This window comes from Enhydra lutris, unplaced genomic scaffold (genome assembly GCF_002288905.1).
Source record: "Enhydra lutris kenyoni isolate GAN:26980312 unplaced genomic scaffold, ASM228890v2 scaffoldscaffold8, whole genome shotgun sequence".
Classification (NCBI taxonomy): Eukaryota; Metazoa; Chordata; class Mammalia; order Carnivora; family Mustelidae; genus Enhydra; species Enhydra lutris.
Genome location: NW_019154092.1, coordinates 18,822,572 through 18,964,171, shown reverse-complemented (window position 1 = coordinate 18,964,171; position 141,600 = coordinate 18,822,572). Strand labels below are relative to the sequence as shown.

Genomic DNA, 141,600 nt, shown 5'->3' with positions numbered 1-141,600 from the left:
TTGTGCACTTGGACGTGTCTCGAGTGGACCTGACATCTCTTTAGCCTCTCCTCCAGGACCCTCTCTGACATACGTAACTGCTATCTGTCTGTCCTCCATCTAGCATGGCACCACGCTCCTCATGGTCGCCTCCTATGCCGGTCACATAGACTGTGTGAGGGAACTGGTTCTGCAAGGAGCAGACATCAATCTCCAGAGAGAGGTAGGTCAGGTTTACACTTGAATAAGAATGACCCAGGTGACAGAGACTCGCAATTTTTATAGTGGCAAATTGGTAAGGAAGACCAGATTAATCATTGCTTTTTTCCTGCATGGCATTAATGCCCAGATTGCGGACTTTGCTGTGCCTAAAATAAGGCCCTAGGATGGGCCATTGGGTGTACATCAGTGGAATGAATATTCTCAGGCGTGTGTTATAGTCTGAGGTGACCAAACCTCTAACCACATTCCCTAAGCACTCATACATTTCCTCCCAAGCTTAAATCAGATCTTCCTTCTTCCCTGGGGAAGAGGTGCTGTAGAAGTTAAAGGATTTTCATGGAGATTTTTTTGTATTTTTAAAAAGATTGGGTCACCAACCTGTTCTGAATGAGGTTCACTTGCTAGACTATCTCAGTCATCCTCATGAAACTATGATTTCAAAGGGCTTCTCTGACTGGCCACATGTTAAATAAGCTCTCCCCAAAAAGCCATGTGGTGGACATTGAACTCAAATGTGAGCCTGTTCCCACACTTCATTCAAAGGCCACCTTGGGAGTTCAGTCTGGCTAGAGGATCCATTCTTGGTCCAATGTAGAAGAGCAGTGGGAGGTTGGACCTTTTACCATACTTCAGGAGTCAGATCTGAGGGGGATCAATTTATTCCCAAGCTGATCTAGGGCCTTGCAAATTAACCTTTCTGGAGATAGATCCATAGGTCAACCCTAAAGTGAATCCAACCTCTCAGTCCACACTAACTCAGACCCAAGATGGCATCCTGGGGCAAGCTTCAGACTGAACTGGAGCATTTGATGTTCCTTGATCCAGTCTTATCCTAGGGCCTACCCTACAGTTGTTTCAGAATAGATGAGTCATCAACCAAACTTTCATCAATCAGTACACCCCGTCTTCCAGCCTGGACTGCTACCTCTGAGTGGAGCTGTGAGGGCTGGCTATTCCGTGGGGCACCTATAGTCCTTCCCTTCTCCCTTCTGGGTGTCAACTTGGCTCTGGACCATGGAAGAATGACACTTGATGAATAGACTCTGGAGTCTGGCTCTCCATAGGCCTGGGCCAGCAAGCCTGATCTATCAAGAGGAGCCATACAGACAGACCATAGCAAATCCAGTCTCACAGACAGATTCTTTGGAGCAATTTTCACAACACTGGAGCATTGTTTTAAGCCATTTTTCACGTCAGCAGCTAATTTCCTTCTGGGAGGAAAATGTTTGGGCCCATTTAGAATTATAGTTTGAAATTACCCTAATCTTTTTGTTTTTCCTTTATGCTTCACAGTCTTGGTTTATTATAGCTTTAAAGAATAGACAAACTTTTCTCTAATAAAAACAATATGATTCAGATCTGCTCCTCAAAAAACTTTATCCTGAAGGGCAAGTTCAACACGCACAAGTATATCTTCAGAACAACTGTGAAAAGCTGAGAGAAGAGAAACATTTGTTTGCTTTTCAGCCAATGTATGGTTTTTATGGTTTTATATTTATCTGTTTCATTCCAATTGCTCCACTAATATTCTTGGATATGAAAACTATTGTGCGTTGAACAAAAATGGCCCTCAAGGACTTACTGAAGTGTGCCCAATTTTGAAGTAACCTTGTGGCTCAAATAATGTTGCTACATGAATGCCCAGTGGTCCCCTGCATTTCCCGAGGCCACCCCAGCCTCCGGTGACAGAGCTGCCAAAGAGAGGCCCCAAGCTCACACATGAGGTGAGTACCTAGCGGTGCTGTGGAAGGTACTCATGTAGCAGGCTTCTACCTGGGATTATTCTAATCCATTTTTTCCATTTAATCCATATCAAAATACTTGTTTCCTGAAAAGGTACCTGTCATTGTTTTCTTTGGATGGCTATCTACATACACAGAGCTTGCAAGAACAGGAAGATAATGATCCAGAGAGACCATTGCTCTAAAGAACCAGCATATCAGCTAAAATTTTCAGGGTTAGGAACTGAGTGTGCTGTTGTCATGAGGCCCTGGGTTACAGTAGTAAAGCACATACATTTAAGACCTTTATTCACATTCCAGCTGAAGTCTGGCTCCTCTGTCTATAGATGGCCACATTCGTGTGCACAATGATTAATGAATGGTACCTGTATGTTCCAAAATTGATTCACACTGCTATAGATATGGTTTTTCAATTAATATATCATAAAATCTTGGTGAAAAGTCCTTTTTCTTAGAGAAGAAACAATTTCTAGAAATTGTCTCTGGTAGTTTCTGAAATTTAATGTCTGTTAAGATGAGGGTTTTCCTATGCTAGCCGAGTTTCTTCATCCAGACCTGGTTACATCCTCAGGTTTCTGGAACTCGGTGTTCTCCACTGTAGGAAAGCAATGAAAGGAAGCCTTCCACTTGTTTCTGTGGGAACCAAGGGGAAAGTCACTCCTGTGTGGCAGGCAGAAAGGCTCTGGGAATGGTCACATTACCTGTGCCTCCCCAGGGCAGCGTCTGGCTGGGGGCATAGCCTGAGATAGAAGGTAATGACTAGGAAGGTATTGGCTTGTGTTCTGCCCCAGTGGTTGGGCTCATTGGTCCCTGTCTCATACACACACACACATGCATATACGTATACACACACACACATACACACACACACACTTAAGAACAAGCTTCAGGGTCATCAGTAATCCTTAGGGCCTGCTCCTCCTGGCTTCTCCCACCTGGATGAGAACCTACCACTTTAAGACTTCCGGGTGAGCTGTGGAAGGTGTCTCTCCTCACTGTGCCTGGGAAGGTGTAACGTATGAGCTTCATCCCTGCTCAAAGTACTGGAGTGAAGAGCATCTTTGTATGGAAAATAGATACTGCCCACAGAGTGGTATGATGAATTTGCTCCTATCACACAATGATCTGGCTACCAATCTTTGAATCGGCTTGTGGAAATGGCTGGGAAGGGAGGATGCTCAAACTTGTGTCTCCAAGTATCCCTGATCTGGTTTAACATTTGGAACCAGGCTATTTCTTGTTCCTATGTCCTCTTTTGAGGAATATTTTGAGTCTGTTTGGGTGAATTACTTAGATTCTTTCTTGGGCTGGTAGCTTTCTACTGTGGGGTACTTAACTCTGTAGCCAGAGCTCTACCAGAACTCTTCCCTGTAAGAATGAATGCCCATGTCACCAAGCATGGTAGTTAGTTCCCTGTGGCCTCTCTAACAAATTACCACCTACTAGGTGACTTCAAAGAACAGAAATTTACACTTTTACAATTCTGGAGGCCAGAAAATTCAAGGTGTGTCCACAGGGCTGCATTCCTTTTGAAAGCCCCAGGGGAGAACCCTTTCTCTACCTCTTCCAGCTTCTGGTAGCTTGACTTGTGGCCGCATCCCCCTCTCTGGTCACATTACCTCTTCCTCTCCTCTATATCAAATGGGTCTCTATCCAGTTGTCACTGGACTTAGGGCCCCCCAGGACAAGCCAGGATAAGTGCCTTTTCTCAAAATCCTTAACTTAATCCCATCATATGCCACAGAAGGTAATATTCACAAGTTCCAGAAATTAGGACAAGGACATATCTTTTGGGTCCATCATTCATCCCATTAGACCAACAATAAAGTTCCCCTTTCATATTCTCACTTCTCTGAACAAGGAGTATAATCAGTTCAAATGTAGCTCCCTCCTAGGTTAGAAGGCTTACCTACAAAGATATTGTTTTGTTTTGTTTGCAAATGTACAAACAAATGCAATGTAATTAAATGCCTTAAAACCAGCTGTTTGTTCCCTCCTAGTCAGGTACAACTGCCCTGTTCTTTGCTGCCCAGCAAGGACATAATGACGTCGTGAGATTTCTCTTTGAGTTTGGAGCATCCACTGAATTTAGGACCAAAGTAAGAGAACTTTCTTGATTTTATACCTCGTTGAAGAATTTTAGCAATCTTGAGTATTCATGTCTCTCCATCCATAGTATGAATTTGTGCTTCTTCTTCTTCTTTTTTTTTTTTTTTTCATAAGCCTGGGTTAAAGCCTCTGCCTTCGGCTTGGGTCATGATCCCAGGGTCCTGGGATCGAGCCCCGCATCGGGCTTTCTGCTCCACGGGAAGCCTGCTTCCTCCTCTTTCTCTCTCTGCCTGCCTCTCTGCCTACTTGTGAATCTCTGTCTGTCAAGTAAATAAATAAAATCTTTAAAAAAACAAAAAAGACTTTATTTATTTTAGAGACATAGAGAGAGAACACAAGTAGGAAGAGGGGCAGAGGGAGAAGCAGACTCCATACTGAGCAGGGAGCCTGACATGGGGTTCTATCCCAGGACCCTGAGGTCATGACCTGAGCCAAAGGCAGACAACTAACTGAGCCACCCAGGCACCCCACTCTTTTTATAAGATTTTCAAGCCTAAGAAGGTGGATTTCACAAAGTTACTTATAATGGTTGAGAGGTAGTCCTAAGGAATCAATTCAAAACATGGCATTTTCCCTCTGGGCTCCTAATTTTATGGGGCATTATTTATGTTCTGTCTTGCACTGGTAGCTTCCTATTTTGGGACACTAAATTTTGTTATCAGGATGGATACAATAGCAGGTGCTTTATAACTCCCTGTTTTCATGGGCTTTTTTTTTTTTTTTTTTTTTTTTTTTACTTCAAGATTAATCCCAGTGCTCTATCAAAGTATTTAAGCCACTCTTAGTGGAATCTGAGAGATTTCTAAGGAGGGCAATCTGACAGGCAGTTTACTTTCTGAGATGCCCTCACTGAAGTATGTAACACATGATTACAGTTTACATAGTTGGGCAAGGAAATGCGGTTCTTCCTTTAAAGAAGTCATTGATTCTTCATGTGCGACACAGAGATAAGAAAACTCAGGTTGCGGAAAGATCAATTTTGTGTTTGTGATATGATTGTACATGATAACTTAGGTTTATAGTAGGAGACTTTGAACTGCTTTAACATTTTTGGAATTGTCAACTTATTTCCAGCCTAATCAGAACCAAAAAATTCCTGGAAATTTGCCTGACTTGCAATCTATCAGGCTTTCTTAAACCATTGTATGTGAAATTTGGATGTCAGGGGAGTTTCCAGTGGATTTTTTTTTTTCTTTTCCTGTTAAGATGCTAACTATTAAGTAGATCTGAATTTCAGATAAGATCAGTCTGTTCCGAACGTGCCGTTGGATGGTACACATGTCTCCACACATGCTGCATATAATATACAATAATCCAAAAAATATGTGTGTATGTATTTTCATCTTAATTATCATTTTATTTGTCATTATAAAAGTAATACAACTAAACATAGAAACTAAAGTTCTACAAATGTAAATCTCAGCTCTTTGAACTAAGTCAGAATGGTCATGCCCCAGCATATGGCTGCTTCAGTCTTCTTGGTTAACAAGTTAATGCCGGCTTTCAGCCTTTGTCCCTGCAGCAGTGTGTGCTGTCCCAGAAATCCATGGAACACAGGGCCTGGAGCGTAATTCCAAATGTTTCCATTAGGTCACCTGCAGGTGTCCAAGAACTTTCCATAGGAAGAAGAGAATGTCAAGAGGCGTTCAGTTATCATATGATCCTGTCATCAAAATTACCTTTGTTTCAACAGTTGTTCTCATCATTATTAAAGCTATCCCCCAAAATGTGTTTTTAAAAATAAGAGATAAAGAGGCACCTGGGTAGCTTAGTCAGTAAAACATCTGCCTTCAGCTCAGGTCATGATCCTGGGGTCCTGGGATCGAGCCCCACATCAGTCTCCCTGCTGAGGGAGCTGCTTCTATCTGCTTCTATCTCTCCCTCTGACCCCCTGCCCACCCCCAATTCATGGATGCGTGCTGTCTCTCTCTCTCAAATAAATAAGTAAACTATTTAAAAATAAATAAATAAAGGTACAGGGGCACCTGGGTTAAGCATCTGATTCTTGATCTCAGCTGAGGTTACGATCTCAGTGTCATGAGTTCAAGCCCCGCATTAGACTCCACACTGGGTATAGAGTCTACTTAAAAAATAAATAAAATAACAAAAATAAAAGGTACCAGCTCTTCTATGACAATCACCATATTTTATCTATTCTCTTACCTCATTAGGCAAAGAGAAAAACTGACAGAACGATAGTTGGACATGTTGGTGTTCCTTGCTGCTATTGCGATTTTTGGTGCCCATACACCCCACCCACATTGGCCCACCCCCCAGCAGCCTTAGCCCTCCAGTCTGTCCTCCATTCTCCCCCCTTCAAATCACAGCTCAAGTGCCCACTCCCCACACACACAGCCTGTGAACAAGGGAGCTCTTACAGCAGTGTTTCTCCAAGTGAGACCCACCTGCCACCCTCATACCACAGTCCCCTCACATGACTGGTCAGAAAGCCTGTTTCTGGGCCTCACCAGAATCAGACCCTATGAGGGTGGGAGTCGGAGAGCAGGCATTCTGCATAAACACTCTGTGCCCCAGATTTATAAACCACCCTCTATTAGAGTTAGGGTTTGTATTTCAGAACCAGATGACATGTTCTTACGTTATTTACGACGAGCACAGATGTCCACAGACCAATTCGCAGAGCCAAACAAACAGCTCCCCAGATGTAGATGGGAAAAGATAATGCCTTGGCTGCAGCACCTGAGAAAAACCATCAAGGGTTTCAGTTGACCACAGACTCAGTGAGTCAGTAGTGTGATGTGGTTGACATGAAAGCTAATTCTAATTCAGGCTGTCAAGATAAAAGTTGAATAGATGGAACAAAGGAATGTCCCATTCCCCATCAGACCACATCTACTCTTCTGGGCTCCGATTCGTTCTAGGGCCCACATTTTAAAAGAGATCTGGACAGACTGGCACATGTTCAAAGGAAAATGCTAAATAGGATGGTGAGAGGTTCACGGGGTGCGTGCAGTTACCCACTCTTAATGGACCCGCACCTTATCCCCTAGAGACAATGGCCCCAGATGGTTACTCCATAAATCACCTTAATCTTCGAGGCCCACTGCTGGGGGAAAACACAGGGAGAAGCCAATAGTTGTCAAGAGGGTCTCTAGACGGAAGACACCGGAGACTTCAGGTAATTCCAAGACAGAAGTGACTGGTACAGGCTTTCCAGTCTTCATTTCCTTTATTGAGATGCAAATAGATAATTCTGCATTTGACATGGGCAGTGACTCACAATAACATAGTCCAGTAACTATAATGTATCCTAAGCAAGTCATCCACATGTATGACGTGATGCCTTCAGGAGGAACCCTGTCATGACTATAAAGAGAAAGAGATGAAAAAGGAAAGGTGAGTTTGTTGTCATCTATGAGGAAAGTCTTTCCCGAAGCTCTCCCTCTGTGGGAGCATCTGCTTGGTAGACACGTCTGCACCCTTCTAACATGGTACTACCTTACAGGATGGGGGCACAGCCCTGTTGGCTGCCAGCCAGTATGGACACAAGCGGGTGGTAGAGACGCTGCTGAAGCATGGAGCCGACATCCACGACCAACTCCACGTGAGTGCGTTTTCAAGGGGACGTTAGCTGGACGCTTGCCTACCCCCTCCTCAGCCTCAGCATTGCAGTCTAAATTCAGATGCCGGAAATGCCTCTTCAAAAATATTTTAATGAGTGGTAGCACTTCAATCCAAGAAAAAGCTGGAATTAGCTAGATGAGCTTTTTCTATGGAGAAGCACATAACCTTGTTTACCCACCTTTGTTTTACCCTTTAAACCTCTCATACATACTCGGGAGCTCATATAACGTATGTGGGCAGGAGCTTCAAAAATCACATGACACGTACTTACCCATAAGATAACGAGCCCAGCATATGGGCTTGCTGAAAAGCAGAATAACGCTCCTGTCGTAGAGTTATCTGGGAGGAAGAGCACACATAAAGGAAAAATCAAGTTATTCGAAGAGAAGTGAGATGGGGTAGGGGTGAAGAACTGAAGAACACGCACACCACTGGCCTTCCAGAGGCTCCTGCTGCCAGTGTGGGTCTGTTGCAGCTAATTAACAATTAGCACATGGCCCAAAGGCTCTTTCCATCGTCGCCGTCATTCCTGTTATTCTGGCTTTGGACAATAACAAAAATAAAATATAAGGAGATAAAGTGACTTGATAGAGTCATCACGAGGAGTAGAAGGGTTCCTACTGCTGGTTCCATAGGAATTGTATTTTAGGCTATCCCGCCAGCAGACGTGCCCCACACACAACACCTTCATAGACATGTAGTGAGATGTGTCAGGGGGATCTTCTCCATTTGAATACCCTCCCCTGAGTTTACCTGATGGACTGCCATGTCACAGACCTCTGTGAAGCACATAGCAGCTAGCACCACCCTTTTGCACTTCAAAATCTGTAACACGCTTTGAACCCGCAGCTTTCTCACTTCAGTGACCGAGTTCCTTGATACGGGTCTGAGGGAGTGATTCTCAGCTCTGGCGGCCATTAGAACCACATAGGGAACTGGGGGTGAGGGAAGAGCTTCCAGGCCCATCCCAGACGGAGCTGGAATCTCTGAGGGCACAACTGGGCAGCCGATGGTTCTGATGGGCGGCCAAGTCTAAGAACACGGGTCCACAGCTTTGGCTAATTCTTTCGCTGCATATAATGAAGTATATGTGAGAGCATGAATGAGTGTGTGTGTGTGTGTGTGTGTGTGTGTGTGTGTGTGTGTGTGTAGTTCAACAGGAAGAACCCAAGTCTTTGGAAAAGGAAAATGAGTTGTGATTTTCATGCCATTACCATTAATAGTCAGCAATCCAAATGGACTGGCAGATCTGTGCTTGTTAGACAACATTCCATCCAAAAGGCTCACCCCAGAGTGGCAAATAATCTTAGAAATGCAGAGTTTGGGGAGAGCCCATTCCTGTACTAAATTATTCTCTGTTATGAAGTGACTCAAGAAACTTCATGCACCGGGTCACCTGGGTGGCTCAGTTGGTTAGGCGCCTGCCTTCAGCTCAGGTCATGATCCTGGAGTCCCAGGATCAAGTCCTGCATCGGGCTTCCAGCTCCATGGGGAGTCTGCTTCTCCCTCTGACCTTCTCCCCTCTCATGCTCTTTCTCTCTCTCTCTCTCTCAATTAAATAAATAAAATATTTTTAAAAAAAGAAATTTCATGCACTGAAACTTCCATTTTATGCTAAGACATTCACCCTCACCCAAATTGTCCAAATACAAATGTTTCCACTAAAAACAATCAGAACATGGAGGATCCCCAGTCAATGACTCCTGAAAGCTTCTAGGAACAGAAATGTGTCGTGTGCAGTAAAAACTGCAATGCTTGGATAGGCATTTTAGGGAATATCCGAGTTAACGGCTGCGAAGAGCACGGTGGGTTTTCTGTGGCCACACAGTAAGGAGCAGCTGAATATTTCCTCCCCATATCAAACCTCTGCTTAAAGATCTATACAGGCTGAGTAATTTTTTAATGATTGCCTGAAGAGGAGTTTGGCAGCTCAGCTGACACCCACCAGAAACCTAGCACCCTCCACCTGGCTGGACTGGCAGGGAAAAGCACTTTGTATTTTAACTTGTGGTTAAGGTTCCTGATGGGAGGGGTGGTAATTAACTGGGTGAGCGAGGTGTTTTCCACTAGATTGTGCCCGGGTTTTCCACTGCGGTCTAGAAATAATGAAGCTCGGCCCACTCTGTGAATGCTGTCTACAGGAGGTGAGCCTCTGGGAAGGAGGCATGCTCTGAGCCGAGTGCTGTGTTCGCTGCCATTACCAGTGACAGGTCTTTAAGAAAGAAATGCCCAGAGGACATAGACACTAAAGAGAAATGGAAGCAAGTGTTTGCTTTGAGCTTTCCTGCAGGACTTCTTCATTCTTTATACGTGTTGTTGGTGTCTTCTGGGCTGTCGGGGAGCAAGTTCATGGAGTTTACCAGGGCAGTTTTTCTAGAAGCATCTTTTGTTTCAAAGCTTAGAAAATTGGCATGTTGGGGGGGAGTGATATGGAGATGGGGCAAGAAAGAGAAAGGGGTAGGAAAGATCTAATTAAAAGGACACTTTAATTTCTGATTCATAAAAACATACCTGCGGTTTGGGGGGCTTGTTCATTGTTTTTTAATTAATAGACTTTATTTTGTGTTTGTTCTTTAAACTAACACTGAGCCCTTACTTGACCAAAGAATTGAAGTGGAAAACTGTATTAAACATATGTATTTGTTAAACTAATCGAAAGGGGATAACTCTGAGATCCCACAAAGAACACTGGTGACAGCTAATGAGAAGTCTGTGCGGATGAGAGAAAAATGATGACTAGCTATTTGGACAGCCTGGGTGCCGCTGCCAAGGGAGTGGATGATAAGCTCCATGATCAAGACTGTGTGGAGTGAACAGTCATTATATTTGTTATAACATATCCTTTTAAGTCTATTTGAAACACTACCTTTCCACCTGACTTCTTGTGATATTGTAGACCTATTCTTCAAAGAATAAAACACTAACCATGAATATGAAAACAAAGTGGGGGACAGAAGTGGAAAGTTGTATTAAACAGACGTATTTGTAATTGAATTTCTTTTAAAATAAACATGAAAGATGATTTGAACCCTTTCATTCTGACATCTCTCAGGATGGAGCCACTGCCCTCTTCCTCGCCGCCCAAGGTGGTTACTTGGATGTGATTCGACTGTTGTTGTCCTCAGGAGCAAAAGTCAACCAGCCAAGGCAGGTAATGTCCGTGTGGGCAGGGCTGTGGGGCAGGAAGGGCCTGCCGTCCTGGGGCGGGGAGGGCCTGCCGTCCTGCAGCAGCTCCTGAGATAACTGGTCAACTCTGGGCATCCTTCAACCCTTTTGCCTCGGTGATGAAGTTAATCTTGGATTAGGGTTTCTCCTATCCTTTGTTTGGGCTCACCAGCAAGCCTGTGATACCAGGCTGACTTCACCATTTACTCTTTTTGAAAATTGGGTGTTTGGTGTCTGAGGTCAAGTACATACTTGGCCGCCTCTTGTTCAAATAAATTATGGCTGCGCTGAGGTCATGAGAGTGCACTCGCCTGGGACATAGGTAAATAGAGGTGAGTCAGGTAGCCTTGCCCCTCTCCAGTCCCTCTGCTGATACACTGTCTTATCTCTTACCCCTGGCATGGAAGATGAGCCCTTCAGCCCACTGGGAATCATTAGTAGGTTCTACACCTTCATCTCGCCCAATCATAACACTATTGAGACTGACTTTACCAAAACCAAGCTAACATCTAGCAAATCAGTTGATACCTAAAAGAACAGAACTACCAGGTAATATAGGTCACACTTTATGAATGGTAAAGAACCATCCAAATCTAAGGCATTATAATTAGCTTCTCTTATATAGGAATGGTTTCTGCACTAATTAATTTGTTTTTAACAAAACATTTCAGATTAAAGTAACATAACTTTAAGGGTAGTTTTCTCGGGGAAAAGTCAAGCTGATTTCTTCCCAGGAAATGACACCCAGGCAGATTCCCATAATAATGTGACATGATATGTAATGTAACATATGCCTATATGTTCACATAGGGAAGGTTGGTCTGAGCTCTTGGACCCAGGCTTCTTCAGTCTTTAGAAGTCCAAGTGCATAGGAACCTAAGATGACAAAGGGCCTTTGGGCAAAGTGGGTTTGAGGTCAGGAATCCTGAATTCTAGATCCAGCTCTGCCAATAACTAGCTGTGTGGTTTGGAACAAGTGAATCAACATCTCTCAACTTCTCTTCCTTCATCTGAAAATTAGGAGGCTGGACAGGATAACCCCGAGAATCTCTTCAAGCTCCCCCCTTCTTAATAACTGTTTTATTCAAAACTCAATCAGTATTTCTTAAGCACTTAACATACGCCAAATACTGCTACGTAAGATTAAACTTTTAGAGTTTTAAAGATAGTCTTAGATTTAGATGGCCCCAGGAATACTCTTGGGAGAGGAGGCTCTTAGAAAAAGTTGCACTTCCATACCTGCCAGAGTTGATGTTTGGGGATTGGAGCTTAATATTTTCTTGTTGGTCCTCCTTATTTTGAAAGTCTTGATTGATTCTGAATCAGATGCTTCATTTTGCCAAAGGTCATTTTTAGATTGCAGAAGTTTGATTGGAGGCCATTATTGAGGGTACCACCGTGAATTTAGAAATGAAAGATTGTCAAGATTACCAGGCTTCTCTATCTGTACATCTTCCTGAAATAGTCTTTGGCACTTTGACAAATCTATTTGTAAAGTGAATCGTACTAACCGTATGCCTCAGGTACTATTCATAAAAAAACAAGTTGATATAAGAGATTATATTTCAGGGCACCTGGGTGGCTCAGTTGGTTAAGCGACTGCCTTCGGATCAGGTCATGATCCTGGAGTCCCAGGATTGAGTCCCATGTTGGGCTCCCTGCTCGGCAGGGAGTCTCCTTCTCCTGCTGACCTCTCCCCTCTCAGCTCTCTCTCTCTTATTCTCTCTCTCTCTCTCTCTCAAATAAATAAATAAAATCTTTTAATAAAAAGATTATATTTCGAATAGTACATGGATGGTGACCACTCAAAGCTAAGTTGAGTCATAAGATGAACCCAAAGCCAAGAAATTAAAGAGTGAGCCAACAGTACAGGGCTGGCCACACCCCCACGCCTGCTTTCATTCCTCATGGTGAGCATGACCTGGTCAAAGATGACCTAGTCCAGCTGTTTGGAGGACCCCTCCCTCGGATCAAAGTGCAAGTGACATGCCCTTCAAAGACTGCATCCAGTGCAATTGTTTGGAATTATGAGTCCAGTTCTGAAAAAATTGTTATTCAGGAAAAGGGGTGTTTTATAAAATAAAAATAGCTTTGGAGGGGAAAAAAGCAATGGAATTTTTCCTTTTTATAGGGTACATTAACCCCACTGTTCCTTCAAGCCATACTCTTTTTATTACCTGCCATGAGCTGATAAGGAAAGGTTATCTAGCCAGGTCAGACTAGCCCAGGGCCTGTCTTCTTTGAAACTGTAAACTCTGCAAAAAAAAAAGTAAACTCTGCATATTTAATTCCCTTCCTACAAAACAAGCAGGGTCATAAATATGGCAAAAGCGATAGTAGTCCTGGATGACTTTGTCACAAGTTATGAGGAGCTTTAAAAAATAAAAAAAGTTGGGGTGCCTGGGTGGCTCAGTGGGTTAAGCCTCTGCCTTCAGCTCAGGTCATGATCTCAGGGTCTTGGGATCGAGTCCCGTTTCGGGCTCTCTGCTTGGCAGGGAGCCTGCTTTCTCCTCTCTCTCTCTCTGCCTGCCTGTCTGCCTGCTTGTGGTCTCTCTCTGTCAAATAAATAAATAAAACCTTAAAAAAAAAAAAGTGTAACTAAAAGTTTCCATTAAAATGGCCTGTGAGTGCTAGACTATTACATCAGCAGGGCATTCGGAAACCAGTGCAGTATTCCAAAATCTCAGCTGACACATGGAGTCCCTGTCAGAAAATTCTTGAATTTATAAAACAAAGACAAGGATGCTTGCCCGATTTCATTCTTAATGCTTTTAGATAAATCAGATTTATGATTTCTTTCCTTGCCATTCTCCGGGGTCCCAACATTTTATGGTACCCCTGGGACAGCATGTTCACGGAGTTACACTGAAATTATTCCGCAGACCGAGCTTCAGGGAATCTGAACAGTGGTAGGAGTGGCTTTTCCTCGTAACTCTATCATGGATGAACTGAAAACCTTTCTAGGGCTTTTGTGAGAAGGAATCCGAATCACAAAGTCATAAGCAGACTTTGGAAAGACTGAGCTCTTGATTTGAAACTTGAAAAATATTTCTCCCTAGTTCATCCTAAAGAGGGTCAAGGTCACCAAGATCATTGTACTCTATAATCAAGCTAAAAATTCATCTTCAGTTCTTTCTATGTGACCACAGCATGTAGAGTTGATACACTCAGGCCTTTTTAATCACCAGCTAAGATGGCTGTTTAGTCTGTTTTTCTATCAACAAAATACTTTGAAGTGTACTTTTCCTAACTCAACTCATCCCCCTTATGAAACAGTGCTTTCATGGAGTGGCAAAGGTCTGAGTGTCTACCCAGGGCTGAGTCGGGCCTGTCATCACTCATCTCCAGCTTTTCCTCTCAGTGTGCTAATCAGGGTTTCTTTGAAGCGTGTCTTCTCTAGCCTTGGTTTGCACTTGTATGCAGAGATGCTGGGGCCCGGATAGTGCTGGTCCTCCCAGGTTGCAAGCTTGGAGGGGCAAATCCAGTGGTGGCCAATGGGAGAAAGTGGGGCAAATGGATTTTTGCAGAGGGGTTGGGGGTGGAAGCAGACAGCAACAGGGAGGCCCCACGTCTTGCATGCCCTCTGCACATGGTAGGCACTCTGAAAACTTATATTGACTCCAGAAGCTACCCCATGGTTCGAGCAGAGCTCCAGTGAGGCCTGGAAGGCTGAAGACGTAGTGATGAGTGGCTGCGAACTAGAACGAGGCTCACATGTAGGGCTGGGCACTGGAGCCAAGACAACTGTAAAACCCAGCCAGGGAGCCACATCCACGCCGCTGGGTGGAGAATAGCTTGTGAGTTATGGGGATATGGATGACTTAAGGAAATGAAACACAGTCCATTTTGCTTATTGACTGCATGACCTTGAGCAAGTCACTTACATTTCCTGAATTTCAGGGGTTCTTTGGGTTTCCTTTATTATTTTAATTCTAGTACAGTTAACGTTCAGTGTTGTATTAGTTTCAGGCATATAACAGAGTGATTCAACAGTTCTATATATTGCTCAGTACTCAACACAGTAAGTACACTCTTGATCCCTTCACCTATATCACTCATCTCCCCCTCACCCCCTCTGGTAAGCATTGGTGTGTTCTCTATAATTAACAATCTGTTTCTTAGCTTGTATTTCTTTTTTTATCCTTTGTTCATTTGTTTTGTTTCCTAAATTCCATATATGAGTGAATCATATGGTATTTGTCTTTCTCTGACTGATTTATTGCACTTAGCATTATACCTGCTAGGTCTATCCATGTTGTTGCAAATGGCAGGGTTTCATTCTTTTTTATGGCTCAGTAATATATGTGTGTGTGTGTGTGTGTGTGTGTGTGTTGTGTGTGCGTCCACATCTTTCTTATCCATTCCTCTATCGATGGACATTTGAACTGCTTCCATATCTTGGCTATTGTAAGTAATGCTGCAATAAACAGAGGTGCCTATATCTTTTCAAGTTAGTGTTTTCATGTTCTTTGGGTAAATACCAGTAGTGGAATTACTGGATCATATAGTAATTCTATTTTTAATTTTTTAAGGAAACTCCATACTGTTTTCCACCTTGGCTGTACCAGTTTGCATTCCCACCACTGAACAGTATGAGAGTTCTTTTTTTTTTTAAGATTTTATTTATTATTTATTTGACAGACAGAGATTACAAGTAGACAGAGATCACAAGTAGGCAGAGTCAGGCAGAGAGAGAGAGGGGAAGCAGGCTCACTGCTGAGCAGAGAGCCCGATGCGGGGCTCAATCCCAGGATCCTGACATCATGACCTGAGCCGAAGGCAGAGGCTTAACCCACTGAGCCACCCAGGCACCCCGAGAGTTCTTTTTCTCCACATCCTTACCAACACCTGTTGTTTCTTGTGTTGTTGATTTTAGCCATTCTGACAGGTGTGAGGTGTTATCTCATTGTGGTTTTGATTTGTATTTCCTTGATGATGAATGATCTTGGACATCTTTCCATGCATCTGTTGGCCATCTATAGTCCTTCTTTGGAGAAATGTCTGTTCATGTCTTTTGCCCACTTTTAAACTGGATTATTTGGTTTTTTGGGTGTTGTGTTGCATCAGTTCTTTGTATATTTTGGATATTAACCCTTTATTATGTATGTATTTGCAAATATCTTCTCCCACTTAGTAGGCTGTCTTTTAGTTTTGTTGATTATTTCCTTTGCTGTATATAAGCTTTTTATTTTTATGTAGTCCAGGATTTTGTTTTGTTTTTTCATCTGTTAAACAAGGATAATTATGGTGCCTTTGCTGTTATGATTTCTATTTCATCCAGGCCTCAATGGAATAGAAACCCATCAGAAGTCAGGGTTGTGCCCTTTCTCTTGTGAGCCATGTAGTCTGTGTCATCTCAAAGTCCCCTCTTGCCTCTCTTTCTGTCTTCCTACTCCCTTTTTCCCTAACATCCTCTGCCTACTCATCTTGCATATAGTCCCTAAGTTTATAGGTCAGACTACCCAACTCTTGGGATAGCGATGTCATGGTTGCCACTGGGCTCTACACACTGGACCACAGTGGACTGGCCGGCCTGCCCACCCTTGGTATGAGCACCTGTGGATGGGGGGAATGGGCTCAGGCTGGGCAAGACAGACATCTGGTATCATCTTTTACTAAATACTATCATATTTTCTAGCCTGGAGACACCAAGCAGGGACCCCTGTGTCTGGCTTGAATCTATAGATGGAAGTAGCCTGAGTGTGAGGACTAGAAGAAGCAGAAGCAAAAAGCTAGTGCTGCGAAATATATTCATTCCCATGGACAAAATAATTTTAATTCATTTGCTAAATAATCTTTAGGACCCTAACTAAAATAACCCAACATTTAGTTTCTAAAACAAATGATGTCATATGCGTCATCTCATGCTATGATCTATCTATAAAAATGTTATAAAAGGATACTTGAAAATATCATCTCAGATGGAGGGAGGGATAATTTTTTCCCAGTATACCACCTCTCAACATTTTTCCACATGTTAGTATCAATTAAGATCATTTTACTAACAGGCAAGCCCTTGGAAGGCACATTGAACAAGTCACCAGTGGGCCTCTCTGAGGCTGGCTGCCTTTCCTTGCATGCCCTCTGCTGGAGATAGTGACAAAGAACAAGTGAGCCCAGAGCAGGCAAGGAGGGACAAGAGTTTCCAGCGCTCTGCCTCCCTCTCCTGCCCCCTTCCATTCCAGCGCACACTGCTTGGACCACAGTCCACTGGATTTCCTACTCTGCTTGAACCAACCACACCTGTCCAAGCCCCTGTGACTGTAAATGCTCTTCTTTCTACATGGAATGTCCTCCCCTCTCACCCCTACCTAGCAAAATCCTAGTCTTCCTTTAAGGCCCAGCCCAGATATCACCCCAACTGACCCCCGTAACTTCTACACAGTAAGCAGGTGCCTCTCCTGACTCATCTTGGGCACTTTTGTCCATACTTTACTATAGCACTGTAATCATCTTGAAATTTCCATATCCCATCTCCACTAGACTAAGTTCCTTTGAGACCTGAGATCAGAGACCATGTCTTCTTTAGTATTCTGCCAGAGACTTAGAAGATACTTAATAATTGCTGGTTGGTTGAGTGAATGAAGGAATGAATGATTCTAAATTAGGAGAATCAAATTAACTAATGATTGTAGACATTCTTTGTAAAACGAAAGTACAAAGTAAGGTATTATTTCTATTGCTAATAATGATCTTCAGATTCAAGAATATTCCTACAGAGACCTTGTAAAAGCTTGAAGCGGCTCTAGGTGTTCATCCTTTTTCCACCCTGTTTCATTCAGCACCTCTTTCCCACCTCTCCCAAGACACAGTACTAGTGTCTTCCTACCACCCCTCAGCACTCCTGGATTCTTCTAGGTTCCAAATTTGACATCACCCACCACCCCACTCAGACCTCTTTGTCCTCTATCCCTTTTCCTGGACAGCAATGGGCAAGAATCCTGTGCCTGCTGTGGCTAGTAGAATGGAGCTGAAATTATATAGTGCAGCAGAAAATGAAGCTTTATGTTCTCTAACTGAGTCATCTGGCTCTTCAGCCCCATTTCCCACTGTTGAGTAATTCAGTCTTAGCTGACCGAAACAGTCCCCTGGACCGTATTGCCTTCATTACGTCAGAACCTATGTTTAGTGAGTTCTGGTCCCTCTGCCCTCCTCCTTGCCCTTCCCTCCAAAGTGGCCTAAGTCCTCAGAGGTCAGACTATTACCCTGGCGTTAAGGTGGGGTGGGGACACTCATGTCTGGTCCTTGTGCCGTTTTGTCCAGCCTTTCCTGTCTGTGAGTATCCTGGCTGGTACCTTGTTGGCCTGTCATCCTGAAATCATGATCTTCTATGGCCTTATCTTCCCTGACCACTGTTTACCCAGCACTTCCACTTTCCCACAGGCAGACAGGAACTCCTGGGTGCGCAGATGCCTCATTGATGGGAATCAGGGATCCTGGCAGATGTCTTGGGCCCATTGGCCCAGACTCCCTCATCCATTTCTGTTCTCTCTCTCAGGCACCAGCCAGGAGCAGAGTTTCTCTAAGACGCCTGCAGTTTCCCTGGGTTTCATCCTGAGAACAGGAGAAAATCCTTTTCCATCTGGAATTCACCGTACTTTATCTGGGTGCTTACCTAACCCAGATTCAAGCCAGGAGGAAAACACCGACACTCACATCTGACCTCCATCTCCCCCACTCCGTCTCTAGAGCTTCCTTCCAGCACGAGATAGGTTTTCTGTTTTCCCTTCTGGAAAACAAAAAATCCTCCTATCAAATCCTTCTCCCTCCCTTGGATGGTTCACCTTTTCTTCTCTGGAGCAACACCTCTCCACATCATGGCCCAGTGCTCACATAAACAGGCTCTTTGGGGGCACAATAGTGGGAAATAGGGAAATAGTACCAAAAATGTCACCCTACTCTAAATTGCTAGTATGCATTCCCTCCCAGAAGAAATCATATCACATCCTGCATGAAACTGAAGTTCCTAAAAATGGCCGTCTGTGGGGGATTCTAGACACTAGAATAGAGGAGTGGGAGAAATGTCTTTAGTTCTCTGGCCCTCTCACATCACTTCCAAGAAAACTGCTTTCTCCTGTGGAAACGAGGGCCCCCACTAAGCAGGGTGTGTTGTGTGAACCCACCAGCAAAGCAGAGAATCCGGGGAAAATAAACACATGCTGGCCTCTCCTTCCTGGGTTTGTCAGATTTGGTTCTGCCTTGGTGAGCCACCCAAGCGCTTTTCCACAACGTGTTCCGTGAAGTCCCTCACCCTCCTATGGGCTAAAAGATTCTGCCATAAAATGGCTGTATTATAAGCCCAAACCCCGATGTTGGCAATCACGCATTCCGGGTGTTCCAGGCACTGCCAAGTGCCTGTCTGTGTAAATGGGTTGACATCTCCGTCCTCATGTGTCGGGGGTGGGGGGTGCTGTTTGTGGGCACTGCCTTGCTGCTCGGCGGCTGCTGGGTCAGAGCAAGCGTCTCGCCTCCCCGGCAGGACGGGACAGCACCACTGTGGATCGCGTCGCAGATGGGCCACAGCGAGGTGGTGAGGGTGATGCTGTTGCGCGGAGCAGACCGGGATGCCGCCCGCAATGTGAGTCTGAGCCACAGCTGCGGCACGTGGGGGCTGGAGGGACGGGGATGGGTAGTGTATGCCCCAAAGCTCCAAAATTCAGCCTGGCTCAGACGTGAGGCGAAAACGCACCTTTATTTGGTCTGTAACTCCCCCGGGATTTTCTCCCAGCCTCCCCCGGCTCTTCAGCAGGAAAACAAAGTATGTCCAAGTCAGCTGAAACTTAGCAAATGCTGCCCACTCTCCCCAAGGATAAGATATTTAATAACCGGAGATCCTCCTCCACCTGAGCTGACTCCTGGATGAACCCGGGAGAAATGCTGGAGGTAGGAGCCCGGGCCTGGGGCTGTCCTTGGGGGTGTCCCTAGCCGCAGCGCGTCTGGCTGCGCTGCGCCTCCTGTTGGCCCTGGGCCGCAGTGCAGGTGGGGGCGCAGCGTCTGTGTTTTGGGGCCCAGTAGTGTTCTGGGGCTCCACCTTACACGGCTTCCCCGGCTGCGGACCCCTACACCACATCCCTCATTGGCCTCCACCTAGCAATGCTAATGTCACCTAAGTCTGCCTCGATGGGCCCCACAGCAGGCCCTGTATGTAGCCCATAGGAACTAAGGGCAGCTTGGGGAGACCCTGCTGCCTGACCACACTATGCCATTTGCTTTTTGGGTTTGGTTTGGTTTTGTTTTTACAGTGTCTGGCCTTTTCACCCTTACTATTACCCTTGCTTATGTGACCCACCTCCCTTCTCCATGTCTGAGCCCAGAAGGGGTAAAGACACATTTCTGCCTACTTCACTGTCCTCTCTCCCACTTTATCTCTTCTTCGCACATCTCTGAAACCAGAAAAGAAAAACCCTCTAATCGCATTTTCTTTCTTCCTGATTCTAGCTAAATTAAACCTTTAGAGCAGACTGGGATAGTTCCTTGACTACAGAATTCTGTGAACTGAATCCTCCAAATACAGCAATTGATATGTAAAAGCGGGGTAGCGGGGAGGAATTTGGAAAATCTCTTCCCAAGCCAAAAAGTGATGACAGAAGCTGAATATAAATTTTTGCATTTTTGCATTTCTTTTTAGAAACCTTTGTACAGTATCTACATCCTGGGCCCCCAAGGCAGGGAGGGGGTGATTGCTGGATGGACCGGAGGGGTGGAGGCAGGGCTTGCATTTCTTTTTAACAGATTTCAGTCTGTCCCCTTCCTACTCACCACCTACCCATCCCCAACCACCAGAGACAGATACCTAGGCCCAGTGGAGCAAAGTTGTATATTAGACAAAGCAAAAAGAAAAGCACATTCAAAATTTTAAAACAGTAAATACAGTTCAGTAATTATTTAAGTCATTAAAAATAGTTTAAAATTAATTTCCACTAAGCCATGAACTACAGACAATGCCTCTTTGGTCCATCCATGTCCTAAAATATATTCTTGATATCCCCCTCTCTCCAGTGTTACCCAGTGTTCTAAGGGACTGGAAGAGTCTGAATTCCCAAATGGCAGGGTTCTAAGAGAATAAGTCACATGTTTTGTCCAGCATTCTTTCCTGCAGAACTGATTATGCTCTAAAATGCTCCCAGATTAAGAGACATGGCCTTTCTCCTTTCACCTGTTCTGACAAGTGTATTCCCGGTTCTCAATTAACATTTAGTTCTTAGCCAACACACACATATGTTAAGTCAACTTTTCTGTTCCACTCTGTTAAGGATGGTACAACAGCATTGCTCAAAGCAGCCAACAAAGGATATAATGATGTTATAGAAGAGCTGCTGAAATTCTCACCTACCCTTGGCATTTTGAAGGTAAGACTTAGAAATTTTACCAATCTATAAAAGAGAGGTTGAAAATTAAGAAGCCCATACCTGAGGCCTGCAGGAGAAGCTGAGATAATTCATATGGTTAGTTGCATTCTTGAAAGAACTTACCTACAGTTTCTTAATGTTGGAGATTCATGGGCACTGGTTGAAATGGCAGGGTGATAAGAAGAGTGAACCAGAGGCTGTTGCTACTTAGTTTTCCAGGGGAAAAAAATAGTGGTAATTAAATCACTATCTTGAAAAGTAAACTATCTTCATATACACATAGATAGATATATATAGATATAGAAAAAGTAAACTATCTTCATATATAGATAGATAGATAGATAGTGATTTAATTACCACTATTTAGATATATAGATAGATAGATATATCTATATATCTCTCATGGGCCTAAAATCTTCCACAACTCATGAAATGCATAATTAGTGTCCTATGAAACTTGGGGGACAGGTGCTCATGTTTCTTCCCTTCATTATCTGGAGCAAAGAACCACATTGTTATCTTAGATGAAAGAAAATAAGACTCACATCTCTGGACACCCCAAAGGATGTGTCAGCCTGGAGAGCTGGGTCTGCCAGGAGGCAGAGCCCCAAAATCCTTTTTTAAATTTATCCGTTTGAGACTAAGATATTTTTAAATTACAGTATAAACCAGGGTTTGGCAAATTTTTTCATAAAGGGCCAGGGAGGAAATATTTTAGGCTTCATGGGCCATAGGGGCTCTGCTGGAACTGTTCGACTCTGCTCTTGTAGCTTGAAAGCAGCCATGGGCGCAAGGGTTGGCTACGTTCCACTCACACTTTTTGAATGGATTGTATTTCCAGAATCTCATATTTTCATGTAGTACTCTTCTTTTCTTTTTTTTTTTTTTTTTAAATCTCAGCTTGCCAGGACATAGAAAAGTGGCAGGCTCAATTTGGCCCACCGGCTGCAGTTTGAGGACCCCTAATTTATATTATTGTTTTCCTCAGTTGAGGACAAGAAACCTGTTCTAAACTTGGAACACTGGCTAGCACTTAGCCCTCGCTTTATTGACACATAAAAAAGTCAACCTGTCCTTGAATGATCCCAGAGGCTTTGGGACACTCTGTATCTAATCTTTATGTATTTAGGCTCTATCCCTCTGATCAGCTGATACAGGCCTCCTGTCAGAATGCTGGCCCCTCTCTCTGTCCCAGTGACCAACTTCTAATCTTCCATGAGCTCGGAAGCAGGAAAGCTACATTCATTAACATTGTTTGTAAAGTAAGAATAAATGGTCTGTGAAAGGGAGCTCTAGGAATGAAAGAAATGAGCTTCAGAAATGGACTTTGTAATACCTAGTGGTGTTTCAAAGAGCTCTTTTTTGGCTTGGTATTATATTCTTAGCCATGTTGCAAATAGATGAAGTTGACAAGTTGGTGAAGATTTAGATGAGTGAAGTATCACCAGACAAGTGAGTTGTCATACACGTTATAAAAGTAAACATGCTGCTTTAGAAAGGAAAATGCTACTTTGCTGGAATTTTTCTATGGGCATTATATTTTATTCTTTTATAAATTAAGAAAATATTATTATTATTATTATTATAAATAGCTAATGTGGAAACTAAGCTTGCATTTAGATGCACTTGTAAACATATGCATCTTCTGGAACAGATATCATGTGACTGCCCATCATTCTTATATCAGGCTTGTTATATTCTCTTCCTCTCCCCTCCCAGAATCTAGCTATGTGCTGCACGTCAATGCTTCCTTGGTTCAGTAGATATTTGCAGTACATTTCATAAAATGTCAGCAACCCAACCAATGGGCCCCTTTCATGCTCAAGAATGCTCTACCTCGGGGCTTCGGGGTTTCCTCACTGCACGTGCTGACAGCCTGTGAGCCCACAGTGGTGCTCACTCCCACCTCAGTGCATGGATAGCAGGTAGCTGGGCTGACAGGTCGGCCCCTTGGTTTACCAGTCATTTCTCCAGGCTCGCTGGAAGTGCAGAAACTGTGTATGTTGCCCTTGAAGAAAAAATAAAATAATGTGGCATTATCACTTTTGCTGCAGTAAGTTCTAATACGTTTAAAACTGACGGACTGATTGCGAAGTCACATGTACCCTGGGCCAGATTTCTTGTTTCACTTGCCAAAGGATGTTGGCAGTGTTTACCCGGACCATCGGCTGGGGACCTGAAGACACTCTATTAGATGCTGACGTGCCCTCAAGCGGGGGACTGTGAGGAAGAGCAAAGCTCTGACCCTAGTCTCCTCACTTAGGCTGGGCTATGATGAAAGCCAGGCTCAGTGCTGATGGCCGTGAGCCCACTCCTGACACACACTGTTGTTTTCTCCTAGAATGGGACGTCGGCCCTCCATGCGGCAGTGCTCAGTGGGAATATTAAAACAGTCGCGCTGCTCCTGGAAGCAGGGGCAGACCCAGCCCTGAGAAACAAGGTACTGGCCTTTCCCTCCCTATCTTTTAACTCCCCTGGGCACCTGTGCAGAGATAAGGCAGTTTCTACCTAAGCCACGATAACCCATCCCATGCCCCCTGGGCCAGATTTGTGTCACTTGCAAAGGGCCATTGGCAATACTTACACAGGCCCATTCACTGTGGGCTGCAGACCTGAGGACATGATTAGATGCTGATGGGCCTTCTAAAGGGACTGTGAAGGAGAGCAAAGCTCTCACAGGCATCTCATCACTCAGGCCCTTCTCTTCTCTTCTCTTCGTACCTGGGCATCGTGGGGGCATGTGAGGCTGTTGGTAGGTAGGAATGAGCAGTGTATCTAGACCCAGAGAATTAGGCTGAAAACCCTGTATCTAGCAGGGGCGGTTGTGGGCTAACAGTGGTGCAGCCCTCCCAGGACACGGGGCAGGGAGTACAGTTATGGGGTTCTGTCATCAAAGAAGTGTCCTAAGAACGTCCCCATTCTGGTAGTTTATTGCTATCCTGCATACATCCAACGTGCATATCTTGACACTTTCTTGGGGGAAATACTGTTCTACTGTTAATGGGACTTGGCATTGCTGTTCCAAACCAACCCATACCTTTTATAGGCCCAACATCCTTAGTTTACAATTAAGTCAAACATGGAGGTGGGAAGATGCCTAATGCCCATTTTTTCCTATTCGACATCTGCATGCGCAGTCAAGTGTAGAACCTGGGAGAGGAGAGCAGCATAGGGCAGGTCTTGAGAGAACATGGAACTATGAACTTTTAAAGGAGGAAGTAGGAGCAGGGCTTATCCATCAAGGAAGGTATGAAAAGCAGTTTTCACTTTATACTTCTATACTATTTGAGCTTTTATAAGTATCTAGTGCTCTGTTAATTTCTTTAATAATAAAAGCAAACACACAGAACCTTTTTCATGACATTTTGGAAAGGAACCATTAAGAGGTGCAATTAGACAACATGCCAAGAGTCTCTTTTATTTTCATTTTACTTAGCATGTGGCATTATTATGTCCTCGTTCTTGCCATTAGAGTGCTTGAAGATGAACACTTCTGCTTATCTCTTCCTGAGATACTCCCAATTTGTTTTCCATTAGCTTGACTGGCTGTGTGATAAGGCAGCTGAAATCAGACTTGTACACTTATCTTTAGACCCTGGACACAGACTTCCTAAAGAGATTGATCTTTCTCGCTAAGCCATCCAGTAGCTTATGGAAACTGAAACAATGTGCAATTCTTTGTTTGTCTCCTGGGACTTCGGCAATCATGGTTATGGGGAATTTCCAGTGACCAAAATGCTGGACTTCGGATTGTCCCTAAAGCTACTCTTGAAAATATAGAGATATAGGGAGACTGCTCATGCTGGAGTTTCATACACCAGCAGCTCTCAGAGAGCTGGGAGTCGTTGCCAGGGAGTCCCACCTGCATCCCACCCATCCACCAGCCACCCCAAAGAAGACAGCCTCTTAGAGATAGCTCTAGAAGCAAGGGTATTGGGATTCTGGCAGCCACCCGGGACTCTTGAAGGGGGTATTCTTTGCCTTCATTCATTCAACACATACTGAGGACCCACTAGATACTACGCACGGTGCCGTGTACTGGGGAGACTACAGTGAATGGAGTTCCCATTGTCTCTGCCTTCAAAGAGCTCAGAGTTTACTGAGGAATAAAGACAAACAAGAAATTGCAGTACAGTGACAAGAGCTGTCAGCAGGGAAGTAAAAAATGCTAGTAGAAGCTTCCCAGAGGAAATGACTTCTAAGCTAATACAGAAGCAATCTTCTGCTCCAGGGGTGGAGTTCTCTGGGACTGCAACATGGATGCCTCAGGAGAGGGTAACCAATGGGCCCGATAGCCACTCCCCACACCGTAGCTGTCCCCATGGGTGCAGGCCCTGTGTTCCCGATACTCCCAACTGAAGAATCAGAACACAGCTTGTCCCAAGAGCGGTTGGGAAGGACAGTGTTTTGATGCTGTGGTATCATGAACATGGGCCTGTGGTCCTGCCCCATAATGAATAAGATGGCCTTTGGGGGTTAGCCTGGGGCACTGCCATCGTAATAGTCCATACAACCTCAGCAACCTGAGAATTCAGTGAGGACCAACCTGGAGAGAGGAGGCATGAGACCAGGTTTCTAGAACTATATGGATGACACATGGAACAGCAATGTGATTGGTCAAAAGTTGACTACACGGTTTGAGGATATAAGGGTTTTTTTCAGTGATAAAGGTTACACATGGGAACTATAACTCAGGAAACTTAATGATAAAGTACAGCTTCTTAGCTCTCCTCCTCCTCCTGATGGTAGAGGATCCTCTGGCTGCCTGGCAGCCTGCTCACCAAGCTTCAGGAACCCACGTGGAACAGCCCCGTCATTCCTGAGTGTGCTCCGAGACTGGAAGGTGCTGACATCTGTCTACTGGGAGCATTTCTGTGCAGGGCCAGGCATTAGGCCTGTACAGTGTCTCTTCCTGCAGGAACTAATAGTAGAATTCCAAGGCCCGAGGGGCCTCTGGTCTACAGGAACACAGCATAGTCATCTCCTGCCCAATTCAGTACAGCATCAGCATCAAGGGTCCTTTGTGGTGGGCTGGGGGGCAGCCACAGGACATGCTGTGCAGCAGACCATTTGTGGCAAACATAATTCCCAGCGACTCTGTGCATAACTCCCGACAAGCGAAGTCCCAGGTAGCACGTGCGGGCCAAAGAGCAGGACCCAACAAAGAAGGAAGGGACTTCAGGAGTTTCACCTAGGATCACGGTCCCACATAAAATAGGGGGGTTCCAGGTGTGGCTCTGGGAGGAAAAAATATGCAAGACAAGTAACATCTGCATCCAAGCCCTCTCCTGTATTCTGGGTGCCTTTCTACCCTTTAACTGCCTCCCCTGAAATCCTGAGAACATCCCGTGATTCACCTATAACACCAGTTCTCAGTATGGTCTGTGGACCCCTGAGGGCCTGTAAGACCCTTTCAAGAGGTCTAAGAAGTCAAAACAATACACTTGGTAATACAAAGATGTCATCTGCCCTTTTCACTGTGCTGACATTTGCTCTAATGGTGTAGAAGCACAGTGAAAATTTGCTTCTAACGGTGCTTCTAACATTTGCTCTAACTTCTAGAGCAAATATTGCTTCTAACATTTGTTCTAACGGTGCCTGAAACTAGTGGCCCCTGACACCTGCCAGCAGGGGTATAAACTGTACCGGCAAATTATTTTACACAACCCTGTGAGTTACTTTACAGATTTTGTAAATTATTTCACACACATACCAGTTTTACTTAAGAACATCTTTGATGAAGCCGTGAACAATTTCAATTTTATTAAATCTGGACCCTTGTTACACATCTTTTTAATATTCTATGTAAGGCAATGGGAAGTATGCATCTGGCCTTCCTGCTCTCTACTCAGGTGCATGGTTATCTCAGGGACATCATTAGAATAGCAAAGTGAGCCAGGTGCCTTTTCACAGAGCGCTTTTTTACTTCGAAGAACCACTGGTATCCACCACATGAGCCCGACGGCTTCTTAAACTCACAGGCTTTTCTGATGAATTGGTGCTAATATTAATGAAGGTGATCTTTGGAGATTGTATGACCCTGTGTGTCCACATCTAGATCTGCATAACTCATTGAACTAATATTTTCCAATTGGCTGGTGTGTGATGTTACAAATCATACATAGGGGGAAACACCAGCTGTAGATAGATAGATGTATGGCTTTTTCATGTAAAAATTGGTATGGTTTCAGATTCCACACTGCAGTTTCCTTTAAGAAACTATCTCTTGTTTAGTATGAGTGTAGCATCAAAGAACAATATCTCCAATGATCTGAAAAGGCTGTTAAAATCTTTCCTTCCTTTTCCAACTACCTATCTGTGCCAAGCTGAATTTTCTTTATATGCTTTAACCAAAACAATGTATCACAATAGCTTGGATACAGAAGCAGATAAGAAAATCCAAAAGTCTCCAATTAAGCTACGCATTCAACAGATAAGCAGATCTATTAAACAATGCTACTCTTATCCCTAGCTTTTTTGTTTTCGAAAAGGTGGTTGTTTTTCATGTTATTTATGGTACCCTGTAGTGCATTTATGATTTTTAATGAATTAAGGGTTTTTGTAATGTTCTTCCTTTCATTTCTAAGAAGTTAAAGGCAAAAGCTTATTGGGATCCTCATTAATTTTTAAGAGTGTAAAAAGGTCCTGAGACCAAAAAGTTTGAGAACCACTGCCCCATTACATTTATTTCATGGGATAAGGATTCACTCATGAAATAAATGTGTAAGGAATGTGTCTCAACAGCATGATGAGAAGAAAGGCCATTCAGTGAAACCCTAGTGTCAGGAGGGATGTGGTGGCCACAGAAGCTGTTCTTGACCAGGTATTTCTTATTCTCTAAATGTTTCTTAACTCTGTTTTCTCAACAGATACCTGTCCTTAGTCTCAAGTCCCTAGTGGACACACTGCCCCATACTAATGAAATATAAAGTATCAAATTTAACATTACCAGTGTTTATTGAGCACGTACTAGATGCACCAGGGATTGGGCTGGAAATGAGGATACGATGATTAATCATACATGGATGCTGGCCTTCAGGAGATCAATGTACTAGAGATATGGCTTAGAAAGAAAAATAACTCTAATGATGAGATAAGAAAATAACAGATGATATTTATATGATTAAAGGAGACCTTTAAGGCCTTAAAATAAGAGTGAGTCCAGTAGGGTTTTTCGCCAGCAGAGGAGTAAGTGGAGTCAGAGGCCCTGCTTTGGAGACCCTAAAACCATCCCAACTGTGGGAATTCACTAATGTCTATCTTATCTTCTTCCAGGCCAATGAACTTCCAGCAGAACTAACCAAAAATGAGCACATACTGCGTCTCCTCCGAAGTAAAGAAGGACATAGGAAGAGCTAACATAGTTCCATATTCAACTGAAAGATAGAAACCCTAATCACATTGTCCAAAAAGAAATTGCTTTTCAAATAGTGTTGGAAATTCCTTGAAGCAAGGAAATGCCCAGTATTGTCCACCCTGGGTCCCTGACCAAGGGAAGCTGGGCTCTGTGGCCCGAGTCAAGAACAGAAAGGCTCAGGGACCCCTTACCCTCACATGAACTTCTCACGCTGGCCTTTAACCCCACCACTGTGGGACCTGGCAGATTCGTGGAGTCCACAGAAACTCATTTTAAACCATACTAAGTTGGGTCTCTCGGTTAAACTCTTATTAGAGTTAAACCATGGAAGAGGTTTAAACAAGATGACAAAAGCCTTTAAAAGACTGAAAGTCTGATCTTCAGTGAATCAAAGCACTTCTGCTTTCGCATTAATTGTAAGTGTGCTAAAAGATATAGCTCAATTGTAAGAGTGCTAAAAGATATAGCTCCCTCATATTTTACACATAGATGTATGTTATTCCAGTGTAAAATGTTTTCTTCTACCCAAAGATTGTAACCATATTGATTTGGAAGCAATGATTTATTAAATTCATATTAAAGAGCCACTTCTGACATTCCATGATGTGATTTTCCAAGATGGACTATTGAACTATAAAAAAGACAGATTGTTTATTTGCGAGGTGATCCTCATCTCATTCCTAACACGTAAAAAAAAAAAAAAAATCATTTTTACCTAGAATCAATATTGTAGGTATGGTAAGATGTACGTGGCAAATTTGGAAACTCAGAAAATTACAGGAAATTTAGGCTTTGTCTTTTTGAACTTTTATTTTGGTTCTCTTGTTGGGAGTCTGCTTCCCATGCCATAACTAGGTAGACTTAATAAGCTGTGCAATCCTGTTGCTTGACACAATGACTTTGAGGTCCTTGGATGAAATGTCATATGCTAGTACAATATGTTGCTATTCTATTGCAGGAGTATAAGCAATAAAAGACTGTCATTAGTATTTAATAATGTTCATCTATGCATGTTCTTGAGCTGATTGATTTCAAAAAAGAAACCCAAGTTTTACTGAATTATTCCTTGAAGGGGAGTCAAAATTTATGTTCAATGTATTTTATAATCAATGGTGTCTAAATGCCTCAGTCAGTGCCTAAAAATTGCACGCACACAAATTAGACCATCTTTCTATAATCTGCCATAATAAACGCTGGTGATATTTCTATTATTTAAATACTTCTTTAGTTTTCTTTTCACATTCTGTTCTGGTTTCCAGCCAGTGTTCTGTGTAAAGACATGTTAAGATGGAAGGAAATGCAGTCCTCCAATTCTTTTTTAACCAGCTTGCAGTGGTGCTCCTAAAAGCGTTGTCTTTAAGTCAGTCAATGATGAAATATAATTCTTGAAATTAGAGGATATTCCCTTAAAGTTTGTTATGATCAATAAAATAATCAACACAAATCAGCTTACTTTAATTAATGTCACAAGCAAAGGCAGTAATGGGCAAGCCACAGAGCCCCCAGACATGACTAAGCCTAACTATGCAACGAGTCCACAATCTAATTTTGGAATAAAAAATTAGAAAGTTCTGTCTGTATTGCTAAAATACCTGGATAGAAACCTTTTAGTAGCTAAAAAGCAGTGCCAATTTCCTCACTGACTTCCTTTTACTTAGCAAAATAATACAAATACACTTTCCCCCTTGGGAATTTCATAAAACTATGTTCATTTTGAAGGGGAAGAGAGTGTGGCCTTAAATGCTTTCTATTTTTCCCCCTTTGTTAGCCCTGAGGCCAAAACTGGTTGCTCATCACTGATATAAATCAAAACAGTATTATGGACACTGATAACAAAGTTCCAAAAGACAAAATGGGTTGAAATCACAAACTCAATGTTTTCACTAAGATGTGTTGTCCTTGACCTTTGTTTTAAGTGGGAAATGTTCTTGATCAATTTTAGGGCCATACAAATGAATCTAGTAGCTTCAGCAATACTTAATGGAGGTTTTCCTACTATAGGTAAGAGGTCTCTAGCTTAGAAGGATAACATTTGGTCTGGATGAGATTATGACATTATCCATAGCAGGGAAGATGATTATAATAACTGCTCACCGGGGACTGAACAAGAAGTCTGTTATTTGAAGTAAAATTGCATTTATTTGGCACACAGGTGGATGGTTCTTAATTTTTATGATTCTTATTTTATGTTAATCTAATTCATAATTCAAAGAGCTCTGCATCCTAAGACCGAACTAGCAGTTCCTTTGCAAATCATTTGTTAACTGAGCTATAAAAGTTTTCGTTACATCCATTTGTTGATGACATATTCCATGTTATAATTCAAAATAAAGTTAATGTACTACCCAACTTACCTTTGCTGATTGTTCCTGTTTGTTTTTAATCAGAAGTTAGTTATTTCTATGTGATTTTTAATAGCATGGAATTTCAAAGTGAGTAATTCAGCTTTGTCAATAAATACATTGATATTTGGAAGCCTGAGTAGATCTTTAAGCTATATGATTTCATTGTTTTAACTGTGGAGAACTTTTATAATGATCCCACAAGATCAGACAAAAAGTCTTGGGAGAGTCATGAAAGATACTGAAAACAGAAACTTTGACTTGTACACTGTGATGATTCGATATCTGTAGGCATTGTGGAAGGATTCCCCCCATCTAGTTAACACACCCATCACCTCATATACTGACCTGTGTGTGTCTTCATTTCTATCTTTATTGCCCGTGCTGCTGCTGGCTCTTCAGTCCCGTGCAGTGACTTTGTCGTCTGCAGTAACCGATGGTTTCGTACAACCGTAAATATTTGCCGTGGTAACATCAGGTATCTGGATAACTATGTGACCATTCTGGCTCCCTTCCCTGCTGCCCCCATCCTTGGCAACCACAAGAAAGCTTTGTCTCATCATTCTCCCACGTGGGAGACCTAGTGAGAGGACAAGAGCACCCCCCGCCCCAATGGCAGTCTCCTTGGGATTCCACAGAAATGCATTTTGGGGTGGGCAGATTAGAGGGGTAAGAAAACTGAGGTCCCAATTGGTTTCAGGGCTAGAACTGACTGAGCCTCACTCAGGGGTAGTGACCGGGTGTGGTCTGCGGATCATGAATAACAGTGATAGAAACAGAAGGATTGTTACAGGCTAAGCACTTTACACAGAGAATCTCTTAAGAGTTCGTATGCATTTTCTCATTAACCCCTGACAGCCACACTCCGGAACAGCCATTATCCTTATCCACATCTTGCAGCTGAGGAAACTGGCCTTGAGAGAGAACTTTCTCATAACGTTGGCTTGGTGCTATTCTCCAGTCTTGGGGATTTGATTTCTGTAGCGGAGGAAAGCGAGGAGAGTAATGCCCAGATGCAGTCACAGTTGTCACCTCAAGGCAATGAGGGTGGTGAACACAGGAGATATATATATATTATATATGTAATATATATATATATTTTTTAATATTTTGAGGTAGAGGGACGCCTAGCTGGCTCAGGCCATAGAGCATGTGACTTTTGACCTCGGGGTTGAATCTGAGCCCTACTTTGGGTGTAGAGATTACTTTAACACTTTAAAAACAATTTTTTTAATTTAAAAAAAATTAAAATTTAGAGGGAGAGCTAATGACAATTGGTGATTAATTGAACATAGAGATCAAGGAAAAGAGGGTTAGGATTATATTAAGATGTGGCAGGGGACCCTAGGACCTTCCCTAGGTTGGGTGATTTGCTAGAAAGACTCCCAGGGCTCATCATGGGGTCATATTCATGGCTAGGCTTACAGAAAAAGGATATATAAGAAAATCAGCAAAGGGAAAGAGAAATAGAAGATGGAACCAGGTGAAATCTCACAAGAGTCATCTTCCAGTGGATTCTTGCAGGGGGAGCTCAATTCCTCTCACAATGAGACATGGCAACATTGACAAGTGCTGTCTACTGAGGAAGCTCATTGAAGACTCTCCCAGGCTTTCAGCTGGGAGCTGGTCACATAGGTATCCTCTGCCTAGCATTTACCAAAATCCCAGACTTTCGGAAGGAAAACAGGCATTCAGCATAAAACACATTGTTGGGTACAAACAGGTTAGGCACTGTGAGCCACTGTCATTAAGGGAAGGCTTTTAGGTCAGTGTAGGGAACCGTTTACTTGTCAAGTCCCCAGATGCCAGCCCATGGTCATTCTCGTAAGCAAAACTTTCTAACGTTAGTAGTCTTGGGTCTGTTACATTCTTTTCCACTCCCAAGGTTTACATGGTGGATGGTGACAATAACTGGGTGAGAAGGAGGGAAGCAGAACTGGGGTGAGGACAGAGAGAGAGCGTTTGGACAGGTTCAGTTTAAAGAATGTGTGAAACAGATTCCAGAAGGCAGTTGGAAGCAGCAGCTTGATGTTTAGGACATGACTGTTTCTACTGATCCAGTATCAGGTATGTAGAAGTGATGGTCAAAGTCAGGGGGTGAATGAGGTCCCCAGGGAGACTCTGGGGAGAGGGGAGAAACCTGAGAAGCGATTTTGAAGGATAAAGGGCAGTCCCCTAGGAAATGAGATGAAAGGGACAAAAGCAGGAAGTGAAACACTTATCAAGGGAGGAGAAAGTCAAAGAAGGCCAGGAGGGTGGGCAACAAACCCCATGCGGTGTGACCACATCACACAAGGGCTGGCAAATTCCAGACTCCTGCTCCACAACTTTGCCCTTGGTGAGCTTGTTCAGCCATCCAGAACTCCAGCCCTGAGATGCAGTCAAATGCTCTACCACTGAGCTATGCCCCCTCTAGCCCTGAGCTGGAAAAGACAAGGATGACAACTGGTTAGGACCTGGAGCTAATGTTAAATGAGAATAAATGGTTGTCAAGAAATGATTCTAGTTGTGATAGTAGTAGAACTGTATTTGGGAAGCCAATCCTAACATTTTCTAGGAACCACTGGCATCTATCAGAAAGCACTGCCTCTACTTTGTCACCGAGAAAGGAAGTACAGGCATACCTCAGAGATATTTAGGTTTGGTTCCAGATCGCGCCGACAAAGTGAGTATCACAACAAAGCGAGTCACGTGAATTGTCTTGTTTCCCAGTGGATATAAAAGCTATGTTTATATTACACAGTGGTCTCTTAAGTGTGCAATAGCTTTATGTCTTTAAAAACAATGTAGGTGCCTTAATTAAAATATACTTTATTATTAAAAACTGCCAACCAGCATCTGAGCTCTTGCCGGGGTAGGGTCTTGCCTCCATGTGTCTGGCTGCTGGCTGACCGGGGTGGTGGTTGCTGAAGACGGGGCGGCTGCAGCAGTTTCTTCAAGTAAGATGACAGCGATGTTTGCTGCTCTGACGCTTCCTTTCACAAATGATTTCTCTGTAGCGTGTGATATTGTTTGATAGCATTTTACTAACAGGACTTCTTTCAAAACTGTAGTCAGTCTTCTCCAACCCTGTTGCTGCTTGATCAGCTAAGTTTATGTAATATTCTAAATCCTTTGCTGTCATTGCCATGATGTCCACAGCATTTTCACCCTGTGTAGATTCCTTCTCAAGAAACCACTCTTTGCTCGTCCATTAGAACCAACTCCTCATCCATTCAAGTTTGATCATGAACTTGCAGCCATGCCGCAACACCTTCAGGCTCCACTTCTAATGCTGCTTCTCTTGCTGTTTCCAGCACATTCTCAGTGACTTCCTCCATGGATGTCTGGAACCCCTCAGAGTCACCCACTGGGGTTGAAGTCAACTTCTTCCAAACTCCTGTTAATGTTGATATTTTGACCTCTTCCCGTGAATCACAAATGTTCTTAGTAGCATTTAGGATGGTGAATCCTAACTAACGATGTACTTGTATGGTAACTAAAAATAAAATAAATAAATACATACATACATACATACATAAAATGTTCATGATATGTACACCTGAAACCAACATAACACTGTATGTTAACTATACTGGAATTAAAATGAAAAACTAAAAAATAAATACAACAACAACAAAAAGAATGGTGAATCCTTTCCAGAAGTTTTTCAAAATACTTCGTCCAGAACCATCAGAGGGAATCACTATCTGTGGAAAGTATAGCCTCATCAAATGTATTTCTTCAATAATAAGACTTAAAACTCAAAATGACTCCTTAAGCCATGGGTTGCAGATTGGATGTTGTGTTAACAGGCATGTGAACCACATTCATCTTGTTACAGAACCAATGTGCGTCCGCTCTTTGGTGAGTTATAGACAGATACCACACCTGGTGGGGCTCCCTCACAGAATTCTTACCTTTAATTAAAAAAGCAAGGAGAGGGACGCCTGGGTGGCTCAGTTGGTTAAGCGGCTGCCTTCGGCTCCGGTCATGATCCCGGGATCCTGGGATCGAGTCCCGAGTCGGGCTTCTTGCTCCGCGGGGAGCCTGCTTCTCCCTCTACCACTCTGTCTGCCTGTGCTCACTCTCTCTCTCTCTCTCTCTGACAAATAAATAAATAAAATCTTAAAAAAAAAAAAAAGCAAGGAGATCATGTGGAATGACTCTCCAAACCGGGTTGAGCAGACTCATTTTATGGGGGGGGAGGGGTAGAATATTCAGAGAAGATTTTAACATTACAATAAAGATGACAAAGCCGAGGCAACTTGGTAGGGCACTTTCTGATTCCTCTGAGCAGGCATGGGATCTGCTCAAATATTTCTCTTCCTGTTCCAGCAATTTGTTGGTTAGTTTCTAAAAGATGAAATTGATAGTTAGAGGCTTCTAGGAGTTTCCTGAGTCCGGGGGAAACAGGGGTCATGCCAGTGACAATCTCATGGTCCGTCAGAGCTCTTGGGTGACCAGGTGATTTGCCGATGAACAGTAATATTTTTAAAGGAATCTTTTCTTTTTCTTTTTTTTCCCTCAGAGCAGTAGATCTCAACAGCAGTCTTAAAATATACAATAAACTATGTTGTAAACACGCAAGCTGTCATCCAGGATTTGCTGTTCCATTTCTAGAGCCCAGACAGAGTGATTTAGCATAATTCTTTAGAGGCCTACGGTTGTCAGAATGGTCAATGACATTGGCTTCCACTTAAAGTCACCAGCTGCAGTAGCCCTGAGACAGTCAGCCTGTCCTTTGGACTTGGAAGCCAGGCATTAACTGCTCCTGTCTAGCCATCAAAGTCCCAGATATCATCTTCTAATAGAAGAATGTTTCATCTACATTGAAAATCTATTTAGCGTAGTCACCTTCGTTAATGACCTTCGATCTTCTGCAGCTTCTCCATCTGCACCTGCTGCTTCACCTTGCACTGTGACGTCACGGAGGCGGCTTCTTGCCTTAAACCTCATGAACCACCTTGTGCCAGCTTCAGACTTTTCTCCTGCAGCTTCCTCACCTCTCTCAGCCTTCCCAGAACTAAAGAGAGTCAGGGCCTGGCTCTGGATTAGGCTTTGGCTTAAGGGAATGTTGTGGCTGGTTTGATCTTCTATCCAGACCTCTCAGACTTTCTCTGTATCAGCAATAAGGCTGCTTCACTTTCTTATCATTCATGTGTTCACGGAAGTAGTATTTTTATTTCCTTGGAGAATTTTTCCTTTGCATTCACAGCTTGGCTAGCTGGTACAAGAGACCCCACTTCCAGCCTGTCTCGGTTTTCAACATCCCTTCCTCGCTAAGTTTAATCATTTCTAGCTTTTGGTTTAAAGTGAGACACGCGACTCTTCCTTTCACTTAACCACTTAGAGGCCACTGTAGGATTATAAATTGGCCTAATTTCAATATTGTTGTGTCTCAGGGATTAGGGAGGCCCGAGAAGAGGGAGTGGGAGGGGGAATGGCAGGTGTGTGGAGGAGTCAGAACACACTAGAACGCACTACATCTATCAGTCAAGTTCACTGCCTCATATGAGAGAGAAATTCGTGGAGCCCCTAATTACAATAGCAGCACCAAAGATCACTGATTGCAAATCACCATGACAGATAGGATAACAATGCAAGAGTTTGAAATATCGCAAGCATTATGAAATTGTGACACAGAGACACTGATGAGGGAGCAGAAGGCTGGCTGAGGACAAAGCAAAAGCTGGTACCTTACACCCCCTCTTCCCCCCCAACCTCGGTGACAGTGTGACATCCCTCAGGCACCCCTGGCTGCCCTAAAAGAAAACCAATTAGTTCACTTGCAGAGATCACAATCCTGCAAGACAGGAGTCTCCCTTGGTTTACAAATGTCCTAGTGATTAACAACAAAGAAGCTATCTTATCAACAGCCTAACTTCCAGAGGCAAGCAACTCCGTTCCTAAAGCTCTAACACCGCCCTCCAAAACTCCATAAAACTGAAGGAGGCTGAGATGAAAGGAAATATAAATAAAGTTAAATTTCTTCTAAACCTAAAGCTCATTGACAAGGATGTGTGATAGGAGGAATATGACATTGCACCAGGAAACTCCCAACTGTCTTCATGTTAGTGCCTCGTTAGAGGAAAACAGCCTTGGCTTGACAATAACCCGGCCTCCAGTATCCTGACAGTCTTCTTTGCTGTGACAGCCCTTCTGAACACCCTCCTGGTCCTCACCTACCCAACTCCTGTGTATATAATCTGTCACTCCTCAGGATATCGGAGCAGCAACTCTTCCTGCCCACGGGTCCTGTCCCCGTGCTTTAATAAACCACCATTGTGCACCAAAGATGTCTCGAGAATTTTTTCTTGGTCATTGGCTCTAGACTTCACCCCACCGAACCTCACCTATGTTCTAGAACTTCATCAACACGAAGTGAGCAAATGTTGGAAAAATGGTGCCAGTAGACTTGCTCGACGTGGGGTTGCCACAGACCTTCAATTTGTTAAAAAAATGCAGCATCTGCAAAGCACAATAAAGCAAAATACAATAAAGTGAGGTGTTCCTGCACCTGGTGCCACATCCTAGCAATGCAAGATGGGTGTGGTTGCAGCCTCAATGGGCCTATGAGTTAATGTTTTTGTTACCTTCCTGGAAAAATGAGAGAAACTACATTTATCTCTGCTGGTCAGTTGGTTTAGTGAGCGTTATTTCACTGTGAGGAGATGCTAAAAAAAATCAGTGCATAGAACCCTGTGGGGCCCTGCTGTAATAAGCCAACCGTATTAGGATTTCTCATGCCTTTGTCCAATGTCAGCTCAGGCTCTTATACTCACCTGTGCTTCAAAATATGGGGAACAACAGGCAAAAAAAAAAAAAAAAACAAGTTATGTGCTCTCTAGAAAAAAAGTGGAAAAATTTATTCCACATTCCACTGGCTGACGGCCCAGCTCGTGTCTGTAGTCTACTTAAAGTACCAAACACAGTGAGATAAACCACAGCTGAGACAGGTGTTTCTCCCGGCTCTCCAACTAGACTTAGCCCTCAGTTACATAACTGATGCATTAGTGTGTCTGGAAAGTCTTAGAATCTTTTCCTGGTGGCCTCACCCTTAGTTTTAGTAATACTTTAAGATGATTGTAAAATATAATCTCAAGTCAGGCTTTTACCAGTTGAAGGAAGCTAATGAAAGATCTCAGGTCTTGAATGCCTCATCTGCTTTGTCTCTGATGACAGAAAGAATTTCTCCTCCCCTCACCACTGTCTTCTGTCCTCCCTTCACTAGGATTTCACCTTCGGATTTTTAACAAGGGAAATGCTACTGTTGCTCTCACTTTCCCATGGTTGAACTTTTAAGACTAGCCCTAGGAAGAAAGTCTTCAGGGCACCTGGCTGGCTCGGTTGATTAAGTGCCTGCTTTTGGCTCAGGTCATGATCCTGGAGTCCCAGAACTGAGTCCCAAATTAGGCTCCCTGCTCAGCAGGGAGTCTGCTTCTCCCTCTGACCCTCCCTGCCCTCATGCTCTCTTTCTTTCTCTCATTCTCTCTCAAATAAATAAATAAAATCTTAAAAAGAAAGTCTTCAGTTTATAGGAGTTGGACTCCTATTTTAGGAAAGATCAGACCCAAATACCTCAGGCGAAGGGAATTGTGTCATGTGACTGAATCCTACAGAGAGGGGAATGCCACTGTGAGACAGTGACGGCCAAGTTTCAAGTTACTCCTGTGTTGGTAGGAACCTCTCTAAGTGGAAGTCACATGCAGCCCATGGCTGGATGGACACTCAAGTAACCTCACCAGAGAGGCTGTTTTACTGTAAGTAACACCCCATTTCTGAGTCAGTCCTAACCACTGGCATCAAAGTCATGAGTGATAGTCATGTCAGCTGTTTTTAAATGAGGATGTCTATAAAATTGGGCTTAAGTATGGAGCTTTAAAAGGCTCTTGCAGAATCCAAAACAACTGAGTGCACATTTCAAACAAAAGACATGTTCAAAGCAAGTTTATTTGTAACAGCTTAAACTGGGAACACTCCAAATGTCTGCCACAGTATTTTTACACCATGGGATACTACTCAGCAATAAAAAAAGGTGAGTTAGCCCTCTGAGCAATGGGGATGAGTGTCACACCCACACATCCGACAAGGCTGTGAAAGAAACCTGACCCAGAGACTGATTCCATGGACTTGAAGTTGAAGAGCTGGCAAAATGATTTATAGTGAGAGAAGTTGGAACTGTGGCTACCTCTTGGTTGGACGGGGGTGATGGTGTTGACTGGGAAAAGGCCAAAGGAAGCCTTTGCGGTGCTGAAAATGTTCTTTTTTTTTTTTTTTAATTTTATTTATTTATTTGACAGACAGAGATAACACGTAGACAGAGAAGCAGGCAGGGAGAGAGAGGGAAGCAGGCTCCCCACTGAGCAGAGAGCCTGATGCGGGGCTCCATCCCAGGACCATGGGATCATGACCTGAGCCGAAGGCAGAGGCTTTAACCCACTGAGCCACCCAGGCGCCCTGCTGAAAATGTTCTATAGCCTTCCTCTGCGTGATGGCTACGTGGATCTGTGGTAACTTGCCTCCAAGAAGGTCTCCTATGCTCTCCTCCTTTTTTTGGAGCCAGTGCTAACTGCTAGTCTTGGACCTTCCTTTTTTTTTTTCTTTTTCTTTTCTTTTCTTTTCTTTTTTTTTTTTTTAAGGGAGTCCATCAGCATAAGTTACAATGTCTGTGAATGCCGCAGGAAGTTCTTTGACATTAGCTCCAAAAAAAGGACCAACTTCTCTATCAGGCCCAGTAGACACAGTGCCTAGGGCCCCTGATACTTTTAAGTTCACACAGAAATGTTCTAATTTCTATTTCTTTTAAAATTAGAAGAAAAATAAGAATGTAATGATAGGACTATGTAATAATGAAGCCAGCCTGTATTATATTTGTCTTTATACCCTACAGTTGCAAAATGTGCTTTTTTTTAAACTAACATATAATGTATTATTTGCCCCAGGGGGGCAAACTGTGCTTTTAAATGGTTGTTTTGGAAGGGGGAAGGGGCACCCAAAAGCGAAGATGCCTATGACCCACAAAGTCGTAACACAGTCCTGAGCAACAGGAGGGGTGCTATGGACTGAATCATGCTCCCCCACCCCCAGATTCATAAGTGTTTAAGCTGCCCAGTCTGTGGCATTTTGTTCTGGCATCCTGAGCTAACACAAAGGGAAAAGGTGAATAAAGTAAGCAAATGGGTCCATCAGCGTGGGCTCAGATATCCCCAGGTGAAGTCAGTTGCTTCCTGGTACACCAAAGGCCCAGCTCTGTCTTCATTACCTGTTATTGAACTTCACTCTTCATATTAGAAACCAGGCAAATTCGCAACCCGTGCCATAGTTAGGTATTCTTTTTTCTTTGCCCACTTATATCATGGCCTATTTTGAAGTTTCCAAATCAGCAGGGGGACAAAATTTTCTATATTGGAAGGATTCAAAGACATTTTGTTGTAATAAAATTTTATTAACATGAATATCCTGTTCAAAGTGCATGCCAAGTCTAGAAGATGAGGTACAGTTGATGTTTAGTCAATGAGGTAACCCACAAGAGGGTTAAAGAACATGTTTTATGGAGGACAGTGTGATCATCTGGGTTGAATACACTAAGAGGTCAAGTGAGATGACAGCAAAGGGGTTGTCATTAGATGAAGGAACACAAAAACCAATGATAACTTTTAACGAAAACAGATATCCCTGTGATTATCCAGGCTTTGTGTGGAAGAGTGGAACTGGCCCCTTACATTACTCCTTACAGCAAAATAATTCCAGATCATGATTTCCATGGAATTATTAAAGGTCTAGAGGAAAATATGGAATAATTTCTTATGCTACAAACTAGTAAATAAGTAAAAGTATCTGCAACTTATACGCTAGGTAAACGGCTTAATTTTCTTAGTAAATAGAGAACTTTTACAAGTCAATATGAAAAAGAAAATAATAGAAAATAAAAAACAGACAAAGAGAAATCATTTATAAATGTACAAAGATTCCTTTTTTTAAAGATTTTATTTATTTATTTGACCGGCAGTGATCACAAGTAGGCAGAGAGGCAGGCAGAGAGAGAGGTGGAAGCAGGCTCCCTGCTGAGCAGAGAGCGCGATGCGGGGCTCGATCCCAGGATCCCAGGACCCCACGACCCCAGGACCCCAGGACCACGACCTGCGCTGAAGGCAAAGGCTTTAACCCACTGGGCCACCCAGGCACCCCAAGTGTACAAAGATTATTAATCTCACTTATAATTAATAAATTACAAGTTAAAGCATCACCACTTTTAAAAATAAGAAATAAAATAAGTAGGGATGCCTTCGGCTCAGGTCATGATCCCAGGGTCCTAGGATCCAGCCCCATGTCAGGCTCCCTGCTCAGCAGGAAGCCTGCTTCTCCCTTTCCCTCTGCTCCTCTTCCCAGCTCCTGAGCTCTCTCTCTCTCTCTTTCTTTCTGTGTCAAATAAATAAATGAAATCTTTAAGAAATAAAATAAGTAAAATCACAGATGCCATTTTTCACCTATCAGAATGGCAAAGAAAAGGGTTGCCAAGGAGGTGGGCATCAGGCACTTCCACATGTTGTTAGCAAAGGAGGAAATTGCAATCTCTTTGGAGGGCAATTTAGCCAGAATGAAAATTGAACATTTCCTCTGAGTCAATGATAATTTTTCCCAACAGTCCTACATGTACACGATTACAAGGATTTAGGCACAAGTATGTTCACTGCATTATTGTTTCCAGTAACCAAAGTGAAAAACTAAATGTCCAAAAGGATATTGATTATGTAATAGATCAAAACTACTAACTTGAGTATTTCTAGATTTCCCCTTCCATCAGCAAGGTAAAGAGAATTTTGCTGAGGTCAACTTTTCCATCTCTCTCCTTATGGTAAACGTTCAATAGCTTTTAGACTTTTGTGATACAGTATCATGAGGAAAGCAGTGGACACAGAAAGATGCAAAGCTTTGTGGAATCCAGACACGCTCAGGAATGTGAGGAAGCATATAGAAGAAAGAAGGTGAATTTTTGCAGTATTACTGGTGCCATACAAACCCTTCATATATACCAGAAAGGCAGTTTGAGACTTGAGTAATTCTGAAGTATTGCCGGTTGGTGAACTATATTTTACTGACTTAGGTACTGCCCTGAGACTGCCCTCCATCACTCTGGGTTCAGGAATGTTATATACACATAATAAAATCCTACAGAGCTAGTAGAGGTAGTGAGGTGGAGAAAGCATATTGTTAAATGTGGAAAAAAAAAACAAGCTTCAAACTGTGTACAGTATGTCTCACTTATTTTAAAAGTCCATATATTATATTCACATATATGCTTTCAGATGCAGAGTCTTCCAAAATGTTTCTGCATATTTATAAAGATGTGTTTCTAATAACTTCATTTTCCCTTTTACTTTCTCCTTTACTATTATGCAGTCAACGTTCAATGGTGTTTATAATGATAGCGGTATTAAATATTACCTAAACTAACAAAAAGTCTCTTCTAGGATCTCAACCGTGTTAAAACAATTTTTACAGAAAGAAAAAATACACCACAGTGTAACTGATTACCCATGATGGAATTATAAAGTGTTTTTATTCTGTCCCTAAACTTTTGTGTATTTTCAAAGTTTCTACTATAAGTATGAATTACTTTATCAACAACAACAACAAAAAACAAAACACATTTCTCTTAGATATATGGTAGTTTATTTTTAAAATATTTCCTAGATGTTTGGGTATTTTTGAAGTCGTCCAAAAGAACTAGAAAAAAAAATGGCTAAAGGTCTTTTTGTTATGGTTTTGGTGAATAGTGAACATAATGTGTGAGGCCTCAAAATTTCTGCCCATCCCAGAAATGTCTCATATTTCCTTTACTCAAGTAAATTATTTAGTGAAGACTTTTTTTTTTTCTTTTTTCCATTAGGACTTGGCTAAAATTGGAAGGGTAATAATCGTCCAGAATCCCAGGAATCCTTTAGAGCAGTTAAGTGTAGAATTTGAGTGTGCATTGGAACCACTTGGAAGGCTTGTTAAAAACTCAAAGAGCTGGCTCATTCCGGGGTTTCTGATTCACTGGGTCCAGGCAGTTCTAACAAATTCCCAGGTGATGCGCATACTGCTGCTCAGTGACAACAGTGTGAGTCCCTGCAGAACTCACTACTTCATCTCAAATGAATCACCTGAGGCGAGAGAGCGCACAGTTGGTGGAGTGCCAAGAAGCCCTCACGTAGGATCTGGGATTGAAGGTCTGGAGGAAATCCCTATAGTCTCAACGCCCAGGCAGCCTGGTGGACATCCCAGGGCCGAGGAGATGAGGAGGCAAGACAGTACAGAAAGCAGACACGTTGTAAGCGACTCTGGTACTATCACCTGCATCACGGTCCCTCCTAGGACTGGGTTTGATCATTGTTACAGAGGGATATTTAGTCTTTTCATTGTAAACTGGCTTCCACGTTGGGAAAAGAGATCCTTACTTACCTTTCCTTAACTTCAAAATGATAATGACTGAGGCTTTTGAACGATCTCAATAATGGAAATCTGAGGGAAAGTGTTACTAGAAAAGCATATAATCAAAAATAAGCGCCAGAGCAAAACAGATAATATGTGCAAGGCTCAAAAATGAAGACGCTTCTTTGTCTTTGTGTTACCCGACTTCACCTGGAAATTAAGAACGGACTCAGGTCGCACCTCTGGGTCAACCTTGCGGGCAGATGGGGGGGGTTCAGTTGGGGTGGGGGTCTTCTCCCGCCGACTGGTCCAAAGCGACGCTACGCGCAGCTCCGCCAGCGGGTGGCGCAGTTCCAGCACTTTTGCAAGCGTCGCCCGCGAGGTCACCCAGCGGAGATTGGTTGGCTCGGGAGCACCGCCCACCGCCATGCTCCGCCTCTCGCGCTCCGGGGTAAGCCACACGGTCAGGCCACCGCTCGGGGCGTAACTGAATCCCGGGCACGGATTCCTTATCGGTGACTGAGTCTGGGGAGGAGAATTCGCTCGGAGTGCTAACCTGGGCCGAAATCAAAACCTACTCCGCTGAGGAGTGGGATCGGAATTGGGAAAACAATCTCCAAGCAGTCCCATTTGCTAAAAACCCTCTCGCCCACCGTCCCCCGTCCGGGAAAGACAAAAAGGGGAAAAAGAGTTAAAGCATCAAAGCCACACACTTTCAGCACAACTCCAGCAATATCCTCCCAGCCGGATTCCAGAAGTTCGGCTGCCCCAGTCTGGGATCCCTACCGTAAGTCGCACCCCCAAAACCGCAGGGCCGCGAAACGCACAGCGGACCCTGCAGAGGAAGCCCCGCCAAAGGGGCGCTGCCCAGTCAGGTCCCGCCCCCGCCCCGCCTTCCCCGGGTCGGCCCCGCCCCAGAACGGGTCCCGGGCGTCCCGTCAGCGGCACCGCCCAGAAAGGGGAGGAGCCGACGACGCCTTCCCCTTTCTTCCTGCCCTACGCTTGTAATCCGCCGCCGGCGTCTGCTCCCTCCCTAGGCTGGCACGGCGTGATGAGGCAACCCTGCGCGCCGAGCCGGGGCGAGCCCAGCCGAATCCCGCCGCTGTCTGCAGCCCGGCACCGCGGCAGCATGACTGCGCGCGGCCCAGCGCTTAGCCTTCTCCTGCTGCTGCTCTGTCCCGCGCAGGTGAGCGGACGACCGCGACCCTCGAGGGCCCTGGGTGGACGAGGCGGGGGCGCGAGGCGGCGAGGGCCGGCGCGGGTCCAGCTGGTCCTGGGGAAGTTGGTTCAGCGATGGAGCCCCTGGCGCACCCCTACCCCCACCCCTGCTCCAGGTTCTTTCCCTGGCCGCGCACTCTTCTTTCTGGTCTGGAAGAGGGGCCAACTGGAAACAGCTTGCTTGATCTCATTCCAGCTGCGGTCACCTAATTTCTGGGTTTAGGATGTGCAATCACGGGGAAGGACGAAAGCGGGTAGAGAGGAGGAGGGATCCTATTTATTTAACCTGCCTGTAAAAAAAAAAAAAAATGCGGCTACGTGCGCACGAACTCTTTCTGAATTTGTTTAGAATATTCTACCCCTTTATTTCCCTTTCTCTCCTGGATATGGTGGGGGTGGGGAGGGTAAAGAAGGGAAACAAATTGCCAAGTGCCAAATTGAAACAGTCCTGAGTAACTCAGCTTGGTTTTATTGACAGCGTGAGTTACTTGTCATTAACTCTCTTTTACAGTTTAGAAACTGAGACCCAGCAGAGGGTAATTGAGTTTCTCCTTGTCACAGTATTAGCAAGCTGCAGAATGGGGCCTAGAGCTCAGTGGCCTAACTCCCTGGGTCAGCTTTTCCTTGGTTCAAGTAACCTAGGGCTTGAATGCCTCGCTGCTGTTTATTGTTATTACGTAAGTTTCAGGTGCACAGCTTTGTAATTTAACATCTGTGTACACTATAAAGTTATCACAGTCTACTTAATATTCATCACCATACAGTTGACCCTTCACACATTTTGCTCATTCCCCAACCCCCTTCCCCTCTAGTCTGTGACTGGATCTGTGAGTTCGGTTTGGTTTGTTAGATTCCACATATCAGTGAAATCACCTGTATTTGTCTTTCTCTATCTGACTTATTTTACTTAGCATAATCCCCTCAAGGTCCATCCCTGTTGTTGCAAATAGCAAGATCTCATTCTTTTTTTTTATATCTGATTGGTATTCCATTGTATAAATAAATCTATCACATCTTTATTCATTCATCTGTCAGTGGACATTTAGGTTGTTTACGTACTTTGATTATTGTGAATAATGCTGCTGTGAATGTAGGGGTGCATATATCTTTTCAAATTAGTGTTTTCATTTTCTTCGTGTAACTGTTCAGGGGTAGAATATCTAGGTCATAAGGTATTTCTGTTCTTAATTTTTTGAGAAATCACATAGTCTTTTCCACCATGGTTGTACCAATCTACAGTCCCACCAACAGTATACAAGTGCTTCCCTTTCTCCACACCCTCACCAACTCTCTTCATTTCTTGTCTCTTTGATAATAGCCATTGTGACAGGTGCAGAGTGATCCCTCATTGTGATTTTGATTTGCATTTCCCTAATAGTGATCTTGAGCATGAGCATCTTTTCACGTAGCTGTTGTATGTCTTGTGTGCTATCTATATGTCTTTGAGGAAATGTCTGTTCAGATCTTCTGCCCATTTTTTAATTGGGTTATTTTTTTGTTGGTGATGTTGAGTTGTATGGTTCTTTATATATTTTTGGATATCAACCCTTTATCAGGTATATGGTTTGCAAATATGTTCTGTTCAGGAGGTTGCCTTTTCATTTTGATATTAATTTTCTTTGCTGTGCAGAAGCTTTTTAGTTTGGCGTAGTCCCACTTCTTTTTTTTTTTTTTCTTTCTTCATTTCTCTTGTTTTTGGAGTCAGTTCCACTAAGACTAATGTCCAGAAGATTAACACCTGTTTTCTTCTAGGAATTTTATGGTTTCAGGTCCTCTAGTCAAGTCTTTAGTACACTTTGAAATAATTTTTGTGAAGGGTGTAAGAGAGTCGTCCAGTTTGCCCAACATGTTATTGAAAAAACTGTCCTTTCTCTATCATATGTTCTTGGCTCATTTGTTGTAGATTAATTGTCCATACCTGTGTGGGTTTATTTCTAGGCTCTCAATTCTATTCCATTGATCTGTGTATCTTTTCTTATACCAATACCTTGCTACTTTGATTACTATAGCTTTGTAACATAGTTTGAAATGAGGGAGTGTGAGATCTCCTGCCTTGTTCTTCTAAGATTCTTTTGGCTTTTGTGGTTCCACATAAATTTTAGAATTATTTGTTCCTGTTCTGAAGTGTGCCTTTGGAATTTTGATAGGCATTTCACTGAATCTGTAGATTGCTTTAGGTGATATGAACATTTTAACAGTATTCTTCCAATTCATGAGCACAGAATTGTCTTTCCATTTCTTTGTGTCTTCTTCAGTTTCTTACATCACTGTCTTACAGTTTTCACCTTGTTGGTTAAATTTATTCCAGATGTTTTTTTCTTTTTGATGTAATTGGAAATGGAATTATTTTCTTAATTTCTCTTTATGATGCTTCATTGGTGGTGTGGGGAAACGCCACAGATTTTTGTGTAGTGATTTTGTATCCTGTGATTTTCCTGAATTCATGTATCATATCATCTGCAAATTGTGACAGTTTGACTTTTTCCTATCTTATTTGGATGCCTTAATTTATTTTGCCTAATTGCCATGGCTAGGACTTCCAATACTGTGTTGAACAAAAGGGACAAGAATAGGCATCCTGTTCTCCGATGAAGAACTTTCAGCTTTTCCCATTGAGTATGATCTTAGCTGTAGGATTGTCATGATGGCCTTTATTACGTTGAGGTGTGTTCCTTCTATATCCACTTTGTTGAGATTATCCATCATAAGTGAATGTTGAATTTTGTCAACTGCTTTTTCTGCATTTATCAAGATGATCATATAATTTTTATGTTATCTTTTTGATGTGAGGTATCACATTGATTGATGTACAGATGTTGAACCATCCTTGAATCCATAGGATCAGTCCCACTTGATCATGGCATGTGATCCTTTTAATGTATTATTGGATTTGGTGTGGTAATATTTGGTTGAGGATTTTTGCATCTGTGTTCATAAAGGATACTGGACTGTAATTTGTTTTTGTTTTTGTTTTTTTAAATAACACCCTGGTCTGGCTTTGGTACACGGGTGATGCTGGCCTCATAAAATGTGTTTGGAAACTTTTCCTCCTCTTCAATTTTTTGGAAGACTTTGAATGTAGGTATTAAACCTTTTAATGTTTGGTGGAATTTGCCAGTGAAGCCTTCTGGTTGGTCCCTGAACTTTTGTTTGTTGGGCAATTTTTGATTACTGAAGGAGACTTCCTTACTATTAATCAGTCTTTTCATATTTCCTATTTCTTCATCATTCAGTCTTGCAAGGTTGTGTATTTCTAGGAATTCATCTGTTTCTTTTAGGTTGTCCAGTTTGTTGGTTTGTAATTTTTTCATAGTAGTCTCTTATGATCCTTTGTATTTCTGTGATGTTAGTTGTCACTTCTCTTCATTTTTGATTTTGAGCCCTCTCTCTTTTTCCCTAGTCACAGACTGAAAGTGAAGAGATGGAAAAAAACATTCCATACAAATGGAAATGGAAAGAATATTGAAGTAGCTATACTCTATCAGACAAAATAGACTTTAGAACAAAGATTGTAGTAAGAGACAAAGGAAGGCATTCATTACGTATTGATAAAGAGGTCCATCCAGCAAGAAGATACAACATTTATAAAGATACATGCACCCAACATTGGAGCACCAGAATATATAAAACACATATTAACAGACTTAAAGGGAGAAGTTGAAAGCAATAGTAGTAGGAGAATTTAATAGCCCACTTTCATCAATGGATGAAAAATCAATAAGGAAACATCAGTGTTAAATGACACAATAGACCAGGGGGACTTAATGGATATTGACAGCACTCCCTCTAAAAGCAGCAGAATACACATTTTCCTCTAGTGTACATGGAACATTCTGTAGGATTAATCATGTGTCGGGTCACGAAACAAGTCTCAATAAATTCAAGAAGGTTGAAATCCTACCAAGCATCTTTTCTGACCACTTTATATGAAACGACAAATTAATTACAAGAGGAAACCCCACAAAAATGAGGAGATTAAACTACATGCTACTGATCAACCAATGGGTCATTGAAGAAAATCAAAGGAGAAATTTAAAAATACCTAGAGACAAATTAAAACAGAAATATGACCTACTGATATATATGGGATGCAGCAAAAGCCATTCTTAGAGCAAAGTTCATAGCAATACAGCCTACTTCAAGGGAGAAGAAAAATCTCAAATAATGTAACTGTAACTTTATACTGAAAGGAACTAGAAAAAGAAAAAACAAGGCCCCAAATTAGTAGAAGGAAGGGAATAATAAAGATCAGAGGAGAAATAAGTGAATTAGAGAAACTGAAAAGACAAGAGAAAGGATCAATGAAATGAAGAGCTGGCTCTTTGTACAGAGAAAATTGACAAACCCTTAGCTGCATTCACCAGAGTTGGGGGATAAAGTCTAAGGATACAGCGCTGATTAAACAAGATGAGGACGCAGGAGTGGAGCTCTGGGATTCTGTCCTTGTGCCCACTCGTGTACATGTCAGTAAGGAGGAGGTAGTAAATCAGAGGGGAAAGCAGATTCGGGGCTTTCCCTGGATTAGGAAAACCTCTCCTTAAATTTCTGGGTAGTTCTTAGAAGCAGGTAGGTTTTGCTGACCCAGGAAGGGTCCAAGAGCCAAGAGAAGAGCTGTGGCTCCCTCCTCTCTGTATGTAGAGGGGATCCCCAACTGTGTGGGCTTGTGGGAGGGCACATCTCAGTGCCTGGTTGGGAGGCGAGGCAGAGGAGCAAGGGGGGGGTGGTTTGGAATGGGGTCAGTGGGTAGATGACTCACTAGCTCTTGCTGTGGGCCTTTTACTCTGTCAAGCCTCAGGGTTTTGTTTTTGTTTTGAAGACTAACAATACCATGTAGGATTATTGGGGTTATTAGGTAACATGATCTATGGAGAGACCTTATCACTGTAGTAAAAACTCAAGAAACAGGAGCAGTTCTGTGCCTTAAAGAAAATACAGCTCTTCACTTTGCCTCGAGTTTTAGGTCAGGATCTGGTAGACGGGCTTTACACTGGTAAGTAGCTTTAACGCGCCTCTGAAATGCTTTCACCTCAAGATAATATCCAAGACTGATGACCAATGAGTGCCTCTCCTCCTAGGGCTTTTTAGATAGGTCAGAGGTTCATCATGAGTCACTTGCAAAATGCCTGGGAAGGTCAGTAAATCTTAACTGGAAATATACCTTTGTTATATTACAAATTAATTCCCTTACATGGGCAGAGGCTCCTAGTACCCCTGAATAGACTGGGAAGTGGTGGGAGGGCGGTCTGCTTTTAGAATTCTTACAGGGATAGCACCTTGTCTGGGGTCAGCCTGGGCACTCAGGAAGTTCTGTCACAGAATTAATAGACCTAACTGTCCTTTGTAAGGTCTGATGGACATTTGGGGGGATTTTTGCCTTTCTTAATTTTTAGTTCTTACAGATGATGAAAGAACATGAAACTGCATGGTTTGTAAACCTTCTGGTCATCCAAATAACGTGTGTGGTTTTGAGAAATCGTGTGTCTCTCTCCTGTCTGTAATTTTTACAGGCGTTTTCTTGAGGAACTTGGAACATAGGGAGGTATGGGTAGGAATTAAGCCATTAAAATGATTTTTCCTGAAGAGATCAGCAGTGGTTTAATCTCTTGACCGAGAGCATTGAAGAAAACCTACATTCACCCCAAATTCAGATGGTTACTTTTTCCCAGTCTCTCCTACCCCTTGATTGAGGCTGCGCTCAGATATCTTATTAACATAAGTAATCAAGGGAAAATGAGGTTTTTATTTTAGCGAGTGGGCAGAAAGAAAACGACTTGCTGAATGGGTCTTTGTTTGCTTCAGTGTTTGTCATATTACCCAGAACAAAGAATCCCTCTGGTGTGAAGACAACATGATCTCTCTTTCCTGGGTAACCCTTCCCCACCCTCCACTCCTCCGCAAAGGGAGGCTTTGCAGGGTGTTTTAAGGAGGACACGTTATCTACTGCGGAAGCCAGGGTTAGACCATCTCTAATCTGATCGTGGGTGCCCCTTTCTGCCCTGTCATCTGTAGTTCTGTGAAAGGCATCGGCTCTCCAGCCAAATAAACTACTTGCTGTCGAAATCCTGCCTGTCTTCCAAGGCCCAGTTCAAATGCTGCATTATCCGTGAGATTTGTTATCCTGTCCCTCAGCTAGAAGGCCTTCTCTCTGAGCCTCTCAATCTGTGTTTACACTGCAGCAGCAGCCTTTACCTGGGTGTTGGTCTGGACTTTTCCTCTCACCAAGAGTGATCTTGGGCAAACCAGTGATCCCCTAGAGCCTCTGTCTTCTTCCTCTGTAAAATCGGGTTAACATCTATGCCTACTTCTTACGGTTCTCATGGAAAGAGAGCAAAATATTGCTTGCACTGAAGTAGTAGATTGTAGGCTCCTTGAGAGCAAGAACTGTATTTTACCATTTCCAGTATGGCCAAGAGTCTCTTTTCTGAGTCACTGGGTCATTGGGCCTTCGTGGGTTTAGGTGTAGGGATAAGATAGAAGGATTCAGAGGTGGTAGAAACCAGAATTGCATTGCTTTCTGGGTGATAATCAGTAATCAACTGTGGCCCAACAAATTTTTTCTTTGCTTGGACTATGCCTCTTATTTTCAGTGTTTGGAATATTTGCTTTGGCAAGAAAACTGAGGGGAAAAAAAGAAGAAAAACTGTTTCTCATTTGTTTTGTGTTTTGTATTTGACCCAAACCTGTTTCTGATGCAAGTGTGCTATTGAGGGACTTGAGAGGGGAGTTTTAAAATTTGTTCTTTATCTTATTATTGCCCCTTAGGCCAGAGGAACTCAAAGTTCCTGTTATTCACTAGTTTCATAAATGTAAAGCGGTTGCTATGGGCACAGTGTAGATACAAAAGTAGACCCTGTACGGAAAGCAGTCCATAAACAGTGTAAACGTTAGTAGCCTCTGTCCTTGGCTTGTTCACAGTTGACTGGAAGGGGTGGGGGGTACATAAAATTACAATACGATGCAAAATGTAGTCTAACATAGGGAAGAACAAAGTGTTATGGGCAGTCAGTTTTTGAACTGACCTTTGAACGGTGAATTAATGCTTAACCAGGTAGACAAGAGGGAAACCGGAGAAAATGCGGTGGGGGGGGGTATCTAGTTGTTACGAAAAACCAATCAACTTGGTATGTAAGTTAACTCAAAACTTTTTCAAAACGATGTTCTAGATTGCAAGAAACTAAAAAAGGAGTTACCTAATTTGTGTGTAGTACTCCATTGCGAGGACACATCTGGTCCCGTTTTAACATCACCGGACCCCTCTAAAACACTTGGGATGCTGTGTTTCCTGTTTTGCAGGAAATTACGGATACTAAGGATCCAGTGATGTCCCAAAGTCACATAGCTAGTAAATGGCGGACTAAGGGCTTGAACCACGGTCTTCTGACTTGCCCTCTAAATGTATTCAAAATCTTGCTACCAGATTCTCCATATTTAGCAGGCAAAATTGAATGAGTGTTCAGGAGCTGTTCCAGACGGCCAATAGGGCATTTCCTTCAGGGCTTGCTTCTAGCTCCATTCTGGCTTCTCCAAAAGTCACTGATGAATCAGGGATCGTTTTATCCTGCTGGCCTGTCCCTTTGTTTACCTGTCACACTGTGTGAACATTCCATAGGAAAAGACCTGTGGACGGTATACACTCCCATCTACTTTCATGGTTTTGTTTTAGTTTGTGGGTTTGGATTATTTTTCGGTGGGTGCAAAGGCTCAGAAATGTCGAATACCAACTAGTAGTATGACCTTGGGCAAGTCCCTTCAACTGCAAGCTGGAGGGCTGATTTGAAAAGTGAAGATGAGCTGAATCTATCTAAAAAATGTATGAAGGAAACACCCATTTATAGGTATGCCTGGTGCTCTCACAGAGTATCCTTTGTTGTGTGGATCTGTTCACCCCAGGTTAGCTGGAAACAGAGATCCAGAGATTTCCATCAATGGAAGTCATACCAGACCAGCCTCCACCCCCAGATGTGCTGCCATAGTTGTTTAGTCTGCCTCCCTGACTGGCAGGCAGCTTAATCTCTGGGTAGGATGCTCCGTGTCTCTCCCTCCATCCTAAACTGCGTTGTCCTGACCGGCCAGGCCAGCCTCTCTGCTCCCTTCATAGGCCTCTCCCTACCCCTGACCTGACCCATCTTGCTGGCACTGGAGCTGGTGTGGCTCCAGGTTCTGCTGTGAGCTCTGCCCATCCAGGACAGTGGCAGAGGGGATAGGACCCGGGCCCGCACTCTGCCTGCCGAGCAGTGGCCAGCACAGGCCTCAAACTAAGGATGCTCAGCAGTAACCAACGTGACTTGACAGTGGCCTAGAGTCGTCCGCAGGAAGATGAAAATGGTGGCCGTTATTCCTGCAGGAGAACATGTTTGTTCCCAGAGGGACGCTCTGTATGACACTCTGAGGGGGCATCCCTACAGACGGAGCTGGAGCAGCTGGGGAGTGGGGCCCGGGGACAAGATAGAGAATGTTTAATTTACTTGGCCTTCAAAATCTTCTCGTTACTGCTTTTGTCACTTAGGAGCCACGTGACCTCGGAGAACCCTCCCTGAGCCTCCGTTTCCTTACCTGTAAAATGCTGCCCTACTATGCTAGAGGGTATCTGAGAAGTAGGCCAGGCGGGACGGAAGGAATCCTCTTACTTTGTGTCTAGCACGCGGCCGATGTTCATGAAGCGTTTTCTGAAGAGTTCGTTAGTCCTTGAGATTTACCACGGCCGCCTGGAGTGCAGGACTCTGCTGCCGGTGTCCACAGCCTCTCCCCATGATCCGTGTGCTTCTGTAGAGCTCCCCGTCAGGGTCTGTTTAACCGTTGCTATAGTGGCTGACATGTAGCAGAAGGGACTTTTTTTTTTTTTAACTTGCTGCACCCCTGTTATTACTGCAAGAAACTTCCCTGGCCAGTCGCGTACCCGATGGCTAAGCTCCGGAGCATGTTGTGAAATAGTCATCTGACCTGACCTTTGCAAGCAGACTCACTCTAGCCGTGTAACTCCCGAATTCAGGTGGAGAGCCAGAACAAGCAGTGGTTCTCATTTCTGAACTGCTTACGTCATCTGTTTGAACTCCTTCAGCTCATGGAGAGATTTGACGGTTCCTGCATCGGGAAGCGCAGGGGCAGGTACTGCAGAGAGTTTCCGAGGAAATACAGCAGCTGGGCTCTGTGCCTGATGATTCTGCCGTCTTCCTAGGGAGCCCACACAATAGCCAGAAACGGCCCTCGGAACCTCTCTCCCCACGTACCCGACGTTGTGATTCTCGTGAATTCTGCTTCATTCCACGGCAGGAGCCCTCAGGTTTGGCCTGGCCAGAGCCTGTCATTGTGAATAAAGTTTGCTCCCTGCCTCCTACGCCCATCACTTGCCTGGCGTCTGTGCTTGTTTTTGAGCTACAACAGGTTAGTTGAGTATCCTCCGCAAAGACCTTACGGCCCATAAGCCTACTGTATTTCCTGTTTGGCCCTCTACGAGAAAGAGCCAGATGAATACAGTGGGGCAGTTGGGTTGAGCCGAAAGCCAGCCTGTGCAGGGGTGTTGAGGCTTATTTGTGAAAAAGCTGTTTCAAAGTGACTTCACTTGTCCGTCTCTACCGGTTATCTGTTAGGAGGAATTAAAAGCCTACAAGACCCAGATCTACTACAGTAGCATTGGTTGTATCTGAGAAGGAGGTGCTTACTCGGCATATACCTATGATGGCTGCAGATTTGTGATGGCGTGTATGGAGTCCATAAGGAGAGGAAGACATAAATCCCACAGTCGTTTATTTTTAACATTTTAGGAATCGGTAAAATTTTAAAATGCTCCAATAAGATGGTTCTTGTGGTTATAAATAGCTCTGTATGCCTGGTCGGTGTCCACGAGACCTACTGTGAACCCTTTGGGTTCGGATCTCTGGGCCCGGAGCGCCGCCTTAACGAGACACGTCACGTGGCTGTCAGGCCCGGAGTTTCTGATTGTTTGCCCTGGAGGTCGGTCATGCTTCTCTGTTCCGTCTGAATGTGGTGACTGACAGTGTGCTCGCTCTCTGCAGTCCTTGCCAGTGGGCTTTTCTCTCGTGTGAAGGATGTCTGAGCTCATGTCTCCTGGTGAAACACACAGGGTATGAAACGGACAGCTTTTAGGTGGACAGCTCAGTGACCCGAGGGACGGCCGGTTCCGTGCAGCCACCGGCCGTCTCCAGCCCTGAGCTCATGTTTGGTCAGGCGCGCTTTGGGCCCCGGCAGACCACAGACATTGCTAGGTTTGTTTCCGCGTTGCTTCCCCAAGTGGGCTTTACAGATGTGAAGTCAGCAGCAGGCGTTCTCGAAGCCTAGTAAAGGCAGTGTTCAGCCACACCTCACTTTTTGAAAAGCAGGTGCTTTGCCTAGAAAGGAGGCGTGTGCCGTGTGTGCGAGCTGCTGGTTGCACGGTGCACCCTTGCTCTCAGCGTCAGCTCATGCAGCCTGGACATCCCGAGGATCCTAAGGTGCACCTGTCATCTTGGTCCATAAAGTCCTGACCACCGGCTGTGCGGTGGCCATTTGGAGACTGGAAATCCAGTCATTCCAACGCCAGCAGGGTCTTGGTGAGATGAGAGATGAGCGTGGCCCAGCCAGGGGTGACTCTGGGAGGAGCCTGTGCTATAAGGAACCCTGGCTTCTGGAACAGCCAGGAAGCAGCCAGGCCTTGGGTGGGGTCTGGCTTGGCCATTTTTAGGTGTGGACTCAGGTGAGTCACTCTACCTGTGTAACTGGCAGTTTGCTCTTCTGTACAAGGGTGTTCCAGTACCAGCCTCCCAGATCTGAGGATTGAGGGATCCAGTGCCTGGATGCTGGAAGAGGTGGCCGCATACCGTCCAGGGAGCCACTGGACCAGTGGAGCTCAGGGAGGGGAGGGGCTTTGCTTTCCTGGGTCCCGCAGGCCCACCAGGACCCCAGGGGAGGTGGTGGTCGAGGAGTGGCCTTGGTGGGTAACAGGAGCCTGGGGAGTGTCGGGGAGGGAGGCACAAAGGCACAGGGCTGGGCAGGTCCCCCTCAGTGTGGGACAGAAGGTAGGGAGGGGTGGGACATGAGCGCACACACCGGAGTCAGGCGGGGCAGCTGGCGCAGGAGGGTGGATGGAGGTTTCGGAGCATCAGAAAGCTGTGGCGCCCCAGCTCAGGAAGAGCCCAGCTGGCGGCTCTGTATGAGGTGGGGGATGGGGGTGGGGGGTGGTGCACAGGGGAGTAGCGCACAGGGGAACAAAGGGTGGCTGTGGGCTCAGCAGGGAAGGAAGGGGCACAGAAAGGGCACCTGCACTGGGAGCTTCCCCAGGAGAAGAGATCGGCAGTGGAGGAAGGTCTGGATTCCTTTGGAAGCCTGAGATTGTGGGGCAGGTCACGAGAAGTGCAGCTGGAGAGGCATCGGGGTCGTTTGACCAAGAGGGAGGATGAAATCGGAACGGTGTTTATTGGTAGGAGCAGGCGAAAGGATGCACGGGGATGCACAAAGAGGTGAGGTTGAGAAGGTAGAAGAGGGTCAGGTGGTGGAGGCCCCTGAGGAGGCCGAGAAATGCCGCACCAGCACCAGCTGGTTTTCAGGTTTTCAGCCCAGAGTGATCAGAGGGAGGGGAGGCGAGAGAGAGCTGAGGGGGAAAGGAGGGTTCCCCACCAGCACAGCTGTGCAAGTGAGTGCACCCAGGCTCGCCTCGTACAAGGTAGGGTGGGGAGGCGGTGCGGTGCTAGACTGAGGACCTAAGTTATGCAGTTGATTACACTTTATTCAGAGTCTCTGGAACTGGAATGTTCTGGTTTGAATTGTGACTCTGCCACTCTTACACGAATCAGCTTCTCTGTGCCTCCCATTTCCTCATCTATAAAATGGGTATGATAACACCTCTGTCATCAGCTTGTTCATCAGGATTAATTGCATTAATATATGAAAAGCAGTGAAACAGTGCCTAGCACATAAGCAAATGGCTTGTAAGTGGCTTTGGGCCCCACTGGGTTGGGTGTGCTTCTAGAGGCAGGACGACCTTGGGAAGCAAACCTACAAGCATTGGGTCAAGCACAGTTTTCCTGAGCCCAAAGAAATGTTAGGTGTTTTACTTCAGGTCTTTAGGACCTTTACTGAGGTCCCAGCATTAGAAGCCGGTAATCATTGCTTGCGTTGGCTTGTATAGTGCTTTTGAGTTTACCAAGTACTTCCACATACAGTCCCGTATCCGATCTTTGCAGCAAACCTTTGAGATTGGTGGCCGTTATGAGCCGTTCGCAGGGAGCAGAACTGCTCGGCACAGGCCAGGGACCTGCCCCACGTGCCGTCAGGCTCGGCGTGCACGTTGATTGAGAGCCTCCTGGGTTCTGAGGATCAGAACCCGGGGCTCCTGACCTTCCCCCACTCCCCTGTCCCACCTCTATTCTGCCAGACTATGGAAACTTCGCGTTGAAATAAGAGCTATGGGTTATAAAGGATGACTGCGAACCACAGTGCCCTGGGCCTTTCTTTTCTTTCATAGCGCTGAATGCTGAGAAAAGGGAACCGAGACTCCACACCCGCCTCCCGTTCTCATGCCAGAATTGTGGTTTGTTGACTGGGTTTCTGTCACTCCAGTGGGTGACTTGCCAGAGTGCCCCAGGCCCGGGCCTGCTTGCCCGTTGGGTCTGTTGAGCATTCTGCCAGGTCTGGGGGTGAGGGGCCACTTGTATTTAAATGTCAGTATCAGCAGTTATGCCACCTTCTTTGCAAAAAAGGCAAAAAGCCTTTTCAAATGTCAGTAGATGGATAATTTCCTTTTAGTTGTAAAACTGGAGTTTTGGAAAAAGCAGTACTTTCCCTGGAATCACTAGGTTCGTGGCCTAATTGCTGCGATTCTTTTTAAATCAAAATGGTGGTGGAATTTTGCAACTTCTTGGCAAAGGTTTGATATGTGGCATTGTTGAATACTTGTCACTTCCTCCTTTGTATAATTTCCCTTCCTTATGGGTAAACATATAACTTTTAATGAGCCCTGATAGGAGTAAGTGATGGTTTCTGTTTTAAAATACCTGGAGGGGCGCCTGGGTGGCTCAGTGGGTTAAAGCCTCTGCATTCGGCTCAGGTCATGATCCCAGGGTGCTGGGATCAAGTCCTGAGTCGGGCTCTCTGCTCGGCGGGGAGCCTGCTTCCCCTTCTCTCTCTGCCTGCCTCTCTGCCTGCTTGTGATCTCTGTCTGTCAAATAAATAAATAAAATCTTTAAAAAATAAAATAAAATATCTGGAGAATGAGAGGCACTGGGTGGCTTCGTCGGTTAGGCATCCGACTCTTGGTTTCAGCTCGGGTCATGATCTCAGGGTCTTGGGATGGAGCCCTACAGCAGGTTCCACAGTCAGCTGGGAGTCTGCTTGGGATTCTCTCCCTCTCCCTCTGACCTTCCTGCGCTTATGCACTCTCTCTCAAATAAATAAATAAATCTTAACATATCTGAAGAATGAATTAAGTCTTTCTGAGTCCTCCGATTCCCCTGCACATACACACCCAGCCTCCTGTGAGCTGTTGTTTTCTTTCATGTTTTTAGCATTTCAGGAGCCCATGGTGAGATTTGTATCTTGATGCCAGAGACCAGCAAATAGACTGACCTCCTTGCCTATGTGTGGGTCATATGCCACTGATGCTGGAGAGAATTCACTCTGTTACTTCGACTCAGATTTTTTTTTTAATGGCTTTTCTGTGAGGTGTCCTGGGAGTCATGGTTGCTTCTGGATCGCTTTTGTTTCCCTGTGGGACAGATGACTGCAAGCCCTTGCAGGCTTATGGCCCTGGCCAGCGTGGCCGAGCTCGCTGACATGCTGATTCATGCCGCACCCTCCTCCCCTTCCCAGCTTTCTGATAGCCTTGTGACTCTCACATGGGGAATATGAGTGGCCCTTGAGAAACCTCCATGGAAGAGTTGAACATTTTTCTTTGAAGATTGCGGAGCTGGTTTTCCTTAAAGTTAGCACATGCCTTGCTTTCTCCTTAAATCTTGAGGACAAGATGTTTATTCTCATTCCTTCTTAGGGTTTGTTGGTGTTCTGGGTTTTGCTTTTCATGTTACTCATGATATGCTGATATTATTTAACCTAAATTATGTGGAAATGTTCCTTCGTTATTTAGAGCTAGTTTCACATGCAGATGTGCAAAAATAGGGCCTTAATAATTGCAGACTCACATACTATCTTGCTTTTTTTCCTCTACATGGATTTTTAGTGATCTTTCAGGACGTATAGCTTCCTTTCATCAACAAATTAGCAGGAAGTAGAAATCATGTAAATAATTTCTAGGACCTCCTTAACTGACTGTCTTGATAAGCCCATTGTGGGCATCTGGTCTTTTTTAATTATTATTTTTCAAAACATTAACTACCCAGTGCCTCTTGCTGCCACTTCAATTTATGGGTAACGTTGGAAGGTTCTGTACTGGTGTTTTGCTGTTGAAATTTCCCTTAGCCTTTGAGGCCCTGATGGATGGAGTTTTGTGTCGACTCTGTAGGTGTTGGCACAGTCCTGTGTGTGGTATGGAGAGTGTGGAATTGCGTCTGGAGACAAGAGGTACAACTGCCAATATTCGGGGCCACCAAAACCCTTGCCGAAGGACGGGTATGACTTAATGCAGGTAAGTTTGCTGTCGGTGGCACCGGGAACACAAGATGCTAATCGGAGATCCTCTGTAATTATCCCATAAATATCGGTGGTGGGGTGGGGCTGAAACTAACAGGCTTAAATCTTATCCCAAATGCTTATCTGGGGTGCACTGGGGCACAGAAGATAACATAATTCCAGGGTGGAATTTCCCTGGGGCTGACTTTATGCCTTTCTCATTTTCCCCACAGCAAGTTACTACTGAGGGACTGACCTTGGTACCTCAGTGTGGCTCTTTGCAGCTTCTTGAAAATGTACTAGAAGTTTGCTTCCCCCCCCCCCACCCCGCCCCGCCCTGGTTCCTGGGTTTCACGACTCAAATCAGCGAGGCCACTAGGTGGCTATGACTCCCTTGTCCTCGGTTTAGTGATTCCTCCATTTTCCACCCAGAATCTGTGAGCTTTGGTTGCTACCAGGATTCTTTTCTCTGCTGTCTTGCTTACCATTCCTGATACACAGGAACACTAGAGAAGAACTGGAAAAATCCAGGGGATAAGACTTGTTCTAGAGCCTTAGGTAATGTAAAATCAAGTTGATACGGGGCACCAGGCCTCCTCGACCTACATGCTGCTTTCATCAGAATTATGAAAGACATCTGACTTTCCTGGGAGTAACCAGTGGAAGTAGTAAACAGCATTTGGGTTAAACTTAAACATAAAACCTAAGAGGTAAAACGGATTGTCAAGGGAGGAGAGTGAGCTTCCAAATAAGAAAAAAATTTGAGGGGCGCCTGGGGGCCTCAGTCAGTTTAAGCGTCTGTCTTCAGCTCAGGTCATGATCTCAGGGCCCTGGGATCGAGCCCCACATTGGGCTCCCTGCTCAGGAGGGAGTCTGTTCTCCCTCCCGCTTGGCTTGTGCTCTCTCTCTCTCAAATAAATGAATAAAAATCTTTAAAAAAAAATTTCTTTAATATTTCTATTGCCTCTATTTTTGCCACTCCCTCTTTTATAAATAATAACTTTGTTAGTCTTTTATTGTCTTAAACATTGTATTTACTTATTTATTTGAGAGAGAGACTGAAAGGGCACACACACACAGGTGGGAGAAGAGGGAGAAACATACTCCCCGCTGAGCAGGGAGCCTGAGCCCCAGCCTGACCCGGACTCAATCCCAGTGCCCTGGAATCATGACTTGGGCCCAAGACAGACGCTTAACTGACTGAGCCACCCAGCCGCCCCCAATTTGAAAACCTTTTAAAAGAATCCTGCAAGAACTTTGCAGACACCTACCTTGCTTACCTAAAAAAAGGACTGTGTGAATAAAATGGTCTTATTTCATTGAGGAATGTGTATCCTTATTTGACTTTGCTGCTGTGATATCTGTGCTTTCTCACCCAAAAGGAGCTCTGCCCAGGCTTCTTCTTTGACAACGTCAGCGTGTGCTGCGACGTGCAGCAGCTGCGGACCCTGAAGGACAGCCTGCAGCTGCCCCTGCAGTTTCTGTCCAGGTAGGCTGGCCGCCCAGCATGCACACAACAACGGGTTGCAAGCGCTTGTTAACCAGGGGCATTCTGATTTCCTCCTAAAAGTTAGTTTTTGTGTTATTTCAATATAATATATTTCTATAATATTTCAATAATATAAATCCTAGCCTTAGGACTTCTCAGAAATCAAGCATAATTTCTTGGTAAGTAAGAGTCACCAGACTTCATCGTCTTTCCAGTTCCATGCAGAGCAGAGGCGTGGGCTTCCTTTGAGACGGCCCCATCCCAAGGGGGTCTGCACTGAAAACTGGGTCCTTTGACTCTCAAGCCTCTGGGTGCTGTGCAGAGGAGGAGAGGGTCAGGTGGTCCTGCCATGTCTGTGACCAGAGATTCCCCCCCCCTCCACGAGGTCCTCTGCGTGGCTGTCCTCCCCTCCCTGCCTCTGGATGGCACAGGGCTCACTCCCCCTGCAGTGACTTGAGATGCTAGAGTCCCAGCCATCCTTAGAGCTGGCCTTTGGTAGCTGTTAACAGGATTGCTCTGGCAGAGTTGGCTGGTTTGGTCAAAATTAGTCCACTCTCTATGCCGTTCTCTATGACCAGGGCTGTGCAAAGGGTTGCATGGTAGATGTTCTTCTTGAAGCTTACTCACTGGTTCTCAAATGTGCAAAAAAGCAAGCTGGTGGGGGTCTGTAGAACAGCACCTCATGGTGTCTTTCTAAATTTTTTACCCTGAAGCACACTGATAAAGGTGGGTGGGAGGGACATGGGAAGAAGGGAAGCCCTTGTCTGTACGTATAGCATGGCGGGTGACAGGACAGTCGGCATCCACTGAGGAAACCCTGATTCTTCCCAGAGGTTTAAATTGGGCAATATGGAGTGGAAAACCACCCCTAAACTGTCCTTTCAGGGCAGCCTACCGTAGAGTAGATCAGAAAGTTGAGAATCTCGTCAGTCCAGCATACCCCACGGAAGGCTAGGGGATGTTGATGGAGAGAGGCTGGAGCCCTCATTCAGTCAGAATACATTTATTTAGCACCCCTCTAGACAGGCGCTATAGACATAAGGATAACCAAGATCAAGAGATAACCAAATGTTCCTCCTGTTGTCAGCTCTCTTTGTAATAGCGAATCATTAGAAGCTAACATAGGGAATATGGTACAACTATCAAAATCGATGATTGCAGAGATTAAATGTGGTAACATGGCAAGAGTTTGTAATCCATAAAACGTGGTCGAAATCTGTGCACCCCAGGAGCAGTTTTCATTAGGGTGGTGTAATTGTGGTTCCTGTGCTTGTCACGGGAAAGCACGGGACTCCTGAAGGCATGTCTGCTCCCTCACTAGACCAGAGACATTGCAGGCTGGGACCACCTCCCCTGTTCTGTGTCCTTGGCACCTGGACTGGATCAGAGTCGAGAGTGACTGCGATTTGGCTGTGCTGTGAGAATGCCGGTGTAATGAAGCAGCAGTTTCTGTAGATAACAGTGAATCCGACTGGGGAGCCAGTTCTGCCACCCAACAGGTCAACATTAGGAGCTTCAACCGTGAACCTGAAGGAGAGCAGTCTGTAGTTCACATGAAAACCCATGGCTTCTGCAGTGCGTACAGTCGGAGAACGCCTCCGCTGTCCTTACAGCTTCTTCTCAAGCCACAGGGAAATCCTCTTGTGTTTAGAGAGGGCCAAGGGATTACCTGGGGCTTGAAAAAAGCCCTTCAGTAGGAAGGTGAACATTCTAACGTGTGAGTCTCATTTTTCCCTCGTTTTTCTTCTTCATCAGAATTGTCACCATGACGCTCCCTAGTCACTTTAGCTTCAATACAAAACATGCTCATGTATTACAAAGCACAGAATTCAGAAAAGCATTTTTCTCTTTCTGAAATCACACCTGGACAGCATATGTGTAGTACTTGGGGCAGTTTTTAAAGAGACCTCCGACTTTGGGTTGAGAATGTCTGGGTTTAAGACGTCCTTTGGTAATTTATTTGTCGTTTTATTATAAATTTTAAATGTTCTTTGCTTCTTGTAAATAATGTTTTTGCTGGCCCTATTATCTGTGAGATCAGACAAAATATAGTTTACTTTTTCTTTAGATGTCCATCCTGTTTTTATAACCTAATGAACCTGTTTTGCGAGCTGACGTGTAGCCCCCAGCAAAGTCAGTTTCTGAATGTTACAGAAACTGAAGATTATGTTGATCCTGTTACAAACCAGACAAAAACAAACGTAAAAGAATTACAGTACTATGTCGGAGAGAGTTTTGCCAATGGTGAGTAAACTTCTAATTATTCCTTTTTTTATAGTTGATCAGGACAGTGAATTTATTGTTCCTTTCGGTGGTTAGCTATGTGAAAGGGATAATTTTTAATTCCGTTGGCCCATGAAACACGAAGTGTTGCTTCGTGTGTATCTAGACTTGAGCTGCAACCCATAAAACAATCTCTTTAAAGTATTTGCTTAATTCCTTCCTAAGTTTCCACATAAAAATTTTTAGGGCATGTGGGGTACACTTTAGAAGCCATTAGAACTTTGTTTCTAGTGGATTTGAATCGTGTAACTTCTGAGTTATTGCAAAACTTGAGAGGGTGTGGAAGGGAAAGTAGAGGAGGGAGGTTTGACTATGAAGAAACACATTACCATAAGGGACAGTAAGCAGGTACAACAGCAGGAGAAAGGGATCTACAGCAACTAGAAATCATAGGACAGTCTGAGAAAGACCATCTAGCATTTGTTGAAAGTGATTGAAATCAAAGAGTTCTGATGTTGAGGTTGTTAAGGGCAGTGAGGCTTGTTTAATACTGTGACCATGGGTACGATCATGATACATTTGCCAAAACTCATAGAATGTACTGTACCTAGTGTGAACCCCAAAATAAGACTATGGGCTTTGGGTGACAGTGGTCTGTCATCGTAGGTTTATCATATGTAACAAATGCACCCCTGGGCACTGTTGATGGTGGCGAGGTTGTGCTTATGAGCAGGAGTTATACGAGAATTCTGCCCAATTTTACTGTGAACCTAAAACTCCTCTTTAAAAAAAAAAAATATTTGAGAGAGTGAGCAGAGAGTACAAGTGGGCAGGGGGAGGGGCAGAGGGAGCCAGAAAAGCAGACTCACTGCTGAGTGGGACCCAGATGTGAGGCTCAACCTGAGCCCAGGGCAGATGCCCAACTGAGCCACCCAGGCACCCCATCTAAAACTCCTTTTTAAGAAGTCCATTAAAAAATAAATAGGGGCACCTGGGCGGCTCAGTCAGTTGGATGTCTGCCTTGGGCTCAGGTCATGATCTCAGGGTCCTGGAATCAAGCCCCGAATCAGGCTCCCCACTCAGCGGGGAATCTGCTTATCCCTCTCCCTCTGCCCCTCCCCCTACTCATGCTTGCTCACACTCTCTCAAATAAATAAATAAAATCTCATAAAAAATAAGTAATTAGAGGCACTAAATGCTAACTCAGAGGGGAATGGATAAACATTGGAGCATAGTCATAGTCTGTAATAGAATAATTAAAACTGTTAAATGTGTGAATTAGTTGTGTCACTCGAATGACCTAAAAAACTGAATATGTTACAGGATATATGTAACATGTTTTTTATATTAAATAGTACTGCATATCTATGGATACAACATACCATGAAAATACATAAACGTGCATAGGAAACATCAAATTCAGGTTGTGGTTTACCTTCAGGAAGGGCGAGTATTCATAGGGGAGGGGTTCAGGGGACTTCAGATAGGTGAACTATACGGTAGGCCAATTCTGTTTCAATAAAACTGCTAAAAAATCCATATATAAACATAACATAGAAAAACTATAAAGCTCCAAAGACTAGTCTCTTAAAAAGAAGTAGAAAAAAGATAGGAATCATTTTAAAAGAATGCCATTTGGAGATTTCCTGACCAGCAGTGACAGAGGCCAGAAGGTAGTGGAATCCTCGTGGTCCTAAGGAGGTCACTCCACCCGAACTGCCTTTCAAGAGTGAGGGTAAAACACAATGAGTTTATTAAGTTTCTCCTTAGAGTTTAGGGAAAAAGATCCTGGGACGTTTCTAACAAGTTTCTAACATGCTGTCTAAAACGGGGTGTCTCTCAATCAGATGGGGGCCCCCAGGTGTGGGATGAGGACCAGCTGGAAGCCAGTGGCACGGACAGTGAAAAAAAATCACCTAAGGCAGAATAAAGGGGATAGAAGTCTGCACGGGGGGGGGGGGGGGGGGGGGGGGGGGGGGGGGGGGGGGGCGGCAGGGGGGGGGGGGGGGGGGGGAGGGGGGGTCTGGAAGGGGGGAGGGGCTGGGGGCTGCTCTTAAAGGGAGGAGATGAGGCGGTATGGGGAGTATGGAACTCTCCCTTTGTTGGTAGCTGGGCCTGGTTGTAAGTAGCCCGCTGGTCAGTTAGGGCTCGGGGGTAGGGGGTGGGTCACCTGCCGGCCCCTGGAGCAGGCCCCTGCTCCAGCCTGCCGCCTTGGCTGGCCTCTGTGGTGGGCACTGGTAAGTGAGTGTTAATGCAGGACCCATTACGGCTGCTTTGTTATGTGCAAGAGGTCATTGACATTGCCCTTATTTCAAGTGTTGTCTTTATGTGCACTAAAACAGAGACAAAAGAGAGCAGTAGTAGGTTCATTCACACGTGACCTCTGCCCTAAAACCAAATTCCTCCTCAGAGTTCCAAACTCTTCAGCTGTGGGGTTTCCTGCCCCAGATTTGTGGAACCAGCTTCACTGACTGCAAAGACACTAGGGTTCTTGCTTCTCCTTCCTCAGCCTCCGCGCATTCTTCTCTGCAGTGGTGATAAGACTTACCTGAGCTACGGGGATCATGTAAAGCCTTTCCAGTGTATTTTTTATGTTTAAGTTACTTGGAATGTAGCCCAGTGTGTTGCTGGCAGGGTGATATGTCTTTGTCAGGGGTAATCTTCACTCCTTCCCTGGGTGTTTACTGTCCCACCCACCGGCCAGGGGCTTCTGGGTACGGGGCCGATGGCTGCGTCCGCATTCGAGGTGCCTTTTGTAAGATCTCCCCCCCCCCCCACCCCTTGACTAAAGCAGCATGGTGTCTCAGCCCTTTGCCCTCCTTCCTCTGCCAGCCATGTACAACGCCTGCCGGGACGTGGAGGCCCCCTCCAGTAATGACAAAGCCCTGGGGCTCCTGTGTGGGAAGGACGCCGGGGCCTGCAATGCCACCAACTGGATCGAGTACATGTTCAATAAGGACAACGGCCAGGCGCCTTTTACCATCACACCCATTTTCTCAGGTAGACTCCCAAGCCCAGGAACCTTAATCTGCAACAGGAAGATAAACAAATTCAGGTAACTAGTTCCTGGACTTTCCAGGAGTGAGAGAGCTAAGTGGAACATTCTCTCCCTACCCCTGGTTAATTGAGGGGGCTGGCAAGGAGCGTGGAGGAGGCGGAATTGCCTTCAGGTGTTGCTACCCAGTTGAAAGAATGAGTCCGGGTTTTTGTTTTGTATTAAAAAAAACAAAAAACAAAAAACCAAAGCATTACAGAGGACTTCTAAGGAGCCCCGCGATCCTGGTAGACTTGCTCCTCCGTGGAGTTGTACCGTGGAGTTGTACGGTGGAATGTGGGCTGCTCCGACCTCGGGGACAAACCTGTGACCAAAGTTATTGGCAGAAACTCACACTTCTGCAGGACAAGGCTGCAAAACCTCATGCAATCACACGGAAGCCTCCTGTCCTTTTTGCTCTTACGGTGGTGGTCCGTGTATCGTCAGTGTGCTTTATCACTGGGTTTCAGTATCATCGAATGCAGAATTTGTCGTTTGTTTCCCTGAGATATTCATTCAAGCCCATCCCCCCTGCAGATCTTCCGGCCCATGGGATGGAGCCCATGAACAACGCCACCAAGGGCTGTGACGAGTCTGTGGATGAGGTCACGGGGCCGTGCAGCTGCCAAGACTGCTTGGCCGTGTGTGGCCCCAGGCCCCAGCCGCCACCCCCTCCGGCTCCCTGGAGAATCTTGGGCCTGGACGCCATGTATGTCATCATGTGGACCACCTACATGGCGTTCTTGCTTGTCTTCTTTGGAGCAGTATTTGCCGTGTGGTGCTACAGGTGAGCAGTTCCGTGTAATCCCCAGGGCGAGAAGAGCAGGGTGATCCAAGTGGCCCTTCCAGCTTGTGCCTGGCAGTCCTTGGTTAATGCGACCAAGAAACAAGTATCACGTGAATACACTCTGTGATTGCGTGTGTCCTGGGTTTAATTAGTAGGCAGTCAGAGGCCTGCTGAGGCGTTTAAACATTTGAAGTTGGTTTCGTGATTTATTCAAATCGCTGAGTGATTTTTAAAGCACCGTGCATTAATCACCCATTCTTTAACAGCCCGCCTTAGCTGAATCTGATTCAAATCTAGTCAAATGCCATACTGTCTACAATCCTTTTAGATTCACAATGAGGAAGTACATTTTCTTTAACTTTTATTTTGAAATTATGCTAGACTGAACATGAGGGTGCAAAAATAGAGTTTCTATGTATCCTTTACACAGCTTCCCCTAATGTTACGACTTCCATCACTCATAGTATGTAATTATCAGAACCGCAGAAACGATGCTGGTGTAGCTGTATTAGCTAAACCACACACTTCGTTCAACTACTACCAGGAAAACCTTCCTCTGCCACCCTTGTTCTGTTTAGGACCCCACTCCACGTTCACTTTCTGTTTACTACTGTCTCCCAGTCTGTGACTGATTTTCTGGAGTTTTTTATGGCCTTGACTCTTCTGATGAGTCCTGGACAGTTATTTTGTAGAATGTCCCTCTGTAGGCTTTATCTGATAGATCTTTTTCTGATCTGATCTCATGATCAGATTGAGGCTGTGTTTGTGGCAAGAGCACCACAGAAGTGATGAGTCTTTCTCAGCATCTCATTTGGGTGCTGCATGATTTCACTGCATCTCCCCACTGGTGATACGAACCTTGGTCACTGGATGGAGAGGGTGTCTGCTGCGTTTCTCTCCTACAGAGTTGCCCCTTCTCCCTTTGGAGTTGATCAATATCTGAAGGGAGATGGTTCAGAACTGGGTTAATACCTTGTTTCTCCTAAAACTGTCCACTGACTGTGGCGTCCATTGGTGGCTCTTGTCTGCAGTGGGTACTGCTGGGGCGTTTGCCTGGTGGTGATTTGGTGCTTTGGTGGTTTTGTATCTCTTTTGCCTTTACGAATTGGACTTACTCTGTATAGACAGCTATCCTTCCTGCTCTAATTAACTATTGATTGAATTATATTTACATCAGGGATTTTTTTTTTTTTTTTTTTTTTTAATTTTGTGGGCTCTGGTCAACACTGCCATTTGTCCCGCTGCTCAGATGTTTCCAGTTTGGACCTTCTGGTTGACTCCTGTGTTTCGTTTTTACCTTGGCCCCACCTTTGTCAAGCCTGTCCTTAGTTTCTGGAATCACAAGATGTTCCAGACTCATCTCGTATCTTCCCTGCCCCAGCCTGGACTCCACCTCTTCCACAGGGAGCCCCGGTTCCTTGTGTTGGAGACTGATGTTGAGAACGATGCCCTAGGTGCTAGGAATGCACGTTGCCGCTGCAGCGCTGTGTTCGCTGCTTTTAAAGGACCTAAAGTCTTAAACCTAAATGAAGGCTACAAGGGGAAACTATCCTTTGTTAATCTGTTTTTTAAATACCTTCTAAGGGGCACCTGGGTGGCACAGTTGGTTAAGTGTCTGACTCTTGGTTTCAGCTCAGGTCATCATCTCAGGGTCGTGAGATCAAGCCCTGCATCAAGCTCTGCGCTCAGTGTGGAGTCTGCTAAAGTTTCTCGCTCCCTCTGCCTCCCCCACCCCACCCCCATCTCTGTGCTTTTGCTCTCCCACTCTATCTCAAATAAATAAATCCTAAAAAAACCTTCTTAAATTTTCTTCTGAGACTGGTGAGCAGGACTTAGAACAAGGAAAGCGGGGCGGCGGGCGGGGGAAGCCAGCAGTTAGGGAAAAAGAAAACAGAATGAGGAAGTTAGCTTCTTTTTTTTTTTAAAGATTTTATTTATTTATTTATTTGACAGAGAGAGAGATCACAAGTAGACGGAGAGGCAGGCAGAGAGAGAGAGAGAGAGGGAAGCAGGTTCCCTGCTGAGCAGAGAGCCCGATGCGGGACTCGATCCCAGGACCCTGAGATCATGACCTGAGCCGAAGGCAGCGGCTTAACCCACTGAGCCACCCAGGCGCCCCAGGAAGTTAGCTTCTAATGGGATTACAGGACTGTCAGAAAAATAGTCTCATATGATGAAGGTCCCCTAATACTGCTCACGTGCTTTTATTTTTCAGAAAACGCTATTTTGTCTCCGAGTACACCCCCATTGACAGCAACATTGCTTTCTCCGTAAATGCCAGTGACAAAGGTAGGCAGCTCTGTACACGGTTAGGATCGTGTGGGCTCGGGTGTTGGGGTCTCCTGCAAGCGTTTATGCACCAGGTCTGGGCCAGGCCCTGTGCTTGTGTCCCAGCTGTGAGATCCCGGCAGACCAGTCCTTGCCTCTGCGGCAGCAGCCGTCTGCTCAGGCTGACAGACGGGAATCAGGTACCGAGTACCTACAGGAGGGTAGTTAGGTACCGGGGCAAGAGCTGGAGGGGCTGGCGTAGTGGGCGGAGAGCAGGGGCAACCGCAAAGCTGGACGGGCCCTGCTGTGGACAGAGAGCTCAGAGCACTCACCCCTGTGTGGGGATGGCTGTCACGGTGGGCAGGCCAGGAGAGTGGCTTCCTACACGGGTAGGTGCTGAGGGTCGGGGTCGGGGGAGCAGCGCAGGATCTCCTGCCACCCCCCGGTGCAGGCTCAGTGCCCTTCCCTGTGTCGTTCCTACTCTCAGGAATCCCTTGGCTCTTAACCTCCTGCCTCCCTTCCTGTCCGCTCTTGCAGGGGAGGCATCCTGCTGTGACGTGCTTGGGGCGGCATTCGAGGGCTGGCTGAGGCGGCTCTTCTCCCACTGGGGCTCCTTCTGCGTCCGCAACCCAGGCTGCATCGTCGTCTTCTCCCTGGCCTTCATCGCCGCCTGCTCGTCAGGCCTGGTGTTCGTCCGGGTCACGACCAACCCGGTGGACCTGTGGTCGGCCCCCGGCAGCCAGGCGCGCCTGGAGAAAGAGTACTTCGACACGCATTTCGGGCCCTTCTTCCGCACGGAGCAGCTCATCATCCAGGCCCCCCACACCAACACGCACACATACCAGCCGTACCCCTCTGGCTCTGATGTGCCCTTTGGACCCCCGCTCGACAGAGGGATCTTGCACCAGGTAACGTGCTCTTAGCAGACATCAGTCCCGGGAGCCCAAGGTTGTGCTGACCGGCTTTTCCACGTGGACCGTGTGGGGGGCGTCCACCTGCTCTGGGGTTGGGGCTGAACGTAGTGGGAGAGCTTGAAGACCCAACAGTGAGGAAGGAAAGGGACTTTTCATTTACTTCTCAAGAAAGCAAATGGTGGATGTTGAACTTAATGAGAGCTTGACTGTAGACAGCTTTTGTATTTTTTTTTAACATTATTTTTTTTTTAAAGATTTTATTTATTTGACAGAGATCACAAGTAGGCAGAGAGGCAGACAGAGAGAGAGAGGAGGAAGCAGGATCCCTGTTGAGCAGAGAGCCCAATGTGGGGCTCAATCCCAGGACCCTGGGACCATGACCTGAGCCAAAGGCAGAGGCTTAAGCCACTGAGCCACACAGGCGCCCCGGCTTTTGTATTTCCTTCATGTAGCAGGGCTGGCTTCTTTCTTGAAATCAAGATGCAGAGTGTATTTATAATTCACCTTAGTAAATTTTTTCCTTGGTAATTGAAAAGGAACGTGCCAGGACCCCAAGGAGTGAAGCCTCTTGTGCTGCGCTGGGGGCCCAGGGAGGAGCTATGCTGAGCCCCCCTGCAGTGTGTGGGGGGCTCCTTGCCTGAGTGTGGGCTCCAGCCTGCATTTGGTAAGAGCTGCATTTGGAACAAGATCCGTCCTGCTCTCTTACAGACGCCTTCAAACCTTCCCACTCTCCCTGGTCGCACTTGCCTGGGAGAACTCAATCTATGAACAACTGGCATCCTGCAGATTTTTTTGTTAATGAACGTTGCACAATCACGTGATCTTCCCTTTAAATATGGTTCTTGCCTACAGAAAGTCTGGTATCTGGAAAAAACATCAGAATGGTCTCAGTCCTTTCTCTGCCCAGTCTTTTCTCTGTTGATTTTCCCCAGCTTGTTGCAAAAGATGTGCAGTGTAGTCGTTTACCTCCAGGAACGCATTCTCTGTTAGAAAGTATGGGAATGTACATGAATGAAGGTGGCACAGAGCGAGGCAATAGGGGGCATTTTGTCGGTAAGAGGTAGTGTGTCAGGAGGACAGGGCGCATTGTCCCCATCTCCCCTCTGTGGCCCTGTGGTTGACCTCTGCAGGGAGGTGGAAGGGGAGCTGTTTGTGTGTCTGGCACTGGGTTTTGTCCTGGTGATGGTGTCCCCTCCCACCTCTCGGGACGCCTCTCAGCGGGGTCTCTCTCCCAGCTGGCTGTCTCTAAGAGGGGGCCCCAGGTGCCGTCACATATGTTCCCACAGCATGTCTTAGTCCTCTGCCTTGTGTGAGGAATCATTTTCCCCAAATGCTCTTTACCTTCTGAACTGTCAGGGCATTAGTCACCATCTGAGAGAAATCTGATGTGTTTCCGGATTTGTTTTTAAAATCTTTCAGGTTCTTGACTTACAAACCGCCATTGAAAACATCACTGCCTTTTACAACAACGAGACCGTGACACTTCAGGACATCTGCTTAGCCCCCCTCTCACCCTATAACAAGAACTGCACCATCATGAGCGTGTTGAATTACTTCCAGAACAGCCATTCCATGCTGGACCACGAAGTAGGCGATGACTTCTTCGTGTACGCAGATTACCACACGCACTTGCTATACTGCGTACGGTACGTGGTGGGAGATGGTCATTCCTTCATCCCCCTGACCTGGGGGCACTTGCTGTTACTACACGCTGTTGTTGGGGCCAGAGACCCAGTAGCGAGCACACAGCGTGGCCCTGCCCTGTGAAGCGCATGCTCTAGTGGAGGGAGGCCAACACCGAATAAACAGGCAGATGCTCTGATGCCGGGTAGAGATGAGAGCTTTGGAGAAATTAAGCCCAGCAAGGAGATGAGTGCAGTGGGGTGTGCTGCTTTAGATGGGTGGACACCGGCTCACACGGAGAGGAGAGGAGGGAGCCTGTGAATATCGGAGGGGAAAGTGTTCCAGTGACACAGGCAGCAAGTACAAAGGTGCTGGGGTGGGAGTGTTCATGGCGTATAAGCAAGGAATGGCAGGTACCACTCAGCATTTAACTCATGCCTGGACTGATAACGCACAGTTGCATCTGCCACACCACCAGTGGTATCACAGTAACAAAAACAGAAGCTTGTAGTGCTTTTTCTTGTCTTTCAGATAAGAATTTATACCGTGATATCAAATTATTTTTAAAATGTCGGGGCACTTGGGTGGCTCAGTTGGTTAAGCGTCCAACTCTTGGTTTCAGCTCAGCATGGAGTCTGCTGGAGATTCTCTTCCTTTCCCTCCCCTTCCCCTCTACCCCTCTCAATGCATGTGTGTGCACACTCACTATTGCTCTCTCAGAATAAAATGAAATAGAATGTGTGGCGTCCCCTTGAGAAGTGGGGGTAGGATTGGTGCACAGTTTAGACCAGAGGGCAATGAAGCTGCTTCCCATTGGAGGCCTGTCCAGCTGGGCAGGCTGCAGTTACCATGTGCATTAGTCACAGTGCTTGGCGACCTGCGGGGTGATCTTCAGGCCTGTGCCTGTAGCAGGGAGAGCAGCCTGCCCTTGGTAGGCCTGCTGTCCCTTAATGCCCTCATGTGGCCTAGAGACCATCGTTCAGCCAGCCAAACAACCACCATGGCTGTTGGGTCACCTTGGGACACAGAAATTATTCCTTGTCACTTTTTTAAAAGATCTGTTTATTTTAGAGAGGGCAAGAGTGTGCACGAGAGTCGCGGGAGGCGCAGGGTAGAGAGACACGGGGTGCGATCTCACGACCCTGAGACCATGACCTGAGCTGAAACCATGAGTCGGATGCCCAACCGCCTGAGCTATCCCAGTGCCCCATTCCTTGTCATTTTCGAGTGTGCTGTCAGCTAACCACATCTCTGGAGCCAGCCGCTCCTGACGTCGGGTCTGGCCTGGTGGCCTTAAGCTCTGTTCTGTTTTTATTACTGGGATGTGATCTTGAGGTAGTTAGGCTGTGGTTGCTCTATTTCAAGGAGGTCCCCTCTAAAAATCTGAGCTCTCCCCATAAAACACTGAGTGCATGCCTGTGTAGACTAAGGCAGCATCCTCCACGGGATAGATGGAATAGGACAGCCATGGGTGATTTGAATATTGACAAAAACAAAATTAATATTCTTCAATTTTTATATTTAAAGGAAAAAGCTATTTGCTTCCTATCTTATAAAATGTAGGTCAACAAAATTGTGGCAGTTAGGAATTCAGGAGACTAGTGTTTTTTCCACGGCAGGAATGTAGTTTGGTCAGTGCAGAAACGGTGCTGTGGGCCACTTCACTCCCACTCGCGGATCTTTGCTCCTCTGTGTCTCCAGCTCTCACCTCCCTCCCCAACTTTTCGTGGGCCTCCCCCCAGCCCCGAGGTCCTGCAAGAATGGCCATCCCGGTGCACCCAGAACCAAGCATAGATCTCCTTCCCCCGCATACCCCATATCATGTGATGGCACCACATCTACCAGTTACTCCACCTTGAGGCTCTGTCTCGCATCCTTCCGCATCCTTATCTCCCTCGTGTAATTCTTATGGATTTTAACCTCTGGATGGCTCTCAGATCCACAATGTGGCAGGGTCCCGTGTGTGGGGGCTGGTGGGATTTGACAGGGACTCGTCCCTGCAGCCTGTTTGCCCCAAGCAGGTGGCCTGACCTCCAGCCTGAGCCCATCAGCTACGGGCTCTGAAGGGCCGAGCTTAGGATCATCTGTGAGAAGCTTCCTGAGTGCCCAGCAGAGGTCTGGCTCAGGATGAGTCCTGGAATGCTGGTCCCCCACTGGCTGTCTTCACGGCACCATCCTTGCCTGGACCCTTGCACGAACCTGACGGGTCTGCGGGGGGCTTTTCTGCCCCTTTCCTTTCCACTTCTAGACCCCTTCCGTTTTACCTTCTGAGTTACCTTTCTAGAACAGTTCATGACATCCTTCTTCCCCATGTCTCTCATTCCCCAGTGCCTGCAGTGTAATAGTCCGAACCACGCAGCAGACCACTTCATCTTTTTTTTCACTGTCCCTTGCCCTTTCCGGTCCTGGCCCTTCCCTCAGAAGTCCTCCGGTTTGTGGGCACCCCATGCTCTAGACAGGACTTGCATGGCTTCAGACATGGCTGTCTTGTTGCTTTCTTCTCCCTCGTCCGTTCTCTCTTCCCATGTGGTGGTTGTGGGAGCACCCTTAGCCCCCCCCAACAGGGGAATCGTCCCCTGGCCTCAGAGACCTGCTTCTGTGCAGGCCTCCTCTTTCTGGCGGCAGTCTTCCCTGTGTATTAGCTGCTCCCTGCTCCGTGCCATGCACCGCGTGGGTCCTCCTGTGTGCACCGTGCCTTACTGACTGCCTCATGCTGGGTTCGCCTGCCTCTCGCTCGCTGATTCTGAGCTCCCAGAGGCAAGTGCTGAACCCCATTACCTAAGGAACCACAGGGCCCACATGGTACCTAGGATATCATCTGCATCTTCAAATGTTTGTTGTGTAAATGTTTAGATCTCAGGCGCCTGGGTGGCTCAGTTGGTTAGGTGACTGCCTTCGGCTCAGGTCATCATGATCCTGGAGTCCTGGGATCGAGTCCCTCGTCGGGCTCCTTGTCCTTGCTCGGCAGGGAATCTGCTTCTCTCTCTGACCTCCCCTTCTTGTGCTCGCTCTCCATCTCTCTCTCAGGTAAATAAAAAAAATCTTGAAAAGAAATAAATGTTTAGGTCTCTGTGATGTTTTGGGGCTTATTCTAACTGGGAGGTGTTTTCTACACTTTGCAGGGCTCCTGCCTCTCTGAATGATACCAGTTTGCTCCATGACCCTTGCCTGGGTACGTTTGGTGGGCCAGTGTTCCCGTGGCTTGTGTTAGGAGGCTATGATGGTAAGTAAGAGAAGCTTCTGCTTTTTCTATTGGGTAAAGTAGTCTTGGTTCTGTCACTAAGAGTCAAGTGGTAATTACAAAGATGTCATGGAGTGAGCAGTCATTCTAGTTCCCCATCTTTTAAATCCCAAGTGTAGGCTTGCTTTGGGCTTTGGCTTTGGGGTTTCTTCTGGGCGTAAAAGAAGTAGATGGTGCTCGCCTTCTTAAGCTCACACTTTGGGAAGCTGTCACAAGCCAAGGACTTTCCCCCAGAATATTGCAATGTATTGCAATTGTACACCTCCACACAATTCATTGTTTAGTTTCAAGGAGTTCAAGGAACCCTTAGGGAGTCCATGGACATCAGGTTAAGAACATCTGTGGGGGGGCGCCTGGGTGGCTCAGTGGGTTAAAGCCTCTGCGTTCGGCTCAGGTCATGATCCCAGGGTCCTGGGATTGAGCCCCACATCCTGCTCCCTGCTCAGTGGGGCGCCTGCTTCTCCCTCTCCCTTTGCCTGCCACTCACCCTGCATGTGCTCTCTTACTCTCTCTCAAATAAAATCTTAAAAAAATATATATATATCTTTAATTGGAGAGAGATAATATGTGAAATACAGGGAAAAAGAAACAAAATTGTTCTGTGTTTTCCTCCCAAACCAGTTGGTTAGGAATTGAGACACTTCTCTAGAGGGAGGAGCAGTGGGTTTGCCCTTTGCTGTTGGTTCCTATAGCACCTGGAACAGACTGTATCAGGTATGACGGGGTCATGATTCAGGTGACACCTTTGGCATCCGAAGCCTGATTATAGGCAGCTCAACAGGTTTTTCTGCAGTCCAAGGAAGAGGCCAATTAGATGTTGTTCTCCTCACCCCATAGGAGGGGAGAAGTCCTATCTATATTTAAATTGTACTCTGCCTCATAAAGCGGCACTTCTGATGGGTGGAGAAAAGATGGTGTCACCCACTGGCAAGCCACAGCCATCAAAATTAAATTTGATTTCTTCCTTATTCCTTCCATCCGCATAAACTCCAGATTTGTCAAAAACAGATGTATAAGAAATGAAGCTATTTAAGATCTAGAAGAAAGTATGGGAGGAATTTTTTTTAGATAATTTTAAAACGGGGAAGGCATTTCTAAGGGAGACACAAAACCCAGAAGCCACAAAAGAAAACATTGATGAATTTGACTACATAAGAATTTTAAATTCCTATGTGGAAAACAAGCATCATAAAGTTAAAAAACATTAAAAAGGGCAAGTAAACCAGAGGGGGGAAAAAAGCAGTACACATAATGGACAGTGTATCCTTAATATATAAAGGTCTCTTATGAAAAAAAGAAAAGGTCAGCAACCCAGGAGAAAAGTAGGCAAAGCTATATGAAATTTAGCAAAAGAACAAATACATGGGGCTGTTCATTACATGGGAAAAATGCCCAACCTCACTCCTGGATAGTGAAATGTACCTCACTTCAGTCTTTTCTATCCAACACAGGGGCAAAGACCTAAGAGTCTGATAAACCCTGTGTACGACCCCATTGTTAGGGGAGTGTAAGTGGTTCCTAGAATGTTAACTCAAGGCAGGCAGGGATTTTTCTCTCTTCTGTTCACTGATACATATCCAGAGAACCTAAAATAATGCCTGGCATGAAGCAGGGTCTCAGTAGATGTCTTGTTAAATAAAGAAATGAAAAAGAGGATAACCTCTTTGAAGGGCAGTTTAGGCGAATTTATTAAAATTGCAGTTGCACATACTTTCTGATTCAGTGCTTATACTTGTAAGAATTGATTCTCCACCTATGTACTTGACACATGAAAAATATTTATCCGGTTTTTCTTTGTAGTACTTTTGGTTATGATCCTAAAAATTGCAGAAATGTCCATCAACGGGAGACTGGTTAAATTATACTAGAAAATACGATACAGCAGAAAAAAAGAAGAAAGAAGCTCTTTATGTCCTAAAATGGAGTCGTCTCCAAGATATAAATGAAAAAATGTAACGTGCAGAACAGTGTGTTGCCATTTGTGTCATTAAGAAGGAAAGGTTGGGGTGCCCGGGTGGCTCAGTCGGTTGGGCGTCTGCCTTTGGCTTAGGTCAAGATCTCAGAATCGAGTCCCGTACTGGGCTCCTTGCTCAGCAGGGAGCCTGCTTCTCCCTCTGCCTGCTGCTCCCCCTGCTTGTGCACGTGTGCGCACTTGCTCTCTCACAAATAAATGAATAAAATCTTTTAATATATATGTATATATTTTAAAAAAAACAAAGGAAAGGGCAAGAATATATGTGTTTGAGCATGCATGGAGTGTCTTTGGAAATATTTCAGATGGTGGGGAGGAGAACTAAGCATAGAACGAGGCCTGGGGAAGGAGAAACTGCACATATCTTTCTGCTTGAAATTTTTACCATGCACATGCTCCGTAGTTAAAACAAAAAAAGCAGGGCGCCTGGGTGGCTCAGTGGGTTAAGCCGCTGCCTTCGGCTCAGGTCATGATCTCAGGGTCCTGGGATCGAGTCCCGCATCGGGTTCTCTGCTCGGCAGAGATCCTGCTTCCCTCTCTCTCTCTCTGCCTGCCTCTCCATCTACTTGTGATCTCTCTCTGTCAAATAAATAAATAAAATCTTTAAAAAAAAAAAATTTACTCATCCTGAATGAAACTGCCTACGTCAGATAGAGCATCCTTTTTATTCATTAGCTGAGCTGCGTAGACACGATGTCCATAAACTGGTTTTTGTTCTTAGAGCAGTCTACAGCCCCGTGAAAAATCAGTCACCTCTCTGTATTGTGATTTTTCCCTTGTGTTTGTCTAATTTTCTGCATGCTTCTCATCTTCTGGATGTCCCATTTTCTTTTTTCCATTCTAGATCAAAACTACAATAACGCTACAGCCCTTGTGATTACCTTTCCTGTCAATAATTACTACAATGATACAGAGAAGCTCCAGAGGGCCCAGGCCTGGGAGAAAGAGTGAGTTGCTCTTTGTTCTGGGGGAAGCTGGGCGCTAACAGAAGGCACTAAAACCTCGTTCAGCTAAATTAACCAACAGCAGATCTAAATCATTTTTTCCCCCACTTGGTACTAATAATGCAAAGAAAAAAGTCTGTAAGGCAGTTCATCCACAAACATTGTGTGAGTAGATAGCCCTGCACAGGGACGCACAAGTCTCTGGACGTGTGGAAATGTCCCGTGCACCCACCTCTCCCAGCAGGCCACCAGGAGCAAGGTGGATGCACATTAATAAGGGACACTGCAGGGACTAAAGAGAGGGGAATGGATGGTCAGACAGCTCCAGATGTAGGACATGAAAGCTGCCATCGACATGGCTAGGGAAGTTCGTGTACATGCTATCCATCCCTAGAAAAAATCTTGGGCATGGGCCCCGGGAGATGGTTAACTGTTGTAAACCCTAGAGAACAGGACAGAGGGCCTAGGAGGACAGGGCATTTTGACCCTTTATACCTTTCAGTGCTTTTTGTTTTGACAGCTTTGTTGGAATATAAATCCCATCCTGGACATTTCACCCAATTAAAGTGTGTGATCCAGTAGCTTTTATGCAGCTGTCACCACAGTGAATTTGAGATCTTTTTTGTTTTTTAATCTCAAAAAGATTAATCTCCTTTAGCTGTTATACCCCATACTCATCCTCTCACCTCCCAGCCCTGCGCAACCATTCATCTGCTTTCTGTGTCCGTGTGTTACCGTGTTCTGGCCGTTGACATGAATGAAAGCACGGACAGGGACTTCTGTGTCTGGCTTCTTTCATTTTGCATGTTTCCAAGGCTCATCCAAGTTATGGCGTCTGTCAGTGCCTCATTCCTTTTTACGGCTGCATAATGTTTCATCCTGTGGCTGTGCCACATTTTTCTCCAGTCATCAGCTGGTGCACATTTGAGTGGTTCCAGCCTTTTGGCCATTACGAATAATGCTTTTGTAGACATTCACATACAAGTTTTTGTGTGAATTTAAGTATGTTTTCATTTCTCTTGGCTATCTACCTAGGAGTAGGATTGCTGGGTCATACGTGACTCTCTGAAGAACTGCCAGATTGTTTTCGACGATGGCTGCAGCATCTTACATTCCCACCAGCCTGCGTGGGGGGTCTTAGTTCTCCATAACCTCGTGAGCGCTTGTTATGTGACCTTTTGGCTCTGGCCATCCTAGTGCATGGGATGTGGTGTCTCATTATGGTTTTGATTTGCATTTCCCTGACGGCTGCTGATCTCCAGCATCTTTCCTTGGGCGTGCTGGCCATCCATATAACTCTTCCTATCCTTTGCCCACTTTTAACTGGATTATTTGTATTTTTACTATTAAATTGTAAGAATTCTTATGTGTGCTACATGTCTGCTGTCAGCTACGTGATTTCTGGGTATTCGCTCCCAGTTTCTTTGTTATGTTTGCTTTGTTTTTCTTTCTGCTGCTCGCTGAAGCACAGGTTTGTAGTTTTAAAGTCCAATTTTTTAGTTTTTTCTTTTGTTGCTCAAACTTTTGGTGTCCTGTCTGTGAAACTATGGCCTGATCTAAGGACGTGGCAATTTATGACTGTGTCATCTTTGGAGGATTTTAGAGTTCCAGCTCTCAAGTTTAGGTCTTTGATCCACTGGAATTCATTATTTTCATGTTGTGTGCTATCCAGATGGCCCCAGGCCACTTGTTGAGAAGGGGACTTACTCTTTCATTGGACAGTCTTGCCACCTTGTCGAAAATTAGGTGACCACAGATACATGGTTTCTTTCAAGACTCTTACTTGTGTTCTTTGATTTTGCCCATCCTTATGCTGGTACCACACTCTCTTGATTACTATCATTTTGTAGAAAGTATGAAATTGAGAAGTGTGTGTCCTCCTCCTTTGTTCTTCTTGAGAAAGAAGGGTTTGGCTCTTCTGGGCCCCTTTTGATTGCAAATGTGAATTTTAGAATCAGCGTATCTTTCTATGAAGGAAGAGGTCAGCTGGGATTCTGATAGGGATTGCATTGCATTTGTAGATCAACTTTTAAGTTTGTTCCATGAGCATATATCTTTGTTATGATGTGCTTCAGTTAGAGATCCTTTTTAGTAAAAAAAAGAAGATGAGACCATGAGCCAGGCTTTTTTTTAATGGAATGCTTCATGAATTTGCATATTCTCTTAACGCAGGAGCCATTCTAATCTCCGTATCATTCCGATTTTAGTATACGTGCTGCTGAAGCCAGCACTGTGAGCCAACTTTTAAACTTGTCCTAAACTTGTTCCAAGTGATAGAAACATGAGCATGTCTGGAACTTTGTAATCTGGGGGTGTTGCCCTTCTGGTCTCCAGTGTCAAGAATCCTCATGTAAGGTACGGGTTGAGTAAGCATGGCTTTTGTGTCCTAGAGGTTGGGAAGAAGTTTCTCCCTTAGCTGTCACTAAATTTCAACTGAAAATATAAAATGTGTTCTCTCCTTTAGGTTTATTAATTTTGTGAAAAACTACGAGAATCCAAATCTGACCATTTCTTTCACGACTGAGCGAAGTATCGAGGATGAACTGAATCGTGAGAGTAACGGCGATGTCTTCACTGTCCTGATCAGCTACGCCGTCATGTTTCTGTACATTTCCATAGCCTTGGGCCACATCAAAAGCTGGAGCAGGTTTCTTGTAAGTGGAGTATGTGTGTGTGTGTGTGTGTGTGTGTGTTGGAGAAAAATGACGATGCACAGCATCATGTCCTATTTTTGCCTCTACTTTTTGGAGCGGGGGGTGGGCAGAGGGAGAGAGAAAGAGAAAATCCTAAGCAGGCTCCACGCCCAGCCGGAGCCTGACACTGGATCTCATGACCCTGAGGCCATGATCTGAGCCAAAATCAAGAGTCAGATGCTTAACCATCTGAGCGACCCAGGCGCCCCTGTTTCTACTTAGTTATACTAAGTCATTATGTGCAAAATTGGTTTACATTCCCATTTTCATTGTATGTAGTATTTTCTGTTTCCTGCATATGTTTTCTCCAGTTCCAGATTTTTGGTTTATTTTAAAACTTACAGTTTATTTCTCATAATCCAGTTTTTCCTAATTTGACTACACGTGAGAATTGAAGCCCGTAAAGCATGGCTGCTAAGGGAAGATCTAGAATATTTTTCTTATCTTTTATCTTTTCTTATCTTTCTCTCGGAGAGCACCTTTAACTCCAAGAAAGAGGTAAAAATGAGGTCCTTTTAGTCATGGGACAAACGAGAGTCTGACTCTCTATCTTTGTTGCGTGGTTCAGGTGGATTCTAAGATCTCCCTTGGCATCGCTGGGATCCTCATCGTGTTGAGCTCAGTGGCATGCTCACTGGGCATCTTCAGCTACGTTGGGATCCCCCTCACCCTCATTGTGATCGAAGTCATCCCATTCCTGGTGCTGGCTGTCGGGGTGGACAACATCTTCATTCTGGTCCAGACCTACCAGGTGCGTTTCCATAGCCTGACAGAGCTTGCCATCAGACCAAGTAGTGAGCTCCGTTAATGGTTGTCCCGCTCTATGCCGAGTACTTGCAAGCGTGGAAGTGGGGTAGCGGTGTTTCCTGTTCTCTGTGTTGCTCATTGGTGTCCATAACTTGCTCAGCCTTCTCCTTGGTTGGAGGAATAAAGTGAGACTTAAATTTTAAAGATTTTTTTTTTTTAATTTGAGAGAGAGAGCAAGATCGTAGGAGAGGAGCAGAGGAAGAGGGACAGACCCAGGGCTATATCCCAGGACCCTGAGATCATGACCTGAGCTGAAACCAGGAATTGCACATTTAACTGACTGAGCAACCCAGGCGTCCTAAGAATTCAGTTTTAAATATGTGTGCAAGAAGGGCTTACATGCTTGCGAAAAACATTTTGGATACAACTCTTATTTTTTTTTCTTTTCCTGTTTTTTTTTTAAGATTTTATTTATTTATTTGACAGATCACAAGTAGGCAGAGAGGCAGGCAGAGAGGGAGAGAGGAGGAAGCAGGCTCGCCGCTGAGCAGAGAGCCCGATATGGGGCTCGATCCCAGGACCCTGAGATCATGACCCAAGCTGAAGGCAGAGGCTTTAACCCACTGAGCCACCCAGGCGCCCCTTGGATACAACTGTTACTAAAATGAGTCTCCAGTAGTGTAGAAGAATCAGAGACTTGTCAGAGGTGCCACTGAAGATAGGACAGCATAGGACCTGCTGATGTATAATATGGTCTCAATCATGATATTTTTCTTTCCTGGTCACCTTACTTGGGGACTCAGTGGCACGTAAGAGTGTCCCTTAATGGTCCAGCCACCTGCAGGCTGCATTCTGTGTGTTTTCCTGATAAGATGATCCAGTCTTCCCTTGAGCTTTCCACCTGTTACCTAGCTCAGGGGTTTAGTGATACCCTGGATGGATTGTCAGGACAAGTTGCAGGCCCCCCATCAAAGTTTATCTACAATAAGTAGAAGCTCCTAATCATTTGTCTTTACTGTTAACACAAAGCAACAAAGAAGCAAAGAGATGGCATTGTCATTTAGAAAGGTTAATGGCCTGTGTATTGTGTTCTGTTTTTTTTAAGCGAGATGAACGTCTTCAAGGAGAAACTCTGGATCAGCAGCTGGGCAGGGTCCTAGGAGAAGTGGCTCCTAGTATGTTCCTGTCCTCCTTTTCAGAGGCTGTAGCGTTTTTCTTAGGTAATTACTCTTTGAATTCTACCAGTCCCACTGTTTCCTGAGCCTGGAGGTAGAAGGATCTGGGTATCTGACTATGTCCCATCGTGTTACTTCCTTGTTTAAGCTTATTCTGTAATCAGAAAGTATCAGAGTGGACCACGGGGAAAATCAGTAGCAGTATCTTGGATATCATTTTGGAAGTGTCCTCTTTTCTTTTGGGGGGTTGGGGGGAGGGGCAGAGGGAGAGAGATTGAATCTTCAGGCTCCACGCCCAGCGCAGAGCCCAATGTGGCACCTGATCTCATGACCCTGAGATCATGACCTGAGCAGAAATCAAGAGTCAGCTGCTTAACTAGCTGAGCCGCTCAGCGCCCCTCCACTTTCTCATGTTGTTTCATGATAGTGTTGATGTTGGGGTCCAGACTGACAGATAACCTTGAACTTCTCTGCTGCTTCCCCTTTTTGGCACCTGTGGCAAATGTGGATCTTTGAAAATGACATTCCTGCGTCCCACAGGAGCCAGGCCAACACCATACTCTGAGCAAAATCCATAGGCGTAGACATTCCTCTTTGTCCGCACAAACCATCGGGGAAGCAGCCTTGTTAATGAGCAGAGGTCCTTGGACCTCCCCTCACTACAAGGAGCCAGAATGAGCTGGAACAAAAACCAGTGTTCTCTGTGTTTCTTTCCTGTGGAGAAATCACCACGCAGCCTTACTCACAGGGCTGTCTGCCCCCTTGTCTGCTGTGTGGGATGAGACAATCGAGTGCGTCTTCAGAGCAGGAAGCTGGATTAGAAATGCGATCCGTGGGCCACAGATGGAAATGCCTCCATGGGCTGTTCACACGGGGCTGCTGTAGACTCATGAAGGCGGAGGTCTTTCAGAACAGACCCAGGATGCCGTCTTCATTTCCATAGAGCAGTGTGCTTTCAAGCCTGTGGTCCTTAAACTTCCTTTTGATAGATACAGGTGCAGAGAAAGTTACTTTCTCTTGTTTTCTCATCAGAAAATGTGATGATAATAGCAGCTGACACTGTGCCTCAAGATTGGAGTGACTCTGGGAGGACTGTAGGAGCAGAAGGCAGAGGTCTAGAAAGGGTAGTTACGTGTTGCTGGCCCAGTGCTGCTAGGTCCAGTTTCTTTTTTTAAGTGAAGCTGTGAATCTAGATTTTTGTGTTGGGTCTCATTGTTAAATATTGGCTTCTATTTTTAAAAAAAGAAATGTGTTTTCATCCTAAAATGAATTGATCTAATGTGGACCATACAGGATATCATCTGGCCTGTGGGCTGCTAGTTTGCAGTCTCTGGGTGTTAACCCAATACTTCTGACTGGGAGCGCCCTCATCTAACTGTGTCAGAAGTGGGAGACTAATACTGTTGATCTAATAGCAGAGAGAAAATATTTCTGTGGCATTCCTCTGGGGGGGTTGTGGGAAGCGTGGGTCTTCTCGTGGCTTCAGTCTATTCTAGCTCCTTGTGTTCCTGTGTACACATGAGTGCGAGACCCGCATGGAGTCCCCTGCTGTAAGTGGACGTGACGGGGCAGCTTCTCTCCCCCTGCAGGGGCGCTGTCAAAGATGCCAGCCGTTCACACTTTCTCCCTGTTCGCCGGGATGGCCGTCCTCATTGACTTCCTTCTTCAGATTACGTGTTTTGTGAGTCTCTTGGGGTTAGACATCAAGCGTCAAGAGGTAAGTTGTTGTCAGGATGGCAGTCTGTTTACAGCCTAGAATCCAAGTGAAGCAGCAGGAGGGTGTGACCTTTGTCCCTCTTTTTCCTCTCAGAAACATCGTCTGGATGTCCTTTGCTGTGTCAGAGGCTCTGAAGATGGAACTAGTGTCCAGGCCTCAGAAAGCTGCTTGTTTCGGTTCTTCAAAAACTCCTATTCTCCACTTCTGCTTAAGGATTGGATGCGACCTATTGTGGTATGAGTTTGTCTGTGGTTTTCCTCATTTTTCTCCAAAAACAGTTTTATCACATGCCTTCTAAGAAAGGAGCTTGGGTGAAGCACCTGCGTGGCTCAGTTGGTTAAACGTCCAACTCTTGATTTCAGCTCAGGTCATGATCTCAGGGTCATGGGTTCGAGCCCTGTGTTGGGCTCTGTGCTCAGAGCGGATTCTGCTTGTCCCTCTCCCTCCGCTCCTCCCCGCTGCTTGCACACATGCTTCTTTCTAAAGTAAATAAATAAAATCTTTAAAAAAGAAAGAAACCAGCGTGGGAAGGAGATTGTGACAGTTGTTAAGTATATATACAAAATGCAAAAGCAAATATGTACAAGTACATAAAATATTTTTCTAGCTAGCTTTTAGTAGTCAGTATAAGCAAGTTTTTATTTTGAAGTAATTTTAGATTCATAGAAAGTCAAAAAGATAGTACAGAAATGACCCAGGTACCCATCAACCCAGCTTCTCCCTGTGGTCTTACGCAACTATAGTTCAGCGTCAAAACAAGGAATTTGACATGGGCACGTGTGTATGTCGAGTTCTGAGTCCCTTCATCACATGTGCAGTGGCAGTGACCACCACTGCAGTTGATACACGGAACTGTCCTGCCACAACTCTCTCCTCACGCTGCCCCGTTACAGTGCCACAAACCTCCCCAGCACACCACCCACCGTCCCGAGTCCCCAGCAAGAGTGTGAGAGCTTTCTGTAGGTGATCTACTGGGGATAGCCAGCAGCGATGACCTATCACTGCTCTAATAAAAGAACATGACTTCGTCCCCAGTAATGGTAACACTTAACATTTAACAAACACTGAATATTGGGTACAATGCTGAATCTGGATTGTCTGCAGATTTTCTCATCTAACCCACAAAACTATCTTATGTTATACATCTTTTATTTTTCCTGTGTTACTGATGAGGAAGTAGAAGCTGAGAGAGGTTAAGTGACTTCCCCAGGGTCACTCAAATCCTGGAGCCAGGATTTAAACCCAAGTAGTTTGACTAGATGCTGTCCTCTCAGCCAGTACTCCTGCTCTCTACGTTAACGTGGCATGTAAACTTTTCGGTTGGGGACAGTCCCGTTTTTCACGTGTGGAAGATCTTATTTATGTTCTTAAGCTGCCATGCACGAAGCAGTCCCTGCCTTACAGCTCACTTTTTATTCCAGATAGCGGTATTTGTGGGTGTCCTGTCCTTCAGTATCGCGGTGCTGAACAAAGTGGAAATTGGATTGGATCAGTCTCTCTCCATGCCTGATGTAAGCTGCTTTCTCTTTTACCTTGTTTAGCCAAAGATACAAATACATTTTCCAAAACTTGCATGCAGTTGTTCCGGGTGAATGCCTGCTTCTAAATGCATGTGGCGGCCGGTTCCCCAGGTTACAAGGACCGCCATGGAGCCTGGCAGTGGGGCCCATCTTAGCATGGGGAACTCTCGGGGTGAGGAGGGTACAGAGAAATAGAGCAGTGAGCCTCTCACCTCGTAAGGTGCCTTCCTGGCGGTGGGCCCGCCAAAGAAGCACCTTGGGCGCAGGGAGGGTGAGGAGCCGGGAGCTGGCTCGGGTTGGGGGGACGGTCCACATCTCGGCTGGGGCCGTCTCGGCCAGCAGCATCCCAGTGCTGTCTCCATCCTTAGCCGTCCCCTCACCTGGGCTCGTCAGCACATTCCCACTGTGTCCCGTTCTCTGATCGCTCGTGCAGGACTCCTACGTGCTGGATTACTTCAGGTCGCTCAGATACCTGCATGCGGGCCCACCTGTGTACTTCGTCCTGGAGGAAGGGCACGACTACAGCTCCCTGAAAGGGCAGAACATGGTGTGCGGGGGCATGGGCTGCAATAACGACTCCCTGGTGCAGCAGATCTTCACCGCGGCTCAGCTGGACAACTAGTCAGTACCGCCCGGCGTTCTGTCCTGCCGCGGAAGCAGCCGGAAGGGGCCCCCGGCCGCCTGGGCCTGACATGGCTCACTCAGGATAGATTTGCTTAGAAAATGTGTTGCTCAGAATCATGCTAACTCTAGCTTTACCTCAGCAAAAGCTTTAAAAGGACTAATTGAGCAGCTCCTATCTGGAAGGGTTTTCCATTAAGTGGTGATGAAGTCTGTCCTTTGGGCAGCAGTGTAACATCTAGAAAGTGAAGTTAGGTTTCGAGAAAAAGGACTGAATCTGAGACCTCCCCCCGCGGAGCAAGTCAGTAACTTCTCCCTCCTTCTCGCCAGTACCCGAATAGGCTTTGCCCCCTCGTCCTGGATCGATGATTATTTTGATTGGGTCAAGCCTCAGTCTTCTTGCTGTAGAGTCTACAATGGCACAGATCGCTTCTGCAATGCCTCAGGTACTTTCATCTCCTTTTCCAGATTTTTCCCTTTTCTCTGAAGACTTGTGGCATTATAATTTATAAATCCTTTGCATTTCACCTCAGTTTATACCGGCGCCGGTCCCTTTTCCTTGGTCGCCATCCCTCTCCTCAGCCATGTTCTCTGATGTGTCGTGTTGTTCGGCCTCCCTCCAACCCCCACCACAGGGCTGCAGGCCAGACGGAGCCCCGGTCAGGGGACTCTGGTTTTCAGAGTCTTCCGGGTTCTCTTCTCCCGACGCCACTAATAGCATCTCTTGGTTGGGATCTGGCTACGTCTCACGGAGTGCTTCCCACTGTTATCACCGTTGCCCTGCAGTTTTGTTAGGAGTATTGAGGTTGTCCTCGAGTTTTCTTGGTAAACTCATGGAAGCCTTGGACTTTGATAATACCAACCAGGGTCATCCTCCAAGCAGGCCACCTATTTCAGGGAAGAAAGTTTGTACAGCCTGCCTCAGATGAAGATGGAATGTCAGACGGATTAGACTGTGAAAATCCCATGTGTTGGAAGCTCTGGAGCTTTGGGGTCAGGAAAAAGATCAAGGAAAATTCCCCTTAGATCCTTAAGTGTTTTAAAATAACATCTGGAACCTCGTTCTTCTCATCTGGGCCCCTCTGTGTCTGTGCTAGTGGTTGACCCTGCCTGTGGTCGCTGCAGACCTTTAACCCCAGAGGGCAAACAGAGGCCTCAAGGGGAAGACTTCATGAGATTCCTGCCCATGTTCCTTTCTGATAACCCAAACCCCAAGTGCGGCAAAGGGTAAGTGCTGTGGAGCCGCTCAGAGACGTGCCCACTTCCAGTTATTTTGTGCGGGACAGCTAGCCGAGGGCTGGGGTGGGGGCAGCTGTATGGGGAGGGTCCCTTTCTTCCCCTCCCCACCGGCCCCACCACCGGGTCTTCTGAGAGCAGAAAAACCTCACACACCCATAAGGAGAGCTTCTCAGCCTCTCCAGCAGATCTCACCCTGGCTTGAGCGTCTGTCTCTCCCTCTCGGCCCCGTGTCCTGGCTCTTCCGGCTGCGTGAATGGCTGCTGAGCGCTGTGCCAGCGTCTAGCAGGACAGGAGGGGAGCAGGGCCGTGTGGCATTTCAGAATGTGTTCACATCCGTCCCGGGGTCAGGGACAGCTTCTCTGCTCGGTCACGCCATCCTGGACCAAGGCTCAGATTCTTCAGCCTGGCTGATCTTGCCAGCCTGTCTGGCTCTGAGGTTCGGGGCTGTCGCACACCCCCATCTGGCCGGGCAGCTGGTCAGCTGTGTGGAGGCAAGGCCTCTGGGCCCAGAAATAGGGAAGAAGGCTGTGAGTCGGGGGTGGGATGATTCAGAACCTTTTGTAGGAGCAAGAAGAGTGTCCACATGTATGTTAGGCAAACCCTGGACTTCCCTGATTTTCCTAATGCATAATTCAACCAAACTCCTATCAGTCAGTCATGTGTATCGTGGCTGTGCTTGGAGACCTGTACTTGGTACAGAGGAAAGACTGGGCCTAAAGATAAAAGCGAATCTTGCAGCGTGGTCTGCTTGCCCACTGAACGCTTTGGCCTGCATAAAAGAAACCCGAGTACATCCAGCTTTTAGGAAAGCAACAGCCACCACTTACGGGGAGCCTCCTACGTGCCATCGTGCGCCAGGCACCTCACCCACGTCGCCGCCCTTACCACACAGCCTGTGAGGAGGTGACAGAGGACACCGCAGCCCAGATTCAGTCCCGTCGCCCAGGGTTCCATGGCTAATACGGGGCGGGGCCGAGATCCGCCTCACAGCCATGGACTCCAGGGCCCTTGTCCTTTCCCGCCCCATTACACAACACTGCCGAGCAAACGCCGGAGGAGAACACAGATACCCAAACAAGAGCACCTCTGCACTAAAACAACCAAAAGTGAGAGAATAAGCTAAAACCTTCACTGTTCCCTTGCACGGGGCCTTCCTTCCCTGTCCCTGAAATCTAGAGCTGGTCTGACCTCTAAGCCAGGGTCAGGTGATTTCCAGTTCGCTTTGCATGCTCAGGGTCTGCGGGGACTTTCTGTGGCCTCCCTGACACCACTGAGTCTTCCCATAGGGGACATGCTGCTTACAGTTCAGCCGTTAACATCCTTGGCAATGACACGGCTGTCGGAGCCACTCACTTCATGACCTACCACACTGTGCTTCAGACCTCTGCTGACTTTACTGATGCCATGAGAAAAGCCATCCTCATCGCCGGCAACATCACCAAAACCATGGGCCTCGATGGAAGCGGTTACCGTGTGTTCCCGTACAGGTAGTTTGAATTTTATAAACAAGGTGTCTTGGGTTAGGGCCCACAGCCTGAGGGCTCGCCTGATGGGAAGCTGATCCTTGGCTTTCGTTCTGACACCTTCTCCAACATGAGCAGAAGCAAATAATATCAGGGGAAGTAGCGTCTGGGCAAGGAAGGCCAGGGTCTGCAGCACCCCCTAAGGTCTGAGTGCTGCACACACAAAATCTGATCTGTGAGCTAGAGCTCACCATCCAAAGAAAGACACACTTCAAAGCAGCACCCTGGGTCAGGGGGCGAGGTACCGGGGGACCAGGCTTTACTGAGAGGCTCGAGCGCACGTTCCTGGCCGGTAGCTGCTCGCTGCCCCTGACTTCCAGTTACCTGGGATATGGTGTCTTTATGGAGGTTTTTCATTTTTGTTTGTTGGGGTTTTTCTCCTATAAAGCATTTCAGGAGATACCGAATTTGGAAACTACTAAAAAGTAGAAGAAACAGGTGGTTTTTCCCCACCCCTGTGATCTTGCTCAGAGGGGTTCTGATCCATTCCTGACAGGAGGACAGCCTGTTTTTCTGGGGAAGTTCTCAGAATGGATGTCCTAATTCTTGAGAAGAGCTGACTAACTTTGCCAAAAAACCATTTTTCTCCTCATGCCCCGCACAGATCTCATTTGGTCTGAGGTAATTCTCAGGATAGATCAGGACTTGTGTTTTCAACATACCCTGAAATACTCTGTAAATGCCTATGAAGTGAAGAGGTTGAGCTTATGAACAAAAACTTTATATAAAATACACATTTTGGATCATTACGAGGCCCTTTTTTGGGTATTAGTGGTCAGAGGTTCATTTGAATTACTATGGAGGAGTCTCACAAAAACAGGATGTTTTTATGCAAGGGATGAATCAGAGTAGTTGGTTCTGCAATAGTGGCAGGATGAACAAAAGCTTCCAGAAGCAAGCACGAGCTATAACAGAACCTTCTGCTCTTTTCTCCAGTGTGTTCTATGTCTTCTACGAACAGTACCTGACCATTATCGATGACACGATCTTTAATCTCAGCGTGTCCCTGGGAGCCATCTTCTTGGTGACCCTGGTTCTCCTGGGCTGTGAACTGTGGTCTGCGGTGATCATGTGTGTCACTATCGCCATGATCTTGATCAACATGTTTGGCGTCATGTGGCTCTGGGGCATCAGTCTGAATGCGGTTTCCTTGGTCAATTTGGTTATGGTGAGTCCTGGCCCACTCAGTTGGCTCCTGCCTCCCGTGTCACTTCTGTGAACTGTTTCTTGGGGTGAAAGACCAAGGCCAGCTCTTGCTCGTGGAAAGGTGGGATGAGTGCTAATGGAGTGGGGACCTGGGTTGTACATAGAACAATGGAAGTGCGACTCCGTGGTGTCACAGGGGTATTTTGCCTGGAACTTCTGTCCCGAAGGGTCTGCAAAAACATGTAGCCCAATGAGAAGATGTTCACTTTTTAGAAAAAAATGCTCCTTCCTAGTGGAATTCGCTACCAGTACCTTTCGCTTCTCATGCAATTGCCAGGTGCTTTCTGATAGTCTTAAAGATAGGAGCATTTGAAAAACTACTAAAATAGCAGCGTGTCTGTACTTACGACATGAACACTGTTTTTGGGGAAGCGGCAGGGAGGCCCAGCTAAAGCAAATCTGAGGGGTGCTGACTCTTGAGGGGGAGGGGTAACCTTATGAGGGTTCCACGAGTCCCCCTAAAACAAGCAGATCTGCTCTAGAGAAGTGGAGTCTGGGTGCTTGAGGGTCCCACGAGTTGCCCGGTGCACCTTCAGTGGGCGTGCACCGCTGGGGTGCTCGGTGTTACAAAAAGGGGATGCTTAGGGTTCCTGGGCCACCTGTGGTGCCTGGCATACCAGATCCTGGGGGAGGAGTGCCTGCTGCTAGGATTTTCAGCCACAAGAGGGCAGTAACGGGAGACTCTCTTTCAGAGCTGTGGCATTTCAGTGGAGTTCTGCAGCCACATCACGAGAGCGTTCACAGTGAGCACGAAGGGCAGCCGCGTGCAACGGGCCGAAGAGGCGCTCTCTCACATGGGCAGTTCCGTAAGTAGCCTGGCCAGACGTTTCCGCACGGGGTGCCCAGCTCGTCAACTTCTCAGGGACCGGAAAAGTCAGTAGGAAAAAGAGAATTTGAGTTACTTAGCCACTCCCAAGGGTGATGCATCTTTGGGCATTTCATGAATAGCTAAATCCTGAAGTTCTTTAGAACCGTTCTCTTCGGTGAATCCTTTACAGACCATGAAGCAGGAAGAGAACGGAGAGGTTCGATTTGAGCACACGTGTTGGCACCCAGGGAGCTGGGGCCCTCAGAGCCGGGAGAATCTTCTTAGTTCAACTCCATAGCCTGCTTCCGCCTCTCAGCCAGTTTTTTGCTGCTCTAGAAAGTCCTTAATAGTTTTCATCTAAAAGTGTAAGGAAAGCTGTTTAAAGACAGCGTCCATTGTCCATGCAGAATACACAGCTTTTACCCTTCTACTTTTTTTTTCCACGTCTATAAGCAGCAAATCAATTTTAGGTAGAATGTAGTCCTGCTTGTCAGTAACTAAAAGCTGGGGTTCAACCCATTGCTTTGGGCCTTGCCCATCAAGAAATCGCTGTGAGGACGTGTTGAATTAGAGCAGGTTAGTAAGCGCTTTCCAACGCTATCTCTTCTTTCAGGTGTTCAGTGGAATCACACTAACAAAATTTGGAGGGATTGTGGTGCTGGCGTTTGCCAAGTCTCAGATCTTCCAGATATTCTACTTCAGGATGTATCTGGCTATGGTCTTACTGGGAGCCACCCATGGCTTGATATTCCTTCCTGTCTTACTCAGCTACATAGGTAAGCATTCTTGTTCTGAGGTAAGTGGATGGAGGAAGCATGTGACTAAAGGAAAAGAAATCTAGAAGCATTCTCAAATGGTACTTAAAAAAAAAATTGTGAAAGGAAAAAAATCTGGTCTAGGGATTTCATGGTGGTCCAAACGGCTTCATTAGTAAGCTGCTAATGCTTTTTCTGGAGGCTCCACTTGGCTGCTGGGCAAGGCCCTGAAGTCAGACGGTGAAGGCGCTTGCATGGCTGCGGCCCTGGGGTCTCCCCGCTGCCCCTGAGAGGGGTGGCCGGAGTGACTCGGCCGCTGGGCAAGCCCCAGCAGTGCCGCAGAGCAGCTCTCATTCCCTGACTCACGGGCCTCGCAGAGGGCTGCCTGTGCTTCTCTCGTTTCAAGATTGCCCTTAAGATTTTTTTACTTCTCTGGCCACTTCAGCTTCCGTAAATGAGGTGGGGTTGGAAGGAGAGTGCAGGACCAACTGGCTGTCTCAGAGCTTTGTAAGAAGCTGAGGCATTTGGCGGGGGGGAGGGGGTATTAATCTCTGGGGATAGAAAGTTTGTACTGTAATACAACTACCTGATTGCCTTTTCTCCTGAAGAAACGATTCTGAAGTTTGTTTTTGCTTTTTGTTAAAATCCCTCACAGGCCCATCTATAAATAAAGCCAAAAGTTTGGCCACTCAAGAGCGATACAAAGGTACAGAGCGAGAACAGCTCCTAAATTTCTAGCCTCTTGCGAGGTCTGGGGACTTTGAACTGTGTGGGTCGGTGGGCTTACAGCGGGACAGTTGCTGTGTCTTCAGGGCGGATGCGGAGAGCAGGCTCGAACAGCAGCAGCTTCGGCCCTAGTGCTTTCAACTCCGGACCACAAGCTGACGTGTGAAGCAGTATTACCTAATCGAAGGCAGCTCCAAGACGCCGAGGGGCCCTCCACGGTCTCCGGGAACGAGCCCTCACCTGGGCAGGCGGAGGGGATGCTAGCGAGGCTGAGTGGGATCTGCTCCCTGACACTTTTTAAAGGCCAATCAATGCAATGTTTTTCCTTTGTTTTTGGAGTAAGCCATCACACAAGTTCTATACCATATTTTTAGTAACACTTGAGGATGTTGTAGATACACTTTACTATAACATTTTATAGTTTAAAGAGCTTTATTAATGCAATAAATTAACTTTGTACACATTTTTATATATATATAAAAAAACAAACTAGCAAGTGATTTCAGAATGTTGTAGGCCTCATTAGAGCTTGGTCTCCAAAAACCTGTTTGAAAAAAGCAACATGTTCTTCACAGTGTTCTCCTATAAAGGAAATACAGATTTCATCAGATGTGGCACAAAAAGAGGAAAACAAAATGAATGCTTCACAGCTCATAGATATGTACGGTGGGGTTTTAACTTATTTTCTTTCATAAAACACTTGTTTTCCTAAGCTGCTGAGTTGTCCTTTTTATTTATACAGCTGCTGCCAGAGCTGTTGGACACCTTCACAACCCCAGCGAACTGCCACCTGCTTGGAGACACAAGTGGCTTGCCTGTCCTGGCAGTGCCACCCCACACGGGTTACTGGGGGGCCTGACGCAACCTCACATGCTCCTTCCCCATCCTAAAGAAGCTAGATGCCTGAGGTTTCATAACTTGGGAGACAAAGAGCTAAGATTAGCCTCGGTTTCCTAAGACCATCAGTGGTAAGCCCCAGGCCATGTGACATGCCTTAGTCACGGTTTCCTGCCACCATTTCCTGTCTTATCCCTGATTCCTCAGAAAGCAGCATTCTCAGGTCAGTGGCATGGGCCACACTGGAAGTGCATTAACTGCGAGTCCCAGAGCAGGATTCAGATTCCATGGGCAGATGGAATTTTGTTTCTAAGAAAGCTAACCCAGGAGTTCTTAGGAGGGCCCCCAGAAGGCCCGGCCGCCAGCCTGCTCCTGCTACTGCCGGTCTGTTCACTCCCCTCTCTCACGGCCACCACAGCCTCACCTGGTGTGAAGTTAGGGTTCCCTCGCAAACGCTGGTTTCGCTGTTCAAAAAACCGAAATATAGTATAGAAAAGCATGTTGTCTTCAGTCTGCTTCGCGGCATCTAAAAATTTTCGTGCAGAAATGTTGTCGTGGCCGCCAATGCCCCGGATGAACCGCAAGGCGGCCAATACCTGGTGTTTGGAAAGAAGCACCTCCACGATTTCGTCGTTGGCGGTGGACAGTCGCTGGGAGGGAGGGAGAGAGGTCCTGTAAGTGCCGAGACAGGAACAGATAGGCACGCAGTTCCGAACGCGGCTGTGGCAAGAGTTACCTTCAGCATGTCCAGAGACAGCTGGTGGGCAGGAGGGTAGAAACTTTCTAGGGATAAGAGCAAACAAGCCTGAAAGACACATTTTCAAACTGGCTTCAGCATCAAATGTTAGGAGGTTAAACGTGAAGTCCTGAAGCCCACGAACAGAAACGGGGGCCGCATACCAAAGGCTTGGAGTCGCTGAGGACGTGGTACTGCAGGAACTGATGCAGCATGTAGAAGAGGTTGTGCTGGACCAGCGTCTTGATGACGAGCTCGTGTAAGTAGTGCTGAGGACAGACGGAAGGACAGCACATTTCCCAATCCCCCACCTGCACCAGAGGAGCGGCTATGGGGCCCAGGACCCAAGCTGTTCTAAGGGCTGGATATGTGTTTCCACGAGGAAGGGGACAGATTTCTGTCCCCTGTGCGTCCACGGGACACCTGACGGAACGCCCCTCCTCCCACCTCAGGACAACACGGTAGTGTCGAGAAGGTCACTCCGCATCCTGGGTCTGGTGTGCGGCCCCTGCTCCTCTAACTTGGGACCACACCTGCTGACCGGAAGGTACCTGTACTGTGATCTGAAACTGGTTGAGCGAGCGGATATACTCCATCAGGACGGCGATCACGAACTTATGAGGCATGTCCTACGGAGGAAAAGAAGTCTTAAAACCACCGAGGACTTGCGAGGGGTCGCCTGCAGCTTATTTCTCCACCCCTCGTTTCCACATGAATCTGTCCCACGGTTCTGTTTTGCTGGTTTTGCACAGATCCAGAACCTTCCCCATCCACAGTCACGTTCTGGCCGGAGTATTGGAAGTCAAACTACTAGCACTAGGTCTTCACCCGAGATACCAGTTGGTCTAATCGCATTCTGAGTTCTACTCCTTTCCTCAGCTCCCCGCAAACAAGCTCTCCAGGGGCCCCGTCACCCACCTTCTTCTCCGTGAACACCGACAGGACGTGGGTGTACATGTCGGACTGATCGATCACTGCCTGGGTCCGCACCGGCCTCCTGAGAAGCGGACTGCTCCGGCTCTGCCCAGCTTCTAGTGCCTGAACGACACATTGGCAAATGTGACCTGAACCATCTTCTCGATAAGCCCAGAAGCCTCGATTTCTAGACCCCGTGTGCCTCAAATGGGAGCAGAAGGTGGCACATGGTACTTGGACAAAATGATTTCTCCTGTGCAGGCAGAGGCAGGGTTTGGGAAGGCAGAGGTGGTCATCTTAAAAACAGGCTACTGTTCATGAATGGAACTAAAAGGCGAAGGCGTAAGTCCGCTTCCTCTTGAGACACATTTTCTTAACCTTAAAATCCCTAATGAATTATGGACTTTCTGATGTTTGTTACCTAATAAAAACAGAATGCATCCTGCTTTTTTTTTATAAAGTCCTGATCCTGCGGTAAGTGAAGACCGCGTATAAAACTGTCTGGATGTCCGAGTGATAAGCCCTCCCCGAATGCCACAGATGGGGAGAGCTTTGTGACACGATGCACTGCTTCACCTGACTCTAAGGCAGTCTGCCCAGCGCAGGTCATGTGGAGCTATAGCAGGCCCTGAGAGGCTCCAACTAGCAAGGGCCAGGGCTGAAGAAGCCTGGGAGCCAGAGCAGGGGTGCACAGAAACCCACGGGGAGCAGCCCTCCTGCTTCCCACAGCCGTGCAGACCAGCAGCTGCCCCCCAACTGCGGCCACCATGCCCCCTCAGCACGCAGGCCTCAGTGGCGTCCTGCCTCTTCCTCAGGAAACACGGGGGAGGGGTGGAGAGGAGCCCACACAGCTTACCGTTGTGTAGCTCTGCTCTGCATCCAGGTACTTCTTATACTCGTGATTGAGCTTGTCAAAAACCGTGGCGATCACAGGTAATGTGGCTCTGTCGGACTCACTCAGCACTGGAAAGAACGTTCACACAGGTCAGCCGAGTTTATGTCCATTCGGAACACAAACGTGCTGCTGGGACAGAAAGAACTAACCTCAAAGGGCCACCAGGGCAAACCTATCTCCAGTGGGCATTGAGAGAAATGGAATCGTTCTGAGACCTAAAGCCTAGAATTCACTCACCAGCCCTTCCCAGGGACTAGAAAAAGTAGCTACGGACTGTTTCAGCAGAAGTGCTCAGAGATCTCTGTAGTGAGGGACTTGGATTCTGGAAAATGTCTGTTTTCAGGCTGGGGATGGCAGTGCCCTAACCCTCAGATGCCCCAGCAGCGTGTGGGTTGCTCTCACCTGGCACCGTCCTATCTAGCTTTTGTCCCCAAGTAACTACAAGTCATGTTGCTATTTCATCACCTTTCCAGGGGGTTAAATGATCCACCCTTCAAGTGAAGGACAAGGCTGTGCACAAGACACAAAAATGCGGCCCAGCTCCCAAGGAAAGGTGTGGGCAGCACAGTCCCAACCCTGGAATCCAGACCGAGTGGGGAGGACTGGTCCACTTACTCTGCGAACAGACAGACAGAATGACCATCTTGCACTCCTTTCTCTGGAGGAGAAAGTCCATCAGTCTTCCTTTATCTGGCAAGAGGTTTACGATGGGCTGAAGCTTCACTTGGAGGTTCCAGAGGTAGCCTGGGTGGAAGAGGCAGCAAAGTTCACACAGGATGCAAATCGGAACAAAAGCCCAAAAGGTGGTTCCCCTGAAACATTCATGGTGGGGGTGGGGGGCAGTCTGCACAGCACTGATACAACCCTGATCTTACCAAGTGCAGCCTAGGACACACAGGCTGCACCTGACGGAAGGACTGACAGCCACCCTACAGCTGCATGCTCAATGGCTTCTTACGCTGAGGTGACCCTCTCTGATCACTGGGACATCAATGGTGTAGCTCCCAAAACGGAGATGGTGGGGGGCAATGGTGGGGGTGACTCAGAGCAGTTCCATCCCTATACCTAACCCCCTTTTTAGCCTTGAAAGTTTAAAAAGATGTTAACGTGTGGCATGAACCTGGGTCCTATACTTTGGTTTCTCCCACAGTGGTTCTTCAGTCAAAAGTTAACTCCGGAGGCTCCCAAGGGAATTTCGCAATTCATCATTCACCGATTCATGACTTTCCCGAACATCCACACTGCCTTTCTCAACTGGGGTTCCACAAGAGAATTTAACACTGCATTAAATATGATCTGAGCGATCCCCTTCTCGATTCTCCCACAGCTGCTCAGAGGTACATGGAGACGAGAGAAGTGGCTCTCAGGGGCACCAGGGCTAACTCTCGCCCTGAGAATCCCAGGATCTGAGACAGGAAAGTTTCACGAATGACTGAAGATGGGTAGGATGTCCTCTAATGGAAGATACAGGGGGTGGGGGGCTACTAGGAAGACAACTAACATCCTGAAGAAGCCTCCCCAGCACCGTGGGAAGCAGGAGCACACCTCTCTGTGCAGCCGGAACAGAAAAGGGCTCCGGCGCACGAGGGTGTGGAGGTGGGGGGTCAGGACAGGCAGGGAGGGTCTTGTGCACCGTGCTATGGGGTCTGGCTTTTCAGAACGGACAGAGTGGAATGGGCCAAAAGCAGGGGAATGGCCACTCTTAGCTATTAATTTTAAAAATAACATGCTCAGGATAAAGCAATAAATAAACAATAGAGAGAATATAAAGTGAAGAATCTCCCACTTTAGGGTTGAAGGGAGTGGTCATCTCTCAAATTCACCTCGAAAACAGCACTGGCGACTTCTGTCATCGCAAGCCAACAAGTACTGTCTAACTTAGCGACCGCCCCTCTGACCCACCTTGGCTTGCACTGATAATGATGTCGGGCTGAAAGACAATCCAGGACGAAGAATCTACGTGTTATAGGAAGTGGTAAACCAGGAGGAGATGGAAACAAAAGACAAGCCCGCCCCGCCCCCTACTTGCAGAGGCTCCTTGGCCCTGGGTGGTGAGAAATGCTCCCCTGGGGGCTCCCAAGCCTTTAGCTCATTCACAGCTGAAAAGGCCAAGGCCACAGGACCTCTCTCAGACACCAGTATAAAAGGGGGCAAGAGCTTCCCTTCCATGCCCAGCGGCAAGGCCTTTGTAAAGGATACAGAGTTTGCACGGGACAGGAGACTGGCTGGTCACAGGAGCAGGACCTGCAAATGGAAAAAACACAAGTGGGCAAGGACGATGCCATCAGAAAATCGTGCCAATACCCGTGCTTAGGATGTGAAATGCAGTACTTTTTAAAGCCTTCGGTAAATGTTTATTCAACTGTGGTTAAATGACAAAGGAGTGAACGCTCTTGTCCCACTGATAACCCCTATAAGGAAGAAGAGGGAAGTCGAGAACAATCCATGAAAATGTCCTCCCAAGAAGGGGAAAAGTATCAAGAATTCAGATTTGGTAATTCTTCTGTAATAACTAAAGATGATTCATCATCATTTACACACGCACAGTAAGGAACTGAGAAACGTCCCTGGATGATTCAATATCAAATCCCACGTGACAAGGACTCATGATGACCAGTTACACTGCCTGTACGTCAGGGGGGCAGCCCTCTCTGAACCTGAGACACACAGCCCGGCAAACTAAACATCATTCCCAGTTCTGTTCCCACCACCCAGGGACAATCAGAAGACAGGTTTTAATCAGCAGTCTGGAAAAGACCACCCAAAAGAGGAAAGGGCCCATGGGTCAGATAAGCCAAGACAAAGAACACTTGCATCTACCACCCGAGGGTGAAGGTCTTTTTTTTTTTTTTTAATATTTTATTTATTTATTTGACAGACAACGATCACAAGTAGGCAGAGAGGCAGGCAGAGAGAGAGGAAGGGAAGTAGGCTCCCTGCTGAGCAGAGAGCCCAACGCGGGGCAGGGCTCGATCCCAGAACCCCGGGATCATGACCCGAGCCGAAGGCAGAGGCCCAACCCACTGAGCCACCCAGGTGCCCCCCAAGGGTGAAGGTCTTACATGTGGGCCTCAACGCTGGCCTCCAATCATTCGGACTTAACTGCTCCCATGTGAGAGCCAGATGCCCTTGGTTTTTAAAGCACCACCCCCCCCCAACCAGGTGATCCTAACTTGTAGTCAGCTCCACAACACTGGTGGAACAAGACCAAAAACAGAAGGGGAAATGACAGCAGCTGGCTCATCCCCAATTTGCCGGCGTCCTCTTTCAAAACAGCCTAACAAGCTCTTCCTGCCAGCATGCCCTGCAACCACACGGGGCGGGCAAGATACAAAGATGCTACAAGCCTGCAAGGGGCTTACAGTCTAGCCGGAAAAACAAGACAAACAGTCATTAACTGTAAAAGATGCTTTACCAACCCACACTCCGGAGGCCCAAGACTCAATGGACCTTTGAATTATTAACCTTTGTCAGGACTATTATTTTGATCACACCTGGCATTTGATTGTAACTAGCCAGTTAGAACCTGCCTGCCTTCTGACTGGTCCCAAACCACTGGAACAGAGCAGAAGGTTTTTAATGTCTAGAAGTGGTTTTCCCTCCAATTCACCAGCAGTTACCTTCATGCCGAGTAAGCGGCAAATACAAGATAAACATCTGACAAAACCCATTTTTTTTTTTTTTTTGAGAGACAGCGAGTGCATGGGGCTGGGTGGATGGGGGGTTATCTTAAGCAGGCTCCACGCCCAGCTCAGAGCCCAATTCAGGACTGGACCTTACCACCCTAAGATCATGACCTGAGCCGAAATCAAGGGTAGGACACTTAACCAACTGAGCCATCCAGGTGCCCGGACACAACCTATTCTTCTAATGCTAACACTATGAGCTCAAGAAAAGGAAGATGCCGGAAGGAACACAGAGAGCCAAAGGACTTAATCAAACATAAGAACTCGCTCCTTCCTCCCCCAGTGCTGCCAGAGAGCTATCAAGCTTCCGGCTAATCCACAAGTCGAGGCAGGCAGACTGGAAGCGGAGCTCTTGCTGGCCTCTGAGCTGCAGCCAGACCTGGAATCGTGTGATCCCCTCCCGACTGCACGCAGGGCCCAAGCCCGCAATACTATCTGAAAGAGATCCCTTTTAAGGAGAAAACATTGCTACCGAAGCTCCAAACGTGTGCCCTTCTGACTAGCTGTGTGCACTGAAATTTCAACTAGCTTACTCTACCCTCCGATCTCCTTTAAAAGAGAGCTGAATGTTATTCCCGTGAAATCTAGCTTGAAATCAATTACACTGGGAAAGGCAAAAAAAACAGCCCAACTGTTTCTTTCTCCTTCACGGAAATCCTGACCTCCTCTCTTCTCTGACTTCCTTCTCCTCCCACCTCGTGTAGGGCAGATCTCAAAACACCAAAGCAGCACAGCCTTAACCTCTTCTGGGGTCAACCAATGAGAAGAAAACGCAGTATTTACTAGGTAGCCATGACACACAATGTGGGAGAAAGGCAAGGAAAAGTGATCCCACATTCAAATACAGCCAGAAGCAGCCACTTCTAATCTCAGGGTTACAGAGCACAGGCAAACGATAAATGGAGGGCGTATTCAATCATTAAACAACTAAAAAATCTCTCAGCTTCAGTGGGTAATCCTAGCTCTCTGTTTTAGTTACTTATTTTTCTCCAGTTCCAGATTTTTGGTTTATTTTAAAACTTACAGTTTATTTCTCATAATCCAGTTTTTCCTAATTTGACTACACGTGAGAATTGAAGCCCGTAAAGCATGGCTGCTAAGGGAAGATCTAGAATATTTTTCTTATCTTTTATCTTTTCTTATCTTTCTCTCGGAGAGCACCTTTAACTCCAAGAAAGAGGTAAAAATGAGGTCCTTTTAGTCATGGGACAAACGAGAGTCTGACTCTCTATCTTTGTTGCGTGGTTCAGGTGGATTCTAAGATCTCCCTTGGCATCGCTGGGATCCTCATCGTGTTGAGCTCAGTGGCATGCTCACTGGGCATCTTCAGCTACGTTGGGATCCCCCTCACCCTCATTGTGATCGAAGTCATCCCATTCCTGGTGCTGGCTGTCGGGGTGGACAACATCTTCATTCTGGTCCAGACCTACCAGGTGCGTTTCCATAGCCTGACAGAGCTTGCCATCAGACCAAGTAGTGAGCTCCGTTAATGGTTGTCCCGCTCTATGCCGAGTACTTGCAAGCGTGGAAGTGGGGTAGCGGTGTTTCCTGTTCTCTGTGTTGCTCATTGGTGTCCATAACTTGCTCAGCCTTCTCCTTGGTTGGAGGAATAAAGTGAGACTTAAATTTTAAAGATTTTTTTTTTTTAATTTGAGAGAGAGAGCAAGATCGTAGGAGAGGAGCAGAGGAAGAGGGACAGACCCAGGGCTATATCCCAGGACCCTGAGATCATGACCTGAGCTGAAACCAGGAATTGCACATTTAACTGACTGAGCAACCCAGGCGTCCTAAGAATTCAGTTTTAAATATGTGTGCAAGAAGGGCTTACATGCTTGCGAAAAACATTTTGGATACAACTCTTATTTTTTTTTCTTTTCCTGTTTTTTTTTTAAGATTTTATTTATTTATTTGACAGATCACAAGTAGGCAGAGAGGCAGGCAGAGAGGGAGAGAGGAGGAAGCAGGCTCGCCGCTGAGCAGAGAGCCCGATATGGGGCTCGATCCCAGGACCCTGAGATCATGACCCAAGCTGAAGGCAGAGGCTTTAACCCACTGAGCCACCCAGGCGCCCCTTGGATACAACTGTTACTAAAATGAGTCTCCAGTAGTGTAGAAGAATCAGAGACTTGTCAGAGGTGCCACTGAAGATAGGACAGCATAGGACCTGCTGATGTATAATATGGTCTCAATCATGATATTTTTCTTTCCTGGTCACCTTACTTGGGGACTCAGTGGCACGTAAGAGTGTCCCTTAATGGTCCAGCCACCTGCAGGCTGCATTCTGTGTGTTTTCCTGATAAGATGATCCAGTCTTCCCTTGAGCTTTCCACCTGTTACCTAGCTCAGGGGTTTAGTGATACCCTGGATGGATTGTCAGGACAAGTTGCAGGCCCCCCATCAAAGTTTATCTACAATAAGTAGAAGCTCCTAATCATTTGTCTTTACTGTTAACACAAAGCAACAAAGAAGCAAAGAGATGGCATTGTCATTTAGAAAGGTTAATGGCCTGTGTATTGTGTTCTGTTTTTTTTAAGCGAGATGAACGTCTTCAAGGAGAAACTCTGGATCAGCAGCTGGGCAGGGTCCTAGGAGAAGTGGCTCCTAGTATGTTCCTGTCCTCCTTTTCAGAGGCTGTAGCGTTTTTCTTAGGTAATTACTCTTTGAATTCTACCAGTCCCACTGTTTCCTGAGCCTGGAGGTAGAAGGATCTGGGTATCTGACTATGTCCCATCGTGTTACTTCCTTGTTTAAGCTTATTCTGTAATCAGAAAGTATCAGAGTGGACCACGGGGAAAATCAGTAGCAGTATCTTGGATATCATTTTGGAAGTGTCCTCTTTTCTTTTGGGGGGTTGGGGGGAGGGGCAGAGGGAGAGAGATTGAATCTTCAGGCTCCACGCCCAGCGCAGAGCCCAATGTGGCACCTGATCTCATGACCCTGAGATCATGACCTGAGCAGAAATCAAGAGTCAGCTGCTTAACTAGCTGAGCCGCTCAGCGCCCCTCCACTTTCTCATGTTGTTTCATGATAGTGTTGATGTTGGGGTCCAGACTGACAGATAACCTTGAACTTCTCTGCTGCTTCCCCTTTTTGGCACCTGTGGCAAATGTGGATCTTTGAAAATGACATTCCTGCGTCCCACAGGAGCCAGGCCAACACCATACTCTGAGCAAAATCCATAGGCGTAGACATTCCTCTTTGTCCGCACAAACCATCGGGGAAGCAGCCTTGTTAATGAGCAGAGGTCCTTGGACCTCCCCTCACTACAAGGAGCCAGAATGAGCTGGAACAAAAACCAGTGTTCTCTGTGTTTCTTTCCTGTGGAGAAATCACCACGCAGCCTTACTCACAGGGCTGTCTGCCCCCTTGTCTGCTGTGTGGGATGAGACAATCGAGTGCGTCTTCAGAGCAGGAAGCTGGATTAGAAATGCGATCCGTGGGCCACAGATGGAAATGCCTCCATGGGCTGTTCACACGGGGCTGCTGTAGACTCATGAAGGCGGAGGTCTTTCAGAACAGACCCAGGATGCCGTCTTCATTTCCATAGAGCAGTGTGCTTTCAAGCCTGTGGTCCTTAAACTTCCTTTTGATAGATACAGGTGCAGAGAAAGTTACTTTCTCTTGTTTTCTCATCAGAAAATGTGATGATAATAGCAGCTGACACTGTGCCTCAAGATTGGAGTGACTCTGGGAGGACTGTAGGAGCAGAAGGCAGAGGTCTAGAAAGGGTAGTTACGTGTTGCTGGCCCAGTGCTGCTAGGTCCAGTTTCTTTTTTTAAGTGAAGCTGTGAATCTAGATTTTTGTGTTGGGTCTCATTGTTAAATATTGGCTTCTATTTTTAAAAAAAGAAATGTGTTTTCATCCTAAAATGAATTGATCTAATGTGGACCATACAGGATATCATCTGGCCTGTGGGCTGCTAGTTTGCAGTCTCTGGGTGTTAACCCAATACTTCTGACTGGGAGCGCCCTCATCTAACTGTGTCAGAAGTGGGAGACTAATACTGTTGATCTAATAGCAGAGAGAAAATATTTCTGTGGCATTCCTCTGGGGGGGTTGTGGGAAGCGTGGGTCTTCTCGTGGCTTCAGTCTATTCTAGCTCCTTGTGTTCCTGTGTACACATGAGTGCGAGACCCGCATGGAGTCCCCTGCTGTAAGTGGACGTGACGGGGCAGCTTCTCTCCCCCTGCAGGGGCGCTGTCAAAGATGCCAGCCGTTCACACTTTCTCCCTGTTCGCCGGGATGGCCGTCCTCATTGACTTCCTTCTTCAGATTACGTGTTTTGTGAGTCTCTTGGGGTTAGACATCAAGCGTCAAGAGGTAAGTTGTTGTCAGGATGGCAGTCTGTTTACAGCCTAGAATCCAAGTGAAGCAGCAGGAGGGTGTGACCTTTGTCCCTCTTTTTCCTCTCAGAAACATCGTCTGGATGTCCTTTGCTGTGTCAGAGGCTCTGAAGATGGAACTAGTGTCCAGGCCTCAGAAAGCTGCTTGTTTCGGTTCTTCAAAAACTCCTATTCTCCACTTCTGCTTAAGGATTGGATGCGACCTATTGTGGTATGAGTTTGTCTGTGGTTTTCCTCATTTTTCTCCAAAAACAGTTTTATCACATGCCTTCTAAGAAAGGAGCTTGGGTGAAGCACCTGCGTGGCTCAGTTGGTTAAACGTCCAACTCTTGATTTCAGCTCAGGTCATGATCTCAGGGTCATGGGTTCGAGCCCTGTGTTGGGCTCTGTGCTCAGAGCGGATTCTGCTTGTCCCTCTCCCTCCGCTCCTCCCCGCTGCTTGCACACATGCTTCTTTCTAAAGTAAATAAATAAAATCTTTAAAAAAGAAAGAAACCAGCGTGGGAAGGAGATTGTGACAGTTGTTAAGTATATATACAAAATGCAAAAGCAAATATGTACAAGTACATAAAATATTTTTCTAGCTAGCTTTTAGTAGTCAGTATAAGCAAGTTTTTATTTTGAAGTAATTTTAGATTCATAGAAAGTCAAAAAGATAGTACAGAAATGACCCAGGTACCCATCAACCCAGCTTCTCCCTGTGGTCTTACGCAACTATAGTTCAGCGTCAAAACAAGGAATTTGACATGGGCACGTGTGTATGTCGAGTTCTGAGTCCCTTCATCACATGTGCAGTGGCAGTGACCACCACTGCAGTTGATACACGGAACTGTCCTGCCACAACTCTCTCCTCACGCTGCCCCGTTACAGTGCCACAAACCTCCCCAGCACACCACCCACCGTCCCGAGTCCCCAGCAAGAGTGTGAGAGCTTTCTGTAGGTGATCTACTGGGGATAGCCAGCAGCGATGACCTATCACTGCTCTAATAAAAGAACATGACTTCGTCCCCAGTAATGGTAACACTTAACATTTAACAAACACTGAATATTGGGTACAATGCTGAATCTGGATTGTCTGCAGATTTTCTCATCTAACCCACAAAACTATCTTATGTTATACATCTTTTATTTTTCCTGTGTTACTGATGAGGAAGTAGAAGCTGAGAGAGGTTAAGTGACTTCCCCAGGGTCACTCAAATCCTGGAGCCAGGATTTAAACCCAAGTAGTTTGACTAGATGCTGTCCTCTCAGCCAGTACTCCTGCTCTCTACGTTAACGTGGCATGTAAACTTTTCGGTTGGGGACAGTCCCGTTTTTCACGTGTGGAAGATCTTATTTATGTTCTTAAGCTGCCATGCACGAAGCAGTCCCTGCCTTACAGCTCACTTTTTATTCCAGATAGCGGTATTTGTGGGTGTCCTGTCCTTCAGTATCGCGGTGCTGAACAAAGTGGAAATTGGATTGGATCAGTCTCTCTCCATGCCTGATGTAAGCTGCTTTCTCTTTTACCTTGTTTAGCCAAAGATACAAATACATTTTCCAAAACTTGCATGCAGTTGTTCCGGGTGAATGCCTGCTTCTAAATGCATGTGGCGGCCGGTTCCCCAGGTTACAAGGACCGCCATGGAGCCTGGCAGTGGGGCCCATCTTAGCATGGGGAACTCTCGGGGTGAGGAGGGTACAGAGAAATAGAGCAGTGAGCCTCTCACCTCGTAAGGTGCCTTCCTGGCGGTGGGCCCGCCAAAGAAGCACCTTGGGCGCAGGGAGGGTGAGGAGCCGGGAGCTGGCTCGGGTTGGGGGGACGGTCCACATCTCGGCTGGGGCCGTCTCGGCCAGCAGCATCCCAGTGCTGTCTCCATCCTTAGCCGTCCCCTCACCTGGGCTCGTCAGCACATTCCCACTGTGTCCCGTTCTCTGATCGCTCGTGCAGGACTCCTACGTGCTGGATTACTTCAGGTCGCTCAGATACCTGCATGCGGGCCCACCTGTGTACTTCGTCCTGGAGGAAGGGCACGACTACAGCTCCCTGAAAGGGCAGAACATGGTGTGCGGGGGCATGGGCTGCAATAACGACTCCCTGGTGCAGCAGATCTTCACCGCGGCTCAGCTGGACAACTAGTCAGTACCGCCCGGCGTTCTGTCCTGCCGCGGAAGCAGCCGGAAGGGGCCCCCGGCCGCCTGGGCCTGACATGGCTCACTCAGGATAGATTTGCTTAGAAAATGTGTTGCTCAGAATCATGCTAACTCTAGCTTTACCTCAGCAAAAGCTTTAAAAGGACTAATTGAGCAGCTCCTATCTGGAAGGGTTTTCCATTAAGTGGTGATGAAGTCTGTCCTTTGGGCAGCAGTGTAACATCTAGAAAGTGAAGTTAGGTTTCGAGAAAAAGGACTGAATCTGAGACCTCCCCCCGCGGAGCAAGTCAGTAACTTCTCCCTCCTTCTCGCCAGTACCCGAATAGGCTTTGCCCCCTCGTCCTGGATCGATGATTATTTTGATTGGGTCAAGCCTCAGTCTTCTTGCTGTAGAGTCTACAATGGCACAGATCGCTTCTGCAATGCCTCAGGTACTTTCATCTCCTTTTCCAGATTTTTCCCTTTTCTCTGAAGACTTGTGGCATTATAATTTATAAATCCTTTGCATTTCACCTCAGTTTATACCGGCGCCGGTCCCTTTTCCTTGGTCGCCATCCCTCTCCTCAGCCATGTTCTCTGATGTGTCGTGTTGTTCGGCCTCCCTCCAACCCCCACCACAGGGCTGCAGGCCAGACGGAGCCCCGGTCAGGGGACTCTGGTTTTCAGAGTCTTCCGGGTTCTCTTCTCCCGACGCCACTAATAGCATCTCTTGGTTGGGATCTGGCTACGTCTCACGGAGTGCTTCCCACTGTTATCACCGTTGCCCTGCAGTTTTGTTAGGAGTATTGAGGTTGTCCTCGAGTTTTCTTGGTAAACTCATGGAAGCCTTGGACTTTGATAATACCAACCAGGGTCATCCTCCAAGCAGGCCACCTATTTCAGGGAAGAAAGTTTGTACAGCCTGCCTCAGATGAAGATGGAATGTCAGACGGATTAGACTGTGAAAATCCCGTGTGTTGGAAGCTCTGGAGCTTTGGGGTCAGGAAAAAGATCAAGGAAAATTCCCCTTAGATCCTTAAGTGTTTTAAAATAACATCTGGAACCTCGTTCTTCTCATCTGGGCCCCTCTGTGTCTGTGCTAGTGGTTGACCCTGCCTGTGGTCGCTGCAGACCTTTAACCCCAGAGGGCAAACAGAGGCCTCAAGGGGAAGACTTCATGAGATTCCTGCCCATGTTCCTTTCTGATAACCCAAACCCCAAGTGCGGCAAAGGGTAAGTGCTGTGGAGCCGCTCAGAGACGTGCCCACTTCCAGTTATTTTGTGCGGGACAGCTAGCCGAGGGCTGGGGTGGGGGCAGCTGTATGGGGAGGGTCCCTTTCTTCCCCTCCCCACCGGCCCCACCACCGGGTCTTCTGAGAGCAGAAAAACCTCACACACCCATAAGGAGAGCTTCTCAGCCTCTCCAGCAGATCTCACCCTGGCTTGAGCGTCTGTCTCTCCCTCTCGGCCCCGTGTCCTGGCTCTTCCGGCTGCGTGAATGGCTGCTGAGCGCTGTGCCAGCGTCTAGCAGGACAGGAGGGGAGCAGGGCCGTGTGGCATTTCAGAATGTGTTCACATCCGTCCCGGGGTCAGGGACAGCTTCTCTGCTCGGTCACGCCATCCTGGACCAAGGCTCAGATTCTTCAGCCTGGCTGATCTTGCCAGCCTGTCTGGCTCTGAGGTTCGGGGCTGTCGCACACCCCCATCTGGCCGGGCAGCTGGTCAGCTGTGTGGAGGCAAGGCCTCTGGGCCCAGAAATAGGGAAGAAGGCTGTGAGTCGGGGGTGGGATGATTCAGAACCTTTTGTAGGAGCAAGAAGAGTGTCCACATGTATGTTAGGCAAACCCTGGACTTCCCTGATTTTCCTAATGCATAATTCAACCAAACTCCTATCAGTCAGTCATGTGTATCGTGGCTGTGCTTGGAGACCTGTACTTGGTACAGAGGAAAGACTGGGCCTAAAGATAAAAGCGAATCTTGCAGCGTGGTCTGCTTGCCCACTGAACGCTTTGGCCTGCATAAAAGAAACCCGAGTACATCCAGCTTTTAGGAAAGCAACAGCCACCACTTACGGGGAGCCTCCTACGTGCCATCGTGCGCCAGGCACCTCACCCACGTCGCCGCCCTTACCACACAGCCTGTGAGGAGGTGACAGAGGACACCGCAGCCCAGATTCAGTCCCGTCGCCCAGGGTTCCATGGCTAATACGGGGCGGGGCCGAGATCCGCCTCACAGCCATGGACTCCAGGGCCCTTGTCCTTTCCCGCCCCATTACACAACACTGCCGAGCAAACGCCGGAGGAGAACACAGATACCCAAACAAGAGCACCTCTGCACTAAAACAACCAAAAGTGAGAGAATAAGCTAAAACCTTCACTGTTCCCTTGCACGGGGCCTTCCTTCCCTGTCCCTGAAATCTAGAGCTGGTCTGACCTCTAAGCCAGGGTCAGGTGATTTCCAGTTCGCTTTGCATGCTCAGGGTCTGCGGGGACTTTCTGTGGCCTCCCTGACACCACTGAGTCTTCCCATAGGGGACATGCTGCTTACAGTTCAGCCGTTAACATCCTTGGCAATGACACGGCTGTCGGAGCCACTCACTTCATGACCTACCACACTGTGCTTCAGACCTCTGCTGACTTTACTGATGCCATGAGAAAAGCCATCCTCATCGCCGGCAACATCACCAAAACCATGGGCCTCGATGGAAGCGGTTACCGTGTGTTCCCGTACAGGTAGTTTGAATTTTATAAACAAGGTGTCTTGGGTTAGGGCCCACAGCCTGAGGGCTCGCCTGATGGGAAGCTGATCCTTGGCTTTCGTTCTGACACCTTCTCCAACATGAGCAGAAGCAAATAATATCAGGGGAAGTAGCGTCTGGGCAAGGAAGGCCAGGGTCTGCAGCACCCCCTAAGGTCTGAGTGCTGCACACACAAAATCTGATCTGTGAGCTAGAGCTCACCATCCAAAGAAAGACACACTTCAAAGCAGCACCCTGGGTCAGGGGGCGAGGTACCGGGGGACCAGGCTTTACTGAGAGGCTCGAGCGCACGTTCCTGGCCGGTAGCTGCTCGCTGCCCCTGACTTCCAGTTACCTGGGATATGGTGTCTTTATGGAGGTTTTTCATTTTTGTTTGTTGGGGTTTTTCTCCTATAAAGCATTTCAGGAGATACCGAATTTGGAAACTACTAAAAAGTAGAAGAAACAGGTGGTTTTTCCCCACCCCTGTGATCTTGCTCAGAGGGGTTCTGATCCATTCCTGACAGGAGGACAGCCTGTTTTTCTGGGGAAGTTCTCAGAATGGATGTCCTAATTCTTGAGAAGAGCTGACTAACTTTGCCAAAAAACCATTTTTCTCCTCATGCCCCGCACAGATCTCATTTGGTCTGAGGTAATTCTCAGGATAGATCAGGACTTGTGTTTTCAACATACCCTGAAATACTCTGTAAATGCCTATGAAGTGAAGAGGTTGAGCTTATGAACAAAAACTTTATATAAAATACACATTTTGGATCATTACGAGGCCCTTTTTTGGGTATTAGTGGTCAGAGGTTCATTTGAATTACTATGGAGGAGTCTCACAAAAACAGGATGTTTTTATGCAAGGGATGAATCAGAGTAGTTGGTTCTGCAATAGTGGCAGGATGAACAAAAGCTTCCAGAAGCAAGCACGAGCTATAACAGAACCTTCTGCTCTTTTCTCCAGTGTGTTCTATGTCTTCTACGAACAGTACCTGACCATTATCGATGACACGATCTTTAATCTCAGCGTGTCCCTGGGAGCCATCTTCTTGGTGACCCTGGTTCTCCTGGGCTGTGAACTGTGGTCTGCGGTGATCATGTGTGTCACTATCGCCATGATCTTGATCAACATGTTTGGCGTCATGTGGCTCTGGGGCATCAGTCTGAATGCGGTTTCCTTGGTCAATTTGGTTATGGTGAGTCCTGGCCCACTCAGTTGGCTCCTGCCTCCCGTGTCACTTCTGTGAACTGTTTCTTGGGGTGAAAGACCAAGGCCAGCTCTTGCTCGTGGAAAGGTGGGATGAGTGCTAATGGAGTGGGGACCTGGGTTGTACATAGAACAATGGAAGTGCGACTCCGTGGTGTCACAGGGGTATTTTGCCTGGAACTTCTGTCCCGAAGGGTCTGCAAAAACATGTAGCCCAATGAGAAGATGTTCACTTTTTAGAAAAAAATGCTCCTTCCTAGTGGAATTCGCTACCAGTACCTTTCGCTTCTCATGCAATTGCCAGGTGCTTTCTGATAGTCTTAAAGATAGGAGCATTTGAAAAACTACTAAAATAGCAGCGTGTCTGTACTTACGACATGAACACTGTTTTTGGGGAAGCGGCAGGGAGGCCCAGCTAAAGCAAATCTGAGGGGTGCTGACTCTTGAGGGGGAGGGGTAACCTTATGAGGGTTCCACGAGTCCCCCTAAAACAAGCAGATCTGCTCTAGAGAAGTGGAGTCTGGGTGCTTGAGGGTCCCACGAGTTGCCCGGTGCACCTTCAGTGGGCGTGCACCGCTGGGGTGCTCGGTGTTACAAAAAGGGGATGCTTAGGGTTCCTGGGCCACCTGTGGTGCCTGGCATACCAGATCCTGGGGGAGGAGTGCCTGCTGCTAGGATTTTCAGCCACAAGAGGGCAGTAACGGGAGACTCTCTTTCAGAGCTGTGGCATTTCAGTGGAGTTCTGCAGCCACATCACGAGAGCGTTCACAGTGAGCACGAAGGGCAGCCGCGTGCAACGGGCCGAAGAGGCGCTCTCTCACATGGGCAGTTCCGTAAGTAGCCTGGCCAGACGTTTCCGCACGGGGTGCCCAGCTCGTCAACTTCTCAGGGACCGGAAAAGTCAGTAGGAAAAAGAGAATTTGAGTTACTTAGCCACTCCCAAGGGTGATGCATCTTTGGGCATTTCATGAATAGCTAAATCCTGAAGTTCTTTAGAACCGTTCTCTTCGGTGAATCCTTTACAGACCATGAAGCAGGAAGAGAACGGAGAGGTTCGATTTGAGCACACGTGTTGGCACCCAGGGAGCTGGGGCCCTCAGAGCCGGGAGAATCTTCTTAGTTCAACTCCATAGCCTGCTTCCGCCTCTCAGCCAGTTTTTTGCTGCTCTAGAAAGTCCTTAATAGTTTTCATCTAAAAGTGTAAGGAAAGCTGTTTAAAGACAGCGTCCATTGTCCATGCAGAATACACAGCTTTTACCCTTCTACTTTTTTTTTCCACGTCTATAAGCAGCAAATCAATTTTAGGTAGAATGTAGTCCTGCTTGTCAGTAACTAAAAGCTGGGGTTCAACCCATTGCTTTGGGCCTTGCCCATCAAGAAATCGCTGTGAGGACGTGTTGAATTAGAGCAGGTTAGTAAGCGCTTTCCAACGCTATCTCTTCTTTCAGGTGTTCAGTGGAATCACACTAACAAAATTTGGAGGGATTGTGGTGCTGGCGTTTGCCAAGTCTCAGATCTTCCAGATATTCTACTTCAGGATGTATCTGGCTATGGTCTTACTGGGAGCCACCCATGGCTTGATATTCCTTCCTGTCTTACTCAGCTACATAGGTAAGCATTCTTGTTCTGAGGTAAGTGGATGGAGGAAGCATGTGACTAAAGGAAAAGAAATCTAGAAGCATTCTCAAATGGTACTTAAAAAAAAAATTGTGAAAGGAAAAAAATCTGGTCTAGGGATTTCATGGTGGTCCAAACGGCTTCATTAGTAAGCTGCTAATGCTTTTTCTGGAGGCTCCACTTGGCTGCTGGGCAAGGCCCTGAAGTCAGACGGTGAAGGCGCTTGCATGGCTGCGGCCCTGGGGTCTCCCCGCTGCCCCTGAGAGGGGTGGCCGGAGTGACTCGGCCGCTGGGCAAGCCCCAGCAGTGCCGCAGAGCAGCTCTCATTCCCTGACTCACGGGCCTCGCAGAGGGCTGCCTGTGCTTCTCTCGTTTCAAGATTGCCCTTAAGATTTTTTTACTTCTCTGGCCACTTCAGCTTCCGTAAATGAGGTGGGGTTGGAAGGAGAGTGCAGGACCAACTGGCTGTCTCAGAGCTTTGTAAGAAGCTGAGGCATTTGGCGGGGGGGAGGGGGTATTAATCTCTGGGGATAGAAAGTTTGTACTGTAATACAACTACCTGATTGCCTTTTCTCCTGAAGAAACGATTCTGAAGTTTGTTTTTGCTTTTTGTTAAAATCCCTCACAGGCCCATCTATAAATAAAGCCAAAAGTTTGGCCACTCAAGAGCGATACAAAGGTACAGAGCGAGAACAGCTCCTAAATTTCTAGCCTCTTGCGAGGTCTGGGGACTTTGAACTGTGTGGGTCGGTGGGCTTACAGCGGGACAGTTGCTGTGTCTTCAGGGCGGATGCGGAGAGCAGGCTCGAACAGCAGCAGCTTCGGCCCTAGTGCTTTCAACTCCGGACCACAAGCTGACGTGTGAAGCAGTATTACCTAATCGAAGGCAGCTCCAAGACGCCGAGGGGCCCTCCACGGTCTCCGGGAACGAGCCCTCACCTGGGCAGGCGGAGGGGATGCTAGCGAGGCTGAGTGGGATCTGCTCCCTGACACTTTTTAAAGGCCAATCAATGCAATGTTTTTCCTTTGTTTTTGGAGTAAGCCATCACACAAGTTCTATACCATATTTTTAGTAACACTTGAGGATGTTGTAGATACACTTTACTATAACATTTTATAGTTTAAAGAGCTTTATTAATGCAATAAATTAACTTTGTACACATTTTTATATATATATAAAAAAACAAACTAGCAAGTGATTTCAGAATGTTGTAGGCCTCATTAGAGCTTGGTCTCCAAAAACCTGTTTGAAAAAAGCAACATGTTCTTCACAGTGTTCTCCTATAAAGGAAATACAGATTTCATCAGATGTGGCACAAAAAGAGGAAAACAAAATGAATGCTTCACAGCTCATAGATATGTACGGTGGGGTTTTAACTTATTTTCTTTCATAAAACACTTGTTTTCCTAAGCTGCTGAGTTGTCCTTTTTATTTATACAGCTGCTGCCAGAGCTGTTGGACACCTTCACAACCCCAGCGAACTGCCACCTGCTTGGAGACACAAGTGGCTTGCCTGTCCTGGCAGTGCCACCCCACACGGGTTACTGGGGGGCCTGACGCAACCTCACATGCTCCTTCCCCATCCTAAAGAAGCTAGATGCCTGAGGTTTCATAACTTGGGAGACAAAGAGCTAAGATTAGCCTCGGTTTCCTAAGACCATCAGTGGTAAGCCCCAGGCCATGTGACATGCCTTAGTCACGGTTTCCTGCCACCATTTCCTGTCTTATCCCTGATTCCTCAGAAAGCAGCATTCTCAGGTCAGTGGCATGGGCCACACTGGAAGTGCATTAACTGCGAGTCCCAGAGCAGGATTCAGATTCCATGGGCAGATGGAATTTTGTTTCTAAGAAAGCTAACCCAGGAGTTCTTAGGAGGGCCCCCAGAAGGCCCGGCCGCCAGCCTGCTCCTGCTACTGCCGGTCTGTTCACTCCCCTCTCTCACGGCCACCACAGCCTCACCTGGTGTGAAGTTAGGGTTCCCTCGCAAACGCTGGTTTCGCTGTTCAAAAAACCGAAATATAGTATAGAAAAGCATGTTGTCTTCAGTCTGCTTCGCGGCATCTAAAAATTTTCGTGCAGAAATGTTGTCGTGGCCGCCAATGCCCCGGATGAACCGCAAGGCGGCCAATACCTGGTGTTTGGAAAGAAGCACCTCCACGATTTCGTCGTTGGCGGTGGACAGTCGCTGGGAGGGAGGGAGAGAGGTCCTGTAAGTGCCGAGACAGGAACAGATAGGCACGCAGTTCCGAACGCGGCTGTGGCAAGAGTTACCTTCAGCATGTCCAGAGACAGCTGGTGGGCAGGAGGGTAGAAACTTTCTAGGGATAAGAGCAAACAAGCCTGAAAGACACATTTTCAAACTGGCTTCAGCATCAAATGTTAGGAGGTTAAACGTGAAGTCCTGAAGCCCACGAACAGAAACGGGGGCCGCATACCAAAGGCTTGGAGTCGCTGAGGACGTGGTACTGCAGGAACTGATGCAGCATGTAGAAGAGGTTGTGCTGGACCAGCGTCTTGATGACGAGCTCGTGTAAGTAGTGCTGAGGACAGACGGAAGGACAGCACATTTCCCAATCCCCCACCTGCACCAGAGGAGCGGCTATGGGGCCCAGGACCCAAGCTGTTCTAAGGGCTGGATATGTGTTTCCACGAGGAAGGGGACAGATTTCTGTCCCCTGTGCGTCCACGGGACACCTGACGGAACGCCCCTCCTCCCACCTCAGGACAACACGGTAGTGTCGAGAAGGTCACTCCGCATCCTGGGTCTGGTGTGCGGCCCCTGCTCCTCTAACTTGGGACCACACCTGCTGACCGGAAGGTACCTGTACTGTGATCTGAAACTGGTTGAGCGAGCGGATATACTCCATCAGGACGGCGATCACGAACTTATGAGGCATGTCCTACGGAGGAAAAGAAGTCTTAAAACCACCGAGGACTTGCGAGGGGTCGCCTGCAGCTTATTTCTCCACCCCTCGTTTCCACATGAATCTGTCCCACGGTTCTGTTTTGCTGGTTTTGCACAGATCCAGAACCTTCCCCATCCACAGTCACGTTCTGGCCGGAGTATTGGAAGTCAAACTACTAGCACTAGGTCTTCACCCGAGATACCAGTTGGTCTAATCGCATTCTGAGTTCTACTCCTTTCCTCAGCTCCCCGCAAACAAGCTCTCCAGGGGCCCCGTCACCCACCTTCTTCTCCGTGAACACCGACAGGACGTGGGTGTACATGTCGGACTGATCGATCACTGCCTGGGTCCGCACCGGCCTCCTGAGAAGCGGACTGCTCCGGCTCTGCCCAGCTTCTAGTGCCTGAACGACACATTGGCAAATGTGACCTGAACCATCTTCTCGATAAGCCCAGAAGCCTCGATTTCTAGACCCCGTGTGCCTCAAATGGGAGCAGAAGGTGGCACATGGTACTTGGACAAAATGATTTCTCCTGTGCAGGCAGAGGCAGGGTTTGGGAAGGCAGAGGTGGTCATCTTAAAAACAGGCTACTGTTCATGAATGGAACTAAAAGGCGAAGGCGTAAGTCCGCTTCCTCTTGAGACACATTTTCTTAACCTTAAAATCCCTAATGAATTATGGACTTTCTGATGTTTGTTACCTAATAAAAACAGAATGCATCCTGCTTTTTTTTTATAAAGTCCTGATCCTGCGGTAAGTGAAGACCGCGTATAAAACTGTCTGGATGTCCGAGTGATAAGCCCTCCCCGAATGCCACAGATGGGGAGAGCTTTGTGACACGATGCACTGCTTCACCTGACTCTAAGGCAGTCTGCCCAGCGCAGGTCATGTGGAGCTATAGCAGGCCCTGAGAGGCTCCAACTAGCAAGGGCCAGGGCTGAAGAAGCCTGGGAGCCAGAGCAGGGGTGCACAGAAACCCACGGGGAGCAGCCCTCCTGCTTCCCACAGCCGTGCAGACCAGCAGCTGCCCCCCAACTGCGGCCACCATGCCCCCTCAGCACGCAGGCCTCAGTGGCGTCCTGCCTCTTCCTCAGGAAACACGGGGGAGGGGTGGAGAGGAGCCCACACAGCTTACCGTTGTGTAGCTCTGCTCTGCATCCAGGTACTTCTTATACTCGTGATTGAGCTTGTCAAAAACCGTGGCGATCACAGGTAATGTGGCTCTGTCGGACTCACTCAGCACTGGAAAGAACGTTCACACAGGTCAGCCGAGTTTATGTCCATTCGGAACACAAACGTGCTGCTGGGACAGAAAGAACTAACCTCAAAGGGCCACCAGGGCAAACCTATCTCCAGTGGGCATTGAGAGAAATGGAATCGTTCTGAGACCTAAAGCCTAGAATTCACTCACCAGCCCTTCCCAGGGACTAGAAAAAGTAGCTACGGACTGTTTCAGCAGAAGTGCTCAGAGATCTCTGTAGTGAGGGACTTGGATTCTGGAAAATGTCTGTTTTCAGGCTGGGGATGGCAGTGCCCTAACCCTCAGATGCCCCAGCAGCGTGTGGGTTGCTCTCACCTGGCACCGTCCTATCTAGCTTTTGTCCCCAAGTAACTACAAGTCATGTTGCTATTTCATCACCTTTCCAGGGGGTTAAATGATCCACCCTTCAAGTGAAGGACAAGGCTGTGCACAAGACACAAAAATGCGGCCCAGCTCCCAAGGAAAGGTGTGGGCAGCACAGTCCCAACCCTGGAATCCAGACCGAGTGGGGAGGACTGGTCCACTTACTCTGCGAACAGACAGACAGAATGACCATCTTGCACTCCTTTCTCTGGAGGAGAAAGTCCATCAGTCTTCCTTTATCTGGCAAGAGGTTTACGATGGGCTGAAGCTTCACTTGGAGGTTCCAGAGGTAGCCTGGGTGGAAGAGGCAGCAAAGTTCACACAGGATGCAAATCGGAACAAAAGCCCAAAAGGTGGTTCCCCTGAAACATTCATGGTGGGGGTGGGGGGCAGTCTGCACAGCACTGATACAACCCTGATCTTACCAAGTGCAGCCTAGGACACACAGGCTGCACCTGACGGAAGGACTGACAGCCACCCTACAGCTGCATGCTCAATGGCTTCTTACGCTGAGGTGACCCTCTCTGATCACTGGGACATCAATGGTGTAGCTCCCAAAACGGAGATGGTGGGGGGCAATGGTGGGGGTGACTCAGAGCAGTTCCATCCCTATACCTAACCCCCTTTTTAGCCTTGAAAGTTTAAAAAGATGTTAACGTGTGGCATGAACCTGGGTCCTATACTTTGGTTTCTCCCACAGTGGTTCTTCAGTCAAAAGTTAACTCCGGAGGCTCCCAAGGGAATTTCGCAATTCATCATTCACCGATTCATGACTTTCCCGAACATCCACACTGCCTTTCTCAACTGGGGTTCCACAAGAGAATTTAACACTGCATTAAATATGATCTGAGCGATCCCCTTCTCGATTCTCCCACAGCTGCTCAGAGGTACATGGAGACGAGAGAAGTGGCTCTCAGGGGCACCAGGGCTAACTCTCGCCCTGAGAATCCCAGGATCTGAGACAGGAAAGTTTCACGAATGACTGAAGATGGGTAGGATGTCCTCTAATGGAAGATACAGGGGGTGGGGGGCTACTAGGAAGACAACTAACATCCTGAAGAAGCCTCCCCAGCACCGTGGGAAGCAGGAGCACACCTCTCTGTGCAGCCGGAACAGAAAAGGGCTCCGGCGCACGAGGGTGTGGAGGTGGGGGGTCAGGACAGGCAGGGAGGGTCTTGTGCACCGTGCTATGGGGTCTGGCTTTTCAGAACGGACAGAGTGGAATGGGCCAAAAGCAGGGGAATGGCCACTCTTAGCTATTAATTTTAAAAATAACATGCTCAGGATAAAGCAATAAATAAACAATAGAGAGAATATAAAGTGAAGAATCTCCCACTTTAGGGTTGAAGGGAGTGGTCATCTCTCAAATTCACCTCGAAAACAGCACTGGCGACTTCTGTCATCGCAAGCCAACAAGTACTGTCTAACTTAGCGACCGCCCCTCTGACCCACCTTGGCTTGCACTGATAATGATGTCGGGCTGAAAGACAATCCAGGACGAAGAATCTACGTGTTATAGGAAGTGGTAAACCAGGAGGAGATGGAAACAAAAGACAAGCCCGCCCCGCCCCCTACTTGCAGAGGCTCCTTGGCCCTGGGTGGTGAGAAATGCTCCCCTGGGGGCTCCCAAGCCTTTAGCTCATTCACAGCTGAAAAGGCCAAGGCCACAGGACCTCTCTCAGACACCAGTATAAAAGGGGGCAAGAGCTTCCCTTCCATGCCCAGCGGCAAGGCCTTTGTAAAGGATACAGAGTTTGCACGGGACAGGAGACTGGCTGGTCACAGGAGCAGGACCTGCAAATGGAAAAAACACAAGTGGGCAAGGACGATGCCATCAGAAAATCGTGCCAATACCCGTGCTTAGGATGTGAAATGCAGTACTTTTTAAAGCCTTCGGTAAATGTTTATTCAACTGTGGTTAAATGACAAAGGAGTGAACGCTCTTGTCCCACTGATAACCCCTATAAGGAAGAAGAGGGAAGTCGAGAACAATCCATGAAAATGTCCTCCCAAGAAGGGGAAAAGTATCAAGAATTCAGATTTGGTAATTCTTCTGTAATAACTAAAGATGATTCATCATCATTTACACACGCACAGTAAGGAACTGAGAAACGTCCCTGGATGATTCAATATCAAATCCCACGTGACAAGGACTCATGATGACCAGTTACACTGCCTGTACGTCAGGGGGGCAGCCCTCTCTGAACCTGAGACACACAGCCCGGCAAACTAAACATCATTCCCAGTTCTGTTCCCACCACCCAGGGACAATCAGAAGACAGGTTTTAATCAGCAGTCTGGAAAAGACCACCCAAAAGAGGAAAGGGCCCATGGGTCAGATAAGCCAAGACAAAGAACACTTGCATCTACCACCCGAGGGTGAAGGTCTTTTTTTTTTTTTTTAATATTTTATTTATTTATTTGACAGACAACGATCACAAGTAGGCAGAGAGGCAGGCAGAGAGAGAGGAAGGGAAGTAGGCTCCCTGCTGAGCAGAGAGCCCAACGCGGGGCAGGGCTCGATCCCAGAACCCCGGGATCATGACCCGAGCCGAAGGCAGAGGCCCAACCCACTGAGCCACCCAGGTGCCCCCCAAGGGTGAAGGTCTTACATGTGGGCCTCAACGCTGGCCTCCAATCATTCGGACTTAACTGCTCCCATGTGAGAGCCAGATGCCCTTGGTTTTTAAAGCACCACCCCCCCCAACCAGGTGATCCTAACTTGTAGTCAGCTCCACAACACTGGTGGAACAAGACCAAAAACAGAAGGGGAAATGACAGCAGCTGGCTCATCCCCAATTTGCCGGCGTCCTCTTTCAAAACAGCCTAACAAGCTCTTCCTGCCAGCATGCCCTGCAACCACACGGGGCGGGCAAGATACAAAGATGCTACAAGCCTGCAAGGGGCTTACAGTCTAGCCGGAAAAACAAGACAAACAGTCATTAACTGTAAAAGATGCTTTACCAACCCACACTCCGGAGGCCCAAGACTCAATGGACCTTTGAATTATTAACCTTTGTCAGGACTATTATTTTGATCACACCTGGCATTTGATTGTAACTAGCCAGTTAGAACCTGCCTGCCTTCTGACTGGTCCCAAACCACTGGAACAGAGCAGAAGGTTTTTAATGTCTAGAAGTGGTTTTCCCTCCAATTCACCAGCAGTTACCTTCATGCCGAGTAAGCGGCAAATACAAGATAAACATCTGACAAAACCCATTTTTTTTTTTTTTTTGAGAGACAGCGAGTGCATGGGGCTGGGTGGATGGGGGGTTATCTTAAGCAGGCTCCACGCCCAGCTCAGAGCCCAATTCAGGACTGGACCTTACCACCCTAAGATCATGGCCTGAGCCGAAATCAAGGGTAGGACACTTAACCAACTGAGCCATCCAGGTGCCCGGACACAACCTATTCTTCTAATGCTAACACTATGAGCTCAAGAAAAGGAAGATGCCGGAAGGAACACAGAGAGCCAAAGGACTTAATCAAACATAAGAACTCGCTCCTTCCTCCCCCAGTGCTGCCAGAGAGCTATCAAGCTTCCGGCTAATCCACAAGTCGAGGCAGGCAGACTGGAAGCGGAGCTCTTGCTGGCCTCTGAGCTGCAGCCAGACCTGGAATCGTGTGATCCCCTCCCGACTGCACGCAGGGCCCAAGCCCGCAATACTATCTGAAAGAGATCCCTTTTAAGGAGAAAACATTGCTACCGAAGCTCCAAACGTGTGCCCTTCTGACTAGCTGTGTGCACTGAAATTTCAACTAGCTTACTCTACCCTCCGATCTCCTTTAAAAGAGAGCTGAATGTTATTCCCGTGAAATCTAGCTTGAAATCAATTACACTGGGAAAGGCAAAAAAAACAGCCCAACTGTTTCTTTCTCCTTCACGGAAATCCTGACCTCCTCTCTTCTCTGACTTCCTTCTCCTCCCACCTCGTGTAGGGCAGATCTCAAAACACCAAAGCAGCACAGCCTTAACCTCTTCTGGGGTCAACCAATGAGAAGAAAACGCAGTATTTACTAGGTAGCCATGACACACAATGTGGGAGAAAGGCAAGGAAAAGTGATCCCACATTCAAATACAGCCAGAAGCAGCCACTTCTAATCTCAGGGTTACAGAGCACAGGCAAACGATAAATGGAGGGCGTATTCAATCATTAAACAACTAAAAAATCTCTCAGCTTCAGTGGGTAATCCTAGCTCTCTGTTTTAGTTACTTATTTTTCAAGTAGGCTCCAGGTCCAACATAGGGCTCAAACTCGAGACCCCAAAGAGTTGCACGCTCAAACTCGAGACCCCAAAGAGTCAAGTAGGCTCCAGGTCCAACATAGGGCTCAAACTCGAGACCCCAAAGAGTCAAGTAGGCTCCAGGTCCAACATAGGGCTCAAACTCAAGACCCCAAAGAGTCACATGCTCAAACTCGAGACCCCAAAGAGTCAAGTAGGCTCCTGGCTGGCTCAGTGGGACTGAGCCAGCCAGGAGCCCCTCCCAACTTTCCATTTTGAAAGCTCAGGGAAATCATTCTGTTTTCTTCAAAAGAAGATTCATGTATCTTACAAAATGCTTTTCACAACGGCACAATTTTACTGGTAAGATTAATAGGATTTTCATTTAAAAATAAAAACAAAAACAAAATCACCCCTCCTCAGAACACCTGACCTGGGAACCCTCACTTGCCCACCTCATTCCAACCACCTGGGGGCGCTGCTTACCTGCCACGGGGATCTGGTAGGGCTGAATGGAGCGTGCTGGGAGAACCGGGTGATGGAAGGTGACGGTGCCATCAAACTCGCCCCTTAACTTGATGTCAAATATCACCGATGTCTACAGTGGAGAGAAAAGAAAAACTCAAGACGCCGAAACGGGCCACGATGGACCCAGCCTGCCCCTTCCATTCTCTCGCATCCTGCCATTCCCATCAGTGGAGTCTGTGTGCGACACACCCCTGCAGGCTGGTTCTGAGGATGGGGGAGTGCGCTGGGGTATCACAACTCTGGGACCCTGCTCCCCCCGCTCTCGCGGACACCCACACTCCTGGTGCTGACGACGGGCAGACCCTGAAGAGCTCGAAGTGATTCCAGCAGATCTTTTTCACTTTAACTCATGGCACCTTCGCTAGTCAAAAGAAGGGGGTCACCACCCTGCAGGAGGTGTGGGACAGAAGTAGCCTGTCTATGACCAGATATCCAGCCAACCTCACAGAAAATAGGAGGGCCGGTCCCAGTCTTTCTCTTGGGCCACAGAGCCTCAAAACTATTATCTCTCAGCATTATCATCTATCCTCACACAGGAAGCACCAAGCTCACACGCTCACGTAAGACTGTGGATCTGCAGTAAGTCCCAGCTTAGCTGAGTCAGCCAAATAACTGGGCCAGACTCGTATATCCACACATGCTACTTTCTGGAATAGTCTTTCACTCACTGTAATCAACAGAGAGGGAATCACTGTTTTTTCCTAAACCGTCTAGAATACAAAACCCATTTGCATCCATAAGACCAAAGCTTTAGCGAGAAAAGCATTTTCTAGTCTTCGTTCTGAATGTTTTGTCAATTTTCACAACTCTTTTCGGCAACCCTGACGGATGAGAAATGCACACACCACTCTCACCTCTGTGTCCTGATGATGAACCACCACCAGGTTATCTACCACGTTGAGGGCAAACTTCCCCGTCCGATTTAACTTTAATATGTGCATCTTTTTACAGGCACCTTCTCTGTTGGATAACACAAAGGTCAAAAAATAGATTGGCAAGCTTTAGTTCGTATTTTAAAATCGGAGAACGAGGACAGCATTAAACATACCGTGGTAGGTGATAGAGGACTACCTCCGCTCCTGTACTATTGGAGGTCCGGGAATGATGCCTCAAGAAGAGAACATAAAGCTGTCCGTATCTAGAGAACAGAGGGATAGATGTCACATTGGGCCACTTGAAATGCCTCCATTCTAGATGCTGAAGTAGGAGGCCATCAGAGTTAATTATGACAAATTCACTAATGGAGTATTTCACAGCCAACAAAAATATTTACAAAGTGCAGTTAGTTTAAAAAAAAAGAAGAAAAAAAAGCCAATTATAAAGCAAAATGCGCGAAAGCAAAACTAAATATAACTCAATCACAACCCTTTATAAGGAAACACAAACACAAAGTCCAAAACCACTAGAAAGCAATACGGTGTTAATAGCTATTCTTGAGTAACAAACTCAGGCCATTTTCGTTTTCTCTAACTTTCAGTATCTTCCAAGGTTTATGTAGTAAATATGTTCCTTGATACCAGGGCAACAGAATCATCTTCATTTGCAAGCCTCACAGCCCGACCGCTGCTGCAAGCAGTTCCCACATGCGCACCACTATTCCGGAGACCGGCACTGCGCTCGGTCTGCCACCGGGATGAGACCAAAGGGGAGGGAGTGGGTCCCTGCTGCTCATGGGCAAGGCCTGTTCTCATTGTACCTATTCTCCAAACCAGGAGGCCACGGAAGATTGACTTAAAAAAAAAAAAAAGCATTCTAACTACTAAACAATGTTAAACTTCAAAGCCACTGTTTTAGGCCAAAGACAGTTATTTAGGAAGTTATTTAGGAACAAAATTTTGACCCCTTTGAATAGTGTTAGGGGAACATACGATATTCTTTGTATCAGTTTCCATAACTGTGTGTTTAAAACTTCCAAAACGAAGTATAAAAATTGAGATGATCTGCATTTACAAATGAAGATATACCTTCCGACCTAAGTAATTCAGTTCCATGTTTGTTAGATAAAAAACTATGTTCTTCTTTAGAGCAAGCAGGATATATGTCAGCTAAAAGAAAGTCCTTGATAAGCTTCAACTACTCACAGAATTAAAAAAAAAAAAAAATTCTAGAACTAAGACACCTAAAAAATAGACTGGCCCGGGACGCCTGGGTGGCTCAGTTGGTTGGACGACTGCCTTCGGCTCAGGTCATGATCCCGGAGTCCCAGGATCGAGTCCCGCATCGGGCTCCCAGCTCCATGGGGAGTCTGCTTCTCCCTTTGACCTTCTCCTTGCTCATGCTCTCTCTCACTGTCTCTCTCTCAAATAAATAAATAAATTAAAAAAAAAAAATAGACTGGCCCAATGTTTTCATTTTATCAGGCTAGGATGGTGGAAGAACTTCCCTAAGGTCACAAAGCTAGTAAAATCAGCAAAGAATGCCAGGCCCATGGCAGGTTTTCTATACTCATAAAATCTAGGCACTGAAAGGGCAAGAGGGCATGTTGGGCATGTGTCAAAGGCCAGTCCCACAGGGCTTACGATGCACTTCTACTACTTCCATCACCAAAAGCAATTTCAAGAAGGAATTATCTCAAAAGACATACATGGTTGCCATCGCGATGTCTCTCTCAGAAAGGTTCAGCTTGGTTGACTTGGGTACAGCTGGTAATTCAATCTCAAACTTGGGCAGCTTCGACATCGTGCCAGCCTGTTTGGGTGATAAAAGTATTAGGAAAAGCCAATTAAACCCTTCTGATGCTTTAGTATTCCCTACATAACACCAGTGAGGCTATGCACACACTATGCCTCTCCATCCTTTCCAAAGTCCTGCCATGGCCTTTACTCCCTGGGGTCCTTCCCCACACATGGAGTCCTTCTTGGGGTGACGGGAGGGTAGAGTGTGCCCTCTAGTGGTCAAAAGTGGTGAGCTCACCTGTTGGAGGAACTTACCCCTTGGGAGGTTAGAGGAAGAGGGAGGGACTTTCCCTAAAGAGAGGCTCTCTCTTACCCGAAAATAAAAGGGCTGCAGCACATTCCCGAGCACTGTGGTAGACAGCAGGATCACAGCCCCCTCGGGGCAGTACATGTACCAATTCACATTGATATTCTGGCTCTTCAGGAGTTTCAGATTTCGTTTCTCTGGTAACACCTGAAGCAAAGTTCAGGGAACAGAATAGTTTAAAACAGTAAAATGGAAGACAACTGACAGGAAATTAAGAAAACAATAGAAAGCAGGGGCGCTTGGGTGGCTCAGTCAGCTGAGGGTCCAACTCCCAGTTTCTGCTCAGGTGGTGATCTCAGGGTCGCAAATGGTAGAGCTCAAGGCCCCGTGGGGAGTCCGCTTCTCCTCTCCCTCTGCCCCTACCCCCGCAAGCTCACACTCTTTCTAAAATAAACAAATCTTTAAAGAAAAAACAAAACAGGGGAGCCTGGGTGGCTCAGTTGGTTAAGCATCTGCTTTCGGCTCAGGTCATGATCCCAGGGTCCTGGGATCGAGCCCCGCATCGGGCTCCCTGCTTGACGGGAAGCCTGCTTCTCCCTCTCCCACTTCCCCCATTTGTGTTTCCTCTCTTGTCTGTCAAATAAATAAGTAAAATCTTTTAAAAAATAAAAATAAAAAGCAGAAGAAAAACCACTAAATAAAACTGAAAAGATTTTGTTTGTTACAGCTATTGATCCAGGCGCTCGGTGCTTTACAAATCTTGGCTCATCTACTCACAGCACACCCCTGAGACATGGGCACCACGGACACCTGACCGAGGAGAAAACAAGGCTCAGACACCAGTTACGGCAGTTACAGCCCAGGCAGGCCAGGTCACCACAAGGCCCAGTCCGAGCCTCCACGCTCTCGCTCTCAGGCACCATCCACCAAAGGGCAAGGAGTAGATGTGCCGCTACCCCCACCCCTACCCACTGACCCCAGAGCCCCACATGTGGAATCAGCCACCGCCCAGCCCGCAGCACCAGCCTTCCTCCTGGCCTCCACCTAGCAGTTAGCACTGAGCCCGGAAGCAGCTCCCTTTTGCTAACGATCATGTTCGTGAGACACTGCATGCAAACCTAATATTTTATAGTCAAGGCATGTTTCAAAAATACTGTAAATATTCTGATACATTAAGGAAGACAGTGTAGAGCCCCAAGACGTTAATGCTTCTAAAACACTGAGCTCGAGAACTGACATGGAAGTCAGGGTCGGCAGGCCCGGCTATCTTGACAGTTTGGGTAGAACAAAATAAGGATGAGCTAGCGTCCTCTTTCTTTTTAACTTATTTCTTGAAGAGCTGAAGACCGTCTAGATGATGTGAACGTACACTCTCCCACTACAGAGAACAGAAAGCCGTGTGACTGTCCTCTCTGCGCTACCATATACACACAACCCCATGTGCAGCTCTGTGTGGTTTCTTACCCGTGGTCATTACAAAGGCTCTAATGAGGGCCCACAGCAAAGTCCCGTGGCATTAACATCTCACAGTTTGCTTACACAGGCATATTTTCTCCATCCCTATATTCTAAATGATACTGCATTCATGAGGTCGACAAAATTCAACCCTACGAGAATCCGAACACCCTCCAGATTAGCTCCACTGAAAGCTCTCAGATGTATTTCTCAAGGTCAGGCAGTTGGAAAATATTACAAGCTGATGAGGCAGCTGCAAAGTCAAGCCAACAGAGTGAAAAGGAACGGGAAACATCTGCAAACCATCGATCTGATAAAGGGTTAATACCCAGAATATACATCTATGGACTGATAATATGCAGTTCTGGCAAAAATGTGGGAAACGGAGATTCCTGCATTGAAACTGAAAGTATGGGGGCGCCTGGCTGGCTCAAAGGAGGGAGCAACTCCTGATCTCCGCGTTGTGAGTTCAAGCCACACGGGGAGTGTGGAGCTTACTTAAAGACTAAAAAAAAAATGTTTTTAATTAAAAAAAAAAAATTTAGCAATATCTGTTCAGATTTTTGGAAGTTTGTGCCTATGGTGTAATTCCAAGAACTGCCTCACCCAAGAACATAAAGAAATGTTTGCAAAAACATAAAAACAAGCCAGAGGTTCATCAACATGGAATAAACTAAACTGTAGGACACCCACACAACCGGATACTATTCAGTCAGAATAAAATATAGACAGGTTGCCTGGCTGGCTCAGTACAGGGAGCACGTGAGGTCCAAGGTCGTGAATTCAACCCCCTGTTGGGTGGATGGAGAGATTATTTAAATAAAACTTCAAAGATGGGGCGCCTGGGTGGCTCAGTGGGTTAAAGCCTCTGCCTTCAGCTCAGGTCATGATCCCAGGGTCCTGGGATCGAGCCCCGCATCGGGCTCTCTGCTTGGTGGGGAGCCTGCTTCCCCCGCCCCTCCCCTCTCTACTGCCTCTCTGCCTACTTGTGATCTCTGTCGGATAAATAAATAAAATCTTTAAAAAAAAAAAACAAAACTTCAAAGTTTAAAAAAAAAAAGAATAAAATATGGACAACATGTACAAGACATAATACTATGCAAAAAAAGCCAGCCACAAAAGTTTACATACAACATTCCTGTTTTTGTAAAATAAAAAAGTTTGTACATATGTATGCAAAGAAATACATACTGTACTTATCATACCAGTTATCTCTAGGGATTATGGGGGGGGGACTTTTACCTTCCATATATCCTGGTAATGTTTAACTGTTTTGTAAAAAACATGTATTTCTTGTAATTAGAAAAAAAGAATAAAAACCTAATAAGCAAGAGACTACACCTCTAGAATCTCAATCTATTCAGAACTGAATTCAAAAGGCTGCCAAACTGCCATCACAGACCTTCCCCCGCACCTCCCATGCCGTGAACATAAGCGATCAACCTAATACCTGGTAAAATTCAATTCCTTGATCTGTTATGAAGACAATTTCAGTAGAACTGGTCCAACAGAATCCTAGTATGTTGGCGTTCTTGGTCTGAAAAGGAATTCCAAAAAATTTTCTCAATAAAAAAATGTTTGTATAACTCTCTTCAAAAGCTTAAAATACTCTATCACTTAACTAAAAGTTACCTGGATTTGATTACTTATTAACAAATCAAACTTTCTTTTGAGCAATACAATGTTCCCAGATTTCCACCTGGAACACCTCACTGAAGCCCCGGGGTCTGGATTCCTTTGGTCAAGAACGGAGGGAAAAGCCTAAATTTCGGAAAACAGTAACCCACTACAGCTTCTACCTTAAGGAATCAAAGGACAGCTGGCTTTCTCTTAGCGCAGCAGAACAGGCACTAGGAAAGAATAAAGGCCTAAAGGTTCTCAGCGAATGCTGAACAGGAAGGACACAACAGGGACACCAAATCAAGGAAAGGAAACATCAGGAGAGGGGGAAAACTCCTCTTCCTAAAACCTCCCAAGAGGAATCCAGGGTCCCAGCCAAGGGCGCAGCCGGCACCGGGAGAAGGGCGAGGGCCTCTCGAAGTGCTGACACTGACCGGAGCATAACATCCCGTCACCCACTGCGTCCTCCCGACTCCATCTCATAGAAGAAACAGGCTTGTAACCCGGAAACCTGAGCCCACACGCAGCAGGTCTCAGCGTTGGCGCACGGCCTGCCTCCAAGCCTGCACTGGCAATTCCCCCGCCCCACGGCACCTCCACCAGCGGACCCGCACAGGGCAATGGCCGGCAGCCAGGAAAGGATCCAGGCCCATACCTTGCACTCCTGAGTGTACTCCAGCTGAGAACTATCCGGGATAAAATTAGAAAAATCCTGAAAAGTTAAAAAAAAAAAAAAAAAAGGAAGGAAAAGAAAGAAAAAACAAGGAGAAAATTTAGATCAAGCAGCATACTGCCAACCTACGTTGATAGACAAAAAGACAAAAGACAAATTCTTTTTTTTTTCAAAAGGCAAATTTAAAGTCATCAAAAAATAACTGATAAAAGACAAGAAAACTAAGAGGACCAATGTGGACAATCCGTCTCCTTACAACTCAATTAAAATATACATATATATTCAGTTAGAGTTTAGAAACTGATACTGAAAATCAATTGATTTCAGAGAAATGTGTTGCTGCGTCTTCCAAGATGCTTTCCAAAACTTGCAGCAATGAAACCTGGCAGAAGAGAATCAGATTCTGCCTCTTCCCAACAGCTTTTACTCTACTTTACAAATGACAATGGTGAATACTTATAAAGGCAAAGAAAGCCAAACTGTGCTCCAACTTTGATCATCTGTTTCTGGGGGTCAAGCCATTCAAAGATGTAAGAAGTGAGTAAATGGAGCTATTCCAGGTAAAGCTAATTTAAAGCTAATTCACCAAGTTGCCAAAAACACACCTCAGCACCTCACATAATCTGCGCAGCCAGCTATCAAAACAAAAGATGCCTGAGGTTCCAAATTACTTAAAAAAAAAAAAAAAACTTAAGTCAAAAAGGACAAACTAGGGACGCCTGGGTGGCTCAGTTGGTTAAGCGGCTGCCTTCGGCTCAGGTCATGGTCCCAGCGTCCTGGGATCTAGTCCCACCTCGGGCTCCTTGCTCGGCGGGGAGCCTGCTTCTCCCTCTGCCTCTGCCTGCCATTCTGTCTGCCTGTGCTCGCTCTCTCTCCCTCTCTCTCTGACAAATAAATAAAATCTTTATTTAAAAAAAAAAAAGGACAAACTAAGGTCATAAGTATTTATCCCTTGAAATGTCCTTCTTCAAGAATTCTAAACTGAAATATAATACAACAGAACTGTAACTTTCATGGCATTAAAATAATAAAGGCTTCCTTTAACACTGTTTTTTGCAATTCATTCTCTTCCTAATGTACTTCCAATGTCCTTTCCTCTATGATACCTTTATTTTTTTTCTTTTAAAGATTTTATTTATTTATTTGACAGAGAGATCACAAGCAGGCAGAGAGGCAGGCAGAGAGAGAGGAGGAAGCAGGCTCCCCTAGAGAGCAGAGAGCCCGATGCGGGGCTCGATCCCAGGACTCTGAGATCATGACCTGAGCCGAAGGCAGCGGCTTAACCCACTGAGCCACCCAGGCGCCCCTCTATGATACCTTTAAAAGTATGTCCTGGGGCACCTGGCTGGCTCAGCTGGAAGAGCATGTGAGGCTTGATCCCGGAGTCACAGGTTCGAGCCCCACGAAGCATGTAGAGATTGCGTAAATAAATAAAACTTGAAATAAATAAATAAAAATATGTCTTACCACGGTCTTTGAGGTCCTCTGAACAGCCAATATCTTATTTTCTAAGGAAAACTTAATGCACTTCACTTCTCCTTTGTCTTCCATTCTTTAAGAGGAAAAAAAATGTTATGAATTAAAGCTAATAACCAAATTCTAGCATCTAGCATTCTGTGAGCAAAGTTGTATACTCAAGGAAGCAGCAAATCTTAAGTTGAAAATTATGTTTCTGAAACTATCAGGACTTCTCTTCAAACAACAAAATCCAACTGGCAACAAGTTGCTGATGAACTTTACAGCTTTGTGGTTAACAAGTGACTGACAAATTAAGAACAGATGCATTCTCCGATGAGAATCATCTGAGACATAAATAAGTAATACCCTCACAGCACCCTTCTCCAGACACTACCGCCTTCCCCCTGCCCCCACCCCACGGCTCTCAGAGCAGTGTGTGTGAAGCAGTGTAAGCTTTCCTGTTTACTTCCCAACCTACAGGACCTCAAACAGACGTTACAAAGGGAAGTCAAGGGACAGATTACAGAGCAGCGCCAGCCAACTTTTGATTGTGGAGACGGTTATACATGTCAGGACTCATCAACTATATATGTTAAATATATGTGGTTAATTCTACCACAATAAAACTTCTAAATATACACAAAATTCCTAAAATTTTTGCCAATAAAATTAAAATTTAAAAGAGGGTAAATCCAGTATCTTCCTCCTCGAACCCTACTAACCCCCCACATCTGGATCATCACGGTCTCTCATTTTCCACACCCAAAGAACCATCAAAACTTACCCAAGACTTTCCTAGGCATCTCCTGAGTGCCCATGAGATACCAGTCTACTCTGTCTTCAGTCTGGTCTTTGGTATGCCTGGCTCAGACCACTGCAATCACTGCTCAGTGGTATCCCTGACGTTGATATGCTCCCGAATAATGAAGCTTCAATGCTGTGAACAGCATGATCCTTCCAAGCACTGCTGAGATCATGCCATGCCCCATCTTACAAATTTTCAGTAAGAAGATAAAGCCCTAACTCCATAGCCGAATACATAAGGTTCAAGCTGACTCCTGCCAGGGGCCAAACCACCACCTCCTCTTCCCTGCAAGGACACCTGATGTCAGTAACACAGACCTGGAATTCCCCCAGACACCATGCTTGCTCTCTTTTACACTCAGTGTTCTCTCCACCTGGAAGGTCTACTCTCTTCCCCATGTAGAATCATCCCATTCAAGCTTTAAAGTTTTGCTCAAAGGCTCCCTCCTCTTGGAGGCCTTCCCCATCTGTTTCCTGGCCTACCCCAAGATAAATGCCTCATCTCTTTTGTGCGCCCAAATTCTGAACAGAGTGCCATTACAGCACTTTGCACAATCAACAGAATGTGTCCACCCACTTGTCTCCCATACTAAACTGAGGAGTTCTGCAAAAGGGCACCAGGCTGCACATGCCCGGTGCCTAGCACACAGGCTACAATCAGTGTTTGTCCAACAAATGAGTGATCTGTTTTCTACTTCAAAAACTGTTTTCTATTAGCACAGGCCACCTGCAAAAAAATGTAAGTCACCACTGAACTGAGGGCCCACGCTGTACTTTCCCCTTTCGTAATCACAGGAGTTAAAGACCAGATAATTTATCAACCAAATCGAGATACTTCTGAAAGTGAAAGGAAGTGCGATTCATTATTATACTGGTTCAACATGCATAAACTGGGACAGCCAATCACCTTTAGTGGAAGCTGGGATTTCCTTAATACAGATTATTATAAAGGAAACACTAACCAGGAATCTCCTCCACTCCCACACAGCCTGAAAAGACTGGGGCCAGAGGAGGAAATGAAGGCCCTCCTTGGTCAGGATGCCAGAAATGAGCGCAATCAGTAAATTGACTTGTTAATTTCAAGTGCCAGGAAGTGGGTTCCCTATGTTGGAGCATCTGATTCCCAAATCAAGAGAGAGAACTACTCTACACACTTCACTTTGACACTAAGTACTGACAGGTCCCAGCAACACTGCACAGCAGGTGTCTGCTTGCGTCTCTCTAACAGGGATTTGCAAGCGTGTATACACTTTAGCCAAGGAACAAACTTTTTAAAACCACCTTCTGAATGAGAAACAGAAACACATCATTATCTGTATATGTGACCATTATTCTGTGAATGTCAACAGTTACCGAAATGAGATGGGATTCCTGTCATCTGGGCCTTTAACTACCACCCCGGTAGCTCCACCTGATCGAACTGCAAAAACCTGGGAGGGAAAAGAAGCAACGTTAATGGCCTGAACTTCGAAAGACTTTCAGACACATTCAACCGCTTCAAGGCGATTACTTCTACTACACCCACTCCTGGCTCAGCTCAACTAACGTGGTATCTATCAAACTGCAGATGCCTGGTGTTCACCTCAATCTTAAAGGACAAGAGCGTAGAGACCAAAAAGGTTATACCCTTCCGAGTGCAGTCCACTGTGGGAGACTGGGCCGGGGTCCCCGCGGCTACACACTTTAATCCGGAACCGCAAAGGCGCCCCTGATGCACTTGAGTTCTCCCTGCTACTCCTCACACTGCTTTCCCCCCTTTCCAAAATTCCGAGAGTAAGAGTAATCTCAACGTCTAAATCCTCGACAGCAAGGGTAACTGGTGACAAAGACAACAAAGGCGCCGCGAAAGGGCTGGCGAGCGAACAGCTGATCACACCGGCCAAAGGGCGTGCTGGGTGGGCGGCGCAGGTTCGGGGTCCACCCAGCTGTCACTTTGGAGAAGAAAGCCCCCGCCGAGGTAGCTCCCGGTCCCTCGGCCCACCCAAGAGCCCGGAGCTGGCGCCACTCCGGCGCCGGGACCCGAGGGGAGGCCCCAGGCCTGGCCCCCACCCCGGCCCCCGGCCTGGGTGCGCGCGGGACGCCCCTGGGGCGCCGGGAACGGCGGGCGGGGCGCGTCGGGCCGCGCCGAGGAGGAGGGCACGGGCCGGCCCGGACCTGCTTGTTGGCCTCATCGAAAAAGACGCAGTTGACCGGGTTCGCCTTCTCGAAGTGCACCGGCCGGTCGCAGAGCTCCAGGTAGTAGTCCTCCTCGCCCATAGCGGGCGCCGCCGCTGCGGCGGGGAGTCCGGGGGCGGCCGCCAGCGTGGAGCGAGGCGAGCGGCGCCGGCACGGGTACGCAGCGAGTCGGGTCGGGCGGTGGCGACCGCGGTCGGAGCGGGCTCGGAGGCCGCTTCCTGGTGCCACGCCCCCACCCCGTCCGGCACGTGACCCGCGGGCCTCCGCGCTTAAACCGGCGACGGCGGACGGGCAACGGTGGGGCCTAGCGACCGCTACCGCGCCCAGCTCGGCGCGAGAGGCTCCTCCCCTTTCTTGGAGGGCGGAGTCCCAGCGCGGGTCGCGGGGCGGGGGCGTGACCCGGAAGCCGCGCGAAGCCGAGGGCGGTTGTTGGCACCGCCGCTGGTGCCTGCGCCTTCCCGAGCGAGTGCGGGTCCTGGCTCCCAGGTCATTCTGGGAGGTTTGCGCCCGGCCGGGAGTCCGCCTGGGGCAAGGCTGCCCCTGGTCTAGGGACGGTTTACCTTGTCTCTCCGGCAGGTTTATTGAGCCTGCCTGTGGGACTTAGCAAGGGAGGGGAGAGCTGCGGCCAGCGCCTGGATGCTGTGAGCATGGAACAGGGGACCCCAGTTTAGACTGCAGTCAGAAAGCCTCTTTTGAATGGCTTTGACATTTGAGGCGGGGTGGGGAAAACTCATTCAAGGGAGTTGGGACGGAGGAAGGAAGGGATCACGGATGACCCCGAGGTGGCCATTCTCAACAACCGGATGGTTTTGAGCACCGTTCTCTTAGACAAAGAGGCTTGAGAAGTTTGGCAGGGAAGTGGTGAAGATCACGAGCTGCGCTTTAGACATGTGAATCCGAGGAGAAGTGACCTCCGCATTGATGGGTTATGTGGGGCTGAAGCTCACCAAGAGTGACAAGGCTGGAGGTAGTAACTGCAAGTTGTTGGACTACTGATAGTGTTTGAAGCCATGGTGTTGGATGGCACTGAATCAAGTGTAGAGGCGGAGAAATCAGTAAAGGACAAGGGGCAGAGCCAGCCAGAGAAGTACACAGAGAACTCCGGGTGGGGGATGTATTGGGGGTGAGTGAAGAACTGTTTCCCAAGGTGGGGTGTGGTCTGCTTTGACAAAGTCAGAGCGCTGAAAAGTGTCCCCCCCTTTTACCCCAGGGAAGACACTGATCCTTCCGTGGGAGGATCATTACCTCAGGGACTGGGAGGCAGAGCTACAGGGCAGGCAGCGGGTTAGAAGTAAGAATGGGAAGTGAGGGGGCGCCTGAGTGGCTCAGTGGGTTAAAGCCTTTGCCTTCGGCTCAGGTCATGATCTCAGGGTCCTGGGATGGAGCCCCACATCGCGCTTTCTGCTCAGCAGGGAGCCTGCTTCCTCCTTTCTCTCTCAGCCTGCCTCTCTGCCTACCTGTGATCTCTGTCAAGTAAATAAATAAAATCTTAAAAAAAAAAAAAGAATGGGAAGTGAGGAAGAGGTGATAGGCAGCAGATCCATAGTAACTGATCTGGAGAAGCTTGTCCCTGAGAGTCGCGGAGGAAGGGACAGGGAGGTGACCCGGGGTGGGAGGAAGTAGGAATAAGTTAGGTTTTTCAAATGGAAGCAGCAGCACAGCTGGGCATACTTTACTGAGCATAAGAACATTGCAGGTGTCTGTGGAGCCCAGGGATCGGCAGAGGCCAGGGACCTCAGACACAGAGTTGGGGGATTGTATTCATAAAGAACAGCAGACTGAGGCATCTTTGTGAGTGAAAATGATTTAGCAGAGAGGTAACAATGGAATAGAGAGAGGACCAGATATCCGAGTGAAGTGAGATGGGGCAGGACCCAGAGTGCACATGGAGGGGCTGGTCTTTTCTGTAACCACAGGAAAGGAGGCTGGGAGATTTCTGGGTAGGAAAATGAGGGCCTTCCTCCCCTTTCTCTAGTAGAAAGAAAGAATGGGAAGGAAAGAGGAGAGGGAGGGAGGAAGGAAAATGAAAAAGAAGAAAAAACCTATTCTTGTAACGCTCCTACCATTGGCCATACCAGTCCAGGATTACAGAATCCCTCCACCCACGTCCTGCCATCACCTATGAGCTTACCTGTGGATGACCCATCCCACCCAGTGCTGTCCCTCCAGAGGATCCCTTGTGACCATTCTTTACCACCTCCAAGACCTACCTTTGTCCTGCTGTATCTGCCCAGCCTAGTGCCCCTCCTTCCCTTCCCTCCTCATCCAGCTGCAATTCCGTTTTCCTCTATCCCAGTTACGTTCAACATCTTTGCTCCTCTGTCCTCGTCACACTCATGTGACAGAGCCTCAGCCCAGGTGCACTCCACCTGGGTTCTCTGCACCTGCTACTGTGGGAGGAGCCACACAGCCTGGCAGCCGGCACCAGTAGAAGCACAGACGGCCCTTGGTCCTGCCTGGCTCTCCTCCCATCCACTGCAAAGACAATGCCAAGCCTTCCTCGCAGACACCCGGCCTCTGTTTAAGAAAAGTAAAGCCATCAGACCATAATGCACGGTCCAGACCACCATTGCTGCCCCCTCCACCCTTCCTAGCCTCCATGGTGTTAGAAGAATGCCTGTCCTGCCCAAGAAATCTTTGGATCCCATTTCTCACTTTCTCAGAGAAGATAAGGTGTGGATTATCACACCTCCCTTCACATCCTGGCACCTAGAAATGGTCTTTCACTTTGCCGCTCTCTTTCTTCTCATAAACACAACCACTGAGCTGAAAACAAACACAAAAAACTTTCCTGAAACCGTTGTGTGTGTCCAGCTATGACCTCCTTTCTCTCCTTCCCAGCACACTTCTCCAAGGAGTTGTGCTCTGCCCTCACTTCTGCAACCTTACCCCACTCCTGTCTGGCTTTGACTCCATCGCTGGAAACAGAAGAGCTCTCATGAAGGTCCCCAGGGAGCTCCACGTCACTGTGTTCATGAAAATTTTTCAGTCATTTTATGGATTTCCCAGAAGGACTCAATACCTTTGAATCCCTCCCTCATTCTCATGAAACTTTGTTGATATTTATGTTTCTGTCATTCCTTAACTAAATCTGTTCCTGTTGCACACGAGATCCATGAGGGGAGGGCTGTCTTTTTACTCCTGTCTGTCCCTCGGCCCTTACCTCCAGTTGGGCTGCTTCTCACCTCTACTAGGGTGCTTTAGAAGACTTGGAAACCAGCATCTCTAAAACAGCACTACTGACCTTCACCACCCGGGTCCTCTGTCAGGGTCCCCTATCCTTGTATATGGCACCTCCATCCACCCAAATGCACAAATCAAGAAGCTGGAGTCATCCTGGACATTTCTCACTCTCTTAGCCTCCCCCTATGCCCAAACACCAATAGGCCGCCAATAAGGGGAGTCCGGAGACTGAAGAGCACCCAAGGTGACAGAAAAACATATCTGGAACAAGAGCCTCACAAGAATGTTGGCTAAGAGCAGCGAGGCAGTAGGACACTGTTGGTGGGGGGAAGGGGATGAGGTGTTCAGGAAAAACTTGGCTTCCTTCGACACTGGGCATCTTATCCCTCTTCCCAGGGAGTTAGGTTCAGTCAACTATGGCAAAGTTTTGCTCCTAACAAAGCCAGGCTTTGTGCACCTCGCCTTGGGTCTGCAAGTGGCATTGAGATCTGCCTGGTGATGGATGAGAGGTCCCCAAAGATTTACAGTGGCTGTGGCTCAGGGAATGCAGAGCATTTGAGAAGCCACTGCAAGTCGCACAGAATCCAGAGGATCTGGAACTAACTTGGACAGACCAAATCTTTGCCTCTCCGTGGTCCATCTCTTTTAGTCACAAACATATTTGTTTCTGTATAGTTGCTCAACTAAAGACATTGATTGTTCGCCCCATGCCCATATAGAATTTCCTATTCTTCTCAGATTAAAAAAAAAAAAATTATCTTCTCCTTGGTAATCATCAAGACTCTGAAACTTGTCCATACAAATGGATCAATAGTAATTTCTAGAATTTTGAGCTTACAAATATTAGCAGGACTCAAATTCATAAGTACCTGATACCAGCTTGGGCATCACCATAAATGACAGACCAGAATTACAATTAGGTGAGAATTTTCTTTCCATTGTGTCCTCATCCAGTCTGATAATTCCTTCATTTATCAGAAGGTTCTTTCTGTGGGTTTCCTTTGATGCTTAGGTAGATGTTTCCTTCCTCATTTCAGTTATTTCTGTTCATAGTTCCTATTTCTGCACCTTCTTTAAACATTAAATTGGCAAAAGGTTGCAAAGCTATACCTCTATTTTAGTGTCTTTTTTTGCTCCCACACTTTTTGTCAGCTCTAGATTTGATTTTCAGAGACAAAAGTTTATATACAGATCAGAGGAATGCAAATGTTTTATATTTAAAATTCACTTTTATTGGGAATAAAAAGTTTCATTTTAAATAATTCATTAAACAATCTCAAAACACTGTTCTTTTAACTGAATTTTGTTGTTTTGGAAAATAATTTGAGCAAAATTTTTCTAAAAGCCTGTTTTTAGATTGAAACCCAAGGATAGACCAGTAGGCACCTTGCCCATCCCTTCCCATGACTATATTGGAGTAAAAGTTCACAGGGGTGTTTGAACTCAGACATTTCCCAAGATTCAATGGCTCCACAAACCAGTTGGTTGTCAGAATCAAAAGGTTTTAGGGGCACCTGGGTGGCTCAGTCATTAAGCAGCGAGCTGCCTTCAGCTCAGGTCATGATCCTGGGATCCTGGGATCAAGCCCTTCATCAGGGTCCCTGCTCATCAAGAAGCCTGCTTCTCCCTCTCCTACTTCCCCCTGCTTGTGTTTGCTTTCTCACCATGTCTCTCTCTCTGTCAAATAAATAAAATCTTAAAAAAAGTTTTTAAAAATAAAAACATGCTATATTGTAATTATGGAAGAACACACACATGGAAATCAATATAATTTCAATAATACAGAAAGATATCAAGTGCAAAGGAGCTCTCTTCTCCCTCCTCCTCCCAAATCCTCAAGGCCACCACCCAGAGGAAGCCACTGTTACCAAATTCTATTTGTACCTGGGACGATAACACTATAACACATATACTTACCTCATTCTATGAGCTTCAGGTAGTACATGTCACTCTGCTATGAAAAGATGAGGAATTTAGCACACTGATCCGCCTCTCAACTCCCCTGCCCAATACTTCTCAATTTTTGTTGCCCATACTATTTTTAGTTCTTCTCGTATTTATTCACATAACTTCATATGATATACCCAGACCTCCATTTTTGATCCATCAATGTTAGGAAGTTTCCAGTGGCTTTACACTACAGAAGATGGGGATATGAAGGCGCTTATACCAACCCCTCTCCTCTGCTTCCACTCCTGAATCCAAACTTCTATTGTCAAGGTTTTGGGCATTTACATTCTGTAACTATAAATTCAGTCTATAGATTATATCAAAATGTTGAAAAGTAATAGTATTAAAATACTACCATTATTTTTAAAAACATGATATTTACCATAGAACCATGTGGAATTACTGGATCTATAGAAAAGTAAATGTAATTGTTGGTCCCTACACTTGGGCACTTAAAAAGAATGTCCCAGGGATGCCTGGGTGGCTCAGTCTGTTAGGCCTTTGACTTCAGCTCAAGTCATCATCCTGAGGTCCTGGGATCGAGCCCCACGACAGGGAGTCTGCTTCTCCCTCTGACCTCCCCCCCGCTCGTGCTCTCCCTCTCTGCAATGAATAAATTTAAAAATCTTAAAAAAAAAAACCAAAAACTATTCCAAATATCGAGGTCAAAATTCTCCACCATTTGCTCAAAGAATCATGGCATGTTTTTGTTTAACAAAAGTTGACTTTGTTATATAGTTTTATGTTTCTTCTGGAGCTTTTACCTGCTTTTCTGTTGTTGTTGACAGAGGTGAGTGTGTGTTCATTGTATCTCTCAGCTCTCCCTGGCTTTTGTTCATTTTCCGATTTGTGTGATGGACTCCGCCTTCTTCTTGCCCAGGTCCTACATGGAGCCCATGGAGCTCTCTAGTTTCTTACTGTTTTGATTGTATAGCTACTGTAGCAGTTGGAATTGCACTTGCCCAACTAACAGGAAACCCAACTTATAGTAGCTTACCCAAATAGGACTTTAATTTTTCTTAAGGAATAAGAAATCTGGAAGTTAGCCATTCAGGCCTGGTACTAAGGTTCCATGATGCTTCGGAGAGCCACATTCCTTCTCTTTCTCCATGGAGCCATTCATCCTCAGTATGTGGCTTTCCTCCTCACACTCATCACCTGTTAGCTGCATGATGGATGCTTACTCCTAACACGGGGTCTACAGTCCCCAGGCAGGAAGAAGGGGAAAGGTGGAAGGCAAAGAGCTGGTGCTGGTCGAGTTTGATCATCTTTTAAGAGTTTTCCTAGAGGGGGGGCTCCTGGGTGTCTCAGTCAGTTGGACATCCAACTCTGGATTTTGGCTAGGGTCATTTTACCTCAGGGTCGTGGGATTGGGCCCCAAGTCGGGGTTCTATGCTCATTGCAGAGTCTGCTTGGGATTCTCTCTCTCCCTTGCCCTCTGCCTTCCCCCTCCCCTGCTCGTGCTCTCTTTCATGCACACACACACGTTTTTGCTCTCTCAAATAAATTAATAAATAAAATCTTTAAAAAAAAAGTTTTCCCAGAGGATCACACCCAGCAACTTCTACTTACATCTTATTGGTCAAAACTGTCTGATATCAGCTCTAGCTGCAAGTCTGGGAAATGTAGTTTGCAGCTGGTTTTTAGTAAGGGGGGGTGTAAATAGGTACTGGATTAGCAACTAGCAATGAGGTTTTTTAAAATTGCATTTCAAGGTTAGTTGTGCAGTTTCTTAAAATTCAGATTCCCAGATTCTACCATTCCCACCCCCAATGCCATCTCCATTAGGACTGTTACTTTGTTCTTAGTAAACCTCCTCAAGTGAAAATCTGCGTGCAGATCGTGCAGATTTTCACCTGTTCACAAACAAACATGAGGGGACCACTAGTTGCGAAGGTCAAAGCTGCATATGAACTGTCTTTTTTCCTTGTAGGGATTATTTAATAAACACCTATTTCTTTTTTTAAGATTTTATTTATTTATTTGACAGAGAGAGGCACAGCTTGAGGGAACACAAGCAGAGGGAGTGGAAGAGGGAGAAGCAAGTTTCCCACGGAGCAAGAAGCCCGATGCAGGGCTCAATCCCAGGACCCTGGAATCATGACCTGAGCCAAAGGTAGATGCTTAAGGACTGAGCCACCCAGATGCCCTTCAACACCTATTTCTGAAGCTCCTACTTTGTATCAGCATTTCCTTAAGCTCTTTGGAGAACATGTCAAGTATTTATTACCCTGGCTCCAAAAATTGCATTATAATGCCATATACGTGATACACACAAAAACCTATGGAATATAATATTGTAATAGAGCTAAGAAGGGACACGGGGGCTTATTGGCCTCGCTCTGCCTTGAAGACCAGTGCGGTCAAACACGGGAGGGGGCCATTTTGGAGGGCGCAGAGGCAGGGGATGAAGGCAGGAAGAACACGTGACAACAGGTACACCCTAACAGTAGGGAAGCAAGAAACAGGCTAGCCTATGCAGTATTTCAGGATTCGATTTAAAGGTAATGGGAAAGGACTGCTACATTATTGCCATGTCATAACTTTTGGTGACTTAATAGCTTTGCACAAAACGTGTCTGATCTCTTCAGAGCTAACATTTGAGTCAAAATACTCATATCAAAACTGCTATGGGTGTCCAATAGCATTTTAAAAATAAAGTACTGGAGGGCATCTGGATGGCTCAGTGGGTTAAGGGTCTGCCTCCTGCACAGGTCATGATCGATCCTGAGGGCCTGGCTCAACAGGGAGTCTGCCTCTCCTCTGCCCCTCCCTCGCTCATGCTCTCTCAAATAAAATCAAAATAAAATAAAATAAAATAAAATAGTGCAAGCAAGGTGTGTCCTAGAATTTGCTCAGTTTTAAAGTGTTTAGGTAAAATAACGCTTGCATGTTTGTTGTTTTTATTTTTATTTTTTTTAAGATTTTTTATTTATTTATTTGACAGACAGAGATCAAAAGTAGGCAGATAGAGAGAAAGAGGAGGAAGCAGGCTCCCTACCGAGCAGGAAGCCCAATGTGGACCTCGATCCCAGAACCCTGGGATCATGACTTGAGCCGAAGGCAGAGGCTTTAACCCACTGAGCCACCCAGGTGCCCCTGTTGTTTTTATTAATGTGACATATTGGGTGATAGGTAGGCGTAGCAGCTCTGTCAGTTGTGTGTTATATTTGTGTAAGAGCAAACTTAGTAAACTCTGCAGATCCAGGGTGGACGGGAACCTTCCTTGGCTATTTTCTGCATGTCATGGATAAAAGAGCTACTGCACAGTTAGCCTGTTTTCGCAATATGTGTGCCACTTCCACAGCTGAGTCATGTGTGCTCTCAGGAGGCTGGGGACAATGAGTGTGGCAGCTGGCCATGCGGTGTATGTGGTGGCAGAGTCCGCCACACGGCCCCCTGGGTTTGACACCGGAAGAGCAAGTCATGCATGGTATTGCTGTCTGAATATGAACTCTAAAATTATTAAAATAAAGGTTTTCTTATAGTTCCTCAAACATTTTTGGTTCCATCTAGAGACTAGAAACACTAAAAATTGGGACAACAATTAGCAAAAAAAAAAAAAAAAATCTTTGTTTTCATTCTTCTGTGAAAGCAGTTTTTGTACTTTTCATGAAAGCGCTGGAGAGCTACCAAGGCGGCTGGAACCAGAAAAGCCATGATCCTCAAAGTCTGACATTTGCTGTCACTTTGTTCCACAATGAATTTTGCTGCTTTGAAAGTGAAGACTGGGGGATGAGACACTGAGCAGAAAAGAGAAAGATCAGACACTGAAAAGCTGAGCAAAATGTATGTTTAGATACACTCAGGGCTGCTCTGGGAAAGCAGTCCTGGAACCACCAGGCCATCAGGGGGTTCCTTAAGAGCACCCTACTGGGAATAGGGAAACTAAAAAAGGCAGTGCAGCCTCCAGCCTGTGAAACTCTGGGTGATGAGATGAGACGCAGTCACCTGCCCCGCCCTGACTGTCCCTGGCTGTTAAAGTTAGTGAGTCAGTAGCTAAGTTCATTAATCGGTTTTCTTCTCTCTGATTTTACTATGGACCTATATTTTCCAGAGCCACCAAAGCTCAGGGTAACTCCTGGTGTTTTAGATAACCAACTTTACCGGCTTATTTTACTCCTACAGTGGCTGAAAAAGTGTTTCTGGCAGTTTCTAAAACCTAAACACACACACAGGTTTTTCTGGTTTTCTGTTTCTTTTTTGTTTTTAATTCTTTTTCAGACTTTATAACAGATGTCTGGAAGGACTGGTACCAACGCTTTTTATAGTGGTTCTCACTGGTTGGCAGGTTTTCGTGTGACTTTCACTTTCTTCTTAGAACTTTTAAAATTCCTTTTGGTTTTCAAAATGTATCACTATTCCTCTCCTTTTATTTTTATTTTTTAAAAGATTTTGTTTATTTGTTTGCCAGAGAAAGAGAGGGAGAAAGAGAGCACAAGCAGGGGGAGCAGCAGGCAGAGGGAGAGGGGGAGGGAGAAGCTGCCTTCATCCCAGCAGGACCTGAGCCAAGGCAGACACTTAACCGACTGAGCCACCCAGGCGCCCCCAAGTGGTAGTTTCTTAAAGGTTAGTAGCAATGTCGCATCTGAAACTATCAATAAATTTTTTAGTCTTTCTTGAACTTTGAATGGATCTTATTTGTTATCTATTGCTCTAATACAAATTACTCCCCCCCCAACTTAATGGCTTATAATCACAAACATTTCTTTTTTAACAGTTTCTGTGTCTGTGAGCACAAC

At 46.4% G+C, this 141,600-nt stretch overlaps 5 protein-coding genes across 9 annotated transcripts in view; 3 read left to right on the top strand and 2 right to left on the bottom strand.

Moving 5' to 3' along the window:
* The window catches only part of LOC111142511 (ankyrin repeat domain 29), a 54,530-nt gene extending 25,308 nt beyond the window's left edge, over positions 1-29,222 (top strand). Inside the window, exons 3-10 of the mRNA XM_022495745.1 lie at positions 104-202; positions 3,944-4,042; positions 7,519-7,617; positions 10,690-10,788; positions 19,282-19,380; positions 21,056-21,151; positions 23,493-23,591; positions 28,427-29,222. Of these exons, the coding sequence (XP_022351453.1) occupies positions 104-202; positions 3,944-4,042; positions 7,519-7,617; positions 10,690-10,788; positions 19,282-19,380; positions 21,056-21,151; positions 23,493-23,591; positions 28,427-28,510 (774 nt within the window). The 3' untranslated portion in view covers positions 28,511-29,222. The remainder of the gene's footprint in view (positions 1-103; positions 203-3,943; positions 4,043-7,518; positions 7,618-10,689; positions 10,789-19,281; positions 19,381-21,055; positions 21,152-23,492; positions 23,592-28,426) is intronic.
* A 15,138-nt stretch (positions 29,223-44,360) lies between these two features.
* LOC111142399 (NPC intracellular cholesterol transporter 1) lies at positions 44,361-92,955 on the top strand. The gene is made up of 25 exons (XM_022495459.1): positions 44,361-44,432; positions 58,914-59,036; positions 60,403-60,509; positions 62,578-62,753; positions 65,565-65,732; positions 66,304-66,553; positions 68,769-68,842; positions 69,359-69,729; positions 71,155-71,381; positions 74,481-74,581; positions 77,416-77,518; positions 79,980-80,169; positions 80,777-80,959; positions 82,061-82,175; positions 83,720-83,847; positions 83,941-84,081; positions 85,269-85,358; positions 85,801-85,988; positions 86,319-86,434; positions 87,086-87,215; positions 88,514-88,714; positions 89,687-89,918; positions 90,649-90,762; positions 91,378-91,540; positions 92,175-92,955. Exons 1-25 carry the CDS (start codon positions 44,376-44,378, stop codon positions 92,255-92,257), a joined length of 3,831 nt encoding a protein of 1,276 aa, XP_022351167.1. The 5' UTR covers positions 44,361-44,375; the 3' UTR covers positions 92,258-92,955.
* LOC111142400 (uncharacterized protein C18orf8-like) lies at positions 92,697-97,897 on the bottom strand (the record flags this gene model as incomplete). Its single annotated transcript, XM_022495460.1, has 10 exons — positions 92,697-92,827; positions 93,507-93,732; positions 93,819-93,887; positions 93,983-94,087; positions 94,370-94,447; positions 94,737-94,856; positions 95,590-95,696; positions 96,244-96,372; positions 97,531-97,584; positions 97,828-97,897. Coding segments are annotated over 10 exons (1,038 nt in total), but the record flags the coding sequence as incomplete, so codon positions are not given.
* Positions 97,898-98,927: 1,030 nt separating this feature from the next.
* Positions 98,928-112,063, top strand: LOC111142703 (Niemann-Pick C1 protein-like). The gene is made up of 14 exons (XM_022495992.1): positions 98,928-98,951; positions 100,565-100,747; positions 101,849-101,963; positions 103,508-103,635; positions 103,729-103,869; positions 105,057-105,146; positions 105,589-105,776; positions 106,107-106,222; positions 106,874-107,003; positions 108,302-108,502; positions 109,475-109,706; positions 110,437-110,550; positions 111,166-111,328; positions 111,963-112,063. The coding sequence occupies exons 1-14, from the start codon at positions 98,928-98,930 to the stop codon at positions 112,043-112,045; spliced, it is 1,908 nt and encodes a 635-aa protein (XP_022351700.1). The 3' UTR covers positions 112,046-112,063.
* A 245-nt stretch (positions 112,064-112,308) lies between these two features.
* Positions 112,309-131,973, bottom strand: LOC111142402 (chromosome unknown C18orf8 homolog). 5 transcript variants are annotated; one of them, XM_022495461.1, is made up of 20 exons: positions 131,705-131,956; positions 130,904-130,980; positions 128,756-128,840; positions 127,271-127,327; positions 126,446-126,532; positions 123,607-123,747; positions 123,203-123,306; positions 121,667-121,756; positions 121,473-121,578; positions 120,577-120,688; positions 117,616-117,660; positions 117,319-117,372; positions 116,032-116,160; positions 115,378-115,484; positions 114,525-114,644; positions 114,158-114,235; positions 113,771-113,875; positions 113,607-113,675; positions 113,295-113,520; positions 112,309-112,577 (listed from the first exon to the last, which is right to left on the bottom strand). In XM_022495461.1, the coding sequence occupies exons 1-20, from the start codon at positions 131,804-131,806 to the stop codon at positions 112,456-112,458; spliced, it is 2,016 nt and encodes a 671-aa protein (XP_022351169.1). In that variant the 5' UTR covers positions 131,807-131,956; the 3' UTR covers positions 112,309-112,455. The 5 variants fall into 5 exon arrangements, with proteins under 5 accessions (XP_022351169.1, XP_022351172.1, XP_022351170.1 ...); XM_022495462.1 differs by having other exon boundaries at positions 112,485-112,615; XM_022495464.1 differs by having other exon boundaries at positions 112,309-113,520; positions 131,705-131,973.
* Positions 131,974-141,600: the final 9,627 nt, after the last annotated feature.

Bases quoted from the DNA above. Each gene is read 5' to 3' on its own strand.
- LOC111142399 (XM_022495459.1), top strand. From the start codon at position 44,376: ATGACTGCGCGCGGCCCAGCGCTTAGCCTTCTCCTGCTGCTGCTCTGT. The intron at 66,554-68,768 runs GTGAGCAGTTCC...TTTATTTTTCAG, and splicing joins TTTGCCGTGTGGTGCTACAG to AAAACGCTATTTTGTCTCCG. The intron at 83,848-83,940 runs GTAAGTTGTTGT...TTTTCCTCTCAG, and splicing joins TAGACATCAAGCGTCAAGAG to AAACATCGTCTGGATGTCCT.
- LOC111142402 (XM_022495464.1), bottom strand. From the start codon at position 131,806: ATGGGCGAGGAGGACTACTACCTGGAGCTCTGCGACCGGCCGGTGCAC. The intron at 128,841-130,903 runs GTAACTGTTGAC...TTCCTCTTAAAG, and splicing joins AGGAATCCCATCTCATTTCG to AATGGAAGACAAAGGAGAAG. The intron at 127,328-128,755 runs GTAAGACATATT...TTAACTTTTCAG, and splicing joins AGAGGACCTCAAAGACCGTG to GATTTTTCTAATTTTATCCC.
- LOC111142703 (XM_022495992.1), top strand. From the start codon at position 98,928: ATGCCCTGCAACCACACGGGGCGG. The intron at 101,964-103,507 runs GTAATTACTCTT...CTCCCCCTGCAG, and splicing joins GGCTGTAGCGTTTTTCTTAG to GGGCGCTGTCAAAGATGCCA. The intron at 105,147-105,588 runs GTAAGCTGCTTT...TCGCTCGTGCAG, and splicing joins AGTCTCTCTCCATGCCTGAT to GACTCCTACGTGCTGGATTA.